The 144,179-nt window shown below is 35.8% G+C and overlaps 6 protein-coding genes and 1 pseudogene across 14 annotated transcripts; 2 read left to right on the top strand and 5 right to left on the bottom strand.

Annotated features, from left to right (window-relative positions):
• Window positions 1-57,404: 57,404 nt before the first annotated feature.
• On the top strand, window positions 57,405-69,408 carry LOC132271283 (chromatin assembly factor 1 subunit FAS1). Of its 5 annotated transcripts, none has more exons than XM_059772618.1 (12): window positions 57,405-58,126; window positions 61,071-61,170; window positions 62,944-63,091; window positions 63,173-63,296; window positions 63,701-64,068; window positions 64,247-64,567; window positions 65,735-65,816; window positions 65,949-66,089; window positions 66,801-67,217; window positions 67,427-67,599; window positions 68,883-68,928; window positions 69,009-69,174. In XM_059772618.1, exons 1-12 carry the CDS (start codon window positions 57,671-57,673, stop codon window positions 69,036-69,038), a joined length of 2,406 nt encoding a protein of 801 aa, XP_059628601.1. In that variant the 5' UTR covers window positions 57,405-57,670; the 3' UTR covers window positions 69,039-69,174. The 5 variants fall into 5 exon arrangements, with proteins under 5 accessions (XP_059628601.1, XP_059628602.1, XP_059628600.1 ...); XM_059772619.1 differs by lacking the exon at window positions 69,009-69,174 and adding an exon at window positions 68,124-68,200 and having other exon boundaries at window positions 67,427-67,564; XM_059772617.1 differs by having other exon boundaries at window positions 57,407-58,126; window positions 67,427-67,564; window positions 69,009-69,408.
• Window positions 69,409-74,213: 4,805 nt separating this feature from the next.
• Window positions 74,214-79,667, top strand: LOC132271282 (stearoyl-[acyl-carrier-protein] 9-desaturase, chloroplastic-like). The gene is made up of 3 exons (XM_059772616.1): window positions 74,214-74,448; window positions 77,172-77,676; window positions 78,693-79,667. Exons 1-3 carry the CDS (start codon window positions 74,324-74,326, stop codon window positions 79,251-79,253), a joined length of 1,191 nt encoding a protein of 396 aa, XP_059628599.1. The 5' UTR covers window positions 74,214-74,323; the 3' UTR covers window positions 79,254-79,667.
• Window positions 79,668-80,985: 1,318 nt separating this feature from the next.
• LOC132271281 (uncharacterized) lies at window positions 80,986-81,934 on the bottom strand. Its single transcript, XM_059772615.1, has one exon. The coding sequence runs from the start codon at window positions 81,787-81,789 to the stop codon at window positions 81,241-81,243; it is 549 nt and encodes a 182-aa protein (XP_059628598.1). The 5' UTR covers window positions 81,790-81,934; the 3' UTR covers window positions 80,986-81,240.
• A 5,529-nt stretch (window positions 81,935-87,463) lies between these two features.
• Window positions 87,464-101,222, bottom strand: LOC132271280 (V-type proton ATPase subunit H-like). The gene is made up of 12 exons (XM_059772614.1): window positions 101,137-101,222; window positions 100,863-100,914; window positions 100,050-100,175; window positions 95,534-95,636; window positions 95,384-95,456; window positions 93,098-93,163; window positions 92,877-92,994; window positions 92,047-92,208; window positions 91,678-91,803; window positions 91,188-91,313; window positions 90,159-90,338; window positions 87,464-87,923 (listed from the first exon to the last, which is right to left on the bottom strand). The coding sequence occupies exons 2-12, from the start codon at window positions 100,896-100,898 to the stop codon at window positions 87,675-87,677; spliced, it is 1,365 nt and encodes a 454-aa protein (XP_059628597.1). The 5' UTR covers window positions 100,899-100,914; window positions 101,137-101,222; the 3' UTR covers window positions 87,464-87,674.
• A 9,813-nt stretch (window positions 101,223-111,035) lies between these two features.
• On the bottom strand, window positions 111,036-112,214 carry LOC132270048 (uncharacterized). The gene is made up of 2 exons (XM_059771261.1): window positions 111,372-112,214; window positions 111,036-111,320 (listed from the first exon to the last, which is right to left on the bottom strand). Exons 1-2 carry the CDS (start codon window positions 112,212-112,214, stop codon window positions 111,036-111,038), a joined length of 1,128 nt encoding a protein of 375 aa, XP_059627244.1.
• Window positions 112,215-115,556: 3,342 nt separating this feature from the next.
• Window positions 115,557-118,505, bottom strand: LOC132271279 (putative pentatricopeptide repeat-containing protein At1g12700, mitochondrial; annotated as a pseudogene).
• A 2,201-nt stretch (window positions 118,506-120,706) lies between these two features.
• Window positions 120,707-143,509, bottom strand: LOC132271278 (sister chromatid cohesion 1 protein 4). 5 transcript variants are annotated; one of them, XM_059772613.1, is made up of 16 exons: window positions 142,711-143,509; window positions 139,984-140,260; window positions 139,483-139,580; window positions 139,317-139,360; window positions 136,265-136,323; window positions 135,508-135,652; window positions 134,947-135,367; window positions 134,275-134,868; window positions 133,774-134,181; window positions 133,433-133,580; window positions 132,548-132,684; window positions 130,843-131,918; window positions 127,897-127,930; window positions 123,918-124,026; window positions 122,984-123,113; window positions 120,707-121,067 (listed from the first exon to the last, which is right to left on the bottom strand). In XM_059772613.1, the coding sequence occupies exons 1-16, from the start codon at window positions 142,832-142,834 to the stop codon at window positions 120,969-120,971; spliced, it is 3,903 nt and encodes a 1,300-aa protein (XP_059628596.1). In that variant the 5' UTR covers window positions 142,835-143,509; the 3' UTR covers window positions 120,707-120,968. The 5 variants fall into 5 exon arrangements, with proteins under 5 accessions (XP_059628596.1, XP_059628595.1, XP_059628592.1 ...); XM_059772612.1 differs by having other exon boundaries at window positions 134,275-135,096; window positions 135,175-135,367; window positions 142,711-143,508; XM_059772609.1 differs by having other exon boundaries at window positions 134,275-135,367.
• Window positions 143,510-144,179: the final 670 nt, after the last annotated feature.

Genomic DNA, 144,179 nt, shown 5'->3' with positions numbered 1-144,179 from the left:
GAGAGAGAAAATTAAGGAGAGCTATAATCAAAGATAGAAGAAGAATCTACCGACAAACTGTGATACCCCTCGATTCTAGAGCCACTGATGATCAAGTCCGAGCACAGATCCGAGGGATACCAAACAATTAAGTATATAAACAAGTATAGAGTACAAGAAGAATTAAGAATAAATAAATAAGAGGAAAGCAAAATAATAATAATAATAGTAATCATAACTCCTTAAATGACTTATTAAATAATCCTCCAAATGACAATATCCAAAATATCTGATAACATTGCAACTCAGGAATCCATCATGTGGACCTCTAACCATAATCCAACCGAAACTTAAATAATGAAAAATATTTGAAACCAAAACTAAAACATAAGAAAGACTCCTACGTCGAATCGGAAGAGTGAATGGATAGTTTCTGCTCAGCATGAACCACCTCTATGGCTGCATCTAACGAACACCTGAAAAATAATAGTGGGTCAAACCTACGAACAAGCTCTAATCTACTACATCCCAAACAGAGACCCGATACACGTATACATCCTAGTCAATCCAACAATAACATATAGTCCGTATAAATATATATACACTAAAGGAACCTCACTAGATTATAGGGTTGTCTCAACCTGAATAGAAGGCAACATGCAAAACGCACATATAGTGGGCATGAGTACCTAGACCTATCAGGGTACACAACTACACTATATCTAGCTACATATCCTTGGCAATATACGCGCCCTAACCATTGATCATGAGACTCAAGCTCATATCATGGCACATAATTATATGTATAAAATCCATCATGTCCAACTATAATTAATCCTCTATAAGTAATCCTTTATAAGTCATTCAACTTGTTCAGCTGACCTGACTTGAATATAAGTAGGACTTAACATTTTAGTTAATCCATTCCCTTATACAAAATAGGTAGGATTTAACTGATAAGTTAATTCATCTCTAAAATACCACCATCCCATACTGGTGCATTTCATCAAACAATCCATAATTGATGAAAATAAATATAATATCAAATGAATTAAATCCAGATATGAGCATAATATAAATCAGTCATGTATATGATCATAATATGCTACAACTACATGATTAAATCATATATACACCACATTAAATTGCTAAATTAAATTTAGGCAATTATACTCTCCATTAATAATATGCAGTACCATTTAAAATTTCTGATTGCTTAATACCTTAGCATATTAATTATAATCATGCATTCCATAACCTCCATAAATTTATTTTAACAAATTAAAATAATTAAAACAAATCCAAACAACTATTAACATGAACAGTAAGAATCCCCAAACCCTACGACATATTGGTCGATCGAATCCTTCCTTCGGTCGGCCGAAAAGTCAACAGTTAATTCAAAATGGCACTGCATATCGTCTTCTTCTGCGAGTTCTTCTTCAAGCCTCCATTGTTGGAGATTCAAAATTCTGATTCCTCTTCCCAGAATATCCCAATACCCAATATACATCATATGAACATATTTTAAATAACACAAATCATGCATCAATTTATCAAATCATAAAAAAAAAATATATACAACCCATTGCATACATATTTACATTGTAATTTCAGACTTTAAACATGTAAAAAATTTGTTTTAATCCAATTAATTCTCCTGGAATTGATCTAAGTCTGTATAGAACATAAGTCAAAGAGGAAGAGAAGAAATAGAACTTGCATTTGGATTTTTAGATTTAAAACCCCAAATCTCCTCCTTCCTTTCTTCTCTCTCAAACCCCTTTGTTTTCCTACCTCCCTTAGTGTCTGCGTGAATAGGGTTTTCAACCATTTCACAGACATACAACTTATATAAATATACTAATATCTTATAATCATTTTCCCTTCCTAATTTTAATTACTTTAAATTAATTAAATGAAAAAGAAAAATAAATATACTATATATACATATATACCTAAATCTGATAATACGTAAATTAGTTTAAATAATATTATATATATATATATATATATATATATATATAGAATTATATATATATATGAATCCATCGACTAATAGTATTTAACTAAATTAAATACCCCTAATAAACATACAATTAAAACAACCGTTAAGCACTTAATTAATATAACATTTAAACATACAACTTATAAACCATAAAATTAATACAACAGTTAATTCAAATAAAAATAAAACAACAATTAAACATTTAATTAATACAACATTTAAAACATACCATTAATACAACAATTAAACATCTAATTAATATAACAATTAATTCAAATAAAAAGACATTTACAAATGGCCACGAAATCAAATAATCAAGTAATTCAATTAAAATGCAATAAAATAATTAAATAAATACATCTAATTAATACAACATTTAAAGCATACCATTAATACAACAATTAAACATCTAATTAATATAACATTAATTCAAATAAAAACGCATTTACAAATGGCCACGAAATCAAATAATCAAGTAATTCAATTAAAATGCAATAAAATAATTAAATAAATACCGAGATTATCCTTTTAAATTAGGGGTATTACATTCTTCCCCCCTAACAAAAGGAATTCTGTCCTCGAAATTCGCCCTCACCATTTTCCATTAGTTTTGAAAAGTGTGAGCGAATGACATCCTCTCGTTCCCACGTGGACTCAGCCTCATTGTGGTGACTCCATTGGACACGCACTAATGGTACGACCTTGTTGTGAAGAATTTGGTCCCGACGGTTTACAATACGATACGGTGGCTCCACATATGTTGCATCCGACTGCAACTCAATCTCACCAACATCTATATGGTGATAACGATCCTCATCGCGTAAAAATTTTCGTAACATGGAAACATGAAACACATTATGGATACGATCTAAATTGTCCGGAAGTGCTAAGCGATAAGCTACCGCTCCAATTCGATCTGTAATCATGAAAGGACCGACAAAATGTGGTGACAACTTCCCTTTCTTCCCAAAGCGCATTACTCCTTTCATAGGAGATACTTTAAGTAAAACCTGATCTCCCACCTGAAACTCCAAAGCACGAGTACAACGATCAGCATAACTCTTCTGCCTACTCTGGGCAGTGTGCATGCGATCCCTAATAAAAACAATCTTTTCCGAGGTATCCTTAATGAATTAAGGACCCAAAAGTCTACTCTCTCTAACCTCCATCCAACAAACAGGATATCGACACGATCGGCCATATAATGCTTCAAACGGTGCCATACCAATAGTCTTCTGAAAACTATTGTTATATGCAAACTCCATAAGTGGCAAATAGTCCTCCCAATGATCCTTAAAGTCAAGGACACAAGAACGAAGCATATCCTCCATGATCTGATTAACCCTCTCAGTCTGTCCATCTGTCTAAGGATGATAAGCAGTGCTAAGATGTAACTTTGTACCAAAAGCCTGCTGAAAACTCTTCCAAAACCCTGACACAAAGCTCAAATCCCTGTCCGATATAATAGATAACGGAATGCCATGTAACTTCACAATCTCTGTAATGTAAAGTCTCGCCAGCTATTCTGAAGTAAAATCAATGCGAATAGGAAAGAAATGAGCTGATTTAGTCAACTTATCAACGATGACCCAGATGGAATTGTGATCCTTAAATGAATTAGGCAATCCCTCCACAAAATCCATATAAATGCTCTCCCACTTCCACTCCGGTATAGGTAGTGGTTGTAAAGAACTTGGTGGTCTCTGGTGATCAATCTTAACCATCTGGCAAGTACTACACTTAGAGACAAATATAACAATGTCCTTCTTCATACCTGCCCACCAAAACTGTCACTTCATATCTTGGTACATTTTATCTCCTCCTGGAGGAACAGAAAACACAGAATGGTGAGTCTCAGTCATCACATCCTTCCTCAACTCATCAACAGAAGGTACTACTAACCGCCCCTTATATCTCAAACCTCCATCAGTCCCAACATGATAGAATAGAACATCCCCAGAAGCTATCTCTATAACTTTGTCAATGCACTGCTGATCCGTGAGTTGTGCCTTCAAAACCTTGTGAATGATAGAAGATATAACTATCATGCACGCCATAAAAGCATCAGACAATTCATCAACCGTCTTTAAAGCATTCCACTCAGTAGTGAATAAAGCAGAAAGACTCGCATAGGGTCGGCGACTGAGTGCATCTACCACCACATTCGCTTTTCCTGGATGGTACTGTATAGAGAAATGATAGTCTTTCACAAACTCTAACCATCGGCGTTGTCTCATATTCAGCTCTCGCTGAGTGAACAAATACTGTAGACTCTTGTGATCACTAAACAGTCTGAAGGACTCTCCTAACAGATAATACCTCCAAATACGTAAGGCAAAGACCACAGCTGCCAACTCTAAATCGTGCGTTAAATAATTAAGCTCATGAGGCTTAAGCTTACGAGATCCATACGAAATTGGTCATTCCTCTTGCATCAAAACACACCCAAGACCCTGCAAAGAAGCATCTGTGTAAACCAGATATTCTATCCCGCTCTGTGAAGTAGACAGAACTGGTGCAGAAGTCAACTTGCACTTTAGCTCTTCAAAAGCTTTCTGGCAATGCTCATCCCATATGAACCATACACCCTTCTTAGTCAAATGAGTGAGTGGTCCCGCTATTTTCGAGAACCCCTGAATGAACCTACAATAGTATCCTACCAATCCGAGAAAACTCCAAATCTCCATAGGTAAAGTAGGTTGTCCCCACTCTACCACTACTGAAACCTTGGCTGGATCTACCGCTATCCCATTTTCTGATACTACATGACCCAGAAACTTCACTTTCCGCTGTCAAAACTCACACTTCTCAAATTTGGCATACAGCTGGTGTTCACGAAGCATCTACAATACTATGCGAAGATGTCTAGTATGATCGTCCTCTGTCTTAGAATATATCAAAATATCATCAATGAAGACAATAACAAACTGATCTAAGTAAGCCCTGAAGACTCTGTTCCTTAAATCCACGAAGACTGCTGGTGCATTAGTCAATCCAAAAAGCATGACGCGAAACTCATAAGAACCATAACTAGTGAGAAACGTTATCTTAGGGACATCCTGCTCCCTAACCCGAAGTTGATGATATCCAAAACGTAAATTAATCTTAGAGAAATAAGTAGTTCCCTTCAATTGATCGAAAAGATCATCAATCCTGGGCAAATGATACTTGTTACGAATAGTAACCTTGTTCAACTCCATATAATCTAAACACAAGCGAAGTGAACCATCCTTCTTCTTTACAAACAAAACCGGTGCTCCCCTGGGTGAAGTACTCCTCCGAATAAAACCCTGACTGAGTAATTGCTGAATCTGATCGCTCAGCTCTCGCGTCTCCACTGGTGCCATCCTGTATGGTACCCTAGTAATAGGCACAGTACTTGGAGCTAAGTCAATCACAAAGTCTATCTCTCGATTAAGTGGCAACCCTGGAATCTCTTGAAAAACATCTGAAAATTCCTGTACAACTGGTATGCTATCCAGTGACACAGTAATCTCCTCCTTGGTCTCCTCCTCCACATAAAACAAATAAGTGCTAGAAACCCCGTTAGAACGTGGTATAGCGACGATGTACATATCCTGACCAAGTATCGTGAAAATAATGGACCTATCATAACAATTTACTTGGGCATGGTAATGAGACAACCAGTCCATCCTGAGTATCACATTATAAGAATGCATATCCAAGACCAATAGATTGGCTAGAAATCAAAGTCTACCAATATCTAATGTCACAGGCCTATCACTCTCATGTAAAATGGCAATAACGCTTAAAGGTGTAGAAATACCATGAGGTCTATAGCATACTTGTGATACCCCTCGTTTCTAGAGCCACGGGTGATCAAGCCCGAGCACAGATCCGAGGGATACCAAACAATCAATATGTAAATAAGCAGAAATAAAACTGAAATAAGATTAAAATAATAATAAACAGAAAGAATACTAAAATGAAAATCCTCAAGCCTTAAATAATAAATTAATATAATTTAAATCCGTACAACTCGGGAATCCACCTAGTGGACCCCTAATTCCAAATCTTTAGATAAATTTACAGAACTAAAATCCAAAACCAAAATAGAAATGAAATCCTATGTAACCGGAAGAGTGAGTGTCTGTATCTATATCAACACGATCAAACTCTAAGCCTGGTACTGACGAATACCTGAAAAATAGGAATGGGTCAGGCCCACATGCAAGTTCTAATCTACTACAATTCGTACATAAACCTGATACGCAGATACATCCTAGATAGTTAGGCAATATCTACAATAGTCCATATATATATATATGGACTGTTCCTTGGTGGATCTGGAAACCTAAGAACCTAATCTTGGTCTGAAACAAAGTTAACTTTGATAAAGAAAGGACTAATCCATTATGCTTGATGGTTTAAGCAAAGACATTGAGATGTTTCCAATGAGCATCTATAGAAGAAGAAAATATTAGTATATCATCAATATAAACAACTGAAAAATTCGTAAGATGAATAAAAATATCATTCATAATTTTTTGGAATTCTGAAGGGGCATTTTTTAATCCGAAAGGCATCACATTCCATTCGTAATGGCCAAAAGGAACCGTGAAAGCTATTTTGTATCTATCTTTTTCAGCAATTTGGATTTGCCAAAATCCTGACTTGAGATCAAACTTTGAAAAAACGGTTGCATGAACGAGTCGTTGGATTAGGTCATTTTTATTGGGCAGGGGATACCTGATCCATTGAAGAACTTCATTGAGGGGCTTGTAATTGATAACTAATCTGGGAACACCTCTTTCTATTTCAGCATTCTTTTGGACATAGAAAGCGGCACAGCTCCATGGGGAACGGCTTTTTCGGATGAAGGATTTGTTTAATAATTCCTGTACTTCCTTCATACAGTAATTAAGAAGTTCTTGACTCATTTGGCTAGGACGGGCTTTGGTATGGATATCCTTTTTATTGAAAGATTTTTTATAAGGTAATTCAACAATGTGTTGTCTTCTGTGCCAAAAAGCGTTTGGGAGATCAGAGCAAACCTGACTTTCAAGTCTTAATCTGAACCTTTGAATAGAGTCTTAGAGACTTTTTTGACTGAGTCGTTCATCAATCTGTTTGAAGATTAGTTCTTGTTTGAGAAAGTCTAAATGCTTTGTTTTGCTTTCAATCCTGTTGACAGCAGGGACTTGAGTAACATAGGAATCCTTAATGGTATTGAGATCCTTGGTGTCTATAGGATGAGCAAAAGGAAAGCAAATTTCTTGTCCAACTAGACTTGTTGAAATGCCTTGGCTATCAACTTTGAACGGGTAAAGAAGAGAAATAAATGGAGTTCCCAAAATAACAGGGGTATTAAGGTCTTTGACAAGGATGAAAGGTGTTTTAATACAAAGACCCTGATTACAAACATGGGCTTTGGTTAACTTGTACTGAACAGTGAGTTATGAACCATTAGCACCTTGAAGTCGTTCTTTGGTTTTCTCAAAGTATTTCGTAGGGACAAGTCCTTCATTGATACAATTGAGATCAGCATCGGAGTCAATGAGAGCCACTGTATGTATGGTATAGTCTTTGTTGATGACAATTTTTAGATTAACATGCCATTTCTGAAATGTTATCTGGGTCAGAAGGTTGATGTAAGTTTCATTGTCCTTGGTGGGATTTTCAGAAACTTGTTGTTCAAGTTTTGCAGAGGACTTAGGTAGTAAGGCATCTATCTGGGATTGTTGAAAAAGGATTTGGCTTCTGAGGGTAAGAATATCATGAGCAGTGGAATCTTTCAAAGCCTTGCCCTCTTGTTTTAGGAGTGAAATCTATTGCCTGGTTTGTTTGATTTTTTTATGGAGATCTTGAATCGTAATTGGCATCTGGGGTTGTGTACCAAATCTTTCAAAGATATCAGTAAGGCTGTAAGTATTTGGTATAACAACGGGAGCTTTGTCATTTCTTTGGCCAATGTTGTTGGTGAATTTAATCAAGTATTCCTTGCGTTGATCAAGATCTTCTATTTTGTCAATGAGTTCCAACATGAATTCTTGGTCCTTAGTAATCATACAGATGCATTTGGTTCTGATAGGTTGGTCATCCAAAGATGGGTTGGAAGAATCAGAATCATAATCTGTATCAGAATGATAGTCATCTTCTTGAATACCATTGATATCATGTTCGGATTCATCATCAGAAGTGTTTAAAAGAATTTGCATCAGTTGGCTCCTGACGGTTTCAGGGAGATCGAGCTCATTGATCTTCTGTTTGGCTCTACAATCGCGTTTGTAGTGACCCATCTTGCCACACTTGAAGCATTTTATATCTGCTTTTGAGGTGGCAGGTTTCTTTTGAAAATATTTTGAATGAGGGGCATTTTTCTGTCTATTTTTCTCAAAGGAGAGATATTTATCTGCAAATGAGGGTTTGCCCTTGTTATACCGTGACCTGTTTTCGTATCTCTTGGGAAAAGGCTTGCGGTAGCAGGTGTGACTTTTTCGTTTGGAAGAAGGGGTTAGGTTTTCAAAGCCGAATTGTTGGCAGAAAGTTCCTAATTCTTTTCGGCTAGTGGCATTCTCATGCTTGATTTGCTGTTGGAGTTTGAAATCGGTGCAGAGAGCAATTCCTTTAGCTGTGATGGTACTAATGATGTCACCATAGGTGAGGGAGTCATAAGGAAAATAGCCATTGTGTTTTGTTCTACTATGGCTCTTTTTTGCAAAAGTTGGATAACTTCAAAAGGGTTTTTGAGAGAAATAGTTTGTTTAACAGTTTTGATGGAGTATCCTATTTTGAGATTGAAAGTAGAAAATTTGTAAATATCCCTAATGGGAACCTTGGGTATATTCCAAGTATCCCACTGATCATTCTGACCATTATCAATATGTTGTTTTTCTTGGTTAACTATCACTCTTCCTCCAAGAGGAGTGCTACGGCTGAAAAAACTCATTGAACCTTACCTAAATGACCGTCCGTCCGACTAACCCAAAGCGGCACACCTAGCCTAAACGGGATCCAGGTCTGGAAACAGAAATGAAGAAAGGTTAAATGGGCTTAATCACCACCAGATGGCTCTGAGTTTTTTAAAGATCTTTCCCTTCTTTGTGCTCCACTACGCCAAAGATTAAAAAAGTCCCCTCCCCCATGGTCCGATGAGCATACAAAAACAGTCAGAATCCTTAAAAGCAAAGCAAAAAACCTTCATTGCCTATCTATTGCTGATCCAGAAGCCTTCAAAATTGTGGAAACTGATGCATCTGAATTAGGATATGGAGGTATCCTAAAACAAAAAACAGGTGACAAGGAACAACTAGTTCAGTTCGCCTCTGGCACATGGAACCAAGCACAACAAAATTACTCTACAGTCAAAAAGGAAATTTTATCTATAGTTTTATTCATTTCAAAATTTCAAAGTAACTTACTAAATCAAAAATTTTTGGTTCGTGTTGATTGCCAATCTGCAAAAACTGTTTTAAAGAAAGATGTTCATAACATAGCCTCAAAACAAATTTTTACCAGATGGCAAGCTATTCTTTCTGTATTTGACTTTGATATTGAATATATAAAAGGAGAAAACAATTCTCTTCCTGATTTTCTCACCAGGGAATTTTTGCAGGGAAAAGCAGGAGCTTAGGGGTGGTTACTATGCCTCCCAAGACAAGTAGATGAGCCTCAGTTGCAAGCACAAAACCCCACAAAACAAAAGATGCATATGCTCAATCATTCTCTTCTCAGAACCCTTCCAAAAAAACCTGGTATGATAAAGTCGAGGAAGATGAAGAAGTTATGTGTGCCAGTCCATCTCCATTAATTACAAACCAGTTTTCAGCCCTAACCACAATTCCCCAATATGTCATAGACATGTCCCCAATCCAGTATGACCCCATCCAAGCATACTTACAATCCCAACAACCAGTTTTTCCTCCCCTTCAAAAAACTTATGCTGCAATTTCTTCAGCATCAGATAAACAAATTTCCTCAAGATCTGTTTCACAGCAAGTGGTGGTCAACAATCCCACTCTCAAAAAATCTCGTTATTTTCAAAAAGATCTTTTTAACCAAAACCCAGTTTTACTTTCTCAAAATCATTTTGTCAAAGGTTTTCATTATCTAACATCAGATTTTCGGAAAACACAAAATTTTTATGAGTTTATTTTAGTGGACACTGATTCCATCAAAATTCGAACTCATTCAAAACCAGGTGATGAGTCTTTCATTTCTCACACCACATGTACCATTCAAAAAGTCCTTACTCCAGCAGCCTGGGGTAAAAACATCAATGCTCCGAGGCAATTCTCTCAGCCTCGCAACCCTCAAACTTTCAATTACTGGGACTATCTGGATGCCTGGTACAATACCTTTTATTTCCAAAATCAGGATTATAGCCATTCCTGGCTTATCCATTTCCAAAAGAATTTCAATCTAAATGTCCCCAGATGGTTCATTGACTGGTGGCATATGTTTGGTCCCTGCCAAGAAATCATCCCTGAAACGGTGTCCAAGGGATTTTCAATTTTTAATGAAAAATTCCATGCTCCTCCTGAGCTTTCCGAATTTCCCAAATCATTCTTATTTTTTGCAAATTTCGCATTGTCATGGATAGTTCTATGGCAATTCCAAATCCTCAAAACCCCTTCTAATCTTCCTCTTCTAGGAAGGATTTTCAAAGTCAAATGGTGGGACCAATTCTCTATCAAAGATGTTACTCTAGAAGCAATTTCTGAATGGTTCTCAAAGCACCCTACAATATCATGTTCTGGCTTAGGAGAGTCTTTGGCTTTCCTCCTATCCAAAATCTAGGCCCAAGCAAAGCTTTCTTCAGCAAAATCCCAAGATGAGTATAAAGCCTTCCTCATGGAAGCTCTAGCCTAAGTCAATCCCATAACCTTCTCAAAATTGGGCTCCAACAGAAGTGAAGGCTCAAGTTCTTTCCATGGTTCCCAAACAGATCTGGCCCAACCCAATAAAGATGACTGTTTTGGTATTTTTACCCAACAGCTCCAGTAAACAATATTCTCAAAAATCATCATTTCATTTCAAAAAAGTTTCTGACCTCGGTCATTCAATGCCGCTGCATAGCGACAAAAAAAAAAAAAAGGCAAAAACTACAGTTTAAAATTTTATTCAACAGTTCTCCATTTTCAGGCTTTTAGCACCTTTTAGTGTTCGTGACAGACAAGCTTTTCAAAAAAAAGGAATCCAAGGCAAGTCAGTGGCCATCACCTCAATTCAGCCTTTCAGGTTTTGCACATGGCTTCCAGCATCATTCAGAAGACATCACCTCAAATCAACCTTTCAGGCTTGCACATGGCCTCCTGCTGCATCTTTATCTCCAAGGAATCCAAAGCTCCCCAAGGCTCCTTCGAGGCCATATAAATAACAGGACCTCAAGACATTGGAGGCAGGCTCATTTTTCAAGTTTAGATTTTAGTTTCCGTTTCAAAAGTTCTCAGTTCAAATTGTAATTTTTAAGTTTAAGTCTTTAGTTTTACTTCATCCAAGGAGCTCGGCTCAGAATAAAAGTGTTATATTCAAAGATCAAAGTTGTAAGTTCCATATTTTAATCAAAAGTTCTTTAAAGTTATTCATATTCTGTTGTTAATTTGCATATTTCCATATATATATATATTATTTCATTGATTATTTAACCTTTTCAATATCCTGTTTCTCTCATAGTTCATTATCAGTTATTCATCCTGGGTGTTTATGGTTATATATATATATATATATACACACACACACTATATAGGATGCTCACTAGCCTATAACATAGTTCAGCCTAGGTAGAAGGTGACATATAAAACACGCTTTTCAGCGGCCAAGTACCTAGACCTACCAGGGAACATTAGCTATATCTAGCTACTCAACCTTTGCAATATACGCACCCTAACCGTGATCAGGAGACTCAAGCTCGTATCACGGTACCATAAATATATATATAAATTCCTTTCTAGTGTAGAAAGATAAAACAAATATCCATTATGTCGTTCAACTATTTCAGTTGACAAGACATGCATCTGTATAGGATTTAACTGTTTTAGTTAATCCATTCCTTATGTATGAAGGGGTAGGACTTAGCTTTTTGATCTAATCCATCCCTGATATGTCACCGTCCCATACCGGTATATATAATGCAAATGATCCTTGAATGATGCAACATTTTATGCAGTTCATCAAATCATATCCACGTAATCTAAATAGTTGATATACAGAATTTAAACAGTTCATCAACTTGAAAATTCAGAATCCATCCATGTAATTAATGAGACAAAGTTTAATAGTTCATCAAGTTAAGATCCAGTATCCATCCATGTCATTGACAATTTAATTCATTTAATTAAATTTCAACTAACCCATAGTACAGTCCAGCAGTTGACAATATTAACAATAGTAAGAGTCAATTATAAAGCGAAGAATGACAAACTATAACTCAGAAAATTCACAGTACTAACCAATAGTTGCTGAAATATATAGAACAGTTTAACTATTAAAATAACAATCTCCATTTAATTAATGAAATCTAATTTATTAGTTCCTTAATTAAAATCCAACCTATGCACAAATAAGGTCCAATAGATACATAACCCTATTCTGTATCTAACATAGATTTAAAAACCATCCTCCAGTCATCTAACTTGCTAAATTAAATTTACACAACTAGATACTTTACAATCGCCAACAAAATGCGTCATTACTTAAAACTCCCACATTGTGAAAACCCTTAGCATATTAGAATAAATTATGCATTGTGGGCCTTAATATAGCATAATATCATGTTTAGATTCCATGCAATAGTCTGTTAAATTTTTAAAACAAAACTTAGCGCACTCGTCCTTCCTATCCGTTAGCAGCGTACAAAGTCGCTTATTTTTACACTATTTATTCCATTTGCCCTATAGACCAAATTATACCCTTAGATGGTTTAACATCCCTTAAAATTACTTTTAGAATTTTCATTCCAGTCCCTGAAACCATTTAAAATCCCAAACATGTCCCAAAAGTGCCCAGACAAATTCCAAACGCACCCAAACAAGACCCAACCAAAGGAGCCTGCTCTAAAAACCAAGAGCAGGCTCTTTTTACCTTAGAGCTGGCTCCCTAACCTCTTGGAGCCGGCTCAATGAAGGGGGAGCCAGCTCCCACAATCTGGAGCCTTCTCCTCTCCTATTTTGAGCCTTCTCTACTCCTTTGTTCGTCTTCTTCTTCCTTGGCGAACTTCAACCGTCTGTTCTCAGTTTTTTTTCCAAAGTTTTTAGAGTTCAAACAAAGTCTAAACAGCCCTAAAAATTCTTTGAATTCCATTATAAATTGATTTACAGAAGTTTAAAACCGAATCGAAGCTGTCTATATAAGAAAGCAAATACAGTTATACACAAAACGTAGAACAGATTTCAATTTAATTCATTATGCATAAACACTTGTTTTAAAGTTTTATTACATCCCTGGAGTCTATTTAGAATGCATAGAACACAAGTTTATAGGAAAGGAATAGACCAAAACTTGCCTCACGATTCCGGTTTGAAACCTTAAGCGTCGTCTCTAAGTTTCAAAATTCTCCAAGTCTGTTTCCCCTCTGCTCTGCTCACAGTTCCCTTCCTTTATTGCTTCTTGGTTCCATCCAGAAGCGACCCCTCTGTTCTTCCTCCAGTCTTCCTCCTTTAGCCTCACAAAAAATCACCCGAGACCCTCTCTGTTTCTCTCAAGACCAGTCTAAAGCCTCTGTTTTCATTCTCACAAATATTACGTGAGTAGGATTGTTCCCAACCCTAGCAGACTTAAAAGAAAATATATATAGACGTCCCAAACCCTAATCTGCGTAACTCCATATCTACCAGGTTTAATTTAAAACCTAATATAAGTCTGCGTCCATACTATATAAAAAATAAAACCCTAATCCTATATCATATACAAGACCAAATAGAACAATTAATTTAGACAACTAAATAATTAAAATTAAAAAATTACTTTAAAACATATACACAATTAAAATTAAACAATTACTTTAAAACAAATAAACAAGTAATTTAGAATCAAGAACAAATACACAATTAATTTAAAATAAAGAAACAATTAAACAATTACGCAAATGAGCACATAAATCAGATAATGAAATAAAAATGAAATAAAATCAAATTTAAATTCCCATTGTATCCTTTTGAAAACTAGGGGTATTACAATACTCGCGTCGTCATCCCAGATAGTGTAACAAATGATTTAGATACGAATAAATGTGCAGTACTCATATCAAATAAAACACGACTATGTGTACCATGAATAAGAAACATACCCTCAACAGCCTAGGGCACCTAAACATCCTGTGGCATGGGGTTATGCACCCTGCCATAATGCAACTATCACAGTGCCTCCCTGTAATGACCCGGTCATTTCCTTCCTTTCCTTTTTTCCTTAGAATTTTACGAATGAATTTTTTTCGTTGAAATCTCTTTTCTGAGTTCGGTTTGTTGTCGTGTAGTATCGTCTTGAGTTCTCGAAAATGGTTTCTGAGACTCTTTCCTGTGGATTGACAACTTCCTTTGAGGACTGAGTCATTCCACATTTTCATTTTTCGGCACTATTCATTTTCGTCTCTTTCTCGGTTGTTACTTTGTTGGCACAACCTCACTTTTCGTGTTCGGTTCTGCTTTCATTTTTGCATGCACTCATGGTGTCTGATTTCCTAGAAATGTGCGTTTCTATTTTCTTAGAAAAGCATGCTAAGTGTTTACTTTCCTTGTAAAGGGTATCGATGCATGACTTTTTGTAATATTCTAAACTTTTGGGGTTTTTGTGTAATTACTGTAAAGTAATTATTTTTCATCTTAGGGACCATTTTGTAAATTAATTTGAAAAATATTTTCAAAAAGGACCTTTTTACAATTTCTGAAAAGTGTGACAAGTGTTACACTGTCATTGGTCCACTTGTTAACATTTGTGTGGAAACACTTTGACGCCTTAGATGATGACATGTGGAGGGTGGAGATTCACCCACTTGTTGGCCTAGGATTGGTGCACTTGTTGGCATAGACGGTTGACAAGTGTAGGCTTGAGATTAAGCCTAGGATGGAGCCTTGAATTTGTGACAAGTGTAGGCTCATAATTAAGCCTTGCAAATTACATTTGGACTACTTTGGGATTATGGTTTTAAAGAGGGGTTTTTGTGCAATTAACCATAGGTATGTGTGTTGACCATGGTGTAGGATCATCTAGTGAGTGGAGGATTTCTATTTCCTCCACTCACACATTTTCACCTTCGATCATTTTCTTTTTCACAGAACCCTAACCTCCATGGATGGAGCTTGAAGCCTTAGGCCTTGACCTTGATTTTTGAGGGCCTTCCACTCACCTTAGACCATGAAGCTTGGAATACTTTTTGTTCCCCTCATCCTCCTCTACATAACCCGTGAAGGGTTTGCCATTTTGTGTTGATTTATGTTACTCACCCACGTAGTGGGGACATTTTTCAAGTTCAGGAATCAAGGTTGAGATTCTCATTGTGCTTGGATGGTTGTAAACTTGAAGATTTCCATTCTTGTAAAGATTAGCTTGAATGCCATTTGTAGCTTTATATGTCAAAATGTGTATATTTGATTCCATGTATGTAATGTATATATGAGTACACTCTTTACAATGTAGTTGGCATGTATGAGATGAGGCCGGAGGCCAATGACATGTACTTCGTATACTATGTAATTTTTGACTTCATGGAATATTATGAAAATATTAAAAATTATTGAGTTTTAGTTTCACCATGTTTGCATTGGGTGTGGGAATTCCATTTTGATTCTTCCATAGGATCTCATTAGTCATGTATGAAGTGTGGCTAAGGGTCAAACGGTTATTTGAAGTCATTTGTTGATTTTAGTTTTCAAAGTTTCCATTTTAGGTTCATTTTCGCCTTTTTGGCTATTGGGGGGTCGGATTTTGACTCGGCCATTTCCGGGAGCCATAGACCATTCCCGCACGCTTAAAATCACCTATTACGTGTGCGTGCATATTCGTTTCAACTTAGAAATGCATTTGGGGTCAAATGTATGCTTGATGCAAAGTTGCATTTTCACCGTTTTGAGTCTAAACTGATTTAAAGGCAATTTGGGGATTTCCTTTATGAAATAAATTCAGTTCTCAACTCCATCACATAGAAAATGTGATTTTAAGGGGAGTTTCCTTTTCGTGTTTTTCCGAAAAATGTCATCTTGACCTCATAAACCGCGCTCCAAGTTCACTTCGCTGCTAAAAGCACTGTACCTACAATTTTTGAGGTTCCAGACCAACCCTCTGCCTCATTTGGCGGGCCCCCGCGAGTCTTTGGCGGGCGCCCACGAACACTATTCCTGCTCCAGACATTTTTTTTTCAATGGGTCATATCTCACTCGTTTTAACTCCGAATTGGTCCATTCTTGAGTCTAAATTGACCGCGTCGAAACGAGTTTTCCAATGGTACCAATTATATCTTCAGATTCCTCTTGTAGCTCAAGATATTCAAGTTTTAGTAAGGTAGTGTCAGAATTTGGTTCGAACAGGGATAGGGTTTCCCTTCCTTCAACTTCAGGACTTGATATCTTTTTCGTCCGGACTCCGAATTAGGTGAATCTTGAGTCTAAATTCATTAATTTTTTGTTGTCTTTCCAATGGTACTAGTTTCAGTTTTAGACCTTTCTCATATCTCAAGATATCCTTGTTTTAGTGAGAGGGTATCGGATTTGGTTTGAACCGGGATAGGATTCATCTGGGATTTCTCTTCCTTTGGCCGTGGGACTTCATATGAAGTTACCAAATGATGTTTTAGGATATTTTAGATCTAATTTGACTTGTTGAAAGTTAAATTCCTTCCTCTTAGGGTAAAATGGTCATTTTACCCCTGGCTCTTCTCTTGTAGGGTTTTGATGCCCTTCTTTTCATTTTGTTTTCGTTGAGTCTCAAAACTCCTTGAGAGTCCATTCTTCTGCTCTAGGGATGACGTACATCTCTAAGGACTTATCTTTGTTTTGTTTCCGCACTTTATTCATTTGAGTTCCGTGGCTTCATAGGGAGTCATCGTGGTGCCTAGGGATGGCGTACATCTCTTGAGGCCTTTTTGCTTCTTTTGCTTCCCCATCTTAGATCCGATTCGGGTCATCATAGGACACACTGGGTTGAAAAATTCAGGGTTGTTACAACTGGTATCAGAGCTCCTAGGTTCGAAAACTTTAAGACGACGGGTTTTGGGTGTATATCATGCTTGTGTTGCCATGCTCTATATGTTTAGTTGCTTCTTGATAACATATTTGCATGCTCATGTGGACGTATGTTTAGAAGTTTACTTTAACTGTCTCAGCATGATATATATGGTTGTGGCTTTAGTATATTGTATGTGCTAGTCTGTTTGAGTACATTGTATATACTTGTCGGCTTCAGTACATTGTATGTGCTTGTCTGTTTTAGCATGTTGATTTAGGCTTGTTTATTTAACATGTTGGTTATGCTTGTTTGCTTTGGCGTATTACATGTTCTTGTCATTCTTAGCATGATTGTATGATGCATACATCGACATGTTCTTGTGCAAATATGTAATTTATTGCTATATTATGTGTCAACTACTTACTTTTATGTTTTATTTAGGTATTGTGGGTTGTTCCAGCTTGGTTGGTTGAGATTGATACTAGGGCGTCATCTCTTGGGATTTCGTGGTGACCTTGATGTGATGATGACTCGAGTCCTCCCTAGGGGATTGGGAGATTTGTTTTCTTGAGCCTCAACGGTGGGGTTCTAGTGTCTTTTCTTCTTAGGGTGATGGTTAGGGAATTGATAGGTTCGTTGACCTAGGATTCTCTTGTTTTGCCTTGGACAACTCATACGAGCTAAGGTTCGGATGTGAGCGGTTTCGTGTAATTAATTGCATTAGTGCAATTAATTACTCTCCCTTGTCATTAGAGTCTTGGGGTTATGTTTAGGGTTCTAATAGGATCCTGTAGAGTTCCTATCGAACTCATCGGTGTCTTGAGTTGAGTTCTCTTGTTGGTGTCTCATAGTGGTTAGTATTGGGACTATCCATTGCATCGTTGTTTGTTTTGTGTGGCGTTAGGATTCCACCTTGTGTTTGGGCCAGTCTTGGGAAAGACTTGTAGACTCTTTGTTTCAAGGACCTTAGTGTTCATTCTAAGAGATGATTCTTTTCCTCACGGTGAGAGATTTGACTCATCCGGGTTTTTGGGATTCACTTTCGGTGAGTTGTCCTTCTGAGAGGCATTTCATCCCTTTTTGCTTGTGATTTTGTAGGATTGTTATTTGTATAGTGATTCTTACATGCTTATATGCCTTGTTGTTTTGAGCATACCTTAGAAACATGTTAGGGGCTGTGACTATTTGGTGGTTACGTGATGATATGTGTGACGACCCTGGATTTTTCAACCCAGTGTATCCTGTGATGACCCGAACTGGATCCAGAATGCGGAAGAAAAACATGAAACAACGGTATCTAGAGATACAACATGGCTCTAAGACACAATTATGACCCTCAACGACGTCACGGAACCCAAATGAATCAAATGGGGAAGCAACGTTTCAAAAATGAACAAGATTGAACCTAGGGGCAAAATTATCATTTTTAGCTTAAAAGTGGGTGCCACCGAACACATCATTGGAAAGACAACGAAAAATCAATGAACTTAGACTTAAAAATCGCTTGATTCGGAGTTCGGATGAAGAAGATATGGCTTACGGAAGAAGAAGGGGCAAAACGGTCAAAAAGAGGCAACTCATGAACATCTAACCGGTTAGGAGAAAATCACGACATATACACTGCCCACACTCATCTAACTGATTATGAAACCCCTCGTAACCGTTTAGATGTGAAGGCGGCAGAATGGGCAGCAAGAAACCCTGGCAGCAGGGGTTTTTCCGGGAAAAATGGAAATTCGAGGGCCAAGATGACATTTTCTGGAAAAATACAAAGAAGAAACCCCCCTCAAAATCGAGTTTTCTACATGACCTTTGAAGAAAATCGAAAAATACGTAATGTGAAATACCCAAAATGCCCCTCCATGAAAACTGGTCCAGAGGGTCCAAAAAGCTGCTAAATTTAAAAACTGAGAGCTGAACTTTAGATGCGATTTCTGATGCCAAGATGGCATTTTCTGGGAAAACACGAAGAAGAAACCCCCCCTAAAATCACATTTTCTAAGTGACCATGTAAAGAACGGAATTTATTTCCCAAAGTAAAATTCCAAAATACCCTTAGGTCAGATTATGCAACAAAAGTGTAAAATGAGTCCGTAGGAGGCTCATTTCATAAAAGAAATAGTTTTGCCCGGAAACGACTATGCACACAAACGTAACTTACCTATTTAGACGCGCTACAATGGTCCATGGCTTAAAAATATAGCCGATGCAAAATCCGACCCCTCAACGGGCAAAAAGGCAAAAATGGGACTTGGAACGAAAACTCGGAATTCAAAATTATGAAATGGTTTCAAAATACCGTTTGGCCCTTGGCCACACTTCATACATGATTAGTGAGACCCTATGGAAGAATCAAAATAGAATTCCCACACCCGATGCAAACATGGTGAAACAATAACTCAACATTTTTCAATAATTTCATAATATTTCATGAAGTCATAAATTACATAGGATACAATATAATAGTCATTGGCCTCCGACCTCATCTCATATATGTCAAATACATCGTAAAGAGTCTACTCATGTACACATTACATATAAGGAATCAAATGTACACATGTTGACATATAAGACTACAATTGGCATTCCAAGCCAAGCTTCACCAAAAATGGAAGTCTCCAAGTCCACAAACCATCCAAGCATAATGAAGACCTTAACTTTGATTCTTGTACCTGAAATATGCCCCAGTATCGTAGGGGTGAGTAACATAAAGCTACTCGTAGGAGATGAGCATGCATCGACCTAGCATTTTACAACTTTATCACCTTAAGGTGAAGCATGTTAAAGGGGTTCATGCCACCTAACGTCTATGTCCAAGTGAGACTCGAGGAGCATCCTAAGCTACCTTAGAGTCTAAGCAACAAAAATCATGATATACATACGTGTATGAAACGAATCATGGTTGGGATAATCTAAAGAACATGATAAGAATAATGCTTGAGCATAGATTAACATGAATTACATTTTCAATACAATTGAACTAGGTCTAGAGTAATCCATATAACATGACAAAAGCATATTTGAATACAAGTTAACAAGAATCACATTATCCATGCAATTCAACAACAAAAGAGCATGTTATACAATGTAACAAGGTATAAGTTCTCAAAGCCATCAACTTAGAATCTAAAGCACAAAATAACAGTGGTGGTTCATGCCACCTGGCATCTAAGTTCTAAATGAATCAATAGGATCAAACCTAAGCTTTGTTAGAATGTCAAAACTCAATTTTCAATATCGATGCAATTTAACCAACATCGGAACTTCCAATACAACGCATAAAGCACAATTTCGCAAAGTTAACATCATGTAACTTAAAATGGAACGACAAATAAGGAACAACAACTTACAACATCATCTAGTTATCAACTTGAAAATGAAATGCGAAGTCAAACAAAGTGGATACTCGGACGTCACGCCGGATCAGACCGACAACATAGTTACTTTAGGGTTACTAGCCCATGGGTAACCTCCCTATGTGCGCACTAGAACTATATAGAGGGACTATCCCCCGTACTAGAACCACGTCATAGCCATAGTCAAATAACGACATCCCCAAGTTTCCAAAATCAACGAGTTGTGCAACAACGCATATATCAACAGGAATATGCAAGATAATCAACTATCTACCAAGCACAACCAAATTTGTAAACCTATACAATACATGCTCTAAATCCACAACTAATATGATATGATGAATGTCGAATCTGCAGTGTGCGATTCGTTACACGCTATGCATGAATGATGTTAAATATGAAGTGTGCAAATCATTACGCAAGATAACAATATATTCAATATTGAAAACATAAACTCATGAGTTTAAATACAACAACAAGGTAGAACTTTAATTAAATCATGTTAATTTAAATCCCAAGGTTCTAAAACAATTTCAAATAGTCCTAAATTAATATATACTAGTAAACAAGTCATGGCCAATACAAATATCAAGTTAAAACCTTAATTAAGCTAATGGGACCACAAAATATATTTTAATTAATTCTTTTAATTAAAATCTCTTAATTTTCAAACTTAACCAAATGCTCTTAAATTAACCTATGTTGGAAAACATGCCAAGAACTAATGTAATATCACATTACAAGTTTATTTCATTCAATTTAAGACCATGTGAATTAAACTTTCACTAAAGTTAAATATAAATTAAAAGTTGCAATTCTCATGCAATTAATCCCAATTCAATATATGTGAACAACTATACCTAAGCTTAATTTTCTAGCACGCCACAATACAATTCCAAGTTGTATATCACCATGAGGATTAAATCTTAAACATGGAATTTAATTAAATAAAAGGTTTCAAAATCTAACCGAATATTTTAAATCAAATATATGTGAAGCTATATGGCATGTAAATCAAGAATATCAAGTCGGAATTCAAATAGAGTGAATAGTGCACTCGGGGCAAATTAATTAATTTAATTAATTAATAATTACTAATTTTCAAAACACCTCCAATCACTTTCAAATTCAACTATGTTAGAGAGCATGCTAAGGCCTAATTTAATATGCTAACACATATTGATTTTAAGCTAGTTAAGGCCATATGATTTAATATTTTATTCAAGATAAATATTAAATAAAAGCCTTAATACTTGTTCAAATTACCTCAATTTAATATATGTCAATGATCATATTATAGAGCATTATATTACCATGCTACATGTTTAAAATAAGTTATAAGCAACCAAGAAAATCAAATCCAATACAAGAAAATTAAATAGTAAAATCTCTAGATTTCATATTTAAGCATGCAATCAAGTTATATAAGCATCAATAGCATGTTATATAATAAGAATTAAACCTATAACACCTCCTACCTCAATTTGAGATAAAAATCCCAATCCCCACCGAATTGAAACGGCTCTGAATCCGACGAAACTCCTAGGTTTTATCGAGGACAACACAATCTATATGAATTCCCAAGAACACCCATGCAAATCCAAACTTGACCTCAATCCCGAACTCAAAATTTGGTCAGAAATGGTTTCTAATAAGGGGTAATGGTAGAGCATGACGAGACGAACAACAAATGTTAAGGCCGAAAACGTTTCATCAAAGAAAAGTGGATCAAAGGCGGAGAGAGAAAGTGGCAGCCATGGGAGGGAGCTTGGCCGGCCATGGGAGAGGAAGAAGAAGAAGAAATCTGATTTTTTTTGTTCTTAAGTCCCATATTTATAGTAAGTCTCAAAAAGTGCCCCGAAAGGGCCCTGCCAGGTCTGAAAAAGTGGATTTTGAGCAAACGCGCTCAAACGACAAAATTCCATGAATAAAAAAGATTCAAAATGAGAAAATATGAACAACAGAAGAAACAGCATCAAAAACTGAGTCCCGAGCGGAAAGTTATGCCCCGAACAAGTTCGGTGGCAACCGAATCCAGAAACTCTGAAATTGGAGAAAAACGACCAGAACGGAATTCTATGAATTTACGAGTTGACAAAAAGTCAAAATGAATCCCGTACAAGGATCCAGGCTCTAGACGAGATATTTTGCAATAACTTTCGTTAATTGCACAATGGCCCTACAAAAAGGTTAATTGCGAAATTGCCCCAGAATGAAAATATCTTCCAAAAGATATTTTCTTAGATGCCCCTGAAATAAAATATCTTCAAAAGATATTTACAAAAAATACCCCAAGAAATGAAAAAGATTCTAAAGAATTGTGCATCTATGCCCCTATGGACACCGGGAGCAACCAGAGTATTTTCTTGCAAAAGTAAAGATACGTATTTCGAGGAAACCACTCAAAATGAAAGCACGTGAAGTCAAAAACCAACTCCGAGCATGAGAAGTGAGGTTGTGCCAAAAACTGACAAACGGAGATAAGACGAAATAGGGAAAATGACAGAATAGGGAAAAGACGAAATAGCACATAGTGTCCGAAAAACGAAAAATGCGAAAATGACTCGGTCCTCAAAGGAAGTTATCAATTCACATGAAAGAGTCTCAGAAACCAATTATGAGCACTCGAGATGACACTAAGCGACACGAAACAGAGCTCAGAAAAGAAAATTAAACGAAAAAAATTCATTCGTAAAATTTCAGGAAAAAGGAAAGGAAGGCAAATAACTGGGTCGTTACAATATGGATGATGTGTTTTTCACTTACTATATCTGTTTGTCATACTAGCGTCATAGGTGATGTGTAACTTGTCTCTGATGCTTGACCCCTATGTGATAGGTAGCATATTTGATTGCCCTTATACACTATGTGTTTGGCTATTTGGTGCGTGGACTTTTGTTTACGTTTAGTATACTTGTACCTAGTGTGCTTGCGCATTGTATATTTCAGTTCATTTTGGTTTTAGTATACTTGAGCCTGTATACTTGTCTACCATGGATTTAGTACTGCTTAGTATACTTATGAGTGTATACTTGTACACATACATATATTGCGTTTCTGTTTCAATTTTGCTTAATAACCTTTTGTATACTTGCATATGTATATATGCTTCATGACTAATTGTTTTATTAGTTCATTCATTTTTATCATTCCGTACTGTTCTAGGGGTTGTATGACCTTGGTTGTCGGGATTGTGTGTGTGAGCTTGATTTGATGTCTTGATTCCTAGGCGTAGCCTTGTGATAAGTCAGCTTTAGGATGACGTGGAGGTTTTTGGGTACATTGTCTTATTAGGAGTCATTGTGACTAGGGTGGAGGTGATGTTTGATCTTGTCAAGTCCGATCCATTAGCTTGACGGCATAGACTCGTCAAGCTTTGGATTCGTGATTGGTATGGTTGACAACTGTGTTTTGAGACTTGGGGCTATCAGTTTTTCCAGTATTGAGGATTTAAGGCCTTAAGCGTAGCGGTGCCTATGACATTGTTATCAGAGTTTTGGATTGGCCAGAATGGTCCGGCTAGACATTTTGGACCATATCGTAACTCTTACAGAATGCCTGTTTCCGTGCTGCTTTTGGTAATGATCATTTTGACATTGATGTCATTTGTATCGATGGGTTTCATTGGTAAGCTTGTTGGGGGAGGGTGACGAATTAGGACTTTATACTGTCATGCTACCGTATAGGTTGTGTGTGGGCGAGTACTAGTTGTTGTCGATGCTACCTTGCATTACATAGCTAGTAATGTGAGTGTGGGCGGGCACTTGTGGCTATCAATGCTACCGCACCTTGGGTATGTTGTGGGCGGGTTCTAGTCAGTATTCGTGCTGTCATGTTGCTTCTGGTTGTGTTCCTTGTTTAGTTATGTAGTTGCCTTGACCTCCTTTGGGTGGTAGACATTGGGTTAGTATGTCAATTCGTTGGAGAGGTGTCTTACTGTTTATGGTTTCGTGTCATTTCATTGATCTTGAGACCTTTGGAGTTATCCTTGGGTGCTTTATGATCTATTCCTAGGTATGACCTTGTATACAGTCCTTCTTCGATTCTTCTGGGAATGTTTATGATTTCGGGGACAAAATCTCTTTAAGGAGGGTAGGTTGTAATGACCCGGTCATTTCCTTCCTTTCCTTTTTTCCTTAGAATTTTACGAATGAATTTTTTTCGTTGAAATCTCTTTTCTGAGTTTGGTTTCTTGTCGTGTAGTATTGTCTTGAGTTCTCAGAAATGATTTCTGAGACTCTTTCCTGTGGATTGACAACTTCCTTTGAGGACCGAGTCATTTCCACATTTTCATTTTTCGGCACTATTCATTTTCGTCTCTTTCTCGGTTGTCACTTTGTTGGCACAACCTCACTTTTCGTGTTCTGTTCTGCTTTCATTTTTGCATGCACTCATGATGTACGATTTCCTAAAAATGTGCATTTCTATTTTCTTAGAAAAGTATGCTAAATGTTTACTTTCCTTGTAAAGGGCATAGATGCATAACGTTTTATAATATTCTAAACTTTTGGGGTTTTTGTGTAATTACTGTAAAGTAATTATTTTTCATCTTAGGGACCATTTTGCAAATTAATTTGGAAGATATTTTCAAAAAGGACTTTTTGCAATTTTCGAAAAAGTGTGACAAGTGTCACACTCTCATTGGTCCACTTGTTGACATTTGTCTGGAAACACTTTGATGCCTTGGATGATGACATGTGGAGGGTGGAGATTCACCCACTTGTTGTCCTAGGATTGGTGCACTTGTTGGCTTGGATGGTTGACAAGTGTAGGCTTGAGATTAAGCCTAGGATGGAGCCTTGGATTTGTGACAAGTGTAGGCTCATAATTAAGCCTTGCAAATTACTTTTGGGCCACTTTGGGATTATGGTTTTAAAGAGGGGTTTTTGTGCAATTGACCATGGGTGTGTGTGTTGACCATGGTGTGGGATCACCTAGTAAGTGGAGGATTTCTATTTCTTCCACTCATACATTTTCACCTTAGATCATTTTCTTTTTCATAGAACCCTAACCTCCATGGATAGAGCTTGAAGCTCTAGGCCTTGACCTTGATTTTAAGGGCCTTCAACTCACCTTAGACCTTGAAGCTTGGAATACTTTTTGTTCCCCTTATCCTCCTCTTCATAACCCTTGACGGGTTTGCCATTTTGTGTTGATTTGCCTTGGATTCTAGAGAAACCCTTCTCTAGTGAGGTAGGGGGTGTTATAGGTTTATATTTTTGTTGTCTTACATGCTATTGATACTTATACAACTTGTATGCATGTCTTATATTAATTTGAGAAATTAATAATTGATGGTAGTTTGCATAGAACTCACTTTAGACTTGATATATAGCATGGCCATGACTTGATCTTTAATATATATTAATTTGGGATGATTTAGATGACTTTTCAAATCTAGAGATTAAATGGATTTAATTTGATTTAAATTCTAGTAAATTGTATTTTACTTGTTTTTAATTTTAGACTTGAGATATGGTATGACCATGATTTGGTGCTTGATATATATTTATTTGGGATCATTGGAACAACTATTGAAAACTAGAGATTTAATTAATTTAAATTAATTAAATTATACATGATGATGTCTTGCTCATTTTGCACTTTTGATTTGATATATGCAATGAGCATGCTATATTGTTTAATATATATTAAATTGAGGTTATTTGGAATAGATTTGAAATCTAGAGACCTTCCATGATTAGGTTGAAAATCTCTTAAAATGTGGTATTCTAATTACCTTGTGAGCATGCTACTAACTTGATGTATGATTAGTACTTGTGGCCTCTTAAAATGGTAATTGGAATTAACATGATATAGAATATTATTGATTTGCAAAGCTTGTTTTAATGTACCTTGTGTAGGTATAGAGCTCGTTAGAATATTATAATTGTTTACCTTGGAAGTTAGTTACTAAATTGAAGTTTATTTAGTTTTTATGGCTTAGGATGGTAATGTGGCTCAATTGTGGTAAAATATTCTTACTTTATGTATAAAGTGCATATTGATGACATGACATGTCATATGCTATCTAGACTCGAATTCTAGGACATGGTTTGTATGGATTTAACCTTACTTGTGCATGGAATGTGATAACTTGCATTTGATTTTGTATAAGTTTTGAACTTGTTGGTCTTGGAAAGCTTGTGAGGACATAATTTATGTGATGGCTAGGGCTTGACTCTAGTACGGAGACAAGAGTCTTCTAAGTCATAAGTGCGCACTATGTAGTACCTTGTGGGTCGTAATTTCCCGGAATAACTTATGCATGTGCGCACTAGGTAGTGCCTTGTGGGTTGCAATTACCCGGAAACACTTGTTTGATCTAGTGACGGCATGTCCTAGTCTTTCCACTATTTGCTTTGCATTCAATTCCAAGTAGCTAATCATGGATTACTTGTAACTTGTGAATTGGTGTTTGCTTCGTGTATTTTGATCTTGTTTAGTATACTTGTATTGTGTATGTTGATCTCATTTAGTATACGTGGAACTGTATACTTGCTTCGTGTATTTTGATCTCATTTAGTATGCTTGGACTAGTGTACTTGTTTGTGTATTCGAGCTTCTTTTAGTGTACTTGAACTTGTATACTTGCTCCGTGAGTTTAGATTGCATTTAGTATACTTGTGCCATGTATACTTGTCTTATGCGTATCTTGTTTGGCTTAGTAGACTTGTGTTTGTGTACTTGGTTTACGAGCTTTCCATATAAAATGCATACTTGTGTAAATGGGCTTAGACAATGCATGACTTGTCATAATATAGTTTAGTATACTTGGAAATGTATGCTTGTATGTTGTATAACATGTTTTGACATTGTTTAGTATACTTGAGCATGTATACTTATGTACCGTAGTTCTTTTCAATTGCATGAGTAGCTTAGGATGCTCCCTGAGTCTCACTTGATATAGACGTTGGGTGGCATGAGCCCCTTTAATATGTTTCACCTAAAGGTGATATAATTGTAAAATGCTAGGTCGACGCATGCTCATTTCCTACAAGTAGCTTTATGTTACTCACCCACGTAGTGGGGACATTTTTCCGGTTCAGGAATCAAGGTTGAGATTCTCATTGTGCTTGGATAGTTGTGGACTTGAAGATTTCCATTCTTGTAAAGGTTGGCTTGAATGCCATTTGTAGCTTTATATGTCAAAATATATATATTTGATTCCATATATGTAATGTTTATATGAGTAGACTCTTTACAATGTAGTTGGCATGTATGAGATGAGGCCGGAGGCAATGACATGTACTTCGTATACTATGTAATTTTTGACTTCATGGAATATTATGAAAATATTGAAAATTATTGAGTTTTTGCTTCACCATGTTTGCATTGGGTGTGGGAATTCCATTTTGATTCTTCCAAAGGGTCTCATTAGTCATGTATGAAGTGTGGCCAAGGGCCAAACGGTCATTTGTAGTCATTTGTTGATTTTAGTTTTCAAAGTTTCCATTTTAGGTTCATTTTCGCCTTTTTGGCCGTTGGGGTGTCGGATTTTGACTCGGCCATTTCCAGGAGCCATGGAGCATTCCCGTACACTTAAAATCACCTATTACGTGTGCGTGCATATTCGTTTCAGCTTAGAAGTGCATTTGGGGTCAAATGTATGCTTGGTGCAAAGTTGCATTTTCACCATTTTGAGCCTAAACTGATTTAAGGGCAATTTGGGGATTTCCTTTGGGAAATAAATTCAGTTCTCAACTTTATCACATAGAAAATGTGATTTTAGGGGGAGTTTCCTTTTTGTGTTTTTCCGAAAAATGTCATCTTGACCTCATAAACCGCGCTCCAAGTTCACTTCGCTGCTAAAAGCACTGTTCCTGCAATTTTTGAGGTTCGAGACCAACCCTCTGCCTCATTTGGCGGGCACCCGCAGTGTTCTGGAGGGCCCCCGCGAGAATATGCCATCTTTGGTGGGCCCCTGCGGTCTTTGGAGGGCGCCCGCGAACACTGTTCCTACTCCAGACATTTTTTTTCAACGGGTCATATCTCACTCATTTTAATTCCGAATTGGTCCGTTCTTTAATCTAAATTGACCGCGTTGAAATGAGCTTTCCGATGGTACCAATTAGAGCTTTAGATTCCTCTTGTACCTAAAGATATTGAAGTTTTAGTAAGGTATTGTCAGAATTTGGTTCGAACCGGGATAGGGTTTCCCTTCCTTCGACTTCAGGACTTGATATCTTTTTTGTCCGAACTCCGAATCAAGTGAATCTTGAGTCTAACTTTATTAATTTTTTGTTGTCTTTCCAATGGTACTAGTTTCAGTTTCAAACCTTTCTCGTAGCTCAAGATATCCTTGTTTTAGTGAGAGGGTATCGGATTTGGTTTGAACCGGGATAGGGTTCATCTGGGATTTCTCTTCCTTTGGCCTTGGGACTTCATCTGAAGTTACCAAAGGATGTTTTAGGATATTTTAGATCTAATTTGACTTGTTAAAAGTTAAATTCCTTCCTCTTAGGGTAAAATAACCATTTTACCCCTGGCTTTTCTCTTGTAGGGTTTTGATGCCCTTCTTTTCATTTTGTTTCCGTTGAGTCTCAAAACTCTTTGAGAGTCCATTCTTGTGCTCTAGGATGACGTACATCTCTAAGGACTTGTCTTTGTTTTACTTCCGCACTTTATTCATTTGAGTTCCGTGGTTTCATAGGGAGTCATCGTGGTGCCTACGGATGGCGTACATCTCTTGGGGCCTTTTTACTTCTTTTGCTTCCCCTTTAATAGTTAAATTCCTTCCTCTTAGGTTAAAATGACCATTTTACCCCTGGTTCTTCTCTTGTAGGGTTTTGATGCCCTTCTTTTCATTTTGTTTCCGTTGAGTCTCGAAACTCTTTGAGAGTCCATTCTTGTGCTCTAGGGATAACGTACATCTCTAAGGACTTGTCTTTGTTTTGCTTCCGCACTTTATTCATTTGAGTTCCGTGGCTTCATAGGGAGTCATCGTGGTGCCTACAGATGGCGTACATCTCTTGAGGCCTTTTTACTTCTTTTGCTTCCCCATCTTGGATTCGGTTCGAGTCATCACAGGACACACTAGGTTAAATAATTCAGGGTCATTACACTCCCTAAGGCTGTAGCGGTGCTGGTAAAGTCGAATATATCTGTCCCTGAATTCGTGGAATCTGTGGAGTGGGCAAAGGTAATGGTGCCCTCTGTCCCTACTGCACCTACTGTCCCTGTCCAACTCTGGAACACTGCCTAGAAGTGTGTTCAAGCTCTCCACAAGTATAGCAAGTACCCCAGAAAGTACCAAATGGCCTCCTCTGCTGGTTAGCCTATGGCTGATCCCGTCCTACCTGTGGTCCCCCATTCTGCTGCCTCTGAATAGGTGCTCCATCTCTGTGAGCATCTGAACCGCCCTTGTGCTTCTTCCAAGACTGTTGTCCCTGGAATCTACCCTTATCATTGTGTCGATATCCATTGCCGTTCCCTTTCTTAGTTGGCTCATTAGTAGAGTATCTGTCACCCCGCTTCTCACCCCTAGCCTGTTTAAAGTCCATAGTCAATTGATATTGCTGTAAAGCAGCGTCTACCACCTGAGCATAAGTAGTGTAAGCTGGACTACCTATAATAGATCGTTTAATAGACCACATAAGCCCTTTAATGAAACTATTACGTTTCTTCTCCTCAGTATTCACCTTCTCTGGAGTAAATAGAGATAAGCGTGTGAACTGCTGCTCATACTCTGCCACTGTCATGTTCCCTTACTCTAGATTAAGGAACTCTGTCTTCATAGCTATCCTGACTGCATATGGAAAGTATTTCTCATCAAAGCAAGCACTGAACTGACCATAGGTCAATAAAGTCCTCCCCTCCGCGGTGGTAACTGACTCCCACCACTGGAGTGCATCTCCGACAAGCTTAAAGGTAGCAAACATCTGTTTTTGAACCTCTATGCACTTAACCATGCGAAGATGTCGCTCGATATCCTTCTTCCACTGGTGAGCTGCTTTCGCATCAGTGGAGCCTGAGAATTCAGGTGGGTTACCCTTTATGAAAGAACTCTTAGCCTTCTCCCAAGGATCAGTCTGAACCACTGGTGTTGGTATAGGTACCTGCTGAACCTGGGGCTGATTCCGAAGTGCAACTGCTACACCTACTTCTATAGCAAGAGCAATGAGGTCATTTATATGAAGAGGATACTCTAGATCCCTACCCTGATTGTAGCCCTGATCCTGAGACTCCTGAGTCTGCTGTACCTCCTCCTGCTCAATGTGCAACTGACCATCTTTCTCCTGCTCCTCCTCCTAAAACCTAGGCAATTGTTGTTCTTCCTCAATTTGCTAACGCCGTAGGAAATCCTGCTGCCTACGTGCCTCTCGCTACCTATTTCTCTGATTGTTCCGTCTTCTTCTAGCATTAACCATTCTATTAATATAGAAAGATAGACCTCAGTACGATTTTTAAACGGACCGTAAAGGAAGACAATGAATCCTAAACTTAGGCTCTAAACAAAAGAATACGCTACGCGGAAGTCTTAAAACGATAAATCCCTAGAGACACTTGAACCTAAGTCTTAAAATGATAAATCACTAGAAACACTTGAACCTAGAGTGCTCTAATATCAACTGTGATACCCTTCGATTCTAGAGCTACGGGTGATCGAGTCCGAGCACAGATCCAAGGGATACCAAACAATTAAGTATATAAACAAGCAAAGAGTACAAAAAGAATTAAGAATAAATAAATAAGAGGAAAACAAAATAATAATAATAATAATAGTAATCATAACTCCTTAAATGACTTATTAAATAATCCTCCAAATGACAATATCCAAAATATCTGATAACATTACAACTCGAGAATCCATCACATGGACCCCTAACCATAATCCAACTAAAGCCTAAATAATGAAAAATATATGAAACCAAAACTAAAACATAAGGAAGACTCCTACGTCGAATCGGAAGAGTGAATGGATAGTTTCTACTCAGCATTAACCACCTCTATGGCTGGATCTGACAAACACCTAAAAAATAATAGTGGGTCAGACCCACGAATAAGCTCTAATCTACTACATCCCAAACAGAGACCCGATACACGTATACATCCTAGTCAATCCAGCAATAACTATATAGTCCGTATAAATATATATATACACTAAAGGAACCTCACTAGACTATAGGGTTGCCTCAACCTGAATAGAAGGCAACATGCAAAACGAACATATAATGGGCGTGAGTACCTAGACCTATCAGGATACATAACTACACTATATCTAGTTACACATCCTTGGCAATATACGCTCCCTAACCACTGATCCTGAGACTCAAACTCATATCATGGCACATAATTATATATATAAAATCTATCATATCCAACTATAATTAATTCTCTATAAGTAATCCTTTATAAGTCATTCAACTTGTTCAACTGACCTGACTTGAATATAAGTAGGACTTAACATTTTAGTTAATCCATTCTTTTATACAAAATAGGTAGGACTTAACTGATAAGTTAATCCATTCCTAAAATGCCACCATCCCATACTGGTGCATTTCATCACACAATCCACAATTGATGAAAATAAATATAATATCACATGAATTAAATTCAGATATGAGCATAATATAAATCAGTCATGTATATAATCATAATATACTACAACTACATGATTAAATCATATATACACCACATTAAATTGCTAAATTAAATTTAAGCAATTATACTCTCCATTAACAACATGCAATACCATTTAAAATTTCTGATTGTTTAATACCTTAGCATATTAATTATAATCATGCATTCCATAACCTCCATGAATTTATTTTAACCAATTAAAATAATTAAAACAAATCCAAACAACTATTACCATGAATAGTAAGAATCCCCAAACCCTACGACATATTGGTCGACTGAATCCTTCATTCGGTCGGCCGAAAGGTCAGCAGTTAATCCGAAACAGCACTGCTTATCGTCTTCTTCTACGGGTTCTTCTTCAAACCTCCATTGTTGGAGATTCAAAGTTCTGATTCCTCTTCCCAGAATATCCCAAAACCCAATATACATCATATGAACATATTTTAAATAACACAAATCATGCATCAATTTATCAAATCATAAAAAAATATACAACCCATTGCATACATATTTACATTGTAATTTTAGACTTTAAACATGTGAAAAGTTTGTTTTAATCCAATTAATTATCCTGGAATTGATCTAAGTCTGTATAGAACACAAGTCAAAGAAGAAGAGAAGAAATAGAACTTGCCTTTGGATTTTTAGATTTAAAACCCCAAATCTCCTTCTTCATTTCTTTTCTCTCAAACCCCTCTGCTTTCCTACTTCCCTTAATGTCTGCGTGAATAGGGTTTTCAACCCTTTCACAGACATACAACTTATATAAATATACTAATATCTTATAATCATTTTCCCTTCCCAATTCTAATTACTTTAAATTAATTAAATGAAAAAGAAAAATAAATATACTATATATACATATATACCTAAATCTGATAATACGTAAATTAGTTTAAATAATATTATATTATATATATATAGAATTATATACATAAATGAATCCACCGACTAATAGTATTTAACTAAATTAAATACCCCTAATAAACATACAATTAAAACAACCATTAAATACTTAATTAATAAAACATTTAAACATATAATTAAAACAACCATTAAACACTTAATTAATATAACTTTTAAACATATAACTTATAACCATTAAACACTTAATTAATATAACATTTAAACATACAACTTATAAACCATAAAATTAATACAACAGTTAATTCAAATAAAAATAATACAACAATTAAACATTCAACTAATACAACATTTTAAACATACCATTAATACAACAATTAAGCATCTAATTAATATAATAATTCATTCAAATAAAAAGACATTTACAAATGGCCACGAAATCAAATAATCAAGTAATTCAATAAAAATGCGATAAAATAATTAAATAAATACATCTAATTAATACAAAATTTAAAGCATACCATTAATATAACAATTAAACATCTAATTAATATAACAATTAATTCAAATAAAAACGCATTTACAAATGGCCACAAAATCAAATAATTAAGTAATTCAATTAAAATGCAATAAAATAATTAAATAAATACCGAGACTATCCTTTTAAAATTATGGGTATTACACAAACCAACAAGCGAAGTACTTTTACTGCTCTGTTTTCTCCTTTATTTTGCAAAAACAAGAGAGAAGAGAAAGGAAGAATTTGTATCTATATATATCTTCAAACTTAGATTTATGGGGTTCATGAACTTGCTAGATCCAAATAATATTGTGTTAAAAGAAGAATTTGTTTGCTAGTTGAAATGGATGGAAAAGGGTGAACCAGAAGAGAGAAAGTTGTAAAATTTTTTGTAAAAATGATGTGGCATAGCTGATTCGGACTAATATTCAGCCAATATAGTCGGAGATACTATCATTTTCCATGCGCAAAAAGGGTGCACTACTCAGTTGTAAATAGTGCACTTTTACAATTATCTACAGAAGTCAAATACTTCTGCAATTCAACACAGGGACTCCTAATTCTACACGCGACAGGAGCAAGAAATTTTATCCACTAGTGGGATTAGAAGATGACTGTCAAATTTAATATAACGGTCACTATAAAAGGTGTGGATAATATTTCTTACTCTCCATTGATTACTTTTTAGGTATTGATTTCTTGGGCGTGAGGTTCTCTTGGGTTGAAATGTCTTGTTAGCTGGGCTAACCCCTATTTATTAGCTTGTAAAATATTATACATATTTATAAAATGAAATTTACATTTCAAAAAAAAAAAAAAAAAAAAAAAAAAAAAAAAAAAAGAGATTAGCACTCCACTAGTCTGAATGTTTTGGTGAGGATGGATCAACAGTGATTTTAATACTCCGTTTGATAGGAAAGAAGAAAAATGATTGAAAGGAAGAGAAAAAAAGATGAATGAAACATCCATAGGGTAGAGATTGTATCCTTCCCTCTTTTAAATTGGTTGGATGGAAGAGAAGATAATGAAACAATACCTTTTTTTGTTTGTTAGGAGATAAAAGAGATTGTGTTTTGAAAGGAAAGTTTTATAATTTAAAATTTTTTTTAATAGACTTGCCTTTTTCCTTTGCATCTTCCGTCTATATTTGGAGAAAAGAAAATTTGTTAAAGAGAAAAGAAAACTCATTTATACTCTTTTCTCTTCTCTCCTTGCCTCCTCACCGACTAAACAAAAGAAGTTTAATTCTTCTTCATATCTTCCCTCCACCATTCTTTCATCCGTCATACCAAACGAAGAATTAGTGTAGACCAACAACGAACTCAAAATGCATGTTATACTGACTATATAACAACAATTAGAAAGGCGAAAAACTAAGAATGAACCTACAATATTAAGACAGGTTATCTTTTACATTTTTCACCCTATTTCATGTTGATCAATGTTAAGGGATGTAAGCCTCAATTATAAAAGATATCCCAACAAGTTCTTAGGGTGTGTGTGTGTGTGTGTGTGTGTGTGTGTGTGTGTGTGTGTGTGTGTGTGTGTGTGTGTGTGTGTGTGTGTGTGTGTGTGTGTGTGTGTGTGTATATAGCAGTCTTAAAAGACTAAATTATACACTTGTTAGTTTTTTTCAATTTCTTAAAGTAATGATTCTTTCATGTGTAAAAAATTAATTAATAAATATACTCAGAAATTTAAATTAAATGAATGGATTTATTGATTTGCCTTCATTTAATAATAATAAATATATATATATAAGATAAGCTTTGTATTTTTAATTATATATATAATATTATGTATGTCCTAAAGGGTTCGTTTAGTTAGCCTGAAGTAGCTAAAGAATTTTTTTGAGGAAAGTAGGATTCCCATAACTGGCTATTTTCGCCCAAAACGTTTTCTACACAAAACATGTTAATTTTCACATAAAAGCAAAGACTTTTTTTAGGCCCCTATTTTACCTAATAACTTCATTATTTTTTACTAGATTTCAAAGAACAGACTAATAACAACCTAATCTTCATTTTCTTTTTCTTTTTTTTTATTGTATTTATGATATGCTACGCTATTTTCATTATTAATGCTTCCTATTGTTTTATGTTAGTGTTGCCTTAATTACAGATATGCCACATATGCAGTCTTGACCTATTATCTTTCTGTTATTATTATAGCAAGGGTCGGCCCTGGGCATAGGCGACCCAGGCTGTAACAACCCCCACCCTAGCCAAACACAATATTGTCCGCTTTTTGGCTTACTCGGACCAGAGACTTCCCAGAGGGTCATTACAGATGATATCAGATCCTGACCAAGTCGGAAGTATGGCCAATGGGGACGTTGGGCCCCAAATGGGGTGATTGTGGCGACCTATGTGGGTGGGTGTGCGTGAGTGGGTGCAAGGAATTGATAGGCTAGCACACTGGGAGAGCTACAGTACACAATCCCATATCGCCTGGGTGTGGATGAGGCAAGTGCTATATGTAAATTCAACACCCTTCTATGACATAACGCATTTTAAAGTCTTGATGACCGTGAACCTACCAGAACTTTAGAGTTAAGCGTGTTTAACCTGGAATAGTACCAGGATGGGTGACTATGATACCCCTCAATTCTAGAGCCATGGGTGATCAAGTCCGAGCACAGATCCGAGGAATACCAAACAATTAATATTTAAACAAGCAGGATTACAAAAAGAATTAAGAAATAATAATTAAATAAACTGAAAGAATTCTAAATATTAAATCCTCAAAAGTTATAAAACTAATATAATTCAAACTTTCCAAAACCTCCACTATAAGTACAACTCGGGAATCCATCTAGTGGACCCCTAATAAAATCCCAATAGAAAGTAAAGAACGGAAATATAATCCAAAACTAAAACATGAAAGGAAATCCTACGTAGTCGGAGGAGTGAGTGATTGTCTCTGCTCAGCATGATCAACCTCTAAGCCTGGAACTGTTGAACACTTGAAAAATGATAGTGGGTCAGGCCCATAAGTAAGTTCTATTCTACTATAATTCAAACAGAGACCCGATACGCATGTACATCCTAAACAACTTAACAATAGCTATATAGTCTATATATGTATAAGTACACACTATATGACACTCACTAGATCCTAGGTTTGTCTCAACCTGAATAGAAGGTAACATGCAAATCGCACGTAAAGTGTGCATGTATACCTAGACCTACCAGGGAACCAGGTGTCTACTATGTCCAGTTATCCATCCTAGGCAATATACGCGCCCTAACCATGATCCTGAGACTCAAGCTCATATCACTATACCATAATCATATATTTAAAATCCATTCGAAACTAAAGTAATGTCATCCAACAATTTGCTGACTTGACATAAATATAAGGAGGACTAATTGTTATTGTTAATCCATTCCCTTATTCCAGAGTAGGTAGGACTTAGCATTTTGAGCTAATCTATCCCTAGTATGCCACCGTCCCATACCAGTGCATACAGTCCATAAATCCACTAATTAATGAAGTAATTAATAAGTTAAACATCAATTGAATCCAAACAAGCATAATAAAAATATGTAAACTAACATGATCATATTATGTTGATAATACATGATTAAAACGGTATAATCATCCACAGAAAATTGCTAAAATAAAGCTAAGCAATTTACATCATCCATGTCCAGTAACAACCTGCAGATTTGTTAAAAACCCCATACTGTTCAAATTCCCAGCAAGGCACAGTTTATTATTCATTCTGGAATTCTTCTAAACTATTCAAATTCCCACAAAGAAGTCCCAAATTAAATTTGGACCCTCAAAACTCAATTACAGTAGCTAAAACTCACCCAAAAACCATTAAAAAAAAAAAAAAAAAAATTCAACGAAGAGCCGGCTCCCTAACAAAGGGAGCTGGCTCCTTTTGTTAGGGAGCCGCCTCCCAACACTCTAGAGCCGGTTCCCCACTAAGGGGAGCCGGCTCCACTCCATAGGAGCCGGCTCTCTCCAAGAGGGAGCTGGCTCTCTCCCTCCTCTGCTTCGTCTTCCACTCCTCCGGCGACTTCCACACATCCAATTCCTCTTTGTTAGGGTTCCTAACAATCATAGCTAAGTCCCAGATTGTCCCAGCAAGTATTTAAGTCTATAATGTATTGCTAACATTAATTTAAACAGATAATTATGCAAGAAATCGTAAGTTCAAATAATTAAATTTTATTAGCACACATATTGTTATGATCAGATTTTAACATGCATAACAAATAAATTTAACATTCAATTAATCCTGGAATTATTTAGGCATGTAAAGAACACGAAGCCTAAGGGAGAGAGTTAGATATAAAACTTGCCTTTGAGATTTTGGTTCAAAATCTCAGTGTCATCTTCCTAAATTTTTCGGCAATCAATTGACTCTTTCCTAGTCATCTGTTGCCCATGGTTCAACCCACAAACAACACCTCCTTCTTCCTCTCCTTGGTTCAGCCTTTGTTCTTGGCCAAAACCCTAACTTGTTCTGTCGATTTCTCTTTAAAACTCTATGTACGTGAATAGGGTTTCAACCCTAGGCAGCCATATAAAGCTATATTTATAGGCAACTCATTTAACCTAATTCTAATCCTAGTTGCATCCTACGTCTGCCAACTTAAGGGAAAAGAAAAAGAAAAATAAAAATAAAAGACAAATACATATAAGTGTGTACACATAAATATATACAATGAGCTATATATATATTTATTTACAACCAACTATAATTATTAATATCACTGATTTAAAATATTACTAAACATAAACTTCACAATTATACATATATACTCATATATATATGTAGAACCATCCATGGGTATTAATTGTACCCATTAATCTCCTATCCAAGCCCAATTCCGTAAAATAAAATAAATATTAAATTGAAACAATTAATTTAAAAGTCTACATAAGCATATAGGTTCAATTAACAAGTAAATCACGTTAAACATATAATGCAATTCCACAAAAGCATACAATTAAATTAAAACAAATAATGCAATTAAACAATTAGGCAAATAATCAAAACAACAAATAAAAATGCATTAAAATAATTAATTAAAATACCGAGACTATCCTTTTAAAATTAGGGATATTACAGTGACCCCCTGGGAAGTCTCTGGTCTGGAAGAGCCAAAAGCGAACAATATTGTGTCTGGCTAGGGTGAAGGTTGTTACATAGGCGATCGCATAGGGCCTCCAATTTGGAAGGCCTCAACACTTGAAAATTCTCTGCTATATTATAATTATTTTCTAATATTATTAAAAACTAATCAATATAGAAATTTAATACCGGACCTCAAAAATTTATAGCCTAAATTAATTTTTTGTTTTTTCTCTTTTCTCCTCGTTCATTAATTAAACTCTAACCAATATAGAAATATTAGGCTCCAAAGATTTATATATTTAAATGACTTTTTTTTCCCCTATCTATCTTCCTCTCTCTCCTCCTCCTACCGCATCTTAATATTGGTCCCTGGTGCGCGTCGTCGCGTGCACAACAAATTGCACTAAAAAGTGTGTACTGTGGCCAAGTTTGAATTTATAGAATGCCACTACCACTACTAACTAAAAGATAGCTAGAGTGAGTAGGGATCGTCCCAAATGATTAAGAACGGTATTATGCTTGGAAACAATGTTGGATTAGTAGGTCGAATGATCAAGAGATAGTTTGATTGGTTAATTAAACTACAATTTAAATTAAATAAAAGTAATGTAAAATAACTACTAGAGTAAGTAAGTTGTAGAGAATATGAGAGAGGTCTTGGGACCTAGAGTTCACCACTAAGCACCACCTTCCTAGACATTCAATGTTTGATGGATTAAAGGGGAAATATGTGTTGTAAATGAAAGTTTGTGCCATTGATTGAAATAATAGCATGAATGGCCAAGTAAGCATACATTGTCTAGCCAATCTAGTGAATAGCACAACATATCAAATTAAGTTGTTAATCCTTCCATAAACCCACAATCAATGCACACACAACAAATTAGAGAAATATACTACTTGCATCGGCATAGAACATTAAACAACAACAATGGATTATCCACCTATCTAAGAAAGTAAGGCAACTACACTACAACTAAGCTAGTGACATGAAAAATAAACTAATTAAACTAAGGATATGGCACAATCCATCAAGAAATAAGTATGAACCATCAAATAAACCTCAAAAGTATTCCATTTAAACACCATGCCTTAACCATCACTAGATTCATAATATCAACACACATAGACATGTATCAATGTCACAAAACCTAGAGATAAACACATGAACATCTATTCTAGCATACATAAACATATGAATATAATTCAATGATCAATTGGAAGTATTAAACTACACAAATTATTGTAGAAACAAGATTTATATATATCAAATGTCAAGACAAGAAATACAACACTAATCCCCATTAATTACAAAACATCAAAGTCTAGGAGGCATGCTTAGGGCTATCTCTAACCCCAAGAAGATGTTTAGCCACTCATTAATGTTGTCATCCAACCCTCAATGGCTATCTCCATTGTAGAAATGATCATCTTCTTCTTGGTGGAAACCTTATATGAGTGGAAGAACTTTCCCCAAATGGTGTATGTCTCTCTCTAATCTCTAGCCTCTCTTCTCAATTTACCAAAACCTCTTTACTTAAAATAGCCAAAATCCTTATATAGGTAGCTTAAATGCCTGGTCAACCCTCGTGCACTAGGATCTCCAAATGATTGCACCACGCGCACACATTTAATTTGGCCTGAAATTAACTTTTCATGCAACTTGAGGTAGTTCAATCGATCATGAGGTTACTTGGATCGATCAAACCTTGGCAGCGCCTTTTTAGATAAGACAGGATCTGAGACTGAAAACGGGCTACAAAACGAATTTTTTTGGAAAAACACAAAGAAGAAACCCCTCCCGAAATCAAATTTTCTACCCAATTACGTCAGAGAAAATGAAAAAAAAACTCGCTGCAAAATAGCCAAAATGCCTTCCCAAGAAATCTGGTCAAGAGAGCTAAAAAACTGCTAAAATGAAAACTGGAAGCTGAAACTTCACGAGGGTTTTCCGGTACCACAATGACATTTTCTGGAAAAACACAAAGAAGAAAACCTCCCTAAAATCACGTTTTCTAAGTGGCCATATGAAGACTGAAAATTATTTCTCGAAAGAAAACCCCAGAATGCCCTAAAATTATATTATGCAAGAAAATTGAAAAATGATTCCATAGGATGCTCAAATCACAAAGGAAAGAGTTTATCTTGAAAATGATCATGCACGCAAATGTAACTTACCTATTAGGACGTACTACAATGGTCTATGGCTTAAAAATACCACCGATGCAAAATTCGACCCCCCAATGGCCAAAAAGGCAAAAATGGACTTGAAATGAAAAATACGGAAACCAAAATTAGGAAATGGTTTCAAATGACCGTTTGGCCCTTGGCCATACTTTATACAAGATAAATCAGACCTAGTGGAGGTACCGGAACACACTTTACACCACCCGATTTGAAAATGAACCCTTAAAGGCTCGGTTTCTACTATTTTAGCCCAAAAATGCAATATGTGAACTAAAATGCAAAAATGAAAGCTAAATGGTGTTTAGCCCTTGGCCACAACTCACATATGGCAAATGAATGCTAAAGGATGAATTACATACACAATGCACACACCGGTGTGAAAATGACATATTGAAACCTAAGTTTTCATACTTTTCTCATTAAAGGCAAAATTCTACATTTTTCAATATACATGGATTACAAATGAAGTTTGGCCCTTGACCACATATCACATACATAGAATGAATACCAAAAAGTGTGCTTAAGCACATAATACAAGTTTGGAATCAAATATACACATTTGACAAAATGACTACAAATAGCATTTCAAGTCGACCTTTACAAGAATGGAAATCTTTAAGTCCATAAATCATCCAATCATAATGAGAATCTCAACATTGATTCCTGTACCTTAAAAATGTCCCCACTATGTGGGTGAGTAACATAAAGCTACTCGTAGGAAATGAGCATGCATCGACCTAGCATTTTACAATTTTATCACCTTATGGTGAAACATGTTAAAGGGGTTCATGCCACCTACCGTCTATATCAAAATGAGACTCAGAAAGCATCCTAAGCTACCTTAGAGTGTTTCTAGCATAAATCACATCTTTCATGCATTTCAACAATATAGAAACATGTTATACAAAACAACAATATATAGATTCTCAAAGTCATCAACTTGAAACCTAAAATACGAAAACAACAAGAGTGGGTCATGCCACCTAACATCTATGTTCAAAATGAATCTATAGGATCATTCCTAAATTACATTTGAACGTTAAAACACAAATCATGATATCGATACAATTTAACCAACATTGGAACTTCCTATACAACGCATAAAGCATAATTTCTCAAAGTTAACATCTTGCAACTTAAAATGGTAAATCAAACAAAGAACAACAACTTACGATATCATCTAGTTATCAGCTTGAAAAGAAATGCGAAATCAACCAAAGTGGATACTTGGACATCACGCCGGATCAAACCGACACCATAGTTACTTTAGGGTTACTAGCCCATGGGTAACCTCCCTATGTGCGCACTAAACTATATAAAGGGACAATCCCTCGTACTAGAACCAAGTCCTAGCCGTAACCAAACAACAACATCCCCAAGTTTCCAAAAGCAACAAGTTGTGCAACAACGTATATATCAACATGTATTTACAAGATATCAACTATCTACCAAGCGCAGCCAAATTTAGAAACACATACAATACGTGTACTAAGTCCACAACTACTATGGCATGACAAATGTCGAATCTTCAGTGTGCGATTCGTTACACGCTATAACAATATCTTTCAACATTGAAAACATAAGCTAATGAATTTAAATATAACAACAATGTTATCAAATACTCAAATGTAACCAAGTGAATACACAACAAGTCCAAGTCTATGATTTAAACATAGAAACAACTTCTAAGACACAATTAAATCCATGGAGCAATTAGATAGAATTTAATTAAATAAACACAATTAAATTCTCTAGATTCCAATTCAATTCCAAATAACCTCAAATTAATAAATATTAAAGGACATAGCATGGCCATCACCTATATCCATTCTAAAACTCAATTAGGCTGTTGGAGCAATAAAGTGGAATTTTAATTAAATCATGCTAATTTAAATCCCAAGGTTCTAAAGCAACTTCAAATGGTCGCAAATTACTATATGCTAGTAAACAAGTCATGGTCATTACAAATATCAAGTTAAAAACTTAATTAAGCCAAAGGAACCATTAAATAGATTTTAATTAATCCTTTTAATTAAAATCTCTAGATTTTCAAACTCATCTAAATGTTCTCAAATTAACATATGTTAGGAAACATGCCAAGGCCTATTGTAATATCACATTACAAACTTATTTCATTCAAGTTACATCAATGTAAATTTAACTTTCACCAAAGATAAATATTAAATAAAAGTTACAATTCTCATTCAAATGATTCCAATTTAATATATGTTAACAAGTATACCAAGGCCTAAATTACTAACATGCCACACTTTAATTCCAAGTTGTATATCATCATGAGGATTAAATCTCAAACAAAGAAATTAATTAAATGAAAGGTTTCAAAACCTAATCAAATATTCTAGATTTAATATATGTGAAAGTATATGGCATGCACATCAAGAATATCAAGTCGGAATTTCAAAGAAATGAATAGTGCACTTGGAGCAAATTAATTAATCAAATTAATTAATAATTACTAGATTTCAAAACATTTCCGATTACTTTCAATTTCACATATGTTGAAGAGTGTATTAAAGCCTAGCATAATATGGTAACACATATTGATTTCAAGCTAGATAAGGCCACATGAATTAAATATTTACTCAAGAAAAATATTAAATAAAATCTTCATTACTTGTCCAAAAATTCTCAATTTAATATATGTCAATGACCATATCAAGGGGTAATATAATTCAATGCCACATGTTTAAACAACGCTATCATCAACCGGGAAAATCAAATACTTCACAAGAAAAATAAATAATAAAATCTCTAGATTTATTACCGAAGCATGTAAATAAGTTGCATAAACATCACTAGCATGCAATATAACAAGAATAATAACCTATAACACCCCTACCTCAATTTGAGATGAAAATCTCAAATCCCCACCGAAAGAAAAGTGTTTAGAATCCGACGATACCGAAGGTTTTGTCGGGGACAACACGATGAACAAGAATACCCAAGAAGCCCCATGAAAATCACAACTTGACTTCAAACCCAAACTCATAATTTGGCCAAAAACGGTTTCTAATAAGGGGGGAAGGTGCGCGGCGTCAAGGCGAACAATAAACGTTAAGGCCGAAGGGTTTTCACTAAGGAAATCAAGTGGAGGACAAGAAAGAGTGAAGGCAGCCCCTTAGGCTCCCATGGCTGTTGGCCAAGAAGAGGAAGAAAGTCTGAAAATCTGATTTTAAAAATTAGGGCAACCTATTTACAGAAATCTCATAAAGTGCCCCAAAGCCTCACCGGGTCCGGAAAAATGGAATTTGAGCAAACGCGCTCAAACGGAAAAACTCCGTGAACAAAAAAGATTCAAAATGAGAAAATATGAACAATGGAAAAACGGCGTCGAAAACTGAGTCCCAAGTAGAGAGATATGCCCCGAACAAGTTCGGCGGCAACCGGGTCCAAAAACTCTGAAACTGGAGAAAAATGACCAAAACGGAATTCTAAGAGTACACGACTTGACGAAATGTGAAAATGAATCCCGTAAGAGGATCCAGGCTCCAGACGAGGTATTTTGTAATAATTTTCATTAATTGCACAATGGCCCCTCCAAAAAGGGTTAACTGCGAAACTGCCCCAGAACGAAAATATCTTCCAAAAGATATTTTCTTAGATGCCCCTGAAATAAAATATCTTTAAAATATATTTACGAAAAACACCCCAAGAAAAGAAAAAGATTCTGAAGAATTGTGCATCCATGCCCCTATGGACACCGAGAGTAACCAGAGTACTTTCTTGCGAAAGTAAAGATACATATTTTGAGGAAACCATTCAAGATGAAGGCACGTGAAGTCAAAAACTAACTCCGAGCACAAAAAGTGAGGTTGTGCCAAAAACTAACAAACAGAGATAAGACAGAATAGGGAAAATGACGAAATAGGGAATAGTGTCCGAAAAGTGAAAATGTGGAAATGACTCGATCCTCAAAGAAAGTTGTCAATCCATACAAAAGAGTCTCGAAAACCAATTCCAAGTACTCGAGATGACACTAAGCGATGAGAAACCGAACTCAGAAAGGAAAATTAAACGGAAAAAATTTATCCGTAAAATTTCAGAAAAAAAAGAAAATGAAGGAAAATGATCGGGTCGTTACATCGATCGAATAAGATATTTTCCTGAGGATAAGGACAAAAGGCTCAATCCATCATGGCATGGTTGGATTGATCACTGTATGATCGATCTAGGCTTTGGTTCGATCGATCATGGAGAGCTTCCTTTCACCATTCTGCTTCCACTTTGCTCCTTTCTTCCTTTAAACTTGATATTGCATCTTTTAATGCTCTAATTCGGCTAAATTAACTTATTTTGGGGATAAGCGCCTGAGAAGGGAAATAACACAAAATTAGACAAAAACGAGAAAATAAGATAGATAAAGGTAATAGAATGTTCAAGTTTAAGGGGTTTAAATGCGCATTTTTCAGTGCTTATCAGTCCCAAAGATTTATATTCTTAAATAACTTTTTTTTCCTCTCCTATTCGCAATTTTTACAACACTTTTTTTTTTTCTTTTTTTGGTAAGTTATACCCGCATTAAATATTAAATATGTATTTAACCGTTGTTTGGTAAAATGGTGAAACTTTCCACATTATTCTTCTAGCTTTTATCTTTCTTTTCTTTCTTTTTTCTTTTTTTTTTTTATTATTCCTCGCACACTTTCTCTCATCTCTCATTACAAGTTTATAGTTTTCTTTCTTCTCCAATCAATACTAATTACTCTCAATTTGAACCCATTTTTATTCTATTGAAGAATTTGTAGAAGCATTGGATTGGGATTTTCTAAATCAGGTTCTGTTGGTCTTTTTCTTTAATTAGTTTTTAGTTTTATTAACTTTTGTTATTATAAATTTGTGTGTGTGTGTGTGTGTGTGTGTATATATATATATCATATATTTGTATATTTTAACCAAACTTAAATACAAGAATATAATTAGTAATTTTGCATTTTACAAAGTAAGAAGGATATTTTTTTTAATAAATATTATTTAATATTAATATATTATTAAAAGACAACTTTTTATTTTTCGCCAAGGCCCCAAATTATTTCGAATCACCCTCGGTGCTTATTGTCTCATTTTAATGAAAATAATGCACTCTTATAAATTTTTTGCACTTTTGAAACCTTATGTATAAAAACCTCGAATTGAAAGTTGAACTAAGGCCTCTCAAAATTTTGGAAATCTTAGGGCTAGCCCTGATTACAACTCTTATTGAAAGTTCCTTATACTATAAGCATTTATTGTCAAAGGCTTTAGCCGTCTCTCTTTAAATATAATATATTAATTTACAAAAAAAAAGGTCTTTTATTTTATTAGGTCTTGACGTCCTAATTAAAAAGGACTCCATTTTCTTATGTATGATTGTTTGGCAGGGTACAGGTGTACGATCCCATATCACCTAGGTGTGGAAAGGAAAAATATTATATATATAGATGGTGTTATCTCCAAATGGTATGACACATTTTGGGGTAAGTCCCAATAACAAAACTGAGCTGGCTCAAACCTAAAGTGGATAATATCATACTATATGGTTGTGAGGTCCAAGGTTTTTCCGCATTTTTGGGTATTTTCATTATTTTTTATAACTGTTATTTTTATGCATGGGAATACGTGCCACATGGATTCCAAGGTTTATTTGGATTGTTTATTCGAGTTTAGAATTTTTAAAAATGCATTTTGGCCCATTTCACTATTTTTGGGTTTTCGGACCCGGAAGGTCATGTGTGGGAAAGGCCGGGTTCCCGTGCTCGAGAATTTTCCATACATTATTCTTTTATTGTGTATTTATATTGGTGCATTTAATTTGTTCATGAGGCTAAGTATTCATACACATATACATGTTTATGGTGTTAGTAATTTTAGGGGCAGAAATGAGATTTTGGATAGTGCTTTGGGCCCCACTTGTTGACAAGAACTATATAAGAAGAGAAAGAAAGCAATTTGCAGAAGAGAAACCCTCCCCACCCCTCATTTGGCCAAAAATTCCACTATTTTTGTCTCTCTTCCTTCTCCTTGTTCATCTTTTACACCAAGCAAATATATATATATATATAACCCTAGGTTTGATCTACTTGCACTATAAATTGGGAAGTGAGGTAGTTAACAATGTTGGACTACGTGACAAGGGCTACATCTTTGTATCAATTTTGTGAGGATTTGAACACATTCATCTTGGAGCTAAGCTATGCTTTTGTTTCCATTTTAGGTAGGGTATCTAAACCTCAATACCTTGGTTTTTGTGAGTATAATAGGTTCTAGTACTTGCTATAAAATGCTAAGTTCTGAAATTTCTAAAATCCTTGCCTTGGTTTGCTTTTAGAATCGGTAATTTCTTGTTGTGTTGTGATGAAGCTATGAAATTCGTGCTTTTACATGATAAATTGGGTTACTTTGTGTTTACTTGTCGAAAGTTGTTAAATGGTCTCTCATTTTTTCTATGCATAGGGAAGTGTTAATGTTGTGCCTATTGAATTGTTAAACTATGTCATGGATGCAAATTTTGCTTAGTTGCCACTATGCATGCTAAGTATTCTATTGAATTCCTCTATAAAACATGTATTGCTCTATGAAAATGAGTCAAGGTTATTATGATGCATGGCAATCCTCCATATTAAGGAAGTGATGACATGACAAATTTCATATCATGACACGAGGAATAGTGTGAGTAAGGGAACCGGTTTAGGAGTGGAGGATATTTTATACAAGTTTTCAAAAAAGAATTTATGAAAAATTGGATGTTGGGGAGTCGCCTCGGTCCAGGTGGGTTAACTCAATATAGATGGAGTACGAGCCCAATAGGCGTATATAGCTACCTAGGCCCCAAATGGTCGTTAGTGAGAGACGAGGGATAGTTAGCCAATTTCGCCTAGGAAAAGGTTGAGTTAGATGGTTTCGGGGTAAATATATGGTGGGGTGGGGTGGGGGGGGGTGTAGGTGGGGAAAGGGGCATATCATTGCATGATGCATAACCATGGATGTTGATGTTTATATTTATGAGCTATACATTATATGACACACGATGATTTGTGACTTGTTTCCCCTCTAATTGCATGGCCCATTTCTTCTTCACCATCTATGCTCTGTGTGTTACTCATGAAATTATAGGGTGTGCGTTTTAGGCATTCTTTACTAGGCATTTTTATGCTCACCCCTTTATATTTTTCAGGTACCGAAAAGGAAATGGAAAGAACTTCTTCCCCACAAGCTTAATAAGGGTCGTGTTAGCCCTGGGCACATGTTTTGAAATTCTCTTACATGTTGATAGTCATTTTTGTTGTTGGATTATACTCTCTATTTTGTATATTTTGGCGATTAATTATAAGAATGGTCTTGTTAATGTAATTGTATTCTTTTTCCAAACTTCATGTATGTTGGGTTATAAATAGTTGTACCCTTCCTTCTTCCATGGACACGTTGTGTATATATGACTGTGCATGTAACTATGGGCGGAGGTGAATCAACGATGAACTAGATTTGTGACCATTTCATAAACTTGTTCTCTTAGCCAAATTTGTGTTGTCGCTATTGATGAATGTTTTATTATCATTGTGGTGAGTTGGGATAATTAAGTACGTTTCAAGGAGTCTAAGTGACTACCAAAACTTATGGCTCGAAGGAAGGTTCGATCCCTCTTAAAAGGGATCGATTCCTTTTTTCTAAAGATTTATTGGGTGACCTCTGCCTTAAAAGGGCTTGATCTATCTTACAAAGGATCGATCCCTTTTTTCTGATAAGTTATTGGGAGTATTCTGCCTAAAAAAAGGTCGATCCCTTTGATAAATGCACAAAACTTGCTATTTTATACTCAATAATAAATGTTTAATTAATTTTTCTTATTAAATAAATGTTCTTATCCCTCATTTTCATGTTTTTAGGGGCTGATTTCGGAATGAGAAGAAAAGAGGCAAAAATGGCAAAAATGTGAGAAATTATGGCTGCAAAAAGATAAGAGTGTATTTATTACTAAAGAAGAACACCAGAAGCCTTATAGGAGAGATAGTCTAGTGGATCACCAACTTTGAAAGAGGTCTTGAGTTTAAGACTTCATTGCAACATAATTGTTTTATTTGTATACAAGGCCAATCAAATTCAAATTCAAATTTAAATTTATACAAATCTAACAAATATCATTTCAAATTGAAAAGTAGTGAGATTTTAGGAAGATTTTATGTATTTTATTTTAATTTTCAAATTCTTTTTTTTTTCCCTCCTAATTCATCCCTTCTAAACTCTATCAATCAGAACATATGTAGAGGAGGTAGGGGGTTAGAAAAAAGAATGAGAGATTTTATATTGTATTGCATTCTTTTTCCTTGTTATTCTTTCTTTTATTCAATGAAGAGCATCTTTGTTTCTATGTTTTATTTTATTGTTAATATGTTACCTTAAACACCTTATCTCGAGGGAAAGATGAAGCCACCATGACATGTAATTGAATTTCTTTCATGCTTTGTTTTAATTTTCCTCTTTAGAACATTTCTTTTATCCTTCTATTCAATGTTCTTAGATTGATAAAAAAATTGAGGGAAGATTCTTCGTGTTTGCCAATTAATGGTAATTTGAAGAATGCCTACTTCTATTTACTAAAGATATATCAGATTAAATAAATAAATAAAATGTTCTCTCGTACATAAGCAATTGTTATTTAGCTCTATATTTTTCATCATCTTTCCAAGTTGTAATTGTATTGATGAAGTGAATTACTTATAAGAGGAAAATTGACAAAAATAAAAGAAATTTGTTTATATGGATCCGTGGTGGTGGATTTCATTCCTCGAGACTTTTTTCATTATTTGATCAAAAAATAATAATCTTATTTTTATTTGTTTATTTAATTTCATTATTCAAAAGTTCAAGAAATTGTTTTAAAATATTATTTTTCATCGATTTTGGTTTTGACTTTGAGTTCGGAATCTAACTTGAGAGTGGTTCGACCTTGATTATCCTATACTATTTTTATCAAGTATTTGCAAATTTTTATTATTTTTGCACATAGAAGAAGAATGACATATTAATCTGCATTCGTAAAATGGTGCCATTGCCGGGGATCAAACCCTGGTCACCCGCGTGACTGGCGGGAATATTCTGCCTAAAAAGGGCTCGATCCCTTTTAAAAGGGATCAATTTTTTTTCCTAAAATTTTCAATTTAATGCCTCCTTTGAGTTCTGACTCAATTGAAAGAGTTAAGGAACCATGGAATGACCACTTTACCCCTAGTGTGTCCTCAAGTTCGGTTAAGGACCCAAAATTGAATCACCGCCCATTAGTGACTTGGATCTACCGAATTTGGGTCGTTACAATGGAGTTAGCCACTATAAATGGTCTCATAACCAAACCAGCTGGAAGTGTGGCCAACGAGGACGTTGGGCCCCTAAGGGGTGTGATTGTGACAACCTTGTGGGCAAGTAAGCATGGGAGGGTGCTAGGCACTGGTAGGCTTCCATGCTAGTGCCCTACAAGTGCACAATCCCAGAGGGTGCGAGGCATTGCCAGGCTACCATGCTGGTGGGGTATAAGTGCACGATCCCAGAGCTTTGGCAATATTATTAATCAATTCCACAACGAGTGTTGTTTTACCCAATCCAGCTCCCCCGAACAGTCCAATTTGCTCTCCAAGCACATTAAAAATTTGTCTAAGAGTCGCCCCACCAATTGAAAGACTTAGAGGAGCTCCCGTGTCAACAACTTCCATTCATCTCATTAAACCACATGTAGCACTCATAGCTACAACTTTAGTATCAAACCAATGATTTAAGTGATACACCCCAGATTAAGAGCAAAATCGTGTGGCCTCGGGCCCAAAGCAAACAATATTATAACATGTGGTAGAGTGGGTTGTTAAATGAAGAGTCAATCTTTCTCTATATTTATATTAATATTAATTAATTTTTTAGTTATTGATAGTATTATACTCAAGTTTATTCATTTACATAATTATTGAAATATAAAAATTCTTAACTTGTATACATTTTTATTCACATACCTTATTACAGGTTAATTAGACATTAAAAATAAGGAATCAACAATTGGCTAAACAATGGGCCGGGTATAAAAGGACCGGTGATCCACAGATTTATTTTATTACTCTGCTATTTTATATAATAAGGGCAATTTAGATAAGTACAAATATTCTTGTAGTTAATACTTGTAGTTAATTTTCTTTCTATCCAAACTATAAAATTACATTTTCCTCCAATTTTCTTGAAAAAAAATTTATTACTAACCAATTTCATGCTAGAAAATTACTTTTCTATTCATTTTTTATATCTTTTTTTTCTTACTACTTTTATCTAACCAAACAAAGCCAAATAAAAATAATGCACTACTCATAGTTTAAAAATATTTTCTTAAGTTTAAGATACAAATTTTATTGTTGCATCATTTTCCTCTCTTTTTTGTATACTTAATTAAGGACAATACTTGGATCCTCTCATGAGAGGACAAAGTTCATCCTCCTAACTAATTTGGCCCAATATAATTTAGAAACATGTTTAAAATTTTAAATTTTCTAAAAATAATCATTACTCATTCTCAATTTTTTTTTCCCCCTTTCCAAAAGAATACGATTGTTTTTATACCCAAATTGAAAAATTGCTAAATTTAGATTTATTTTTTTGTTAGAGTTAGATCTAGCATTTGCACCCCTTCAAGTTCCCAACACCTTCAATTGATAGGGCTAAGGGTTGGTTTTTTTTTTTTTTCCCCTTTCTCACATTGGTGGAAAAATAATAATAATAATAAAATAAAAAATAAATTTAAAAGCTTGTCAATGCTGCAAATTCTGAAAAAAAAAAAAAACAAAAAAACAAAATTTGGGTTTAGGTTCAAGGGATTCTAAAAATTTAAATAGAGAAAGAAAAAAATTTGGATTTGAGTTTAAGCATTAAAAAGTTGGATAATAACTATTATTAAAAAAATTTAAAAATTTGGACGTGTCTTAATTGTATTGGACCAATTGGGAGGATAAAGTTCATATTCCCATGGATAATGCTTGGATCTTGCCCTATCAGAACAAATTTTGTCCTACGACTTGATGTGGCCCTATCAAAATTTGACACCATTCACAAAAATAAAAAATTGGAAAACACAAAATCAAATTGGCTACCGGGTAGAGTCCAATGAGAAACCCATTTTTTTTTAGCAATACTTGGATCCTGCCCTATCAGGACAAGTTTTGTCCTCCACTCTGATGTGACCCTGTAAAAAATTGACACCTGCCCAAAAAAAAAAAATGGATCAAATTGTTTACCCGTTAGTTACCCGGATTAAAATCCATCACAGAAACCCATTTTCTCTCTCCTTCGGCCCCTTTTTTTTTTTGTGGGGAAGTCTCTCCTTCAGCACTTTCATCTTCGCCAGTCACCGTTGTGAATCCTCCATTCCACCGGCCGAGTTCAGCCTACCTTGCCGCAAATCAGCCGCAGTTCATCCACAACCAAGCTTCTTCTTGCCCGCCGGCGCCGCGCCGCGCCGCGCCGCAAACCCACATAAGAGCAGCCTCGCGATTTTTTATTTTTCCCCAACAAATTCTTCTTCCCAACTAAAACTTTTCTATGACGGCGAGAAAAAGGCATGTGGGTCAGATGACAGCGAGAAGAACCCAGACAATTAGGACCTAGAGTTGCCGGCGCCGGCGACAAGATCCCCGGATTCTGAGAGGATCACCGGCTAAGATTTGGTCGGCGATGAAATGGAGGCCGACGATGTGGGTCGGCGATGAAGTCAATCAGTGGCGTGAAGATGATCCCTCTGGTGACTTCGACCCCTGAGTTTGGCGACGGCAGGGATGTCGTCGTTGAAGACGAAGACAGTGATTCTATCGATGGTGGAGTTCGGCGATGCTAGAGTTGACGAAGGTAACAGATCCGTCAGCAGCGACGGATCCAGCGGAGATCACGGTTCGGTTGGCTGTGACGATCTCTGGAGCCAGCAAAGATGGAGATGGCGGTTGAGACAAATCCAGTGACTGGATGGCGGGTCGCCAACTGAGCAGAGAGTTGAAGCGGCGAGGGTGCGAGAGAACAGATCGCCGTTGGCGATGGCAATAGATCGCGACGGCCGCACAAGCTCTAAATCCCTCGAATTCGGCCAAGGTGGAGCCGGATCCCAGAGAGGATGGGTTTTCTAGTGGTTCCTTTAACGGCAGCTGATATATATCAGTTGGCAGCGAAGGCTTCGGAGTTGAGAGTTTGCGGCGACGAATCGAGGTGAAGACGAGAGAGATCCGACAGAGGGTTTTGAGATCGAGGGCTCGACCGTGATGGAGCCGGTCGGCAGTGAGCTTGCCGGTGGAGGGCTCGGCTTCGGATGATGGTGGTCGTGATGGGCGCGGCTTACTGATAACGGCGGTAACGGGCTGACTTCGGACGGTGGCGAGGACGGCTCGACTGAGGACAACTCGGATGTGGAGAGCTCGGCCGTGAATAATCTGATCGGCGATGGCGATGGCAGACTGGCGAGGACGAAGACGGTGTGGGCTTGTGGCAGTGCTTGGAGAGAGGAAGAACTGAAGGAGAGAAAATGGGTAGCCCAATTTGTTTCAGTATGACAGGTGTCAAGTTTTCATAGGGCAGATGACAAAACTTGTCCTGATATGGCAGGATCCAAGCATTGCTCTTAAAAAATTGACATAAAAAAACATATCCGTATAAAAATAAAATACAATTGCTAATAAAAAATTATGGTAAAAAATACAGTAAAAATTATATACAATTTGTTTACATATGCTATAATAATTATTATTTTGTTGTTTTTTCCAATTATATTCCAGTATTAAATGAAACTAAAAGGGTGATAAAGTAGCCAAAGTATCATAAAATATTTATAGAGTTGCATATTTATTTATTTACACGGCACAATCACAACATCTTTCTAGTTAATTAGATGAACATGACGAAGAATTATTGATCTAATTACAATAAAAATAAAAAAAAATAAAAATTCTCAATCGAAGTAAGTGCATTCGTTTGAATCAGTGAAAAGATTTTACAAAAAGGGAAAAAACTGAAGAGAAAGAAAAGATAATCGTGTTCAAATCTGCAAAATTTACTGTGGAAAGATACTTCGTCACGTTTGAATCAGATTGATATTTTTGGGCAATGGCTGGTCAATCAAGAAAAGAAAATAACTTACAGACTTGAATTGATTTTGTAAAGGAAAATGATAAGTGAGTAGACTCAGAAGCAATCAAGATGGGTGCATGAGTTTAGCTTTCTTGAACTGTGAGGAGATAAGTCTAATGACAAAGATTTTTACCTCATATTTAGAAGTTTGAGTGAGTTGCGCTTTCATTCGTTGAATCAATGGAGATGTAACCTTATACTGTTGAGTAAAATATTAGAGCAAAATATTACCAGAGTTGCTCTGAATTAAATATATCAAAGTAATAATAGTAAGACAAAATAAAAAGAATTAATGATGCTTATCTTTTTGTTATTGTCACTTTTACGGCGCCATTGATTTACTGGCAAGTTAATTATTTTGACAATTAAATATTGTGAGGAGCTCACTATGCATGTGTGGAGCACTATGAGCATCCACTGAATACTACTTCATCTTGATAGTGAATAAAAGGTCGCTACTAAGTCATGTGCCAAACAAACGAGTGTACGTGTTCGGTAGTAGATTATGGAATGTCCTAAAAAATTCGATACCACCATTGTCAGAAGAGAAAAAAAAAAGGTTTAACATCATAGATTTTAACTAATAAATATAGCCTAATTATATGTCCTCAACTTCTCAAAAGTGAAAGGTGGTGGTTCAAATCCCTATAAAGACACATGACCGGGGCCATTTGTATCTTGCTAAGGAAAAAAGAAAACTCGTAAATGTGTAAACAATAGGCACTCAATTTGTAACTACTACCAAACAAATTTGGACCACTTAAAGCTCTTTGAAAGTTTGAGCCTCGTGCCAGTGCTACATAAGATCAAGGGTAAGCATTAACTTTACCCTTCTAATTAATAAAGAAAAAACTCCAAAAGAAAATTTCAAATTATCAAAGGTGTAGGCTTGTAAGCTAGTGATATTTTCTTGCCTTTCAAAATAGAAGGTTGAGAATTCAAGCTCTCAGTGCGCAACATATGTATAGTGAGTTCATCACAATATTCAAGTGTGAAAATAATTCACTTGCAAGTTAATTAATGGTGACATAAGTGATAATAGTTAGTAAAAATATAAGCATCATTGATAATTTTATTTTGTTGCTTGTCAAAATTACGATCGTTACTTTGATATATTTAATTTAGAGCAGGTTACGATAAAGGGCTTTCTCACGACAAGCTTTTTCTCCCATCTTTTGCTCAAAAGCATTATGTTACAACTCTATTGATCCAATGGATGAAGGTGCAACTCTCTTGAGAGTACCGTCATTATAGCATCGTACTTTAATTAAATGTTTGGTCTAAATTAAAAGAATTCAAAATAAATAAATAAATAAATCAGATGACATTAATTTGTCTAGAAAGTTAGTAATTGATTCCATTTCCTTTGAACCTTTTCTCTCCCATTGTTTTATAATACATATTTATCTTGCCAAAATTTGACCAAACTTTGGTTCAAAATTTCAAAATGACATTTTGAACTATGTAATAAATATATGTGTATATATAGAAATATTTATTTGAGAGATGAAAAGCAACACTTCAAAGAGAGAGAAGGAAAGAGAGAGAGAAAAGAAAGAGAATTTTATTCAAGTCTTGTATCTATAAGCAATACATGCACATTGCCTTATATAGGCTCAGTTTTTGGCTTCCCTTATAAGCCATAGTAAGGCTTTCAGTGTAAGCAAAGAAGTGAGCTTCCTCCTCACGCTAAGAATATAGTATACCAATACCTCTTCGATCAATTACTCCCCCTCATTAGTTCAACCCTAAAGATCATTTAGTTGACGCATTCTAATGTTGTGCCCCAGCTTCTTGAATGTTGTAGTTGGAAGCGTTTTAGTGAATAGATCTGCTAGATTTTCACATGAACGTATCTTCTGAATATCAATATCACCCATTTTCTGGAGTTCATGTGTATAAAAGAATTTTGGTGAGATGTGCTTGGTCCTGTCACTTTTAATATACAATTTTTTTATCTGTACAATACATGCCGCATTATCTTCATATAATATTGTTGGGCTTTTTTTTATTGATAAGAGACCACATGTTGTTCAAATATGTTGGATCATTGATTTCAACTAAGAGCATTTCCTACTTGCCTCATGAATTGCGAGTATCTCAGAAAGATTTGAAGAAGTGGCAATCATTGTCTGTTTTATAGATCGTCATGATATAGTAGTCCCGTTACAGGTAAACACATATCCTGTTTGTGAATAGGCTTTATGTGGGTCAGAGAGATAGCCGGTATCTGCATATCCAATTAATTAAGAACTTTATGTTTTTGAATAAAATAATCTCATATCAGTTGTGCCACGAAGATATCGCAATATGTGTTTTATTCCATTCCAATGTCTGCGAGTTGGTGCAAAACTATACCGTGCTAATAAATTGACTGAAAAAATTATATCAGGTCTTGTGCAATTGGCAAGATATAAAAGAGCTCCAATCGCACTGAGATAGGGCACTTCAGACCAAGAAGTTCTTCATCATCCTCTTGAGGACGAAAAGGATCTTTCTTGATGTCAAGTGATCGGACAATCATTGGAGAGCTCAATGGATAGGCTTTATCCATATGAAAGCATCTATCTTTTCTGTATATGTTAATTGATGGATGGTGCGTGCACCAACGTTTAAAAATGCACTAAGAGTGTGAGTGTGCAATGTGGCCAAGTTTTAAATTTATAAAAGCCACTACAACTTCTAACTAAAAATATAGTTAGGGTGAGTAGGGATCATCCCAAGAGATTGTAGGTGTGTTTGCAATGGAAACAATATATAGGGTTAGTAGGTCAAGTGAACAAAAGGTGAGTTTAATTGGTTGATTAAATTACAATGCAATTGAAATTAAAGTAAGTAAAAAGTAACAATTTAGAAAGTAGGAAAAAAGATATAGAGGAGATGACTTGGGGTATTAGAGCTCACCACTAAGCTTGACACTACAAATAAAATAGGATTGCTTTCCATTTGAATTAGGTAACGGCCTCGACACGAAGGATCAATTCTCTCGTTGCTGGTTGGCATGTATATGTATACCCATCTATCTTGAATAATCTCTAAACTCTAAAGTTAGCAATTAAAGTATTAGGGTTTGAGAATAGAGGAGGTCAGCAAGCAGTGCAGGTTGGTAGAAGAGATAATGATATTAGGGTTTCAGAATTAGGAATATGGTGGTTATCAATGGCGATTTGATAGGAAGAGAGAATGAATTGTGACTGAGAGAGAGAGAGGGGGGTTTATCGCGTGTGAGAGAAAATCTTAAACAAATTAAAAAAATAAAAAATCCTCTTTTCTTCTTGATGATCCGCGAAAATATCCGCATAATTTAAGTTTAATATTTTTAATTTTTTTTTGACACATGTCATGCAATTGTTGGTCCATATCAGCATAAGAAGGAGATGCCTACTTATATGGCCTAAGGCAAGCTTTTTTCGGCTAATAAAATATAAGCATATATTTATATATATATATATATATATATAGCTTTTATTATATCAAATTTTTATTTTTACTTCAAAGGTAGGTTTCGTATTTTTTTTTTTTTTAACTTTTAAACATGTATTTTAATCTTCATCTTTCATTTCCGCAGGAAAAACTGAGAAAAATATTGAACATTTATGGGCTGATTTTCTCGGGAAAATATATAAAAAAAAAAACTGATTTTCTCGAGGGAATCTGAGAGCTTTTTCTTTCTGTCGGCTGGTTTCCCGGGAAAATCTAAGAATACCCTAGGTCAGAAGAATACTGTTATTCTTGTAAGATCATTTCCCTCACCTAACAGACCCTAGTGCTCTTTTAGGGCTTTTCATGAATTTTTGCTGCCTTTGACGAAGTGCATGCACAGTTAGGGCTCAATGGCGGACTCGAAGAAGCCCGAAATGAACAGTCCAAATCAAGACAACAGTGCGAAGAGGTCGTTGAAGCGAAAGAGAGCTTCATTGATCGATTCATTGAGTACCCAAGAGAAAGCAAATCGAATCGATGCTTTACGCGAAGAGCTCAATGGTTTGTTCAAGTATTACAAGGAGGTTTTGGATAAGAAGGTCAAGTTTGATCTGGGTAATTGTGGTTCAAGCAATTCGGTGATTGCGTGCATGATTGAAGAGAGCAATCTTCCATTTTCGAAGTTGGTTGATGAAATTTTTGAGAAAATGAAGGTGAATGAGAGAGAAAGTAGTTCTAGTGTTACTACTCTTGCTTCTGTGAAGAGCTCTGTGCTTTTTGTTGGGCAGAGATGTTCATACGGATTGACCAATCCGGATGCTGATGTGTTGGAAGATCAGTCTGAATCATGCCTTTGGTGTTGGGAGGTGACATTGTTGTTCTCTCTATGTAGTCATTTTGTGAAGTTTAAATTAATGGGTGTTTTAGTTTATTTTTCCATTTTCAAATTACTGCTGTTTTTGGTCATTGTTGATCTTTTTGTTGTTTTTTATGTTTTGTTATATAATTGGGTATGTTTGATTTTTGTTGGATCTCAATTTACCATGTTTATGGGTATCTCTTTATGAGACTGAATTTTGCCTTTGGTGTTGGGAAGTGACATTGTTGCTTCTCTATATAGACATTTTGTGATTTTAAATTTTGTGAAGTTTAAATTAATTGGTGTTTTAGTTTATTTTTCCATCTTTAAATTACTCTTTTTTTGGTCATTGTTAATTTTTTTGTTGTTTGTTAAGTTTGTTATATAATTGGGTATGCTAGATCTTTGTTGGTTCTCAATTTACCATGTTTAGTGATTGTTGTCCTTTCTACATAGACATTTTGTGATTTTAATTTTTTTGAAGTTTAAATTAATGGATGTTTTAGTTATTTTTTTTCTTCAAATTACTGCTGTTTTTGGTCATTGTTAATCTTTTTGTTGTTTGTTAAGTTTGTTATTGAATTGGGTTTATTTGATCTTTATTGGTTCTCAATTTACCATGTTTATTGGGTATCTCTTTTTCTACCTTTTATTTGGTCTATTCAGAATATTCTTAATTCCAATTACTAATACTATTAAAGATTGACAGATTGTTGTATCTTTCAGACCAAAAAGTTCATGCTAACTTTCCAGTTTTCAGAAAAATTCTTCACGTCTCTCCGGTTAGCAGCTTTGGTCCATAGCAGTGGACCTTCAGTTCACATTTCTGAGAATCTGACTGAATGAAATAGGTAGTTGTTGCCAAGGTTATTAAAATCAGGATTCTAGCATGCAGATAAACAATTATTGGTATAATTTATTTATATAGAACTAAATACGATATCATGTCACTACATTAGATTTAAATAGAAAATTAAAAAATCATGAATCAATCATTTTTATGATTATATATTATTTGAAATATTTAACTTACATAAGAAAGAAAAGCCTATTTGAAAATATTCAGGAAAAAATAATTCTATTTTAAAATACTCAAGCTACTCGTCCAAGGACTATAAGAGAGCCTATAACATTGAGAGAGAAAAGGCAAAAATAAGCACTAAAGAATTTGTAGATAAAAGATTGATTTGTTTAAAGTAAACTTATTTAGCTTTAGAGAGATAGAGATGGAAACTGAATTCAATGGATTGAAGAGAAGTTTTTAAAGCAAAAATTTGGAACACCTTCTTTGTAACATATCATAGCAAAATAACCAACTAAAAGAAAAAATGAGCCAAAAAAAAAAAAAAGGAAACAGTTAAACTTGTATGAGTAAAAAAATAACGAATCAAGTTGCCTAAGGTTGTTTAAATAGTTGTCTAGTTTAAAACAGACTTAGAAGTTATAAGATTCAATATAGAGTCAAATAAGAATAATTTTTAAAATAATTATCATTTTTAGATCATTTATGTTGGTCTTGTCCTTTGTTTCATAATAAATTTTGATCTCGGGTCCTAACTTATCAAAATAGGAATAATAGATTAACATTCAATGGCTTTATAGTAGGATCATCGTAATAGGGAGTCAAATTGGGATCCCATGGTTCTTGCAATCCTATAGGAATTCTATAAGGATTCAACCCTTGTGGGTCATTTTGAGTATCAGGATCGATTTAGTACTTTTGGATCGTAACATCCGGATCGCAATTTTAATAACAGTACTTGCTGCTAATGCTAGTTTTCTCGCACCAGCATGAAACCTTTGGCCTTTAAGTGGTTTTCTCATCCAATTTCCTAGCACTAGTCAATGCTGTAGAACCTTCTTGAAATGGCTGTAATGAAGGCACACTAGAAAAAGGGATGATTAATTCTCTCAGCTTGCTGATCACAGAGAGCGCAGGCTTGAGGAAGCTGCAAGCCTATTTTCTAGGTTTAACCTCTGTAGCTAGTCTGTCCTAACAAATCAATGATGGTAGAAAAGAGGATCTGGATATGGTTTATAAACTACGTGATCAAAGGCCAATTAATTATTAGTATCATGACCTCTGATTACATTCCATATAGAAGCTTTATAGTTGTCCTCACTTCTAATGAGGAGCCACACTATTCTATCTATTTGCATTGATTCAGGAGACAATCAGCAGGAATAAGTCTTTGAGTTTCTTGAATTCTCCAATTTTCACTAACTGGCCGCTTGGCCAGTTCAGTTTGTTGTCTTGGATGATGTACACCTTGGCCTTAGCTGAACTTGCACACTTATAAATGGCTCTGCCACTAAATGTATAGAACAGCGGGCTAGCTGGGTGTTGGTTATTTTTTCCTAGTTGGGTGTTGGTTATTTAACCACTATTTTTTTCTATATGATTTTCCATTCACACTTAATTAAGTCCTTTAGTTCTAAACTTTTGCTCCAGGTCCTGGAGCAATCATCAGAACTTGTGAGCTCTAGAAACTCCTTTCCTTGACAATGTATGATTGTATGTACTAATGAATGACACTATTTTATTGACAATTCGTAGATGTTTCATCATTGCAGCCTATTTCAATCTTCAAACCTTCTAATCCCGAGATTCCTCTTTCCTTGGAATTACGCACAGCTGCACATTGAACTTATGCACGGGTGTTTTAAATCGAAATGAATCAAAAAGGAAAACTTCAAAGCTTTCTTTCTTTCTTTCTCACTCTTATCAGTGTATTTTCATGTTATCTGTGTTTATTGGATGTATTTGATTGTTTTTTCTTAATATACCATAATTAGTTTTTTTAGCTTACTAATGTGTCTATGTTTATTCCATTAAATAATTACTTTATGTGTTCGGTGTATTTAATATTTGTTGTTCTTAAACTCAACTTTGCTTATTGGTAGACTTTATTGTGATTAATTTCAGCTCTTATTTTTTTTTTATTATGTAGACAAGAGACCTAAAATTGATGCCGAAAATTATGAAAAGTGCTGTGAAAATTCGACGAACTTGTAGGAAGAAGATCCATGAGAGGCTTACTGCTGTTTCTGGTGAGCATATATAATATATTTCCTAAAATACTGTTCAATTTATTGTAGTGCAAGTTCTTCAACAAATTAGCAATGAAAGCATAACATAATTGTTTATTTTGCTTATATTTATCGTTATTATGATGTTATTTTTAACAACCATGCCACGGAATCAAGTCATCAACCACCAGGAATAACCAAATAAGATTCTGCTGCTGTAAGGAGGAACTTGAAATATGTCCTTAATAGTGGAGATTACTCTAGAGTGCGTAAATTATGCTGATGCACCTTCAGTTCCATGCTTGTTTCTTATAAAATCCATGTTGTTACTCACTAGATGAACATGGCAAATGGTATAAATCCAATTGGCTGTCTAATCTTCTATGCAGTTTCTTGGAGATGGTTTAGCTTCTAGGAAGCATGGGCACGCCTAAAAGGTTGAATTGTCCGTGTCAAACACACAAAAACATGTCAAAATATATATATTTTTTGGGCATGTCGCAGGCATGCGGTAGACATGCCATACACACACTGAACACGCAGCAGATATTTGTGACTAATTAAAAGGGGATAATTAAAAATTTCCAAAAAGGAGCGGTTAAAACATAAAGTACGTGGAATTCTTTAGTTTCAAAATATACAGAGGTCAAAACATAAAAAATAAATAAATAAAATTATATGAAATTCTGTCGAGCAATTTCATTTACTAGACTTTTTTTAAATGCTTATTACTTGTTTGAAATTGTAAAGGACCATAAAGAGAACCAAACTTTAAACTTGTGACCGATCTTCGAAGCTTCAAAGTTAAAGCTTGTGCAACAAATATTTGTAAGCTAAAACATTTGCCCATGAATTTTTAATCACCAATCTATTTTACACGGACTCTTGCAAAATACATGAAATACCAGTACCGGACTCTTGTAACTAGGGCACGGGTATGGGGTGTGTCCGATACTTATGCTTAGACATGTACCTAGGAAGTATATCCTCAGATTATTACATAATTGTACATAAAACTCCCTTATATGTTCTTTTGTTACATCATTCTTTCAAGACGAGACTGGTCAAAAAAAATTAGTCTTTCAAAACAAGTGGAAACATTATTCTACTCTAATAAAAGGGAAAATTGTAGATAATATGAGTGTCTATCTGTGTCCTCGTGTCCTTAGGATTGAAGATTCAATAAATCTGAAACTCAGGCAGATACCCGCACCCAATATACATACCTGAGTCCACCTAACATAGCCACCAATATATATAATACTGCATAATTGTTCAGCATAATATATAATACTCCAAGAGTGATACTGCATTGTTGTTCAGCACAATTTATCAATTATACTCCAAGAGTTTTAAAATAGTATCTTATTAAGTTCTTAATGCCTAAACGTTTGAAAATCTCTAATTGTAGTAATCAATTAGACCCTCCATGATTTTCAACTTGATAATTAGACTCTCCAGGACTTTGAACATTAATATTACTTAAATATTTGAAAATCTCCCACAAATGGACCCTTTATGAAACAAAAAGCTTTTGTGTTATAGGGGCAGCAGATGTAACTAAGTATACTTTTTATGGAAAAAGTTTGTAACTAGTTATGCTGTGCATGGATTGACAAAATGACAGGCAACCTTAAGCCCATGTAGGCGACTGCAATTACTGCCTATGTGGGAGTAGGTGCTTATTTGCTGAGAAATCTGATCTGCACTTTCCAGGAACATCAAGTAGCATAGAATTTTAGTAGGTGATGTTTGCTTACACACTAGGTTGCTGATAGTTGTTGTTTCTTTCAGCAATGATAACTGCGTTAGAGAAGTCACAGAGCTCTCATAACTACAGTTTAGCGCTGACTAAAGCATCAGAAAAGCTTGCTAAAGTGTTAAGTGAGGCAGATATCCGATTATTAGCTGAAAGCATGGAACAGAAAAATGGTGCTGACATGTATGTGTCTTCAGTAGCCCTGTTGGGTATGTTTTGCTGCTTTAACTTCTTTCTTTCTTTTTAATTTTCTCATTGTTAAAGGGCTGAAAAGGAAGTGAAACAAGAAGAGAAGCTGCTAATTAAGCAATTGGAGAAAAATAAACGAGAAGTTGAGAAGGGGAAAAAAAGAATGGATCTCGAACAACAGAAGGAGAAGTGGCAAAGTGTAAGTATGCTAGTTTTTCAACCCTACTTGTGTTGTTTAGTCAAGACTACAGATATCCTTTAGGTAAATTTGTCATATGACGTGATATATGCTGTTTGGAGTGTGTGTTTTTGTCCCTTAAGGATACTGTTTTCATTTATTTTTTCAACAATCTCTTTTGCAATTTTAAACTAGACATATAGAGCAAGAATTTGATTAGCCTGGAAAGGAAGTGAATATAAAGATCTTCCATCTCATGAATCTTTAAATTTTTAGTAAATTTTAAAAACCTAAGTTTAGTCTGTTCCTCAAATGCTGTAGGTTGTCACTTTGAATTAGAATGTGGTAATGGTTTCTCAAGTAATGTTTCATGGACTTTTTCTTCTTCTAACTCATGCTTTTCTGATCTTCTTTCTTAACCACAGGAAAAGGAGCTAAAGCGGTTACAAGACGAGGCAGAGAAAGAGGAAAAGCGCCGTGAGAAAGAAGAATCTGAAATGAGGAAACATCTACGAAGGCAGCAAGAGGAAGTGGAGAAAGATTTACGACGCCGGGAGAAGGAAGAAGCTGAATTAAAAAAGCAACTTGCTTTGCAGAAGCAAGCGTCCATCATGGAGCGCTTTCTTAAAAGAAGCAAGAATAATTCAACTAGCCAAAATGGTCAGTCCTCATCCAAAGCCACAACTTCCAATCCATCCCCTAACAGGAGTGAAAATATGCCTGAATCGATTACGATGTCAATGGATTATGCGCTTGCACTAAAAAATGAGATTAATACAGAGGATATCCACAAGTAGGTTCTTTACTACTTTCATTATTGTTGAATCTGTCACTCTTGGTTTGCAGATATTAGCAATGAGCTTCTTTGTGTGTGCGCACGCGCGCGCGTGTGGGGGTGGTGGGTGGGCGGGTGGGGTTAAGCAAAATCATATGATAATTAAGTTGATAAGTCTTTTTGTTCCATTTTTAAGGTCACACTTGGTTACTTGGCGTCGCCTGGGTCATTCGGTTCATTCAAACAGAAAACAGCATTGGGGCATACGTCGAAAGCCTAGGACTGAATTAGTCAAGGAACTTAAGCTTACTTCTGGTTCAGGAGCCACCCGTGATGATGATTTAAGCATCGAGAAGCTTGTTGATGGATGGGATGAAACAAGCATTGATGGCAGGTCCTGTCATAGAAATGCTGATTGTTCCCTTCCTAGTGGCCAGAAACACAATAGGAGTAAGCAATTATTGCAGTTTGACAAGAACAATAGACCTGCATTTTATGGCATTTGGCCAAAGAAAAGGTAAGCTACTGTTTCTAGATTTTAAACTCTGGTACACTGTTAGGGAATATATTTCAAAATGCACCATAACTGGGATTTCTTTGATGAGGATGGTGTCTAAGGAGAGAGCCCTTGAACAAACCCCCATTGTTTGATCAATATTCTCCGGGGCGTCTCGGATATGATATCATCGTGCTTTGTTCCATAATTGATAGTGTGATCAATTAATAAATTGTCTGGTAAATGCAACTTCACTGTACATTGGGTGAACCATATGTTGCCATTTATCATGAAGTCAAAGTACTGCCTGAAAAGTCATTTTCCTGGCAAAACTGCCTGCTTTTTCAATGAACCTGCAGTGAAATGGTGATAATCTTGTGGCAATAGGTAAAGACAGATTATATCGGCACGAAAATGCTTGATGGTGAGTTGTTTGGCTGCATGAGCATTATATCTAGCATGAGGCATTGGCAATGGTATAAACCCACAGCTAGATGACCCTACCCAAAGATATTGTCTAGATCAGGAATCAGTGTGACTACTTGATTTTTACTGTGTCATTTCTTGCATTTTTATTCACTATTACAGATGAATTTTACCTGACATTGTTGTTTTAAGACTTCTAACCAATGTATTGTGAATTGTTAGGAGTTATTAACTGAAGTTCTTTTTATTTATTTATTTTTTTCACTTATGAGATGATTAATGGGCATGAGTACACTTATGCACTTCAGTGCATAGAGTTTTAATAAACATCTCAATGTTTAGCGTTTTACACTTCATTTGACATCTCGTAATTATTAACTATTTGCACATATTCTTTATGATGTTCTTTTTCTTTTCCCTGCAACATACTAGTACTTTTTTTCTTTTGGTTAGGTAATCTGCAATATACTCTTCGCTTCTCTGTCAAGTAGTTTTTGTTTTGTTTTATTTTTTGCCAAAATGATAGTAGGAACCATTATCCCGTCCTGTTATCTAATTCCCATGTTTTGAGTCCTCAGCCTATCACTTGAGGTGTCTCAGGCGAACCCCTACTACTCCACCTATAGGTTATTGGTTCCATTAGTAGCAAGTTAGTCTTTCTAATCTACGGGTACTTTTGTAATATGTAATGATTCCTTGACCGTATGGGTTTGTTTGGAATATTGATGGTATTGGTTGTATGGGTTTTTGTTGTCTCTTTAGTCAAGTTGTTGGACCACGGCATCCTTTCGAGAAGGATGCAGAGTTGGATTATGATATTGATAGTGATGAAGAATGGGAAGAGGTATGCATGAGTTTATTTTTTCCTTTTTCTTTTTTCTTTTTTTTTTTTCTTATGTTCCCTGGGTATGCATGAGTTTGTTCTGATGTAATAATTTTTTAAATGATATATGTACCTAAAATTTTCATTGCTCAGGAGGAACCTGGTGAAAACCTATCAGATTGTGAAATGGATGATGATAAGGAAAGTTTAGAGGAAGGATGTTCCAAAGCTGATGATGAAGATGAAAGTGAAGATGGCTTCTTCGTACCTGATGGGTATCTCTCAGAAAATGAGGTACTTCTGATGTTGTGAAGCTTCATCTCGGTCCCATCAATTTTATTTTGAAATTATTTCAAACTGGGGACTTAAACTGGCAACTAAGCCTGTTCAAAGACTATGTTGAGATATGTAGTTGCCAGGATGGTTAATCCTGCACAACGTGCCCGGTTCTTTACTGAGATTTTAAATCAATATTAGATGAGAGTTGGTTCTGTGAGGGGTTACCATCTTTTGCTGGGCTTTTATATCCTGGTGTATGCTCATGCCCCTTGTATTTTGTATAAGTTCTTATAATATGCTTGCTTACCTTCCTTAAAGGGAAATAAGTAAAAACAAAAACAAGTTTTAGATGATGATCAACATTGCAAAAAACATAATCCAATTCTATAGTGTTCCACAATTGCCTTCATATGCACTGAGACACCTTCCTCAAAATCTACTCTAATACACACAGAATTGAGAGCCAAATGTTTTATGGGCACATGCAGTAACTGATACTGCATTTTATGCATGGTTGTTTTTGTTTGCATTGTTATACATTCTCTTGTTAGTGCAAACCTGTTGGGGTGAGAAACACCAGAAATTGTGTATTTTTCTTTTTCCTTTTTTTTTTATTTTTTAAAAAGACAAATATCGTGAACGCTGTATATCGTATATCACAGGAGTAAAGAGCCAAAAAGCACCAAGCTGCTTAATTATGACATTTGTCTGGCTTTCTGCGTGCAGGGAGTACAAGTTGATAGAATGGAATCTGATCGCTTAGTTGAGGAGGCCAGAAGTTCACAGAGTTGTAAGCAGGAGTTGGAGAGCGAGGAGTTTTGCATGTTGCTTCGACAGCAGAAACATTTACGCAAATTGACTGAGCATGCTCTTCGGAAGAACCAGCCCTTGATAATATTGAATCTAATGCACGAAAAGGCCCCATCTTCAACGGCTGAAGATCTCACTGGTAGTCTGAAACTTGAGCAGACGTGTTTGCAAGCTCTGGGCATGCGTGCTTTCCCTGGTGGCTCATTTATAGAGATATCGCCTGGTAGTAATGTGCTTGAAGAGGATCAAGAGGCCTGCCCATCAAGTTGCAAGGTCAGTACCACACCGGTGGCAACCGCTACAGCTATAATGGTGTCAGATTTGCCTCAAATTGTAAGTTCTGCATTTTATTTATCTGTTCAGTAAGTTTCCCTGATGGAAGGGATATATAATGCATAAAAAACTTTGAAGTTAGTTGTATTATTATCTCTAAACCTTTAAATTCAGCAATATACTCAGAAAATGTGTGATATTCACCGTTGATAATGTAATGATGGTGCGCTTCACTCTGTTGCTAACATAAACTTGATGTTATCTTTCAGGTATCTGCCATTCAATCATGCTCACAGGGCATTAACAAGGTGGTGGAGTCCTTGCAACATAAATTCCCCACCATCCCAAAGTCTCAGTTAAGGAATAAAGTGCGTGAGATATCAGATTTTGTGGATAACCGTTGGCAGGTTAGCGAAACTCATTTCAATTCATCCTTCTCATGGTGAGAGGTCAAAACTTCTATATGCTTGTGGCTCATAGTTATGAATTCTGTTTCAGTACATGTTTGTCTCACTGAAAGGGTACTTGTCAGTGTGTTACCTTATTGGATTTATTGCTATTATATTTTGGATGAAAAATCTATGTCCACATTTCTAAAAATTTTAATATTAAATTATATAGAAAGTATTTCAATACTTTTGAAGATTTTGAGTGTGTCATGCATAAACTAGGTAGTTGAATACAGAACATATTCAAATTGTTTAAACTTTAGTTCAAACTTGCAATGGGTGAAGATATTTGACTGAGATTCTAAAGACTTTCTTTTAAACGATCTCACAAATTTTCAATAATATGGTGTAAATGTTTAGAAAGTTCTTAAAGTTGGGAAAAAAAAAATGGAAAAAATTTGGTGAATAGAACCTTTGGATGGATATTAGCGGGCGTTCCTACTTAGTTTTTAACATGGTTGCACTATTTATAATTTTTATGTTAAAGAAATTGAGCCTTTTTTTTTTTTTTTCCTAGTTGGAAGGAGACACACACACTGCCTCCATTGCCTTTGGAAAGTAGGAGCCTTGTACCGCTAGGCCACAGGCTTGTTGGTAAAGAAATTGAGCTTTAATTTGTCTCTGTTCTGAAAGGATACTGAAAAGGGTTAAAGAAAGCATAGTAGAACAAATGCAGATAGGCAAGTGGCATAAATCTTTGAATACATTGCCTTCTTCTTCGAGTAAAAGACCTTTAAAGCTGTTAAAAGTCACAAATGAGACACTTTCATTCTCTATCACTACATCGGATGAAATATTTTTTTCTGTGTGGAACTTTCAAATAAGACTAAACATGCCAGAGTGAACAAAATTACCCAGAATATAGAGTGAACTAAATTAAGACCCTCACCTCTGCTCTCCGTTGTTTTTCTTTTAATTATACTTATTTGATAAGTGTGTGTGTTTGTATATATATATATCAAATAAGCCTTCCAAAAAGGTAAACAACTCATTTCCTTGGATCAATCTAAACAAGGCAAACTCACATTATGCTTTAGTCTTAAACTAACACAGGTTTTAAAAAGGTAAACCAACACTTTTTCCAGCTAAAAACAATTCATATCTTCAAAACCAGTTAAACCTAACACAGGTTGTGCCTCCCCACCCCAAAAAAAAAAAATTCCATTCTGTTCCACCCTGTTGTAGTTGGAGTATATGTATATATAAATTGTTTTTAGCTGAAACAAGTGTTGGTTTACCTTTTTGAATGGCTTGCCTTTTCTTTTTTTTGATGCAGGTCAAGAAAGATATTCTGGACAAGCTTGGTTTATCAAATTCACCAGGTATGTACTCTTTGATTTGAACTGTTAAACTGGTGGGCCTCACCATTTGATTTAAAACGAACGGCTTCTTGAATTTGCAGGGAAGGGTGGTGGGAGAACAAAGAGTATAGCCACATTTTTCTCAAAAAGGTGCCTGCCTCCTGCTGGCAAGACTATCAATCCCATCGAAACCTCTCCCCAGACGCCTGCCACAGCCGTCCAACTGCAGCAGGGTTGTATGAACACTAAGCAGTAGCTTCGTGGTTCAGCTGCACTCTTCGGTTTTCTTTTCTACCTAACGTCCCTAATCCGTCTTTGCCACATTTTTATATGACATGTATCTCCTCATGTAAAGCTGAGTTGTGGTAATCAAGTAATATATGGTGTTGTATGATCTTTTGAAGACATCTGAGGAGCTTTTGTGTGTCATGGAACCATCCTTGTACAAAGTTAAACGAATGTGGGGAAGAGTGAAGTTCCGAGGGGATTTTTGCATTCCTAGTATTATTGTGTTGTGATGACATTTCAAAAGTAAAAAATGATATATATATATATATATATCCACACACGCGCTAGCAGTCCTATATATGGAGTATGATTCTATATTATTTTCACATCACTTTTCATAATAGGAAATTTGGTTTAATTTGACAGGGGTACATAGACAATTATAGTCATTACACACGTAGAAAGAAAAAAAAGGGGGGGTTATCAGTTACAGACTTTTTCCTTATTTAATGAGTCGGAGGAGAGATGAGAGGAAAAACATGTGACTTAATACAATTATAAGTTTATTGCAAGAGAACTTCATTTATGCTTTCTAAGGAAGGAAGGAAGGGTGTTGAGAGAAAATAGGAATGAAAAAATAAACTTTTTGGTAAAGATAATATAATGAAAGAAAGGCGAATAGAAAGACAAATGGATTATTACAATTAAATACTATTTCAAATTATATAAATTTTAAATTACAATACTATCTTTTATAAATTATAATATTATATATATTATTTGATATAATTTTTTAAAAAAATTAAAATTTTCTTTTTCCTTATTTCGGACATACTAAATTTTGAATTTATTCTCTTCTTTTCTATCTAACTTAATAAAAAGAAGAAAATACACAATCTATTCCGATCTCATCGATCCATTCTTCTCTCTTTTCCATCCAAAATTTTTGTTTCCTACCAAACAAAACACATTAATGTGGCTTTTCAACCTAATTTTTGAAAGATACAATGCTCATCAGACTATGTAATACTCAACTAAATAAAATTAGAGAAAGACTTTCTTTTCCTAATAACCTATTTGTCCTTTGATAATGTGATAGCACAAGAAGACATAGATACAGTTAGAATATTAACTTTGTTTTTGGTCCATCTTAAATGAACATCAAAATGTGCTCTTCTGTTTCTTATATTTGTTATTAACTTATTAAGCAACCCTTCCCACCAATTACTTAGTTCTAGTGATTCCTCATAGTCAGTTATTTGTAACCATGTATATTGTTTAATTATTTAAATGCCCCTATCACTTTAATTCCCTTTCATAAATTAAAACACCAAAACCCTAATATTTTGTTCCTTTATCATTTTCATAAACTAGCATTCTTTTTATTAATTTTTTTTTTTTTTATAAAAAATAAAAATAAAATTTTGTTAAACGAAGCGAGCTAGCGACGAATGGACGGAAGACAAAGGGAGGTCCTTTTATAAATGATTTTGAGTGAAAACAAATTTTACTTTATTAAAAGAGCATGGAGATATATATATATTACTAAGTAGTAAATTTAAAAAATGAGAACTCGAATATAGACACATCTTCTAAGAGTGTTAGATGCGTTATACTAATTTGGCCACCATTAATACCCATGCGTATATATGAAGCTGAAGATGATAACATAGAGGACCCTAGAACATTCGGCCCCATTTGACATGTGTTTGTTTCTATTATTTTTGTTTTTGGATTGCAACAGTGTCGATTTTGGCAACAAAAACAGGTTTGGCGTAGCCTTATTTTATTTTATACAATTCTAAAACACTTTGTGAACAGTGGCCCAAAACCAAAATACCAAAAAGTTATTTTTTCTTATTTTGACAACTATTCATATCCCAAAACCATTACAATAGCGCAACGCAGATCCGACATTTCTACAACAAATATTATTTCCAAACGTATTTTTAATTTTTTTTTTAAATATTCATATAACAAAAACACTATCTCTATTTTAGTCAAAAAAAAAAAAAAAAAAAAAAAACACTTGAAGCAACCCACGTGCCAAACCGGCCATCACACTTCAAGATGCAGAAAAGAAAGAAGAGATCCACCAGGTGGAGCTTATGCATGAAGAAATGGGTCCAGGTGGTATGCGTGGTGCTTACTTGTGGGGCCCAGACCAACTCAAGAAATGTGAGCTACACGTTTGCCAAGTCCCATGGTTAAATGTGCAGGAGCAAAGAGATCCAGGTGGTATGTTAGTGGGCCCCAGCCCAACAATAAAATGAGATGCACAACCTACACGGTAATTTTGTCTCTCTCTCTCTCTAACATTTCGATGACGACAAAACAAAACCAATGTTTTGACACGGGTGTGAAATTGACCCTTTTTTTGTTTGATATTACAATATTAGGATTTAAAAACAATATTAATTAGTAAAAATCAGAAAAAAAAAAAAATTAAATCTTTATGGTCTCAACTAAAAGTCTAATAAAAGCAATATTAAGAATTATAAAATAGAAAAGCTAGTCTCTCAAAATTTATATTATAAAATTTGCATGGGTTGCCCGGTGACTAAGGTGAGGCGAGTCATAAAATGGAATATATTGAATTTGACTCTCACAAAGCAGCAAAAATAATCTTGCAGTTATAAGTTTAAATGATTGGAGTTCGGAAGAATTTCTATTTCTCTAAATATATATATTTAAATAAATTTTAAGTCTTTGTAAAGTCTTATACGTATAATAAGAGTGAAAATGTTATATGCAAGTCATTTGTGTTGAAAAGTGACGATAAACTTGTTTTCAAAACATGTTACATACATACCTCACCTCATGTGGGTGAACATAGTCATCACAAATTTTAAAATGTCTCACTTAATAATAACCTTTTACTTAAAACATCAATTTTACTGATTATATGTTGAAGATAAAAGGATCAACAGATTTAGATTGTTTTATCTTTAAATGATGGATTGGTGTCACCAAATTCACAATTAATGTATGCTTATATATTTGGTTGGTTGTTTGGAGAGCATTTTTCATGACTCAATTTTTTCTTTCATTTCATTATTTAGAACATTAATCAAATGATAAAATCACGTTCAGTCAGACTGTATGTCCTCTCTTATTTCTAAAAGAGAGATTAAATATTCAAATCAAACTAGGGAGATAATATTACAAATATGCGTTGCACTTTTGAATATATATATATATATATATATATATATATATATAATGATGTGGTATGTCTGACTTACTCAATATATCTTTTCGTGAATCTCGACCCATGTGAATATGCCATCCAAATATTCATGTAGGCCAACTAAACATATATATACATATTCACATAGCCTATGTGAATATATAAATATTCACATAGGCTATGTGAATATGTATATATATATAAATATTCACATAGGCTATGTGAATATGTATATATATGTTTAGTTGGCCTACGTGAATATTTGGATGGCATATTCACATGGGTCGAGATTCACGAAAAGATTTATTGAGTAAGTCAGACATACCATATCATTGATATCTCCACGTAATCAACATGTTTCATTCATAAAATAAAAAATAAAAAAAAAGCCACCAATATGTTTCACCAATTAAAATGATACGTATCAATGACACGATATTTACGGCTCACCCATGAATGCCCACTTTTTAAGTTGAGTGAACCCACCCTTATCTTGGGATTTTATTAGTTGTTGAGGTGATGCTTCCACATCCTAGCTTGTGAGTTGTGACCTAACTTCTTAGAAATCACAAATTTCCACATTATCACGTGCAAAAAGGACTACAAAATAAATGGCCTGTCTAGTAATGTGCATGCACAAGGTTGAACTCAATTAAGGGCCGATTTTCATGTACATTTCACCATAAATAATCATTAAGTGTTTCCTTGTATAAAATTAGAGCCTTAATATTAAAGTAAATGGGATTAAAAAAAAAATTAAGTTCAACTTTTTAACTTATTTTTCTCTAATTTCATTAATTTTAATTTTAAATCTCCAATTTCATGTAATCTAATATAACCAATTGAAATTTTATATTTAGTATTTATTTTAAAAATTAAAATATTATTAGCAGCAAAAATGTGATTATAAACTTGTAGTTTCAACGTCATTGGATGAACGGAAAGGAGAAGAGAGAAGAACCAAGGAGGAGAGAGATGAAGCATCCCTCTTGGCTCATGTTTTTTCTATCACCTCAAAATTGGACAAAAGACAGGAGGAGAAAAAGAGAAAAATTGCTCGATAAATATATAATATCATTGGAATGAATATTTATTGGTATAAAAATAATAATAAAATCTCTTATTCGTGTCACCTCATCAAGTCATCATTCTTTCTGTTTTTTTATTTTTTAATTCAACCAAACAAAAAGTGAGGCGCCACCTTTCATTCTCCAAGAATGTTTACATTCATATGACAGTAAATTAAAATGACATTTGCGGTTATAATGTGGTCTTAATTTTAAGAAAACAAACAACAGGTTGATAAATTGATATACAATTTATTTGAAGAGAGTTTTTAATAAATAGAGGTTAAAACATGTACTAATTAGTTATGAGAAAAGAAAAACCATAACAATAAATAAATGAATAAATAATAACAATTGAGATGTGTGACATTTGGACTTCCGTCTTAAAAGGAGGGACATTTCTCTTATCAAATAACAATAATAATAAAATAATAATAATATATAAATAAATAAATAACTTATGAATTTTCTAATGTGGGCCCATTAGGTTTTCTTGCTATTAAGTTTAGTGTATTGATTACCAAATCCAACTAAAATACCCAATTAGGTTTCTTGTTGTTTAATTAATTAATTTATTTTTTTAATGGTTTTTTCAAATACAAGTTTAATGTTTTTTTTTTTTTTTTTTTTTTTTTTTTTTTTTTTTTTGTGTGTGTGTTACATGTCAAATTACATGGTGGTACAGCCATCAAATCCATAATTAATAATCGTCATAAAAAAACAATTACAAATAAAAATATATGAAGTGGTAAACACGTAATATCATGAAAAATATCAGGCATTTTCAAAAGCTATGTTGTTTAATTGGCTTTCCGTCTCTCTCGCTCATTTCTCAGGCTGCCTCCCTCTCTCCCCTCTCCTGTCTGCTTCGTGGGCTCGTTATACAGCGAAAATAAATCGAGAGAAACAGTTCAGAATAAATAAAAAAAATATGGCTCTGAAACTGAACCATATGACCTTCCAATCTCAGAAGTTGTCATCTTTTGCTCATCGTCAATCAAGCAATCGCAGATCTCAGAAAGTTTTCATGGCTCAAACTATTCACTCCACTTCTAGGTGAGCTCTTTCTTCATTTTTTAGCATATATCGAAATGGGTATTATCAAATTTGGCTTTTATGTTCTCTTACTGATTTGGGTTGTTTTTCATTTATGATAAATCAGCTATATCTCTCCTCTGCTTCTCAGTGGTCCTATAAGCTTTTATGTATCTAAATGCTGTTTTTCTGAATTGGGTCTTTAATTTTTTCTTCAAATTTGGATTTTCTGTTCTCTTATTGATTTGGGTTGTTGCTTATTGATGCTAAATCAGCTAAATCTCATTGTCTGTTTCTCAGTGGCCTATAAGCTTTTTCTGTATTCTGTTTTTATGAATTGGGTCTATGCCTTTTTATTCAAATTTGGATTTTCTGTTCTTGACTGATTTGGGTGGTTGGTCATTGATGCTAAATCAGCTAAATCTCTCATCTGCTTCTCAGTGGTTCTATAAGTTTTTATGTATTCCAATATTCTGTTTTTATGAATTGGGTCTGTATTTTTTTTCTTATTTTATTTTGTTATCTTTGAATCTCGTTGAGATTGGAATTCATTTTGAATTTTCTTCTGATTTGTGTTTTCTTTGGGGAATCAATTGGACTTTTTGATCATTGTATGTTGCTGGGAACTAGTGATGTGGGTTTTAATGGATGCATGTGAAATTTTCTGAGGTTTAAGTTTGGATTAGAAATGTGTATACACTTTATTGCCATTGGTACTGTTTGTGCAATCTTTTGGCCTCTTGCTTATATCTAAGTGTAGGTTCTTATTTTGAATTGTGTTAATTTTGTGTTCTCTTAATGTGTTTGAGTAATGCATGTCTAATTTTATGTTTGTCTATTTCATTTGGAACTAGGATCTGCGTCAACTTGTTACCGTATCTTTAGTTTATGCGAAGGGGTTTACAATGTATGAGGGCGTTACTAATATGAGGGTGTTTTACATATTCTTCTAGTATAGCTGTCATTATAGTTACTATTGTTTAGAATCATTGCTTTTATCATTTGATTATTTGGCTTCTTGGTTGGAAATTAGGTATGGTTTTGTAGTGTTTTCCTCTTCATTAACTTTTATCTGTTGGTTGACTGGTTTTCTTTTTCTTCTAGTTGGTATAACTTAAGTACTTTATATTAGTGTTCTCTTTTTTCTTCTTCTTGTTCCTTTTTCTGGCCAAAGAAATGGTGGTTTCTGAAGTTGTCATATATTTGGGATGTTGTTAAGAAAATAATAATAATAATCACTTTCCGTAAAGTAATATTTTATTAGCTAATTAATATGTATATCACTTCTATTAATTACGTAGGAACTGAGCTCTTGTTTATCTGAGATTTTCAAATTTTTATTTCATCTAATAGAAGTGACTGAGACACAATTTTTATCTAAAATAATTTAAATACAAATTTGGTGAATTTTGATTTATTTCTCTCCATTTCTCTCTATTTCTCTTTGATTTGAAGAGTAATTTAATGAATAACAGTTCCATTTAGGATTGTCTTAAGTTGGCTTAGCATAAGAATTTATTGATCCCTTTGGTTGTTCATTTCATTTTAAGTAATTGGGGTCTGTCCTTTTCCTGTCAGTTTTTATTTTTTATCTTTCTATACATGCAGGTCTTGAGATGTACTTTTTATAAAATCCTGCGATGGTCACCGTGATGAGATATTGATATTTAATGTAGCCTTTCTTTTCTTTCTTACCTATCTATGATTTTCAAGTTTACTTGATATTGATGCTCTAAAGTTGGTAGCTGGATCCTTGACTTTTATGTTCCTTCTATAAATGGTGGTTGGTCTAAATTCTGTACCTATAAAAAAACCTTCTCTGTCACATGCACATGCATGCTCGCATGCATGCGTATCTTCTTTTTCCTTATGCTTTTGCAATGAATCCCTATGGTGAAAGTCTCGTATGGTAAATAATTTCCTTGTATAATTTTAGCTTGCCATTTGAGTTTTTTCCTAACAATCTCTTGGCTGAACATGGAGTGAATACTTGGTCCTCTACTAAATTGGTTCCATTCAGGATGAATGTTCTTTCATTGTCATCATACTATTTCTTTCGCTTTGCAATTACATGACAAGTATACTGTACAATTGTCTAAAATATCACTTTTGAACTGATTTCTCCTAAAATCATTATAAAGTTGATCCTGAATTTTGGGAGAATTTCAATATGTTTTACCTTATATATTCTTGCAATGAATGTGTGGGTCAGCAACAAGGAGTGGGGAAATCATTTTTATGTCATTATCTCATAAACTTATGACCCTCCCTAAAACCTGCAATGGCGGGAGCCTCATGCACTAGGCTAGCCCTTTTATATCATAAAATTAATGCCTGAATATACCGGTTGACATAATTCTAATGGCCTTTATTGTACAAGTTTATTGTACAATTAGTTATGATTGAAGATTTTTCCATTCTGCATAAATTTGTCTTGCTTTCTGTGGTTCCCATAAAAGAACAGATAATTTCCTCCACCTTTTTAGCATTTTATCATTGTTTTCTTTTCTAATTTCGTTTTCAATTTCTAATGACTTCTACTGCTGTCCATTTAAAATCCTGCTCCTTCCTATGCAATTAGTAAATTTTTGGTGTATGTACGACGTTAATGTACATTTTGCAAATCTGGGATGATTAGTTTATTGTTTATGGATTCTTACATATTCCATCTGAGATTTGCTGTACACTAAGATCTATTTTTTCTTTGTTTATTTTGTTATTATTATTTTTTTCTTGATATGTAGAGAGATTGAGAATGGAAAGAAGCCATTCTTGCCTCCACGTGAGGTACATCTTCAGGTGACTCATTCCATGCCACCACAAAAGATTGAGATCTTCAAGTCAATGGAGGACTGGGCTGAGAAGAACATCTTAGTGCACCTAAAGCCAGTTGAAGACTGTTGGCAACCGAGTGATTTTCTGCCAGACCCAGCCTCAGAAGGATTTGATGAGCAAGTCGAGGAGTTGAGGCAAAGAGCAAAAGAACTTCCTGACGACTATTTTGTTGTTTTGGTTGGTGATATGATCACAGAGGAAGCACTTCCAACTTACCAGACTATGCTCAACACCCTGGATGGAGTTCGTGACGAGACAGGAGCAAGCCTTTCTTCCTGGGCTATATGGACAAGAGCATGGACTGCTGAAGAGAATAGGCATGGTGACCTTCTCAATAAGTATCTTTACCTCTCAGGGCGGGTTGACATGAAGCAAATCGAGAAGACAATTCAGTACCTGATAGGGTCTGGAATGGTGAGATCCTTGTTTCCCGTCACTTTTTAGGTTCAGCAATTAAATTCCTTTCTAGTTTGGGAATGCTTATTTAGGGAGACTGTTGGTTTAAAAAAAAAAAAAAAAGGAGAGTCTAAGGTAAGTCTTCCAAAATCTAATGCCCATATTAGTATTTCATTTTGAAATCCTACCCTCCAGCAGACCAGGTCCTATCTTTAATTGCCACGTGTTTGTGACGAAATTAAAACCTCTATGAAATCCTAGAAAACGCATAACAGTAATCATGACACAGGCTGCGAAAGAATTGCCTACTTCTAGATTTGATCATTTGCCTGGTTTCATAAATAATTATTTTATGAAATAATCTGATTTGAACTTTATAAAATACTCCATATATGTGAAGCTTAAATCTGGACCTGGTGAGTTGAAATTCATTAGATAAAATCAAGTGGGCAAAATTTTTGTTGGTGACTATTTTATTGCCGTAAAATTCCTACCTCGTGGTTAAATTGGGAATTTTCACTAGAGCTTCATTGAATTTTTTTCTTCAAAATGAACTTCTAAATGTCTACATTTTAGACTTGACTAATTGTTGTCTGGGATTTTGATTCTCTGTGCTGCAGGTTTTTTTCCTCTCCTTTTTCTGCTGTTCTTTTTTAAATATTTTTTGATAAGATTTCAACTGCCAAGATGGGCTCAATCTTAAATAATTGTATTTGGTTCAATGTGGAGAGAGGCAAAAAATTGATGCTGGATTGAGGCACTTTTTCTACTTTTATTTTTTATTTTTTTTTGTGGCAAATTAGCTGACAATTTGATCACCTCTGTGTGCACGCGCCCGCGTTAGTGACTGTGTGTGTTGTTGATCATGCCCGAACTTTGTTACTGTTATTAACATTTTCATCTATTAGGGTTGAGTCTTTGGTGTACTGCACTGCTGTTGGGAGCTTTCGTGCACTCCTTTGAAAACTCTCTCTCCCATTTGTTCTCTTTCTAGATATAATTGAACTTTTTTTTCTTGATACATGTAATCTTAGGATCCTCGAACAGAAAACAGCCCCTACCTTGGTTTCATCTACACTTCATTTCAAGAGAGGGCAACCTTCATTTCCCATGGGAACACAGGCAGGCTCGCCAAGGAACATGGGGACTTTAAACTGGGAAAGATATGTGGTACTATTGCAGCGGATGAGAAGCGCCACGAGACTGCCTACACCAAGATTGTGGAGAAGCTCTTTGAGATTGACCCAGATGGCACAGTTCTGGCTCTTGCGGACATGATGAGGAAAAAAATTTCAATGCCAGCCCACTTGATGTTCGACGGCCAGGACAACAACCTGTTTGAACACTTCTCTGCTGTTGCTCAGCGGCTTGGAGTATACACTGCCAAGGACTATGCTGATATTTTGGAATTTTTGGTGGGAAAGTGGAATGTAGAGAAGTTGACAGGTCTTTCCGGGGAGGGGTGCAAAGCACAAGATTATGTATGTGGTCTGGCTCCGAGAATCAGAAGGTTGGAGGAGAGAGCTCAGGGGCGGGTCAAGCAAACATCTGCAGTTCCTTTTAGCTGGATTTTTGATAGAAAAATTACGGTTTAAGTGGCAGCATGGAAGGCTGGTAAGCTACTATCTCCCCGCGAATTGGGTTGGAAGTTCTACTTGATTAGAACTTGCTGGTCACATCCAGATCACCTGAAAAAAAGGGCAACTGCAGTTAGCTGTGTTTGTTGTCATTTGGCCCTTTCTCGGTTAGCTGTGTTTGTTCTCAGTTAGCTGTGTTTGTCGTCATTTGGCCCTTTCTTTTTCCTCCTCTACCTAGAAAGAGTGTGTGTTCTTTAGTTGGTGTTTTGTGCTAGTGTGTTATCAAGAGAACGTGGAGTGTAAGCTTATAGTATAATAAAGACTTTGCTATGTTGATAACATCTAATTGTACTAGCTTTGGTGGTAAGCTTTGGTAGAGACAGGCAGCAACCATTCACCACGATAATGGTTATTTGGGGTTTGGTTTATCTACTTGCTATTGTGCCTTTCTTTTTCCCTTGATCCTAATTAACAATCAAAGGAAAAAAATTATATATATATATATATATGTTACTAGGCGTGCACTCTCATTTAAAAGGAAATGACATTTTTTTATTACTCTTCCCCTCGTTCTCTTCAATTTTTAATGTTTTTGGGCTCTATTTTTAATGTTTTTGGTTGATCCAAAAATCAAAGTTCTTCCACTGTGGGTTACTAACTTTGCCTCTTGATCTATACAGAATATGTATAAATTGGTTGATGATATGGCTCAGGTTGTCAGTCACCTATTGACCTCTTGTGACCTATATAGAATTGTGTCCTCACCTATTGACCTCTTGAGGTTGATGATATGGATTAGGTTGTGTTGTCACCTATTGACCTATATAGAATTTGCAAGGTATAATTGGATAAATGACCAAGAGGTTGAGGAGGAATGTTTTTTTTGTTTTTTTTTTTTTCCTGTGAAAGTTAAAAAATATCAGGAGTCATGGCAATGCTTTCAGTAGGCATGACTTTTTCACGGTCCTTGGTTTTTAATTTTTGTGAATTAAAAAAAGAAAAAGAAAAAAGGACAATATTATTCTCCTTAACAAAATATATGCAGATCCAATTATGGTCTTATTAAAATAACACCTAGCAATGGCATGTTATCAAACCTAAGTTGAGAATCTCCTAATTTTACAATGGCAACTGAAAGAGATTATTATTTAATTTGAATATGATGGAATTTTGGCATAATTTAAAATTGGATAATATTATTGTTTAAAAAAATGTATCTTTTATTAATTTGGTTAAAATTTAATGAAGTTGCTGGTAAGATGTTGAAAGCAGCCAAAGACGTTGAAAAAATGGATTTTCAAAAAGGCTAATTGTTGATACATTTTCTCCTTTCAAAGCGAAAAGTGAAGAAGGTTTCGGTGTGGATTTCTAATACTTTTTTATTTTTATCATATTTTTTATATTTTATTTTTCAATTAGAAATGGACGAAAAAAAACCTTGCAGTACTCAAAGTGGAAATTGCAGAATTTGGAATTACAATTGAACTCATAAATCTACAAAATTAGGGCTTGAACACAATTCGCATGTTCTTTATTAATTATAGAACTGCAAATTCTCAATAATTAATAAAGATATTCTTGGAACTGAATTGTTACCAAAATTAGAAATTGATTAGAATTACCACAATTTTTGGTCAAAATGCTAATGGTTTTTTGCCTTGTAAAATCAAAGGTTTTTTAAATAAAAAAATCCATATTTGCTTGGATGATATATCTTATGAATCACTAAAAAAAAAATTAATCACAAATATAGCCAAAAAATAATCATAAATGAATATGAATATAACATAATGATGAAGAATAACAAATTAAAGACATTTTTAATCCATCCCCCACAATATATCACCCAACTCACACCCCAAATAAACAAATTCAAGAACTAGCAGCGCCCTAGTTCACCCTCCAAAACCCCAATCAAAATTACATAATCCCCAATTCAACTAACACATTTATCCACACACACACACATATATATATATGTATATATGTATATGTGTATATTGAATTAGACCTGGAAAGGCCATGGCCAATCTTTCATCTCCTCCTCTTGAACCTTAGCACTCCTCATTGCCTTGGCATTATTAATACCGTCATTTTCCACATACGCATAGTACTTCAACGCAAATGCAAGCGTGAGCACCACCCACTCCAAGCAGAAGATGAGAATGCACAAACCACCGGCCAATCTCAAGATCACAACCCCATCCTCCACTCTCACGTAGGACTTCAGGTCCCCGAGGAAGTCGGCGGATCGGGTGAAGATGAGCACCGAAACAGAGCCTTGGAATATGGCGGTGAGGACGGTGGCCACCATGTGAGCTGCGTACCACTTATTGGCCCCCGAGGAGGCCGCGGCGCAGCCGGCGACGGCGCCGGCGATGGTGAGGGCGTGGAGGAGGATGAGGAAGAAGCCGCAGACGGAGGGGACCAGGCGGAGGGAGAGTGTCAGGAAGATGCAGCTGGAGGCGGCGCCCAGGAGAATGTAGTTGCAGAAGAGGAAAACCCTGTGTGTGTGGTAGTGGGAGTCGGTGGTGGCAGAGTTGGAGATACCCATTTTTTTGGGTGGGTGAATTGGGAATTCCGGCTGTGTGTGTCAGATTCCGGCGATTGGGTTTTGGTTCTCTCTGTTGTGGGTATCAGATTCCAGCAATAAAGTGTGGTGGGTGAATGTTATCAGTGTTTTGAGGAGAGAGACGGGGGAGAGGCGTATAGATATATAGGATGAAAGCAACGGTCGAAAATATGACCGTTTTTTCTATTTTGTTTTTTCAAGAAAAAGGCTGGTCTTAGTGGGTGTAACGGCCTTTTTTTTTCCCCCCACTAAAAGTGGTCAGAGAATGGTTATTTACGTTGCGAATTAAAATAATTTCACATTTTGTACGTAGTGCAAATTTTTCCCATGCATAGACTATTTTCATGTCGAATCAAAACTTGAAAACTTCTCATTTTCCCTTGTCAGGTAAAAATAACAATTTGAGTACCCAATACTTTCCCTATATAAATGTGGGACCCACATCAATTCAGTTGTCAGCCTCAGCCTATAGAGCACGATTTTTCAAAATAAAATATTTTTAAGCCGATTTCTGTAGCACCCGTGATATATATATATATATTATATTAGTTAGAATTGTTTATTTAAAATTATATATTTAAACATAGTCTCCTTAAATATTTCACCTCTTAAATATCTCAACTATTAGATATCTTATTATCTTCAACTATTAGATATCTTATCTCTTTATAAGTCTATCTTATTTCGTGATATTTTATTAAGAAAGAGAGTAAAAAAAGAAATAGGTTATACAGAGTGAGTAAGATCTGTCTTTCTGTAGTACTTGGGTGAAACTTTTTCCGTACATCAATATATGATAAAAGAGCAGAAAATAATAAGATTATACAAAATGAGTGAGATCTGACGTTATGTCTTTTTGCAGTAGCTAGGAGAAGGGACGGTTACCGAAAATTCGTGTAAAAATAAAGAATTAGCATATCAGGCAAGTTAATCTTACTTTATACACTTGTATATATTTGTGATTTTGCCTACCTGTATTTCTTATAAATCGTTATGACACGCGTTAATGGGTTATAGTATATTAATGTGATATTAGTATAGGTTGGCAGCATTATGAATAATAAATTGTATGGAGTTAAACAATTATAATATTAAATTACTCGTTACCTGATAGTTTATTTTGTGTATGTTTCACTGTGAAATCATCTTAGTAGAATTGTTGTAACATTAATTTTGAGTTAGGGAGATCATATACGTGACTGGCATGTGTATGAATATATATGTAGATATACAGTGTAATTGAGAATACACTGATTGGTGAAACTGGTTTCTTATGTGAATTGTTATGTGTGATAAATATATTGTATTATAAATATATTGTATTGTATTATATATGAATCTATAAGAATCTGATTTGGTGTAATTATATATCTTCTTTTATGAAAGAGAATTAGAAACCAGAGCATAGTGGAAGGGTTTGCTAGAATAAATATATATTTTATAGAGTGAATTAATATATAGTTAAAGTTTTAGACTCACTGCGATGCTTCAAACCAGCTCTATGACTACTGTTAGTTTTAAGGTGAATATTGGGATCAATTGAAGAATTTGAAGGTGAAACAGACCATATGCTGTTTGAGAAAAAGATTACAGAGATGATTGTGGGGGAAGAAGACCCACTTTAGTGTCTTTTATACGAAACCTAATCTCGGCAGCTCGGGTGAAGATCACACCCGGGTTCAACCAAAATAAAATAATATATTTAATTATTATTTTTAATTAGTTTTAAATTAGAAAAATTAAGGGAAAATATTTTTAGTATTCCAAAAATTATTAAAAATTCCAAAGTATTATCTTTTTGTACAATGAACTTAGTTTTGATGAAATCCAGATTTTTAAATGTTATTTGGGTAGTTTTACCAAATAAAAACCCGAAAAAGTATTATCTTTTAGCACTAAAAGGGAGAGTAGAAAATTATTATGAGTTAGATTCTTAAATTTTGTAAGGACTTATATCTAATATTAGACTATGTCAAGAATTTTTGTACTCTCACCGGTTAGGTCTTTAGTTTTCTGTTTTTAATTTAAAAATGTATTTTGATGTATTAATTATTAATTTATTGTTATTATTAATGGCTTCCATAATTCACTCTAATTATTAATTAATGGATGACTTCGGATTAGTCGGAGGGGTAGTTAGGGACTGACCCTATGATGACTTTTTAGGTATAGTCAGGGACCTGCCTATTTGGGAGTGCATTACCCTTTTATTATGGCCATGGGCTTAATGTGCCCTTATTGTGTGGACATGGTCCGTGATCATCTCTGGGAAGTAGACGTACAACCTAGCCACACGTGTGTTTTTGGTAGTCCGGGAGTATACGATTCACACCACTTTATTGGAAGGAAGCCCGAAGCTCATGTGAGATATGTAGACTTAATAAAAATTAAATGATGGTTATTGAGTTTATAATTAACTGGTGTTATGCATATTTGACTATTGCATTTTATTTGAGTTGCTTATATATATGGGTATACAAAGTAAGGTTAGCTTGTTGAACGATGATTGTGTTTATCACTTCTTGTTGAGCTTGTGGCTCACCCCATTATCACATTTCAGGTACACGTTCAGTAGGAACATGATGGGATCACATGATGGCGATGGATATTACCCGGTTGCGTATTTATTTATTTTAGCTTAGCTTTTCTCTATTTTGATAATTGTGATAAGGATTATGTTATTTTTGTGGAACGGTGTTTAGTTGGTTTAGAGAACTTGGATTTATTTAGACGATGTTATGATTATTATTATCTCGGAAGCTTTTATGTAATAAATTGTTAGATGGAGTTTTACTTCAATTTATTATTTATTGTGAATAATTGTTGAGGTTTAGATTATGTTGTACTCTAAATTTTAACGTGAGACAAGGGTTCCTATATTTAAAATTTTAGGGTGTGACAGTTTGGTATCAGAGCCTAGGTTAAGAATTACCTGGCTAAGAGAAGTGATAATAAAAATAGGAGCAAATAGTTATACGAATCATCTACTCTCTTACCATGCTCCAGATTAAAGTACAATTACTTGTGAAACTTATTATTGATATTCTTTACTGAAAATAGGATGTCAGGAGCTAGAAGTGGCAGAGGACGAACTGCTAGAGATATACACTATTTTATTCAGAGAGGCACCGATCGTGGTGGTGTTGACCATGACAATGTTCAATTGGAGGATGCACCTCATGCGCCGAATCTTATGATTGGATTTATCAAAGATATACGCAAATTGGGAGCTGTTGAATTTGTCAGACCTACTAACCCACTTGATGCTGAGAAGTGGATTGAAGATATGGAGAAATACTTTGAGATGATGGACTGCACTAAGGTATAGAAGAGAAAGATTGATGCTTTTCTCTTATCTGGTGAAGTGCGCCAGTGGTGGTAGTCAGAGACCAGGATTGTTGGGGACATTACAGCTATGACATGAGACGATTTTAAAACTCAGTTCAACGACAAATACTTTCCACTAGCGGTAAATGAGAAGAAGGCAACTGAGTTCATGCAGCTGGAGCAGAATAGTGATATGTCAGTCAGTGACTACGAGAGGAAGTTTACAGAGTTATCCCAATTCACTCCTCATATTGTTGTGAATGAGTTACACAAAGTCAGAAAGTTCGAGCGAGGGTTAATCTCTCGTGTGAAGAAGTTTGTGGTTAGTCATCGTTATGACACGTATTCTAAAGTTGTGGAATGTGCCATAGCGATAGAAGAGAACAATAACATTATCTTTCAGAAACAGAAGGAACGTAAGGCAGAACAAAAAAGTAAGGGGGCTAGCAGCTCTCAACAAAATCGGAGGGGTCATCAGCAGCAAACTCAGAGAAATTTGCAAGGTTAGTCTTGGTAGAGAGGCAAACAATATTGGCGAGCAGGGAAACGTCAGAGAGTTGGGGAAGGTGATCAATCCACAGCTTTAGTACCAGCCACACCTCATGATGCACAGCCACATCAGTTCATCGGGCATTGCTACAATTGTCGTGAGAAATGACATATGGCTCGCAATTGTCCCAAGCCTCGAAAGGATGACCAGTAGAGAGATCAGGCACTACAGCAGCATAGAGGTGTAAGGGTTTATGCAGTTGTTCCAGATGGGAGACAGGACCGTGCACCACTTGGACCTCTATGCTGCTGTAGTGCCTGATCTCTCTACTGGTCATCCTTTCAAGGCTTGGGACAATTGCGAGCCATATGTCATTTCTCACGACAATTGTAGCAATGCCCGATGAACTGATGTGGCTGTGCATCATGAGGTGTGGCTAGTATTAAAGCTGTGGATTGATCACCTTCCCCAACTCTCTGGCGTTTACCTACTCGCCAATTTTGTTTGCCTCTCTGTCAAGACTGACCTGCAAATTTCTCTGAGTTTGCTGCTGTTGACCCCTCTGATTCTGTTAAGAGCTGCTAGCCCCCTTACTTTTCTGTTCGTTCCTTCTGTTTCTGAAAGATCATGTTATTATTCTCCTCTATCGCCATGGCACATTCTACAACTTTAGCATACGTGTCATAACGATGACCAACCACGAACTTCTTCACATGAGATATCAACCCTTGCTCAAACTTTCTGACATTGTGTAACTCATTCGCAACAATATGAGGAGCGAATCAGGATATCTCTGTAAACTTCCACTCGTAGCCACTGATTGACATATCACTATTCTACTCTAGCTGCATGAACTCAGTTGCCTTCTTCTCTTTCACTGCTAGTGAAAAGTATTTTTCGTTGAACCGAGTTTTAAAACCATCCCATGTCATTACTGTAATATCCCCAACAATCCTGATCTCTGACTGCCACCACTGACGCACCTCACCAGATAAGAGAAAAATACCAATCTTCCTCTTCTGTACCCCAATGCAGTCCATCATCTCAAAATATTTCTTCATATTTTCAATCTACTTCTCAGCATCAAGTGGATCAGTAGGTCTGACAAATTGAACAGCTCCCAATTTGCGTATATCTCTGTTAAATCCAATTATAAGATTCGGCGTATGAGGTGCATCCTCCAACTAAACATTGTCACTGTCAACACCACCACGACCAGTGCCTCCCTAAATAAAATAGTGTATTGCTCGACCAGAGAAAATAGTGTAAATAAGAGACAACTAAAACATTTTTCATTTCCTTTTTACTTTTTTATTAAAATTAGGTTTATTAACTGAAAAAAGAAAGATACAAAATGGAAGCCCAAATTAGCCAATTGGCACCAATTCACTCAAAGCCCAAGTAGGAGGCCCGAAGAAGCAAATGGAACTCTCCCACAAAAAAGAACAGATGCATTGTGGATTCCTCAATACAACAAGGTATTGAATTAAAATTAGGTTTATTAACTGAAAAAAGAAAGATACAAAATGGAAGCCCAAATTAGCCAATTGGCACCAATTCACTCAAAGCCCAAGTAGGAGGCCCGAAGAAGCAAAAGGAACTCTCCCACAAAAAAAAAAACAGATGCATTGTTGATTCCTCAATACAACAAGGTATTGAATTAAAGTTTTGGAATTGAAAAAAGAGCAACTCAGAAAATTGAATCAAAATATTCTCCAATTTCAACAATTCTAATTCCATGCTGCTAAACACAGACTAAGTTTAAAATTAAACGAGTAGACAAGCCCAATAAATACATCTCTAGGCGAAGACAACAATTGATGAATTTCACGGGGACGATTGGAAAACACACACAACACAGACATTTATTTAATTCTACAAGTCAATAAAATCAATAATTCTTCACAACAAATACAGAATAAAGGAAAAGAGAGATGATACATAAAACTCATGATAAATGAATTTGAATATAACTACAGCACAGCCAACTCGGCATTTTCTCATTTAGAAGCCTTTTTATTAAATATGCCAAGACACTGCCATAAATTAATTAAGCCTGCAAGAAGCTCGCATACTTGGTACCTAGGAAAAGCCTTTGGACACAGAGTAAGGCATTTTTGGTGACCTCTGCATCCTGGTGGTTAATCAATTTCATAACCCGCTCCTTAGCCTTCAGGTCGTTCACTATGACCCGTCCAGCAGGATGGTACTGAATAAACTGTGAGAGATCGTAGCAAGCAACCGCCAGCGTTCTTGGACTACTGGACGAGTCCAAGATTGTAATAAGGACCCTTAGGATCTGTGGCACCATATCATAATATTAGTTTCACAAAGTACAAACGAATCAGAAGGTTGGTCTATGGGAGCAACACAAGCAAAAGAATTCATGGAGAAAACAAACAAATCAAAAGTATTGGATGAATATTGCATATCTTAAATTGAAAAATTAGGGGTGTGGAGGCAAAACTACCATTAGAAGTCCCTCTAGGGTAAATGTCCATTCTCCTTATAACAACGGTAAAGTTGCTCCATACTGACTTGGTGGTCACGGATTCGAAATGGGAAACAGTCTCCGCATTCGAAGGCAAGGTTGTGTACATCCAACTCTCCTCCTATCCCACAATGGCAGGAGCCTCATTTAGTGTGCACTGGCTAACCCTTATATCACACTAACAACATCAAATATTTAACCCAAAAACAAAAGGTTTACATTGTCCATAACATATTAGTAATGCCTGATAACCAGCAGGGAATTGTCAAGAGCCTATTTGTGAGCATACGCAGTGACACAAAAATCAGACGAGCTTATTAAAGGTTTTACATCAAATGCTACTACGAAGGATTTGGCTGGGATGCAGTAAGACAGAAAAGCTATTTAACCCCTAAATCCTTCAACCTGGATAACAAAAGATTAAGTCCTGCAGATCAGAGTTAAGCCACAGGAATTGGGCCCCTAAAACGACTCCCCCAAGTCCCACTTATCAAGGCCGAAACCAAACCAGCCTAATATTACTATTAGCCCTTCAAATTTTTTCAGAGAACAATAAAATAAAATCTTCATCGTACAAGAGTTGGAGCCAGTAGCAAATACCCATGCTCCAGTAATTTTTGAAGCAGCATCAAAAGCCACGCTCACTAGCAAGATCTGAAGGAAAGGGTTTTTGGTCCTCTTCCACTTTCCTTGTTTGAAATCTCTTATGCAATGCTATGTGCAACCAACTTCATTTGTTCTACCTTAAAATACACACTTAAATTTCTCATCCATACAAGATTGACTATAAAAGTGCCATTACTTGGTAATGGGTAAAAGATTTGACTACCAGACATCAGAACTCGAGTTCAACTTGACATCCACTTTTTGCCAACAATGCCAAGTGTGAGATCTGTACCCAATCTGCCCATTCTAACACCCTAGATTAATAGGAATCGACCCTAGACATGACTGTAATGCCACATTTTAAATTGTTGGCTTGCAGCTTGCTGCTACTTCGAATTAGGAATATAGATTTGACCAGTAGGAGTATGGCCAGAGATTTGGTTGGGTTTGGGCTAGTTTTATCACTGAGGGTTGGGCTTGGATAGATATGTTGGGCAACCTAAACACCGAGTTATTATTACTCCCTCCATTTCAAAATAAGTGTCTACATTCCTTTTCAGGAGGTTCAATTTATCCTCAAGTGTCGAAAACTTTTTCAAAAAACAATAATAATAAATGTTTAAATTTTAATGGGTTAGTATTGTAATTTTCAAGGGAGAAAAAGCATTAAATGCATGCCTCCTTAAAAAGTTGGAGTCCCATAGTGTGACACTTCAGATATTAGTGAGTAAATGCATTAAATGCATGCCTCATTAAAAAGTTGGAGTCCCATAGAGTGACACTAAAGATATTAGTGAGTAAATCTTGACCATCTATCTTTAATCTAACCACTTATATACTTGCTATAAAGACTTTCAGCACACACCTTAACCTAACAGCACCCAGCCGTCACCTATGTGAGAGAGTGAACTCTGATCATCCAGTAATTAGAAATTCAACAATAGAGAGATATGGAAAGAACTAAATTCCAACAGCGGGTTTTGCAGAATGTAAAAATAGGAAGTGGTTTAGCACCAGGTGTAAGTATCTATGCCCATTACTTATTATCTTTAAATATTCCTTTCCTATAATACTATTCATGTCATGAACTCTCCACTTGGTGCAGCATCAAACAGTTGGACCCCTAAAATAACCTCATTTATGGTTGACTAAACTTTAGGTTGAAAAGCAATAATATTACAAAATTAAAAACTTTTTAACGCCCATGAAAGTTGAAAATTTTATGTATAATTAGCAAAAACAGCAGTATCAACTGATTGCAATGCAACTTATCTACTCATCATCCTTTCTTAGTGATTTAGTGGCCTTTGTCACAATCCATGACATACAATATTAGTTGTCCAGTACGAGTATGTTATCCATCGCTTCATTTGAGATCTCTTTATAAAGTCTCTTCTTGAAGAGATGGCAGAGAAAAAACAAATGCACAATTTATACCTGGAAATCATTCTCTTCAAATTTTGTTATATTATCGCGCCAGAATGCAGGATCTTTGTGCATGGGTGACCAGTCAAGGTGGCCAAGAAGGACTTCCTGCTTATACTTATCAAAAGAACTCAATCTCTTGATGTTATCTTTCAGTCCATCTTCCAGTTGATTCAGAGCATCCAACAAGTCCTACAGAGAAAAACAAAAGCACTAAGAAACACACATCAGAAAGTGTTGACGCATCCAGAAAAAATAGCCAAAGAGGATGCAAGTCATTCTCTCTCCTTGGTCCTCAGTTTGAGGGGCTAGCAAAAATGTAGGGCCACCGGTTTTGGACTTTCACTGAGTTAGATTACAATTTTGAATTAAAGAGAAAAATAAAAAAAATTGCAGAACACCATCAATCAACTGATAGCATTTATTCACTTTAAGAACCAAGGTCTGGATGGAGGTTCACCCAATAAAAGGACAAGAAAAGAAGAGGAGGGGGGGGAGGAGCGCGTGGTGGTGTTGGTTGAGGGGTGTTGGGGTTGTTGAGATAAAAGAAAAAGAAAAGAATGTGGGATCAAGTTTGTAATAAGCTTGGGATAGAGCCATGGGGAGTAAACATTAGCGACTGCAGCAGTACCTAACTACCACCTTTGGACCCTTAAAGAGACTATGTTAACGGCTAGTATATGAAGTCTGACATAAACCACATTCGGTCACTGATAATTAAAATTACTAATAGTGTACGATACAGTACATGACATATACAATAATAAAAACTAAATCTGTTTTACATAAAAAGATTATGTATTTCCGACATGCGCATCTCAACTGTAACCAAAAAAAATAAACATTCAAGGCTCCATTTTGCCTCTCTACCAGAAGAAAAAACGTGGTAAATGAGGCAATCACTTCTCTGATAGAAGTGAACCAGCAACCAACATTATTCAAGAATTGCTCTTCCATGAACTCCCTTCCTTGTTATAAAAGTCATTGACTTTATATATGACTGACTGAATAACAAACATAAAACTTTAAAAGCTTTCTGACCTCATCACTCCATGCTTGTGCTTTCAAACTCTGAACAATATGAGGAAGTTCGAGGTCTACCATCTGAGCGCCAAAAGTCTCTTTGGAAAGCAAGTTTCTGAGGGTCAAGACAACCACCCGGACAACCTAGCACTCATCAATACACCAAATATCCCAATTCAGGTGAATATAACATAATTTTTTTTTCAATATAAGTTGATAGGGGTAAACAAGTTGCTAAAAAATGTTTGACATGGACGAAATATGCCCTGCACCAGAGTGTCAGGAATGTGTATGTATACATTATTTTGTTTTGTGGCTGAGCAGATTAGGAATAACAGACAAGAAAAGAAGAGCAAAATCTAGGGAAAAAAGGTCAAACATGTATGTAACTGATAATTGTCTAAATGAACCTAGCAATAAAATCATTATAGTTCTAAAGCAGGCAGTAATTTCATTAGAATAAAATGATATGAGAATGAACTAACAGAAAAAGAGGCCAAAAACTGACCTTCTCTTTCATGGAACCCTTAACAACTTCAACTAATCGCAGCAGGATTCTACAAGTGGCGAAGTACTCAAGTGCAGGCTCATAGAAAGACAGAAGCCAAACACAGAGACAAGTTTCATAGAGGAGCTGTTCCAAGGTGAATAAGAAACAAAGTTCCGAATCATTAAATTAGAACACGTTAAGCTTAACAAAAGTGGAAAGAAAAAAAAATTTGTCATCAGTCCTAGAAGTCATAATCTCACATGATTTATAAATGATAAGAACACCAACACAGCCTGCATATTCATAGGACTGAATATGCTAATTGCTAGCTTGGGCGTAAATATGGTTAGATTATTCCTACTGGCCATCCAGAAAAGGACAAATTACCTGGATGGACTGCTGAGTTGATGCTGGAGAAATGTAAGGGATGAGCAGCTTCACCCCATCTGCTTGAACAAATGAAGCTCTGACCAAAGGCTCCTTCAATAATGTTGCCAGGCAATTGATAGCTACTGGGATGCCACGACTAGGATGGGAAGGATTCTTTAGCTGCACAATTAATCATGGATCATTATGGATGCAAAGACTAGTATCATGAGAAATAAATCTTTACACCTGAACATATGGAACCATATTTGAAAGAAAATAATTGAGAGTTCACTAAGAGAATATAACTCACTTCAAACCTTTTGTATATACAAACTTTTAACAAACAGGTTATACATTTACAAAATAATAATAAAAAAGAAGAAGTTAAGATTTTGTTCTTATATAGCAAATAATATCATATATAAGTGTTTAGTTCAAGCATGACATATTTTGTAATTTTTCTCTAAGGAAAAACAGGGTAGAGATTGCAAAAGGCTTCAATACATTCCAAATTTATTAGAATACTAGTTTCCTTTTTTTCTCTTTCATCACCCCCCTTCTTCAAGCTTTTCACTTCTTAAGGTATTTAAATTTTAACTGCCAGAATAATTTTTTTTTATTTTTTTTAAGCATGTATTTGTCCCCCCATATAATCCCGTGTTATATCTTAGGGCATACAGTCCAACCACCTGACAAAGGTTAAGCAACCACACACTAGATAAGTAAAGCTTAAATAGGAGATTGAGATACAAGGACGTCTCTAACCAAGGTCCTAAATTGGTCAAACCTGAGATACAACATACGAAAAAATCACATTTAAAGCAGCATATTATACTCTGTAGAAAAACCTGTGCACAAAGCCATTCCACCAGTCCCTTCATAACATCATCAATTGTAGTGGACGTTTTCTTTGAATTTGAGGTTTCTCCATTTGCAGTGACACCATCCTGGACTTTTGGCCTATAGCTGAAATTGCAAAAGAAAGCATGCTTCCCAAAGTAAGTAACACCCATACTATTAAGCTCTTAAGACTTTGAACAATCCTGTGGGAAGATCATGATTTAATTACCTTACTATCAAGGACAGAATCTTACAGCTCTTCTCCTGTATAAACCAGTTACCTCTCCAGAGCAACCTGAAAATGGAAAAAAAAAAAAATTGTGAAATACGATAGTTTCCATTTATTTGACCAGCATAAGAGAACTAGTTCCACCAATTAATAAAACTATTGCCAATTGAGAGTTATACCGATTTCATTAAACAAAAGAACTCAAATATATTTCAGAAGGAAAAAGAATAGCAAAGTAAATAAAAGGAAATCATATGGGAAGAGAAGTTATGTACAGAATTCTGGGGAAAAAATTAAAATCCTTCTTTAGTTACAACAATGGTTTTCCAGGAAATCCTTCTTTAGTTACAACTTACAACAATGATTTACAGATGTAAACTTTCATGGACCTGGCCCATAAGAATAGCCTAAACCACCTCATGAGTAAATAACTTTTTCCACCAGGAAATAGGAAAATATTTTCCATCAACAGTCTGCTAATTACAAGTTACAACTGAAAGCAAGAATAACAATTTAAACAGTCCCGGCTACAGAATTAAATAAGGTGACTGAGTAGTGAGTAAATAACTATCCCTTTTCCTTTTTGTGGGTCCATTAATATGGTAATATCAGTATAAATGGCAATCTATGTGAATGATCATTGACCAAAAGTTACTTTCTTAGAGATGCAAATCATGCTTCAGAATCAAGAATGTCATGAAACACACTTCAAAATCGGAATAAGTGCAGATTCTAATTCATATAACTGCATTATTTCAAAGTTTGTTCTTCCAAAATTCATATTCATACTTTTCTGTATGTCAATCCATGCTTCTAGGATACTGCTTGATCATTTTCCTACTAAGAATGTAAATCATTGTTACTTATCAAAAAGAGAGAGAATAAAAATTATCGCTAAAATTAGTAAATACATAATTAACACAATACGCAACAAGGCCCTGGACGAGCTAACTAATGGTAATCAGTAATTCACTAGTTACTCATATAGAACTTCATATTATTGGTCTTATATAAAATACACCACATTCTGTATAAATTATTAATTCATAGCTCCTCAATATTTCTTAGGGACACATTTTACCCAAAAACAAAGAGGAAGGGAGGGAAGGAGGGAGGGGAGGGGCTAGCCCAGTGCACATATTACACAAGCCCCTTCATTTTCTCATGAAGGAGCCTATTAACGTTATACAGGTAACACAGATCAACTAAGCAAACCTCTTTACCTAATGTAGCAAAAGGCTATCCATTGCTGGCTGGTTGCTTCATTAGAAGCAAAACTACAACTCTAATAACTACTCGGCAATAAAATAGCGAAAAACAACAAATAGTTGCAGTGTCGTTGAATGAGACGCAGGATTTGGAGAGACAATAATGACTGTCAAATCTAACTTCTTTATTAGTATTTAATCTGGGGATACAACAAACTTAAATCCTAACCCTTGATTGCTCTCGAAACCCTTTCAATCTTTGCCCATCTTACTACTTTAAAAGTCACATGACTACATAAAAAAGAGAGAACATAATATCAGTATATAAAGCTACAATAACCAGAAGAAAGCAAAAGCAAACATAAAGTTCAAACTGAAGGTTAAAACTCCAATGTAAATAGTGGGCCAACTGGCCAAGTTAAGCTATCAAGATGGTCTTAATAACCAGTATATATCCATCCTGGTCACAGTATTCCTATAAAATTTGTCAGAGAAGACAGTATCGGTGATCCATACTTATTGCACCGCTGTCCAAGATTTTATCCTTTTGTTATAGGTCAATTTAAGTTTCTATTGAAACTAAAACAACAAACAGATATTTTCAGCAGAATACTGAAATTTCTAATCAAATAACGTCATATTTAATTTCATGATTAAAAGAAACAAATGGTGCAACCTTGGAAAAGAATACGAGATTTCTTTAAATTTTATATTATAATTACATTTAGGAGTTTTAGCACTATATATCCAAACTCAAATTGAGGGGGGAAAAATGCATTCAAGAGAAAGAAGAAAAATAGAAAACGAGGTAAAACTTATCAAGCTACATTAAGAGAAGGGTAAAGGACCATGGTATCATGATATGGTAATACCTTACCCAGAAGAAATTAACCAAACAGAAGCATACTAATTTTTTGTCTCTGTCACTGTGTATGTTGAGTGATGGGGGGTGATATGTGTGCGCGCGCGTGTAGAAAAAGTGTGCATGCATATAGAAAACTTGAATATTATATATCAGATACATTCAGAATTTCAGATATGCAATCTTAACTTCAAAAGCTTTTTGGTGAAAACCTACCTTAAGAAAGGTTCATAAATATCTTCGTCGGAAAGAGACTTGTCATGGAATAATCGGGCTCTTTTTGGGTTTGCTGCCAAAGGAAATGAATGTAGGTCAGTTATGAAACTTCTACCTGTAGTCATAAGACTAAAATCTTTAAACAATTACCTGTAAGCATTTCATCCATTAAAGCTAGAACATATTCCACTGTTTCTTCCTTGAATATGTCACGTAAAATGCTAACAAACACACGGACATAAGCCAGACCATCCTGTCAAAGTTGCTTCCATTTGTTAACATCACTGAAAATTTTGTTGAGTTTATTTTTTTTATTCAACTTTGGTTGAAATTCTCAATTAGGATCCTGATTAAACATTTGGAGTAGCTATCTGAAGTGCCACAACTGATAAATGGAACATTGAGGCATTGAAGGAATATAAGTAGCTTTTATTTGAGTATGGAACAAAAGCTAGTGTGATGGATAGAAAAGACCAAGAACCAATATTATCAATTGAAAGGAAAAAACATCCATACTAGTCAGCCTATGAAAACTATAATATTGAGGACAAATGAATTACAGCATAAAGGATTTCAACATTTTCAACATACAAATTCTATAATCTGTTGTACTTGGGCAAAGAATAGACCAATGTAATAAATAATAGCCCAATTTGTAAAAGGCCTGTATTGCCTGTGGCGCAACACTACTCCAAATTTTGATGAATTTTTTCCAAACCAACAGCTGATTTTTTTATTTTTTTGAATAATCAAGATTTAAAAAGTTATAATACCATAACAGTTGCCAATACACTAATTGATTACTAGATTGACATGGTCCAATCATAGGCAGATTCCAACCCAACTCTTGGTGTCATGGGATTTGGGAGGAAATTTTTCCTGATGCTTCTCGGGTGGGATTGGTGAAGGTCGTGTCTGATCGCATTCCAGTGTTGTTCGATTGTGGAGGAAAGCAGAAAGAAAAGGCTCCATTTTGAAATGAGAATGTGGCTTTGAGCGCATGATTTTAAGGACAGGGTTAAGAAATGGTGGTATGAATTCCAAGTGAGAGAAAACCCTAGCTTCACTTTGGTTCATAAGCTCAGATTGCTAGAGATGGACTTAAAAAGACAGAACCAAGAGGTTTTCGGAAATCTGGAATGGTGAAAAGACGGTTATTAGAGGAAATTTCAGCCTTGAATCACAATGAAAGAGAATGAGGCCCAGATGAAGTGAATAGGTATAGAAGAGAGGAATGCAAGCAAAACATAGAGAAATTGCAGCGACAGAAGTGGTGTCTTGAAGACCAAAATCTAGAGCTCTGTGGATCAAGAAAGGGGACAGAAATACAAAATTCTTAACTTAATTGGCTAATGTGTATAAGAGGGGCAATTATATTGCGAAAATCCATATTGATGGTGAGATGTTGAGTAAGGAAGAGACATCAAAAGAGGTATAGCGTTATTCTACCAGAAGTTATATACAGAAAACTGTAATTGGAGACCGTTATTGAAATATTTGGAGTTTGATTGTATTTTGGAGGAAGATAGAGTGTGGATGGAGAGATCGTTCGCAGAGGAAGAGGTGGAACTGGCATTGAAAAGCTGCAATGGTGATAAAGCTCCAAGACTGGAAGTATTTATCATGGCCTTTTTTCAACAAATTTAGGAGGTGGTTAAAAAGGAAGCAATGGAAACCTAAGTCACACAATCCTTCTCAACAGGTGTCGCTCTCACGCTCTGAGCGCGTTCCCGCTCTCATGCTCAGCGCACGCTCTCGCTCAAATTCTCACTGCTTATGACTTAATTCTGCCATTCTCACGCTCCCGCTTTCGAATTCGCTCTCGCTCCTGCTCGCGCTTTATGCGCTTTAGTCTTGCTCATGATAGCAAGAAGTTCTTGCTTCAAGGTTGAGGAGGGTTATTGATGGTTTAGTATCTGAGACCCAAAATTCCTTTTTGGGCAGCCAGTATTTGGATGCAGTTTTTTAATTGCTAGCAAATGTGTGGATTACGGAATCAGAAGCAGTACTCCAGGAATTGTGTGTAAACCTAAGAAAGCATATGACCATGTGAGTTGGAAGTCTTTGATTTATATTTTGGTAAGGATGGGCTTCATCAAGAAGCGGCAACGAATTCTTTTTTGCATCTCAACGGTGAAATTCTCAGTTTTGGTGAATGGATCCCCAGGTGGCTTTTGTAGCAGCTCTAGAGGATTAAGACAAGGCGATCCTTTCTCCCCATACCTTTTACTCATAGTGATGGAGGACTTTAGTAGGATGATGAGGAGGACACAAGGTTTGGGCTACATCAGGGAGTTTGAGGTGGGAAGGAGCACAGTTACTCAGCTAGAGGTAACACACCTTCTCTTTATAGATGATAACATTGTCTTCTGTGATGTGTTAAGAGGAAGTAAGACGTGTGTTTGTGTGATGTCAAGCAGTGTCAGGGTTGAAGATGAATATTAGAAAGAGAGATTAATCCGGTCAGGGAAGTAAATAACATATCACTCTAGGTATTATTTTGGGATGTGGTGTTAGGGCCTTTCCAGTGTCATATTTGGGCTTACCTCTGGGAGCTTCATCGGGGGTCTTATCTATATGGGATCCAATGATGGTGAAGGTCGAAGAAAGGCTAGCAAGACAGAAGAAGCAATATCTTAGAAATGACATCACCAACTCTAATCAAGAGAACCCTATCGAATATCCTAACATGTTTTCCCTTTTTGTTTCAAACTCCCTCCTCTATAGCAAAAAGGATAGAGAGGATGTAGAGGAACTCCTGTGGGGAGGAATGGAAGATGAATTCAAATTTCACTTGGTGAACTGGGGAGAAGGTTTGCAAACCTCTTCAACAAGAGGGATTGGGTGTAAGGAAATTCAACTTATTTAACCAAGCCTTGATGGGTTATTTGGCTTTGGAGAATTGGGGTGGAGAAAATTAAATTTTAAAGGAAAATTGTAAATGGCTTTGGAGACTTGGGGTAGAGAAAATTAAATTTTAAAGGAAAATTATAGTGTAAAGTTGGAGGAGAAAGGAGCAGGTGGATCTCCAAGGAGGTGATTACCTGAACGGGAGTGGGTGTACAGAAAAAATATTCGTAAGGGCGGAAATGAGTTTTCTAAATATTTTGATTTAAGGTGAGAAGTGGGAGACATTCGATTTTTGGTGGCTGTTTGGTGTGAGATAGACCTCTTGTATGCATATTTCCAAGACTATTCATGATTGCAATGGACAAAAAATTATGGTGGCCAACTGTTATCGCCTTGATAACAGGAGGGTGGCATGGGATGTGCAATTTGGGAGACAACTTCAAGACTGAGAAATGGAGGATATTGCATTAGGTTGCTATATAAGCAAAATGCGGATAGGGAGCATGATGATAAGTGGAGTTGGGTTGACTCCCAAAATGGAGGATTTGGCGTGATCCTTTTATTAGGTATTGCAGGCTGATCAGGCTGCAACTTTCCCGTGGAAAGTGTACTAGAGAACGGGGGGACCCCTCAAGGTAGCTTTCTTTGGAAGGACAGCAGCTCTTAGAGGATTTCGACTCCCGATAATTTACGAGGCAACAGATTGTATCAATTGGTTTTGCGTATGCAAGTGGGAGAGAAGTCAATGAGTCGCCTTCTTTTGCATTGCCTAGTGGCTAGAGATGTTTGGACTATGCTTTTTGCTATTTTCGGGGTGCAATGGATTTTGCCGGCTTCAACGACGAGCATGCTCAAATCTTGGAATGAATGCACAGTGGGAAAACAAGTTTGAGATGCAAGGAGAGCAGCTCCTCTTTGTATTTGGTGCGGCTTGTGGTGACAGAGAAATACGAGGTCCTTCAATTGTGTGGAAGCTTCTATATGGGTGATTAAGTATTACATTCTGTAGATGACCTCATAGATTTTGTGGATAGTTTGAGGATATAGAGATGTATTGTTTTGTGTAGTTATTCTTTGGGTGCGACCATGCACTTCCCTTTGAGCATTTTTTTAATGAAAATTTGCTTATCAAAAAAGTTACTAACCTAATATATCCCACACCATTGCTGATAAAGGTTGAAGGAATGATGAGAATTGAAGTCGCAATGTCACTCAGCTATAAATAGTACAGAATGAACAAACATACTGAAGGAATGGTCTCAGTTGAAGTATCACAATGTCCATAAGCTGCATTTGGATGTAGAATGACAAAAAAGGATTCATGCTAGTGGTAAACCAGAAACGATTTACATGGTCAATAAATAAACGATAAGATATCTAAGTATCTATAAGATGCTGTGAGCCTAGGACAGTTCTTTTTACCTCACGAGTAACATGATCAACATCTACACAAACTATTCTGACATTCTGCTAAACACAGAGTGACACAACCTAAAACGCAATTTTTATTACTTCAGTACTCATGACATATAGATGAGATAAAGTTCAATTTTGCATTTCTAGGTTAAACAAGAAAAAGAAAAAGGTCGTGGACAATTAACATAAAAAATATCCAGGTTCTGAATAAAATGCAGTCTCAATAAAATGCATAGTCTCAAAATCATTTTGATTCAGGGATGACAAGCATGGGAACAAAATTATATGCGGGCATCAGAAGCACTACATTTAAGAGAAGTAAACCATAAGACCTTGAATCTGATTAAATCAGATAACTAATAATATTCAGCTAAAGGGATAAAGAGCAATTCAATATTACATCATCCAGCAGTGTTGCTCTGTAACTTTCTGCTCTGTTATCATAACGTCTTAACAGCTGAAGACCTGTTCCAGAGATCAGCTTAGTTGTCATGTATGTCTCCCATGGGATATCTCTCTTCAAGACCTTCAACATGAACAAGATAACAATTAGTTACTTATTTAAATTACTATATGTTTCTACTAATAGTGTTCAAATTCAACCATACAAAGCTAGAATGTTTTGGTCAGTCCACAAGGTAATAATAGTGTTCAACATTTTAAGGAAATATTTTCACTTGCCCATATCATTCTAGATGTGTTTATAAGATAGTACTTAGAAAATCTTAAAGTGCATCTTTTATTGTAGTTAAATTCTATAAAAAAAAATAAATAAATAACTGACGATTGAAAAAACAAAACACTCTATGAGGTCTTAAGAGTCTAGAGTAACATGATTTATTTTGCAAATGTCATTATCACCAATCAATTAAACCTCATCGTATAAACACATTGGCCCACTCAATGTTAATTTAACAAAATATGCATTTAGGTGAATCCCATATCAGATGTCAAGATGTAATTAGCCGTATCGCATTTGCATTTGCATTTGCATTTAAGTTTTTTTTTTTTTTTTTTTTTTTTTTTTCCATATCTCAGAGTTTACATTTGAACGGTGCATAAATGGGCACACATATCTCAGAATCAGATCTAAATCCAAATACACACAAAAAAAATTACAAAAAAGAATATAAGTACTTAAAACCCGAAATTAGGTTACGGAATCAAGTTCAAAATTAAGCTAACAATTGAAGTATATGAGTGTATAAAATACCTGCTCGGTCGTTAGCTCGGCTTGATCCATGGGCATCGAAAAATTCGTGGACCTGTGTGGATTTAGATAAGAAGTTTCAGAGAGAAAGAGGAAGTGAATTTATGAAAGATTTGGAAATTGGGTAAAAAAGAGCAAGTGAATTGGACGTAGAGAGATTTAAGAGAATAATAATCGATACATATCTTTTGCGAATTCGAAATCACGAAACCCTAGTTCATACGAACAATAGAATCGTTACCAACAATAACTATTTATACTGTAGTAGAAGTAGTACCTGATCCACTGATCTTTTTAGCAGTTTAGAGAGAGAGAGAGAGAAGGGAAGAGAGAGATAGAGAGAGAGGAGAAAACGTTCCTGATCGTGTAGTATATGGTCCAGATATTTATAGTTGAAGAGAGCCCGTGATATTTATGTGCCGGGTCGGGTCGGGTCATGGTGAGTGAATAATCCTCGTCCCAATGTTTTATTATACGTGTACTTTTTAACTTTCTGAATTTTTTATTGAATTCTCAGTATATTTTGTCTTTCTATCGTTATCATATATTATAGTTTATATTAATAAATTAATTAATTACAATTTTAAAATACTAACAAAAAAATGATAAGAAATTTTTTAATTCTACTGACAATTTTATGCATAATTTTAAAAGTAAAGAAACGCTAAACCCATGCCCCCACAAGAAAGAAAGGAAAAAATGATCATGAAAAAACAGAACTATAAACAAAAATAGGAAAAGGATGCAAATAAAACCTAAACTCATTTGACAACTGTTTCAGTTTTACATTTTTTATTTCTTTTGAAGCAGAAAAATGTTTACATTATACTAGCACAACTTGCTCTTGCTACTAATATACTTTAGTTTAGATGGTATAAACTCTCTCTTTTTAAAAAAGGAATTTGATCATTCAAGCGGGCAAAATATGAGTGTGTGCATTTGCTTTATCATTCAAAAGAAATATAAATAATAATTAATTAATTAAAATCTTGCTTACTCATCATATGAAATCAAAAATGTAAAATTACAACAAATGAAATTTCTTTCTCCCTTTCAAAGTAAAATCTTAGAATCACAAAGCTCTCTTCCTCTCACATATATCAGCGATAAAATTTGGTATGAACAATTTTTTAAATCATGTTAAACACAAACTCCTACAATTCTCTCAAAATCTTTTTTATGTCACATAATGATTTTCCCTAAGAAATCTCATAAAAGGAAGGAACATTTGATTTTTTGATTGATTACCAAAAATGTGCATACATAACCTATAAATAGTTGTATCAAGTGATAACGTGACACGTATAAATAATTGTGTCAAGTGATGAAGATATATATATATATATATATATATATAAATGGTTGTATCAAGTGATAACGTGACACGTATAAATAATTGTGTCAAGTGATGAAGATATATATATATATATATATATATATATATATATATATATATATATCTATGAATGGTTATGTTCAATGACGAGGAGACATACCCAATCCAAAAAGGCGTTTCTATTTCTATAAATACCCCTTTGGACTGCCATTTGCAATTCGTTTAATTCATTTTCTTCTATCCCTCTCTAGATTTGAACCCAACCCAAGTGGGTTCAAACGTACCATAGGTCAAGTGGTTCGAGCCACTTAGACCCTAATCCAATTTCATCGAGCCATACTAAGATTGGTCTGAACCATTTGGTTCGGATTGCATCTAATTCAGCATCTATATATTATAGATGCATTTTTTTGAGCCAGAGAGTATTAAACGGAGGAGGTTCGTTGTATGTAGTTTTGCAACTGGTGGATATAGACCGTTGTATCCTGGGAGACAAGAGCCACAGAGTCTGTTAACACCATGCGGGGCGTAAATTGTCTTAAGAACATAATATCCAATACTAGTCTCGGTTCTTTATTTATTATTATTTTATTATTTTAATTTGCATGTTTAATTAAATATCAAGTTGAATATTTAATTAATTATTTTTAGCCTATTATTAATTATTTGACATATTAGTATAAGATTAATTATATCTTAAATATCATTTGAAGCATATATATATATATATATATATATATATATATATATTTTTTTTTTTTTTCGGAAGGTCATTTGAAGCATATATTTCCTGGGGCAATCTATTGATCAAGAATACTACTGTAGTGAAGGAATCGATCCAATATCTACTGGGAATTATTGCATGAAACATCATGGTAAGACAAATAATATTTCCGTTAAATTTTATAAGGAAAAAAAATCACGTAACTAATTTCAAATATATTTTGATCAATATTTTCGATACCATTACATTGTTATTGCGTTACCTACTAATACCATAAAATCAAAACTACAATTTTTTTTTTTTCCTTAATTTTTTTTATTGATCAATAAATCCTATCGTAGATTTTATTTTTAATATTATGAATCTATATTAAGAATCATATTGTGTAAATGTATGCTTTTATTCGTCTTTTGCCCTTCATATTATGTTTCTCCCTGATAATTAGATATAAAAAGTTAAAAAACACGACTTGTATCTTTTATTGAATTTATTTCCATCTCTTTCTCTGACCAATATCCATGTTTCAATTTTCCCTCCACTCCCCAGTATCAATAACACAAATGAAATAGAATTTACACATCTACCAATTTCAAACATTTGATTTAAAAAAATTAGGTTTTTTTAATTGTAAATTTTATGGAATTTTTAAAAAATTACTTAACCCATTTAGTGACTGTAGGTACAAAATTCCGCTCAGCCAATTACGATTGAGAAAAAATAATACAACACACTCAACAAATAATAAAAATAAACAAGAACAATATCTAGAAAAGAATTGAATTGCTCGCCCTTTTATTGGAGGTCTAGGCCTCTATTTATACACAAAAGTTGGTAAAATTATGGTAGGACTCGCGTTACTTGTCCTCCAATTCTTCCCATACATGACTTTCTTTACAAATAGAGTTCTTTCTATTGTGGGATATTTCCTACGTAGAACTTGCTTTGTATAAAAAATTTCCTTCTGGGTTGACTCCTTTGCTTAATAAGACTGAACCATATTTAATTATACTTGGGCCGGATGTGGTTTGGTGTAAGTGACTTAACCAACGGGCCAAAACTTCAACAGCAGTGATGTTGGGCTGATCGATACTCTTACCTGACCTTGGAGGCCCAACATAAATGATGATGGGTTAAAGCACAACGTAATTTGGGCTTGATCCGGATAGGCTTCTGAAATCTCCCAAATGCAGATTTATATAATGGTGACATATTCCGTTCTTATTGGAGGGAGATTTTTCCCTCTACACTTTGCCCCCAATTCCTCTTTAATTGGGTTACGGCTCCTAATTAAAGGGGAATTGAAGTTGTGCAGTTGTCATTCTCGCACGAGGCGTTTCCATTTGTGTCTATTGTTATTCTAACTCAAGGGCTTCTTCAAGACTCGTTTTTGTTCTCAGTGTGCTCATTCTGTCTACTGCGTTCTTCATATTCTCATATCTCTAGGTTAGTTCTTCTTTCCCTTCTTCCAATCTTACATTATGAGTACTTCGACTACTCCCGAGCATATAGAAATCGTAGACTCTGAGTCCACACCCTCGTCTTCCCCTAATCTCATTAGGGTTCCTCTTCCTAGGGTTTCAAACTTCCCTAAGCCTGCAAATGACTCGATTAATCAGCCGGATATTTCCCCAATCCAGGCTGAAACATCCACCTCTGGGTCGGACAATATTTTTACTAAGGAAGAAAGGAATGCAATTTTATCTATTCGTCGTACCCCGTTTTCCATTGAATCCGTAATGGAAGAGTTCGAGATTCCCGAGGGGGTAGAAATTGCAAAATACCCCAAGGGCGCCGATTTTTGCGCCGGCGAGGGCGTCGAAGAAGACGAGTTGCTCCTCTCTGTTGGGCATCTCAACGCTCTTAGGTTCCCCCTTCATCCTTTCTATCACTTAGTCTTTAACAAATTGGGGATTACACCCCTGCAAGTAAACCCTAACTTCCTTCAAGTAATCTCGGCACTCCTTATTCACCGATGGCTAAAGAGTCTTGACCTGACTCTGGCTGACTTACTGATTACTTATTTCAATTCTAAGCACGGGACCGAACCTGGTCGTTTCTTTTTCACCTCTCCCTTGCACCAAAGGATATGTACAGACCTCTCTACTTTTGAGAAGAAGTGGAAAGAGAGGATGATAATTGTTAAAGGGAGATGGGCCGTGCCCCAATCGAGCAAACTCCCAATCCTTCACAAGTTCGGGAAGTTAGGTATAGAACATCCCCCATTTCTTCATAAAGATTGTTCTGGCTGTTTCCCATGTCGAGTCTTATTCTTTCGATATAATTATGAGTTTCTTGGTGTTTTTTCAGTGACATTTCCTTCTTCTGCTGCCAAGAAGAGGTTTTCCTTCCTTGAAGGGCAAGTTTGGAGAGACCCTCCTTCAGTTGAGGACTTGCTTACCTCTGCAAACCTCAAAGCAGTTGCTTCCAGAGCTGTAGCCGCTGATCTCATAGACCTCTCACTTCCATTATTTGACAGCTTCCCATTGACTGAGGAAGAAAAAAAAAAGGGCTGAAGCCTTAAAGAGGAAGGCTGCAGAGAGTGCCCTATTAATTATGTTGCGCTCAAGCGAACAGGAGAAGGAGATTGACGAAATTCCTTTGAACAAGAAGGCGAGGTTGACTTCTTCTTCAACCACGAAACCCAAGGGTGTTTCCAACCCAAAAAAGCAAAGGAAATAAAGCTGAAGAGATTAACCCTGAAGATGAGGTCAGCGCTTACGTCCTTGCTGAGGCTTGGGCACCTAGGACTCCTTCTTTCTCAAGGGCTGACAAGGCCATCCTCCATATTGGTGATTCTATAATCACTGATCCATCTGCAGCGCTGGCTGTTGCTCGGGGAATGTGGCTCCCCAAGGATGAAGAAATTATTGGTAGAATGGGATTGGAACAACTACTCCCATCTGCCCCTGTTTGAGCCATAGAGGTTTACTCATTCCCTCTTCTTCCATTATCATAATTATCTCACTAATTTTCTTATATTGTTATTGTCTCTATCTGATAATGCAAGGCCTGTATCACACCATGGCTCTTTGTGCCACTGCTGAGGCTCAATCTCTCTCCATTTAGAAGCTGGAAAAAGACCTCAGCAATTTTGAGAAGAAAGCATCCCATGCCATTGTAAATACACAAATTGCATATGAGGCCAGGGATGTTTATAAGAAGCGTCTGGCTGCTTTTGATGCAAAAGTGGAGTCGCTGGAGGTTGAAGTCCAGCGTTTGAATGATGCCCTTAGCACCTGCATCATTGCAGAGAGGCAGATGCAAGGGCGTTACTCCAGTTTGGTGCGCTTATCTAGCGCTAAGGCCTTCAGGTCCGGCTTCAATCAGGGTTCAGGGGAAAAAACAACAGATCCCAAGGCTTTTGATACTCATATGGGGATGTCTTTCCCTTATGATGAGGGTCCAAAGGCTCAGGAAGCTGAAGTTCTTTTCGCCGAGATGGTGAAAGCTCATCCTGAGGTCCCTTCAGCTCCAAGTATCTCTACTCCTGCAACTGGCCCATCAAATCCTCCACCTACAAGTCCAGCTCTGGTTGATGCTTTTGAATCTACCCCGTTTGATCCGAAGAGGAAGTAGGACCAAGTACCTCTTTTTTATTTTTATTTTCTTTTTTTTTTGTAATGAAATAATATTGGGAATGACAGACATGAATGATATAACCATGTTTCTCAAGCTGTGTCGCCTTTATTCTGCTTCGATTGAGTATGCTTTTAATTGCACACACTTTATTGGATGGGATTATTTTTAAGGAAAGTACCCTGCTTGAGGGGTCCTTATCTGTTCTAGTCCGAAGCAAAATAAATAAGATGTGAAGAAGAGATCTTCTCTAACGGTTTATCTGATAATAGAGGGTGATTTAACCGTCAAGGGAACCCTTCTTGAAATGGATTTGTGTGAAGTAAGTATATTTATACTTGTTTCTTCTTGTAGTTTTTCGATGTGGGATAATCTCGTGGCTCATATTACCGAACATAGAGTCAGTGAATATGAGTGTAAGAGTAAGGTTTGTTGAGCCGGACACTTAGGGTCCAAAGAGAATAAATTATTCCCCGACGCTGAGCCTGAGGGGAGGTTTGCCGAGCCGGACACTTAGGGTCCGAGGCGAATAGGTTACTCCCCGGTACTGAGTCTGAGGGGAGGTTTGCCGGACCGGACACTTAGGGTCCGAGGCGAGTAGGTTACTCCTCGGCGCTGAGCCTGAGGGGAGGTTTGCTAAGCCGGACACTTAGGGTCCGAGGCGAATAAATTACTCTCCGACGCTGAGCCTGAGGGGAGGTTTGCCGAACCGGACACTTAGGGTCCGAGGCGAATAGGTTCCTCCCCGGCGGTGAGCCTAAAGGGAGGTTTGCTGAGCCGAACACTTAGGGTCCGAGGTGAATAAATTACTCCCCGGCGTTGAGCCTGAGGGGAGGTTTGCCGAATCGGACACTTAGGGTCTGAGGCGAATAAATTACTCCCCGGCGCTGAGCCTGAGGGGAGGTTTGCCGAATCGGACACTTAGGGTCCGAGGCGAGTAGGTTCCTCCCAGGCGCTGAGCCTGAGGGGAGGTTTGTATATATTTTTTCAAACAACTTATCATGAGACCGAAGACTCAAAAATGATAGGAGGCCAAGAAAGCGAGTAACAGTGGCTGGGAAGTTTCCTATTTGTTTACTTTGGAGATTTTCCTCCATTGATACTCCCTTCTTGGCAATCAAATGTAGTGAACTACGTATATATTAACTGCATTTCTTTTCTATTTCTATCCGATGTGGGACATAGACTATTTTTGTCAAAAAGGTCGGTGTAAGGAATACCTCTGGTATTGGGCTTGGCAGCCTTTAATACCAGTGGGCCCTCCTTACACCGCAATCAACTATTTGAATATTCCCATATATAATAGAATGTAACACATACTTTTTTGTCTATATGGGACAGAGAGTTTTAACCATAGGTTATAACTCATGCTTTAAAAATCATTGTGACGAATGCTTTTTAATTACTTGCTTCTAACATTGATTTGCATAAAAATTGCATAGTACGACTTGGCATGCATAAAAATCGCATAATCATAGAGTAGTATGAAAATTTCTTTGCATAAAAATTGCATAATGCGACGCAAAGTTGCATAATCACAGAGTAGTATGGCCCCCATTTTTATGGAAAGAAATAATGGAGTAGAATTGTACTGAATATAAAAGGTGTATTGCATTCCAAGGACGCGCAATGGGACGTCCATCAGCTTCGGCCAAACGATATGCTCCCTTCCCTACTACTTCGGTAACCCTATAGGGTCCGGTCCAATTAGGTTCCAGTTTCTTTACATGAGCTGTCTCTTACTTCAAAACCCAATCGCCTACCATAAAGCTCCTAAACCTGACGCGTTTGTTATAATTGTTGCGCAACTGTTGCTGATATGAAGCAAGCCTAATTGCTGCAGCATCCCTTTTTTCGTCCAGGAGATCGAGACTATGTTCGAGCTGCTGATTATTGTTTCCGTCAAGCAACAAGAATTTCCGAAGGGTTGGAACTGCCGCTTAGGTTGGGATCACAGCTTTGGATACATAAGCCATGGCAAAGGGACTTTCCCCCGTGAGCCGCCGTGAAGTGGTTCAATAAGCCCAAAACACCTGAGGTAGATTCTCGTACCATTTTGTTTTGAGTTTCTCCAGCTTCTTCTTTAAACAACTGAAAATGGTTCGGTTAGTTATTTCAGCCTGTCTATTCCCTTGTGGATGACTGACTGCAGCTAGCTTTTGTACAATTCCATGCTCAGCAAAGAATTTTCTTGTACTTTTATTGTCGAGGTTCTTACCATTGTCCATCATAATGACTTTCGGGACCCCAAACCGGTAAATGATGTTGTTCCAAAGGAAACTTTTTACCTGCTCATGGGTCACACTTGAGTAAGCCTCGGCTTCTACCCATTTAGTAAAATAATCTGTAGCCAGTAGCACGTACTCTTTTTGTTCCACGGTCTTGGGTAAAGGGCCCACCATATCAATCCCCCATTGTGCGAATGGCTATGGATTTGCCATTGCATGCAAATCTTCGGCAGGTTAATGTTTCATTGGATCGTGGCGTTGACATTTGTCACATCTCCAAGTATACTCTTCAGTATTCCAGGCCAAGTACGGCCAGAAGTAGCCTTGAGTTAGAACTTTATGTACAAGGGATCTACCCCCAGAATGGTTGCCGCAATCTCCATCATGGATTTGTTTTAACACCACAAGAGCCTCAGTAGGGCTTAAACATTTTAGGTAAGGACCTGAAAATGACTTCCGGTATAACTGGTTGTTAATGATGGCATATTTAGCTGCGGTGAGTCGGAGCTTCTGTGCTTCAGGTTTCTGGTTTGGAAGAATTCCATGCTTGAGGTAGGCTTCTAATGGATCAATCCAGCATAGTTCTCGAGGAATAACTGGAATCACCATTACTTCTTACTGAAGGTTAATGCTGGGTTCGTCCAAGACGTCAATCGGCATAATCCGAGTCAGATTTTCATTTGAGGATGACGCTGCTTTGGCCAATTGATCTGCTTCGGCATTCTCAATACGAGGTACCTGACAGAATTCGACTTGATCGAATCCTCGTGTAACATTCTCCACAGCTTCTTTATATGCCTTCATTCTTTCCTCTTTGGGATGATACTGACCTGTCACTTAATTTATAACAAGCTGTGAGTCACTAAAAACCTTTAAACAACGTACCTGGAGGCTACTAGCCAATCGAAGACCAGCAAGTAACGCCTCATATTCGGCCTCATTATTCGTAGCAGGGAAATTCAAGCAAATCGACTCCTGCAACTTGGTGTCTTCGGGTGTTGACATAACAATCCCTACCCCTGCACTTGTTTGATTCGAGGAGCCATCGACCCGAAGCTCCCACTATGGTTCAGGGGGTTCCGGCTCTTCGGCAGTGTCTTCATATTCTAAAAGAAAGTCTGTTACGGCTTGTCCTTTGTGCGACACCTTCGGCTTATAAGTTATGCCGAAGGAACTGAGCTCGATAACCCATTTGGTAATTCTTCCAGATAGATCGTGCTTGGAGAGTATACCCCGTATAGGATAGTTGGTGAGTACCACAATGCTGTGAGATTCAAAATAATGCCGAAGCTTTCTCTTGGCGTAGACCAAGGCTAGGATGATTTTCTCTACCTTGTTATACCGTGTCTCCGCATCCGTCATTGTATTACTTGTGTAGAAGATTGGATATTGCACTTGTCGCTATGCTAGAAATTGCTAAATACATAATAAGAACCTCCCCGGGTTTTGGAGCGAATAAAATTGGTGGTTCGGCCATATAACCTTTCAACTGATGGAGGGCCTCCTGCTGCTGAGGTCCCCAAATATCTTTATTCTTAGATCTTATAGCATCGAAGAATGGTTTGCACTTATCTAATAATCGGGATATAAACCGGCTGAGGGCTGCGATCCGACCGGTAAGAACTTATACCTCCCTACGATTTTTTGGTTCCTGATTCTATATGAGGGCCTTAGCCTAAGCCGGACTTACCTCTATCCCTCTTTTATTCACTATGTGGCCGAGGAATTGACCTGACGATACCACAAAGGAGCACTTGGATAGATTCAGCTTCATGTTGTACTTCTTCAAGGTATTGAAAACCTTCTGGAGGTGCTTCGGATGGTCTTCCTTCTTCACACTTTTGACCACCATGTCATCTATATATGCTTCAACTGTTTTTCCCAACAAATTGTCAAAGATCTTATTGACAAGGCGTTGATAAGTAGCCCCAACGTTCTTCAGCCCGAAGGGCATGACCCTGTAACAATAAGTCCCATTTTCTGTAATGAAAGCCGTTTTTTCTTCATCTTCAGGGTTTATAGGAATTTGATTGTATCCCGAGTATGCATCAAAGAATGTTAACCTCTCGTAGCCGATAGAAGCATCAACCATCTGATCTATCATGGGCAGAGGGAAGCTATCTTTAGGGCAGGCTTTGTTAAAGTTGGTATAGTCTACACAAACCCTCCACTTTCCATTCTTCTTTTGTACGACCACCACGTTTGACAGCCATTGTGGATATTGCACTTCTCGAATGAAACCTGCTTGCAACAACTTGTTCACTTCTTCAGCTATAAATGCGATTGTGCTCGTGGGCAAACCTTCGGTGCTTCTACTTAACCTGTTTGAACTCCGGATCCACCTTCAGGCTATGGCAGGAGACTGAAGGATCGATTCCTACCATGTCCGAATGATCCCATGCGAAAGCATCTGCATTGCTCCGAATGACATCAATTAATGCTTCATTTTCTTCGGATGTGGAGGAAGAGCCTAAATAAGTGACCTTCTGAGGGTCGCCGAGGATAACTTCCACGGCTTCAAGGGTCTCCTCTGTAGGCTTCACAATTTCCTCTTCCTCCTCTACCTTAACATACTTGGGCAGAGGGCTCTGTGATTGCTATTTAGGTATATTTTTGGAAGCCACACCTGGTTACTACTGAGTAGACACCTTCTTTGCTTCAGCGTGTGTCAACATATAGCTTTCCTTCGCAGCGACTTGATCCCCCCATAGATTAATCACTTCTTTTCCGTCTGGAGCCAAGCACCGCATCACTTGGTGAAGGGTGGACGGAACTCCTCTCATTCGGTGTATCCAACCTCTCCCCATGATGAGATTATAAGAAGGATGGATCTCTGTTAAAACAAAGTTCTCCTTCAGAGTCATCTTTGCCGCAGTTACGGATAAGTCTATTACTCCAAGGGGATCTACTCTTGTGCCATCGAATCCCATCAATGGGCTAGAGGTAGGTCGAATAGATAATGACGAGATCTCTAGCTGCTCAAAGACCGTCTTTGTGATAATGTTGGCACTACTTCCTGGGTCTATCAAAACCCTCTTGATCATACAATTGGCCACTAAAAGACTGATGACCAATAGATTCTCATGGGGGAGTTGAACTCTGGATAGGTCACCATCTCCAAATCCAATACTGATGCTACCCGAAGCGATAGCATTGACCGAGGATATCTTCCTGAGCTTATGGGCTGCCCTCAATCTGGATCTGTATACCCCCTCGGACTCTTGATCATCTTCAGACCTGCCATGTATCGCATGAATGACCTTTACTTGCGTACCTTCTACCTTGCGAGGATAGACCTCGCGGGGCTTTACATACTCCTTTATCATGAGGTAGTCCGCCAACTCACCTCTGGCTATCATATTTTCCACCTGTCGCCTAAGGGATCTGCAATCATTGGTTGAATGCCCATAATCTCGATGATAAGCGCAATATTTGCTTTTGTCCCTTTGCTCCAGGGGTTGCTTTATTGGTTGCGGGTCTGTGAACTTCATCTTATTCTCTTGGAAGAGCCGAGCCGAGGTAGTTCGGAGAGGTGTAAACCCTTCCTCTATCCTTTGCCTCTTTTCTGGTGCCTGGGTGATCGGCGTTGAGGCGCGTTGGCTTTTCTGAATCTTTGAATTTGGAATTCTTTCTCGAGGCTTGTTCTCCACTATCACGAGGGTGGCGTGCTACGCTCGGTGGGCTATATTTTCCTCGAGCCGAATGTAGATCTGGGCCTTGGCATTGAGAGTCTGCATATTGGGAGGAGAATATTTGACCAAAGAAGTGTGGAACTTCGTCCCCTGAATCATCGCAAGTTTGAATGTTTCTATAGCAGTCTCGGGATGACAATCTGCTATTTTCGAAGCTTCCATGTTGAATCTAGATAAGAAATCCTACAATGTTTCCCCCTTCTTTTGACTTACGGTGAAGAGGCTGGCAATACTTTTCTTTTGCTTCTTGTTTCAATATTGTGCCAGGAACATGGTGCATAGAGTTACGTAATCAGGGATGGACTTATGTGGCCTATTCTTGAACCACTCTAGTGCTGCTCCTGTCAAGCTGGTAGGAAAAACTCTGCACATCCAAGGGTCATTACGATCATCCAAAGCCATTTTTTGGGCGTAATGATCTAGGTGTCGAGAAGGATCCCCCGTTCCATCAAACTGAGTAAAAGAAGGCATGGTAAATTTCTTGGGCCTCTCAACCATATACACATCATCAGTGAAATGAGTTTTGACCAAGGAGTTTTTGTGCTCTCTAGCCATCTCAGCAGGTGTTTAAATCTTCAGAAGTCTTTTCTCATCAAAGGCATCCTGAACACCTGCACCATCTGGAATTCCATTGGACCACACCGTGAGCTTATGGTTAGACTCGACTTGCTCGTCCTGCGTGCGACGAGGGACGTTATCTGAAGCCACAGTCTCGGATCTTGCCCTCTGTTGTTGCTGAACCTCATTTGGCTAAGCCTCATTGGGTCGTGCCCCATTAGGTGGAAGCCCGGTAACCGGAGGAATATTCTGATTAGGGGGTGCTGCTGTGTCACCCATTGGTGGCGGTGGTGCTAACTGAGCCATCGCCGTTTGCAGAGCGTTATTCTGCTGTTGAAGCAAGGCGATCTGAGCCACGCTTGCTTCATTTGCCTGACGAAGTACGTCAAACTGGTGTAGAAACTCTTCACGCATCTTCTGCATCAACTCCGTCTGTTGATCCGTTGAAGATCCTCCGTTCGACATTCCGGATGGTAGTTGCAGGATTCACCTGTGAAACAAGAGTGGGAATATATTTGCACACGTTCCCACAGACGGCGCCAAAGTGTAGGTGCAAAATTCCGCTCAACCAATTACGATTGAGAGAAAATAATACAACACACTCAACAAATAATAAAAATAAATAAGAACAGTATCTAGAGAAGAATTGAATTGCTCGCCCCTTTATTGGAGGTCTAGGCCTCTATTTATACACAAAAGTTGGTAGAATTATGGTAGGACTCGCGTTGCTTGTCCTCCAATTCTTCTCATACATGACTTTTTTTTTACAAATAGAGTTCTTTCTATTGTGAGATATTTTCTACGTAGAACTTGCTTTGTATAAAAACTTTCTTTCTGGGTTGACTCCTTTGCTTAATAGGACTGAGCCATATTTAATTATACTTGGGCCGGATGTGGTTTGGTGTAAGTGATTTGACCAACGGGCCAAAACTTCAATAGCGGTAATGTTGGGCTAATCGATACTCTTACCTGACCTTGGAGGCCCAACATAAATGATGATGGGTTAAAGCACAACGTAATTTGGGCATGATCCGGATAGGCTTCTGAAATCTCCCAAATGCAGATTTATATAATGGTGACGTGTTCCATTCTTATTGGAGGGAGATTTTTCCCTCCACAGTGACACATATATAATTTATATGTCTTATTAAAAATGATTAGGGATTAATATATTTAAGAATGAAATAAATGAAAATTCACACCATATATTAAATGTGTGATGAGAAAATAAAAAATAATACAATTCAAAACAAATAGTGTGAGGAAGGAATAAATAAATAAATAAAGTGGCAATAACCTTCTCATGCTTTACTTACATGTTTTTCACATTCTAAAACCAAAAACAACAAAGTGATTTTTATATGCTTTAACTTTCTAAAATAAATAAATTAAATATTAGTGTTTAAGTACTATTAACCAAAAAAGTAGCTTGTAGTACTTTCGTTACAGTGCCTGTATTTTAAAAGAAAAGGTAAAGGTTTAACATAATAGAGCTTTCCAAAAGAAAGCCAAAATAATTCAGGAAAAAAGAAAAAGAAAGCCAATAAATTCTAAACTGTGTCGAAGAATTATTTCTCCTTTATACTGTTTTGAAACAAATTCTATGGAATATTCTGGAGCTGGCTCATGTTGATTGTCATTTTCATTTGTTTTAAGCTTGTCCTTGTTCAAAAAAAAAAAAAAAAAAAAAAAATTTTGAATATGGAATGAAATTGGTAATTACTAGTAATAACTTTTATTTTGTTGTTAATTGTAAGCCCAATTTATTATAGATAATAAAATATGGTGCAAGAAAAATACATGTTTATAAATCGAATAATATAATTTGATTTTTTATTTATTTAAAAAGTGTTAAAATATTCTTCATAAAAAACGACGAAAAAATTACAAACATAGATATGTTCGGGTATAATATTTTTTGTTTAAAAGTTTGCCATTGAAAATTCGGCCACATATGTATTGTTGTTCTTCGCTTATGCCTATTATATTTTCATTTCAATGAAAGATTAGTAATAATATTAATAAAAACTTTCATCGTGTCACATTTTAAAAAGAATGTAAAAATTAATCAGAAATAAAGTAAATAAAAGCAATTTATTCATAACCACAACATTGTCACAAAGATATCCCACAGCTATAACACATACATTCCTACGAAGGAATCGTGCTCGTATTATGTCCATATCGGATACCAACACTTCTCAGACACGTGTCCGACATTTTATATACGTGTCCGTAAATAAAAATAAATTTTTATTGTTTTGGACATTTTGCCGACATTTCTTGACACTTAAACTGACATTTCAAGCATTTATAACACAAAACTACCTGATAATCTTGAGAATATATAATATGAACACATTTTTAAAGTGTCCAACTTTTTTCTTTAATAAAAAATAACATTATACACATATGATCGCAAGTGAAGTATTAAATAATATTTGTTTATTTAAAATAAAAACACTATTACAACAAAGTAGTGGAATAATTGTACATATGATATAAAAGTCATCACACTTCTTAATATAAAAATTATGAATGAATTAAAGTTTTATAATACTATTACTCAGTATATGTATATAAATAAAAATTCATATTTATGTATAGCCGTATCCAAGCCGTACTCATGCCCTACTTTTTCAAAAATTGACGTGTCGATATGTCATGTCGTATCCATATCCCGTGTTACATAGCTTGTCTAAAACAAATATAGCATTCCTAAGTTTGAATCAACTTTCATAGCTATGAAATCACTCCAATCTCAGTTGATACAGTTGCATGATATGGTCCCATGAGCTTATGGTATTCATACTATTCAACTATTTTGGCATATAATTTTGTGAGGAATGACCTTGCAGATAAGCAAACATTGGTAAATTTCAGTGTCTCTCTGGGACCATTGAAACACCAGTACCATATGGCGAAGGAAAAAAAAAACCAGTACCATATGATTCAGCAGCAAACTACGCTTTCTTCATAATCTAAGAATAAAGTAACTTCAACTGGAATATAAAGGAAACAGTGCATCTGAGAGATGAGAACAATTTCTTGTTGTTCTACCAGCAAATAACCTATAAAGGATCTGATGGATCCATAAGAGGTGCCAAAATTTTTCCCCCTGTGAATAACAAAAAAACAATTAACTACAAAGGTAAGAAGGGCATACATTGTATGGTATCATTCCCATATGCTTCAGCAGCAACTGCTCTTTCTTCACAGAAACAATCCCTTGCCCGTTCTCACTAAGCCACCTTCCTTATCCCATCTAGTCAATCAGTTTAATACAACAAATCCCTCTGTCATTCTTCTCAAGTTCCCAAACATCACCCAACTCGGGTTCTCTCCTTCATACTTCCCATGGAACAATAATTTCACCAAAAAAACACGAAGAAGACACTGATGCAAGCATTAGTAGGCCATACATACAGCACACAACAAGGCCAACAGAATATGAAACTTTGACCTAACATCAGAAAAACCAATAACGATCACTGAAACTTATTGAGCATCTCCAAAACTGACTCATCCAATCCACTATTATTTGATAAATTCAATAATAGGGTCATAGTACATGCATCAGCAGAGAATCCTTTCTCAAGCATTTCTTGAAGAAGTTGCATTGCCCTTAACGTCTCATTGTTTCGAAGAAATCCCTGCACAATTATATTGTAATTGCAACCATCTAGTGTACAACCACTCTTTTCCATTTTCTTGACCAACATGTTTGCTTCACTTAACAACCCTTCCTTACAGAGTCCATTCATCATAATAGCATATGTGCGAACATTAGGTCGCAACCTTTTGGAAGAAAGACTATAAAAGAGTTCCCTTGCAACTTTAATGTTTCCAGCTTTGCACATACCATCAATGAGGATGTTGTAAACCACAATATTAGGATGCAATCCACTTTCTTCCATCTCTCGAAACAAGGCCACTGCCTCAGCAAGACATTGGTTTTTACACAGTCCATTTAACAAAGGAGAGTAGGTCACAAGATTAGGATGTTGGCCACGGGCTCGCATCTCATTCAGAAGTTGTTGCGCAACTAAAAGTTTTGCCACAAGGCAGAAACCACCTATAAGAGTGTTGTAAGTAACAGTATCAGGAATCAATCCTATTTGAGAAATTTCGTGAAAAAGTCTAAGAGCGTCATCCATTCTTTGCTTTTTACAATATCCATTAATTAGGATGTTATAGCTCTGAACATCAGGGGCACAACCCCTACCAACCATGGAATCGAATATCTTCTTTGCCTCATCAAATTTGCTTTGCAAACAATATCCGTCCATCAGTGCATTGCAAGTGACTGTATTAGGCTCCACACCTCTTTGAATCATCAATTCAACTATTTCTACTGCTTCTGAAATCTTCCCTTCCTTACAAAGTGCATCCACCAATATATTCAACGTTTTTGCATCTGGTTTGATTTTTTGGTTAACCATTTCATTCAACAATCTTGTAGCCTCTTTCCACTGGTTTGAATTGCATAGGCCATGGATTAAGGAGTTGTAAGTGACAACGGTTGGTGAAATGCCTTTACGGATCATTTCTGAAAAGAAGTCAAAAGCCTCAGCTACCAATCTGTCCTTGCAAAGACCGTCAATAATCATATTATAATGAAAAACATCAGCTACCCAATTTCTCTCTTCCATCTTCTTAACCAATTCAATAGCTGCGCTGGTGTTCCCCGTTTTGCACAACCCATTTATAATCGTTCCGCAAGTAACTTTATCAGGTCGAAATCTACTGCCTGATCTATTTTATCCTCGCTGCAGAGTCCCCTCATCAAAGTGCTGAGCATTGTGCAATCCACTTCATAACCAAGCTTCAAAGTTCTCCCCAGAACAGAGAAGCCCAAATCGACCCGATTCAAATGGCAGTAGCAATTCATCAAGATGGCCAGAGTATAAGCGTCTGGTTCAGCTATTCCTGAGGACTCCATTTGGTTAAGCAAAGAAATTGCAGTGGTGTAATGTTTCATTCTCACAATGGCCCCTAACAATTTAGTAAAATGCACAATTGAAGGAAGAGGTCGCATATGAGACATTTGATCAAACAGTGAGAGTGCATCGTCAAGGTTAGTGAACTCAAAACAGAATTGATTTCTGACAGACTTGGTAAAGTTAGGTTTTTGATCATTACCAGTTTGGGAATGGAACGAAGCCCTTGAATTGTCTCTGGCAAATGGATAATCAATGAAGAAATTTAAACAATGCTTAAAAAGAGAAGTTGTAGACATACGGGTACCTTTGTGGAGAGAGGAAGCACCAACAACACTTCTTTTAATCATCTTTTAGAGAAAGCCTTTCTGTGTGCGCCGGGTGAAGCTGGTTGGGTTGGCTATTTTGTTCTAGACATGTTTCAGCACCTGAGACTTCATTTAGACGAAAATAAACTTGTTTGTAATTATATTTAATGCAAATAAAAATATATATATTACAAACAAACAAATATTAAGGTGCTAATCTAATTTAAGAGTGGGGCTGTTATAAATTTGCTATCAATAAAAATCATGTTATGTGTTTGGTAATGCCTTTTATAATATTAAAAGTATATATAAATTATTTGGTAATAATGTTGTGTAAAGCATTTTTATTATTAATTACTATATTAAACATACACTAATTTAAATATATGTTACAACTGGAACAACCGAAAAATAGTTTAAAATTTTCACTCTACGCATGTTATAGTGTCTGTGTGGCTTATCAGATATAATGTAAACAATAACATTGATGCAAATCAGTAATAGATAAAATTGTATTTATAAATAAAAGTGAGGGATTATATTGTCAAAAAAAAGTAGTTACCTAACTATTTCTCGAACGCAATTCCAAAAGTTATGATTTCTAGCTTCACGTAAACACATTTTTTTTTATAAAAAAAAATCTCTACAACCTAAACTCACTTTTTAAGATTAACTTATAATAATAAATAAAGCATGTTATGGCACACTAATTTCACAGGATAGTTTACGATCACTATACCAATGAAGTGTACTAAAAAAACGCTAAAATGACATTTTTAAATTAGTCATTACATTTTTAAAACTTACAATATTTTTTTACCTAACATGTTTTTATGTTTTTTATTTCAAAAAATTTGCAACAAATACATATTACTAAACATGATTTTAATTACTATTCAAAACATAATATAACGAAAATACTTTGGGTTATAACAAAACACACAACTAAACAGGCCCTTTGTAATTTAGCTGAATACAAAATCAACTAGAGGTTAAAATAATTTTTTTAGTGAATTGGAATAACTCTTTCGGACTGAATTGTGATAGGGATGTCAAACAATACAAGTGCACTCGGATATGGCTTTCATTTTTATTAGTTTTTTATTATTTTTTAGCAATTAAATAATTAAAAATTTGAATACACTACAGGGGATGATGCAAAGAGAACAAAACCCAACCAAACTTTCAATAAGAACAAAATCTATGATGAGAGTAAAAAAATCATGAAGATTCCAAATCAGAGTAAATGGTAACTCCCACTTCGATATTCTGGCAATCATTCACTCACACCAATCAATAATATTCTGTGTTTGAGCCCTATCTCGTACCCTCCTGCACAATAAAAAATTCGTTACTTTCAAATTATTAGTGATGCACGTTAGAAAAATATTGTAATATTTGCTTTGCATCTTAATATTTTCTTAACATGTATCACCATCAAGAGGGAACAGGTTTAGCATGAGAGGATTTTGATCCTCCCCTCTACCAGCCAGAAAATAAATTCAAGGGGACGAAATCCTTAAAATCAAGAGGCAAAATCCTTAAAATCAATGAACATTACAAAATCCTTAAAATCAAGAGGCAAATAAGAAAAGAAATTATTATAAAATAATATGCAAATAAAATTGGAGAACTTTTAAAGGAAAAAGAAAGAAAATGAGAGATCTTTGAAAGGAAAATAAATAGAATTTTTTTTAAAAAAATAAATAAATAAATAAATAGAATTTGATTTAAAAAAGAAAATTGACTTTTTCTGTAAGGAAATTAAACAAATTTAAAGAGTAGAAGAGAAAAGAAATAAAAGGTCAAGAGATAATATTAGGAAATAAAAATTTTAAGGGGCCATTATATAGATTCTCTCACATATATATGTAAAAAATACAAAAAAATTACTCCATACTATATATATATTATAGTTGGGGCATGTGACCCCAGCCTATACTAGCTCCCCCCCTGCCTCGACCCACTGAGAAATTATTAGATGATTCTAGATCATTGACACTTGATGCACCAATTAAATATAAATTCTCAAATTGAGAAAATAATATTTTCATATATTACAAAACCACTAACCCTAACATTCTTGCCTGGGAATAAGGAAGAAAAAAACAACCAAATAGGAATGTCACTGCCATCTTGGCCCTCAAAACCAACCATAGACCAAATAATCTTAGTTCATCATATTTTACTTCATTAAAAAAATAATAATAATAAAAATAAAAATCCAACCCAAGTCTTTTACTAGTCTTGTTTTAATACATCTAACCCATCCATTCAAATCAGCAACTTCACTAAACACCAAATGGTACAACCATTACCTTGAGCAAGTTTCTTAGCACTGTTAAATAAATAAATAACCCATATCCCATTAAAAAAAAAAAAATTTTAAAACTTAAAAAAAAAAAAAAAATGTCCTGTTATCAGTGCACCTTCTCCTAACATTATTATTACAACAGAGATGGCTAACTACAGCATGTTCAGATGGTGAAACAAATTAATTTTACAGATTATATATACACATATGTAAATGATTCCATATTACAGCACTGCTTCAACAATCATTAGCGGTACACGGGCCACATAGCGCCACTGCTAAACTATCAACACTACCAACTACATGAACTATAAAAAGCATAACTTACAAAAGAATGGATCAAAGGATAAATAATCCCCAAGCCGAACGAGTCTCTGCTACCTAGAAGTACATGTGGTTCTTTGCAACTATTATTATACCTTCCTACGCGTGATCAGAAGTCTGATTTGATGAGCTTTCCGTGAGGCTTTATAACAATGTTGTCAAATGGATTCTCCTGTTCTACATGGATATAATCTTTCGTTTTGAGAACCTGCAAAGTGAAAAAATTAACAGACCAATGATTTTATTTTTCAATTTATTTATTTAGTTTTGGGGTGGGGAGCAAGGTAAAACTGGTTGGATTGTTCTCAAAATGAAAACGACAGAAACCAAATAGGTAAAGTATATTGAACTAGAATAAATAAAAAGACAATACGCCACATAAGTTATAGTTGATCACCAGAGAGTAGGTTAAGCAGAAATGACCCCCCAAAAAAATCAGGATATTCATGTCACTCAAAATAAGGAATATAATTGGAATCAATAATCCCACGACTTATTCTCGGTGAAAAGGTAACTAGAAAACAGATTTAACATGATCAAAATATTCTCAGCAGTTTCACAGATTGTTTACTTTTATAATGATATCAATGGAATATTGAATAGAAGCAATCTCATCAACAAGTTCAAATGATTTTTTTTATTTATTTTTTAACTTTCAAGAATTAGTAATAGTTGACACAAGGTCCTCGTTTAATCTTGCTTTCCTCATTTCTCATGGGGGTAGTCTTGAACCTCTAATCCTCCTTTATAACAGATACACAATACCATGCTTATAAATCACACAGGTTGACACTCTTCCACTACAGGTTTTATTACCAATTCTTCCAGACCTGAACCAAATCAGGCAGTAAAACAGCTAAAACTGTGAACCACGCAACTTTGCAATCACAAGTTGAGTACAATGCAAGGCCACTTCCAATTTCTAGAAAGCCCAAAACTGAACTAATTTGCAAGATTTGTTTGAACCGTTGGTTACTAACTTGTTCCAAGATTTTCCGGGTTACAACAATCTCGTGGTTCACTAGTTTTGAAGCAAAAATGTAAAAGGAATATAAAAGAATGAATTATATTAAATTATATAATAAAATTTAATTTTTAGATATGCTTATCAAATGTTTAGAACACATATTACTCCTACTAATGTATGGGTGTCATGTATACTTCATACATTTTTGAAGAATCAATGTAACATTAATTTACACCATCTCATCTGATGACAGAATCTTGGTCCCCAACTGTAATAGCTCGAAAGGAGCCCAAGGAGGGGCGGACACTAGGTATGTACTTTAAATAGGACCGAAGGTCCAACACCTTTTCACTCGTTATTGGTTGATTTTGGATTTTTAAAATTAACTACTTCATGAAAGAAAGGGAGTTACATTATATATTTAATCCTCGTTATTCTTCATGATCTTGTCGAGTGGAGTTGATCTTTAATCTAGTGTGTTGCAAATACTCAAGTGATCTATAGATTACTATCTTGTATGGGATTTAATTTGGTGTCACCAATGCATTTATATGTATATATATATTATATATGCATATTTTTTTCCAAAATTAATAAGAAATAACTTTTATGCTGGAGACCATGGGCTATTTCTTTGCAATCATAGTAACTTAATTTCCATGTGCTTTAAAGGTGCTAAGGTCTGCTGGAGCTTATGCGTAAGGTGCAATGCAAGGTATGAGCTTGATCAAAGTAAGGTGCATCTGATTTAAGGACATGGGCATATTAAGTATACACTAGACATAGACTCGAAAGAAAAAAAAGTTAAAATATATGACACAAACTAATCGGGAACCACATACTGGAGACATTATGGCCAACCTCAAACCTAACCTGGTTAGAAATTAACTTTCCAAACCAGGGAAAACAAAAGCAGACGAATCAGGTTTCTAGGAGACACCTGGCAACTATAAATTAAAGCTTGCAACCGCTAAATCCACAAAAAGAAAGACATAAGAAAACTGAGGAACAAAAAGAATATGCGTCCAGAAGCCAAAGAATTTTAAGCACAACATTGGAGTACCAGAGCATATCATGTTGATGCACAAAGAGACAAAATGAAACTATCACTTCCCAATTTGTTTCAATAAAAAAATATAAAAATAAAATAAACATACCAATGCTTCAAAAAACATCCTTGATGCCTCCTTACGAGTTTTACCAGCTAACAGGGTGTCCATGGGAAGTGCCTTCATCCTATGTTCTGCTTCCTTGTCAAACAAGGTTTGGAGGTACTTGGCGACAGCTCTACAAGAAAAAGAGAATCAGAAACTGGTACAAGAAAGAGCAGTTTATAATACTTAATAGATTAGACAAGTCATCTTAAAAAATAAAAAATGTTCACAACACTCCGACTGTTCGAAATAGGAGTTACTGGATGGAAAAAAAGGAAGAAACCTTCCGCCACTCTATTGTTGTGATACACATGTACCTAAAACGTAGCACTATGCCCACCATGTCTGGAGACTTCCACCTCCCACCCCCCCCCCCCCCCCGGCCCACCCCACCCCCTTTCCTCTTCCTCAAAATGAAGCATAAGATGTGTAGTGACTGTATGATCCTATTCATCCCATCCACAAAACACTTCATGACAAATCATGTCAACATCCAAGAAGAACTTGATAAATTATTGAAAATGCTTAATCTGGAAATATTGATATGAGAGACAATGAATGTGAATCCACCAATGCTGGTCTTGATTAAAACTTATCCTGGGTCTATTTTACAAATTCTCAAATAGATCCGCACTAAAACTATGCTAAAAGCAGAGACCATATAGTAAAATAGACAAATAAAAACTTGACAAAAGTATACAATAAACCAACTGAGCTATGCAGATCAGTAGACAAACAGACAGATAAAGAGAGAGGGAGAGATAGAGGGGGAGAGACACAGAGAGAGCAACCAAACGGATAAATGAATGAAAAAATAAATGTTCACTTATCCATTTGGTCTCTCTCTCAGTGTCTTTTGACTTCTTTGGTGACTTGTACTCAAGGAAACATGAATGCAGCACCTTTTGAAAAAAAGAGCCACATGAAAAATGCACACCTGGTACGGGAAGACCACCCACTATTTTCAATAAAGTGGGTTTCTTCGGCACTAGGAATAAAATCATCTTCTTCTTCATTAACCTCATCATCATCCACATTTAGAAATCCTGAAACCCATGAAAATTTGCCACATCAAACACAGGAACTGTAAACAAATATACAAGAAAGAGAAATGTTCTTTAAGATAAAAGCTGCATAAAACTGTGCCAACATAGTATACTTACAACTTTTTGCACACAAAAGGGACAACTCATATCAGTACCCATTAGCTTTGGTATATAGCAAGATCAAAGCTTGAGCCGTTAAAAATGAACAATATATATCAAGTTCCCAACCCTTCCTCAAGGGCTTAGAAAGTGAGATGTACATCAAGTTCTCACACCCTATCCTCCCTCACATGTGCTCAGGCACATGGAGAGATTGAAAGGCAGAAAACCAGAATAATGTGCAACCGTATGTATAGAATGAGAGAGGAGACACTTGAACCCAAGCCCTCCTGAGACCAAAACTCTAATACCATGTCAAACAATCACTCACCATCAAGCTCCCACATGTGCAGGTTTTAAGTCCTAAATGAAATTTTTTTTTTTTTTTTTTTGATAAATAAAAGAATATTATTAAAAGATGCTCAAGAGGGGAGCGAAACCCAAGGAAATACAAAAGAGCACAAAGGACTCAAGCCTTCATAGAGGCCAAAAAATCAACAATTTCCCCCAACGATCTATGATCTCTCCCTGAAACCCAACAAAAAAGAGTTGAAATAATCGAGAATTTAAGCACCGAAATCGACATCGCCTTTCCTTCAAAGTATCTCCTATTCGTTTCTAGCCAAATACACCACCACACACAAAGCGGCGTAGCTCTCCACGCATCCTGACTGAGAGCTCCCACATGGCAACCTCTCCACATCTCAATCAACTCTCTAGTAGATCCTGGCATAACCCAATAAAACCCAAATAAGCCAAGCATCAAATCCCAACACTCTCTAGCCAAAGAGCAATGAATAAGAAGGTGATCCACAGATTCCTCATCACGAAGACACATATAACAACGATTGACCACCACCTGGCTTCTCCTTCTCAAATTATCCTAGGTTAAGATCCTACCCAGAACCGAAGTCCACACAAAGAAAGCCACTTTGAGAGGAGCCTTAGAACGCCAAACAGACTTCCAAGGAAAACGAACTCCAGGATCAAAAGAGAGGCACTTGAAGAAAGACCTCACCTCAAAACGCCCCTTGGAGTTTGCGACCCAATACCAACAATCCGAATCCTCCACCACAATCCTCTGGCGATATAACAACTCTAAGAGACGAATTGCCTCATCAATCTCCCAATCCTGAAAGGCACGCCTGAACCGAACATCCCAAACCAGTCTCCTATTATCAAGATGATAACAGTTAACCACCAAGGCCTGCCTATCCGAAGCAATCCTGTAAAGCTGAGGAAAGGCAAGAGCAAGAGGAGCATCACCACACCACACATCCTCCCAAAAACAAATCCTCCTCCCATCTCTAAGACGAAACCGAATGTGCTTGGAAAAATCATCCCAACCCTTCCAAATAAATTTCCAAACTCCCACCCCCCGAGGATTTCTAACTTCCAAAGAGCTCCACCCTCCTCTCATCTCTCCAAAACGACAAGCCACAACCCTCCTCCAAAGCCAATGTCTCTCCACACCAAACCTCCACAACCATTTTCCAAGAAGGGCCTTATTAAAGGGCACCAATCTACGAAGACCCAGCCCACCATTCCGAATAGGCCTGCATACCTGATCCCATCTCACCAAATGGAACTTAAACTCTTCACCTCTGCCCCCCCACAGAAAATTACGCTGCAACCTCTCAATCCTCTCCGCAACTGAAGATGGAATCTGAAAGAGAGAGATAATATAAGTGGGAAGGCTAGAGAGGGTACTCTTAATCAGAGTAACCCTGCCAATAGGGCTTAGGCTAGCAAATTTCGTAGAAAAAAACTGAAATCTGCAACTTTTGTTTTAATTTCTAGTCTAGATTAGAAATTTCAAAAGTTAGTTAGTGTTAGTTGATACCTCCTACACTTGGTTGAAAAAGGAATTTAGAGACACATTCAAGAATATCTGAGTAATCTTCTTCTACAAGGGTAAAAAGGTAATTTAACACATTGATGCACTCACCAAATTGGGTTCATGCATACATGCATTAGGGTTTCTAGGTTTACTAAAATTCCCAAATAAGAGACTACAAAAGATTTCGATCAATCGAGGTTTTGATTGAGGATCATTGAAATCACGTGGATCGATCCAAGTCTTTTCGACCGATCTAACCATGCGGAAAAGCAGTTTCCATTCTGGTTTAACTGACAACCATATTATCTCTATACTTCTATTGTGCCTATTGGTTTCCATTTCTCTTATAGATTGAATTGTATGACTAGTGGCTACTGGAAATTTAAACACCAACTTCAATCCGTCCCTCAGAGATTGAAATCATACAACTAGTGGCGTGGTGGAGAAGAAGATCCGTGTGGAGCGAAGTCTGTTGATGAGTGGATATTGTGCCTAGAGACTCAAGGAGAGTTTGATGAATCGATTTGAGTCGAGAAGGTAACTAAAGTATTTTTTTTTTTTTTTTTTGTAAGTAAGAAATAATTAAAAGTGCTCAAAAGGGGAACGCATCCCTCAAAAACAACAGCAGGCCAAATAGGGCCTCTAAACCCTCAGCAAATCCAAAAACTCTACAAGCTCATCCACGTAAAAACATTTGAGTCCATCTTTTTACTGCTTGTACATGCTTGGATGATGGATTGAGTGATTTTTATATTTCTGTCAGAATTTGAATTTCTATTAAATTAGTTAAAATTTAAAAAGCAATTAAAATTCGGGAATCAAATCCGTAAGACCTATTCATCCCCCATCTGGGACTTACATCACAGACCTTGCGCAATCAGTGTCTCTGGTTCCAGTCCTACGAACTTTCAGAACTGAAAGTGCGAGTCTTACTAATAACAAAAAATAAATATATGCACAAGGGTGCAACTCACCAAAAGATTTGTAGGCATTCCTAGAACCCACAGTCAATAAATTTTCCAGCAACATCTTAATGGTTTACAACAAAACCAAGAAATCAATCACTAAAGCTTTGTTTGTTGGGTGGGATTTCAAAGACAAGAATTTATGAATAACAGGATTTGGAGATTAAAATTTCACAGTGTTTTTAGTTCATGTCGTGGGATTTGAGTTTCCCATAGGCCCCCAAAATCATGCCTTCAGTGGTGTTTTAAAAAACCATATAAGAGCTCAAGATCTAATGAATCACATATCTCTACAAGTGACAGTGCCTCAAAAGTGTCATCTGATCATCTCATGTGTAACTGAAAAGATTTTTTAGAAAAAGGAAGAGAAAACAGGATTTGCAGACCAAAACCTATGTATTTCCAGAAGAAAATATTTTCAACTGACAAGGGACTTAGGCTTGTAATGTGCATCTTAGAGTTTTGAAAGCATTCTTTTCTTCACCAGGCAATGAGAGTATTTATATAACACAAGGACAGCAAATATACAAATCAACCAATTTAAAAACTACTTTTGAATCTCATTATTTTTTAATTTCCATAACATTGGAATTCCACCCCCACGAGAGAGAGAGAGAGAGAGAGAGAGAAATCTGATTCAATTCGAGTACTTCTACAAGAACAACAACCCCCCCCCCCCCCCCCCCCCCCCCCAAAAAAAAAAAAAAAAATGAAATGAGTTCGAAGAACGATAAAATTTCTAAACCTGAAACATTTTGAAGCCGCCAGGAAGATTTCCTATGCCTGTATCAGTCTCTAAATATTAAGAATTTGACTGATACTAATTCATACAACAAACAGACACTGCTGAGTAAATTGTTCCAAGGTTTCAGGAAAAAACAAGTAACTACAAAAATATCAACCAATATCAATAATGGAGTTACAATTGAGGAATCAACAATGGAACAAAAAGAAATAGAATCATACCTGTATCATGTCCATAACTTGAATAATCGAAATCCTGCACAATAAGGCCAAGGGTGTGTGAGACATGCCTCACAACGAGAAAAAAGGGAACTTTCTGTTTCAATTTAGAAAAAAAGTAAAGCAATATTGAAAAAGCAATCTTAAAACCATGAAAGGCATAAATGATATCATATGCATCATCCCTGGGAAGAACAGCCTTCGGCAAAATTACTATTTAATTAGGCAAGCAAGATATTATCATAAATCAGGATACCTCATCTTGTACCCTAGAACCATTTCATCTTAAAACATATACTCCTAAAATAAGTCGTAAAATTGTTGAAAAAATGTATGAATTTGTAAGACAACACTTCTTAATATAATTTGCAATTTAAAACCTCATCAGAGATTCCTTCAACAACTTATGGTCTCTAAAATCCCCTCCCCAAAATAAAATAAAAAATAAAAAAGCCACGCAACATATATGACGCACATTGGGAGATCACAAGCTCAGAACAAGACAAAGCAAAGACAATTAAAAAATCCTAAACAGTATACAAGTGTGTTCCCTGCCATAGATTGGAATGGCTCTTTCTCTATAGCAGTGTACTCCTTTCAAGCGTCAACTAGATCTCTAGATCACATGGCAAATCCTAGAGTACTCCTTCCAAGATCACAAGGAAAATCCTGGCCTGATAATTGGCCCTACAAACAAGCTATTGTATTTATATGGTGGCTATATATGTCATTATCTCTTAGCATGCAAGGCCTTCTTTAAAATAAAAATGAACAAGAACATATTGGTTAGAAAATGTTTGATGCTCTGCCAAATTACTATGGGATTAAATGGACAAGGAATAGATTGGAGTGGTGCTGCTCGTAAAAGTAGAGCAGTGCGGTTAAGTGAATGAGTACTTCTTCCATATTTTGTAATATATTAGTACCTAAAAAACTAAAATAAGAATTCTAAAAATTTATTAAACCAGCCATGCTTAGTAGACAAAGTAATAGAAGGTTAAAAAAACAAAACATTCATAAAACATGTTGTTGAAAAAGCAGATGTTGAAATGAACAAACAGTGTGACAAGAAATGATATATTAAAAAATAATACATTTCTAAGACAATATAAGTGGCAACTAAAGAGATAAAATGAAAAAAAAAAACTGGTTTCAATGGTTAGTTAGGTAAAACAAAGACCAAAAACTGAACCAGTGAGGGTGAATAACATAGTCAACACGGATAAGGTAATGGAAAGAGAAAGAGGAAGACCAAAACTAATTTTGTTTGCAATAAATAGTAGAGATATATATGATAAAGTGTAGTTTAAGTTGCGTCCATAGATAAGCACAGTGTGAAATAGCATTCATGTAGCAACCCCATATACTTGAGGCTTTGTTTAGTAAGTTGATTGAGGCAAAATTATGACAAATAGCAGCCTATACATTTACACACATTTATACATATACATGTATACACAAACCTTCAATTCAAAGTAGATTGACTCAAAGAAGTTTTAATCAACTATTGGAGCTCCTAAAGCACCGTGCAACACTAAAATTAGGGATAAAGCTTTAAAGATCCAATTGATTTAACCCATATCAGGTCCTTCAAAATAAAAAGTAGAATAAGAAGAACAAGAGAAAGAGAAAGAGAAGCAGAAGGTCCAAGAAGAATTCCATGAGGGAGGGCACAAAAGCAACTTCCAAGCCCTTGATTAAAAGAGAACAGGTGAACAAAAGGGGGGGAAATAAGAGAGAGGTCTTCAATAACTTTTTATAAGTTAAAATTTGTCACCCTTTTTAACCAAAAAACAATTCCAAAACAATGTTCAAGCTTCGATGAAAATCTGCTTACGAACTTTCGTTACCATAAATTTTGAAAAGAAATAAGAATTATGTCTAAATAAAACATTAGCTGAAAAGCCTTGATTCTAAACCTTTCAATTTTCTGAATTACAATTTTGATTGCATGTACCATGGACCCACCAAACAAACGATTATCACATCATTCTCATCATGTGGAAAGAAATCTCCACCTTAGCTTTCATGCTAGTACTGCAATATCTGGTTTCATCCAATAAAATAATTATAGAACTTAGAAGCCTTCAACATCCTCTTACAATTCTTTCATTATCGACTATTGAAATTGTGCTCAATCAACCGTCAAATAAGTCGTTCCATCAACAGAATACTAACCAGAACCAAGTTTGATTCCACGACATCTAGTAATACCATATTTTGTGGAAATGTCAAATTTTAAGAACCAAAAGAATAATTTTAAGATCTTGCTTTTATCAAGAGATATCTAATATTTCCAATTTCATAAGATCATCAGTATTTATCGACCCATAAAATTCTAGTTTGAGCTTCGATATAGGATTATAGACTTACCTTCATACCCTAACGTATCAGAAGACACCTCACCTGGTACTCATATATGATAAAAACCAATATTGGTATAAAATACCTAAAATAAATTCAGAAACAAAAGAATAGCTCTCACAGAATTTCCCCTACATATTTCATTACAAAATATACGGAAAAAGGAAATAAAATATACTCCGGCTAAAAATAAAAATAAAAATGCCTACGAAATTTTTTTTTTTTTGATAAAATAAAAATAAAAATGCCTATGAAACTTTATTTTAAACAATAGATACCTCTTAATTATAATTTTGATCAAATGTAGGATGGGCTTGTTGTAAAATCCAATACTAAGGAACTGTGTAACATCTAAAGCACTCTTCTCCTTTTCTCTTTCTCTACTAGGTTCATTTGGCGACAACTAGGACCTAGTTTCTTTCATGTTTCAACAGTGTTCTAATACTTGAAGGTCTTAGTACACAACTCCAGAGAACAAAGGTTCATAGACCACAGTAAAAAGAATAATAAGAACAGATCCACAAGCCCAGAGCAGATAATTCACCAAAAAGTCAGAATACTGAGAGGATTGAGTTAACAACTTACACTGCGATCTCCAATGGCAGTGTGGTCAATGGCAGCAATCTCTACATTTGGATCACCTTCCTGACAGCCTGGATATTCGCCATCATTTAAGGAAGCATCTTTCACATCTGCGTTGAATTCTGCTGGAGATGATGAATCCATTTTACGTTCTTCATTACAGATGCCATTAAAAGTCAGGTTCTTGTCATCATGGTCAAATTCTGCAGCCAGAACTTCATCTTCATTTACAACCCCATGCTCGTCTTTCCAGATTTCCTCCAAGGCGGAGTCAACATTTACAACAACCTGGTTTCCGCAAGTATCTGGAGAAAATGCAATACAAGGGTTTGAACTCCCGGGTGAACAATTTGTCTGAATGCCTGCTCCAATTTCAACTGAAACACCACCTTCAGTATCTTCCAACAAAACCTCATCCCTTACTGTAGATTCACTTCCAACTACAGCAGCATTATCATCATTTTCTTCGGCAACTTTATTAGCATCACCACCTTTCCCACTGTTTATATCTGCTACCGAAGCATCCATTTTGACACACTGAATATCCAACTTTTGATCAGCAGACATGCCTGCTATTTCCATTTGCAGAGAAGCATCAGCACTTATTTTGGCCAATGAACATGACTGAACCTCAGAACCAGCTGTCATATCATCTGAAACGGGGTCAATTGAGGTAGCAGGATTTACTGCATCAGCAACTGAAATCCTCTCTCCATCAATTTCCATTTCAACTATCTCCTCCAAAAGCTCGTGCTGTGAACTCCTAAGTTCGCTTAAGTCACCAATCGTCTTCACCTGCATTTGTGCATCATAATCCAGGGAACTTAAGGCATGCTCTTCACCCTGCTGGTTATCAGTCTGTACAGGAGTCTCAGAAGGTTCGGCTTCCACATCATTTCTGAATACCACAGGTTCAGTGCTGCCTCCATTTCCATTTTCATTGGTGACATTTGGCCCCACGGAGAGCACCGTATTATTTGCTGCTGCCGGAGAACTACTATTTTCTTCATCATGTGACACCCTGATTTCACTCAGATCATATTTGTGGTTGTGCAAAGAAACCAGTTCCATCGACAAACCTGAGATAGAATAGTAAATTAACCCAGATTACTTCCAGGAACACATTTTAAATTTCCAGAAGTAATGCACGTGTTGAACAGAAAAACCAAAAAATATCAAGCCAATGATAAACAAGTCAGAGATGCAACAATAAAATCCCAATAACTGAATTGACATTTCAAGGACCATGTTGCATTCATTCACAACCTCCAGAAAGCTGAACCCCACAAATTGAAGAGAGATCTCTGATACATAACAGGTTGAGAGAAGCTACAGTATCTATGCACAAGCTAACACGTGGCACAAACGCAGAAAGGTTTCATGGGTTGTCATAACTAAGACTTACAGTCAAATGGAGCTATAACCATGGTCTGACAGGATGATATATACAATATAAATAGAAAAGATGTCATGATCATTAAAAATATAAAATCAACTCCGGTTCAGGAAAAATTCAGGTGGGACATATTAGAAAGTTGTATGGCCAGATTGAAAAGATACTGGGCATCCAATATCTGAAACCATACATTCACAAGATCAAGATCCAAAATTATTAATAAAAAGACCAAAATACTTCACTTAGGAGGGGAAAAAGTTATAAATAAACAAATAAAACCCACAAAACAGATTCTTCAGCACCACTATTCACCTGTAAATAAGTATTCACTGAATATTTCATCTTCCAGGAACTGTTTCTGAATTGCCCAAATTTCAGGACGGGTACAAGGAGCTTTCTTCCGTACACGACGTATGTCTTCAGTACTTGTCAACTGTTGTCGTATTGTACTTGGGAGTAAAGGAAGCAACTTTTGTTAGAATATCACAAGACAACATAAAATAATTTAAAGAAAAAAATTCACAAATAGATAAATAATAAACAGAACAAGGTAACTGAAGAGGAAAAAAAACTATTCAGCCAGATGCTACTTGGCCACCCCATTTATAATTTTGATAATATATTTCTTTTCCTAGTTGGGACACACACACACTGCCTCCACTGAGGTTCGAACTCCTGACCTCCCTTTGGGAAGTAGGAGCCTTGTACCGCTAGGCCACAGGCCTGTTGGTACAAGGCTCAAAGAGCACACACATTAGTGCAAAAAGTCCATCCAAGACATGTACACGAGGAGAACCAAATCAATGTCGTCAAAAGATCCTAAAATCAGATAGGAATGAAATGGACAGTGAGGACTGCAAAGATTTGCCACATGTATGAATTTTTCTACTCAGTACTGCTTAACGTTTATAACTTTATAGGGCAAGTAATCTTCAGGGAATGTTGCACAGGTCGTAGGATAGACACGATTTTTGTTTCACTCTTTTTTTTCTTTTTCTTTTTCTTTTTCTTTTTCATTTTTTCTTTTCTTTTCTTTTTTTTTTTTTTTTTTTTTTTTTTTTTTTAACAAAAAGGAAAAGAAAGGAAAAAACTATTAACACTATTAGCAACATACATCCAATAACTGATTGGTACCACTGGTATATAAGGGAACATAGAGTCATAGACTAAGTAATAAACATTGAGAATAGGACATACTCGCCATGCAGAACCATATTGTCATCCATGAGAACCTTCCTTTTAGAGGCACTAGCACGATTTGCAGTCCGAGGACGTTTTGTAGTTGTTATCTCAGGTGGCTGAAGGGGAGTGGGCTTCATTTTTAAAACTGAAGATCTTCTCCCAACTGAAACAAATAATAAATCACAGTCCAGTCAAGAACACAATATTATAAGCTTACCCTTACAAACAAATAGACTCTAGAAACTATAACTTTTATTGGAATTATAAAGATGAAACATTAAATGCTCTGGTTGATCTTTTCAAAAAAAATGGTAAGCACTAATTCATATGGCATAGAGAAATTAACAGTTTGATACCTAAAATGGAAGACAACAAATCATTGTCATCAGGAATATATTCCTCGGTTCTTTTCGAGTGAGCCACTCCCAAAGATTCGACTGAATTTAGACTCTGCATAGTCAGTGTACTTTCTGTGAAACTGCGCTTTTTCCCTGAAATGATTTCCATACCATCACCCCCTGCTAAGGCAGAATTGTCTGGCGTAGACTCCACTAACAAAATATTTGGTTGTTCAGCAAGACTTTCCGGTACAGAAAGAAACTTTTCAGGGGCAGGCAGTTCAGAACCGTCGAAACCATCTAATTTTTCTAATTGAGTATCTCCTGAAATCACATTGCCTACTTGATCTTCAAAAAAAGCAGGTCCTATTGTGTGATTTTCCTCCAATACAAGCTTTGTAACATCAGTTGCATGACACCCTTCACCTGAAAATTAAAGACAAGTCTAATTCATAAGCTGAAGTATAGTATATACCAACAATTTCATGTCCAATATTTACATAAGCTTGTCAAACAAACCTTGCATATCAATGGAAACTTCAGAAGTGTGGGGTGCCTCCTCCCTTCCTGATGTCTCTAACGAGCATGGCCCAACTTTGGATAGTAAGTCAGGAATAACTGAATTGTCGCCCCCGGGATCTAATGCATTGGAGTGGTTGAGATGCAAATTGCATGGCTGAAGAACATGCAAGTTTGTAGACACTATTTCTACATGAGCAGTAGGACTCAAATTATTGTAATCTTTTGGCTCCTGACAAGCCTGAGTTTCAGGGTTCTCAAGGTCAGGTCTACAAGGGAATTCAGCATTTGATGCCACCAAATTGCTGAAGGTGCCAGATTCTTCCACAATATTTGAAACTTCTGGCTCAAGGGATGCTTGATTAATCTCCAAAATACCTTCTGATAATGACTGGTAAGTGCTAGTTAAACTAGATTTCTCAGGAGTATATTCAATACCAGAACTTGGCCTGCCAAAAGGGTCCTCCAAAACAGGGGTTTCATGAGAGACACTAGGAGATGCTTCAGTTTGATCCAACCTAACTCCTTGGGGTTCTACACAGTCTGCATGGGACCCATCAACAGAATGATCGCCAGGCTCATTGTTGCTGACAACTGCATTCTGTAAATCTTTCAACCCGTTTGCACCATTGTTCTTATCTGAAAATTCTGATACCGGAAAAATAGCTTTACCTGGATCAGGTAAAACAGATGACGGTAAAGATGCCAAAAGGTGATTCTCTGATGATATGTGCTCCAAGGTGACCGCAGTTGGCAATTCTCCCTGTGACTTTAGTTGCTTAAACTCCTGGGCATCCAAAGGGCACCCATTCTCAACAGCAGCTGTGCAAATAACATTTTCAGGACTCATATTATCAAGCAAAGACCACTTCACCACATTTTTATTCCCATAATGAATACCTGATTCACTGTTAGCATTTTCCAAGTTATCTTTTATGGAAAATTCTATTAAATTATGATCTTCTGATTCCAGATGATCATCACATCCTGAAGCCTCTTGAACATTGGATAAGTTTGGCTCTTCCACTAATCCAGGAGTGCATGGAGCCTGAGCATAATCAATGAAATCGGTATTTTGAGTAGGAACTTCAATCTGTTCACAAAGTAAAACCATATTCACCAAACCAAGGTAGTAATTTGCAAGTACCACAAATGGGAACTACACTTTCTCACTTGAATCAAATAAGCAACTTTAGCATCAGCTATCTCTGGATCTTAAAATTTAAAATTAACCTGATTTACGCTGCCACCAGTAGCTAGCATCCCATCTGAGTTTTGATTCATCTCGTCATGATTTTCATCTTGCATGAGAAGATCATCATGGTTTTCATCTTGCATGATAGGTGTCATTGATTGAACAGACGCCAGAGGATCAGCACTGGAATCAGAGAAGATGAATGATGTTACTGTACTGTTTTGGATGATTCTATGGATCAATTTTAGAAAAAACTGACACAGATGGCTTTAAAATAACAACCTATATCAGCACATATATGTCAGGGAAAAATCAATCACTGCAAGGTGAATAACAAAGTATAATAAAAATTAAAGTATTGATTAATAATTATTAACTACCCGTATTACCCAACATAAAATTACAGTATGAACTATTAACAACCCGTATTACCCAACAATGTCAACATTTGTAAATTTTAGGAGGGAAAAGTTGCATAACGCAACTATGCCATTTAAAATTTTCTTCTTATTGATCCAACTTTAAACTAAAAAAGGCATACTACCAAACAATGTTTTTAAGTCAGGCCCTTCTGAAAATATTTATTTCCTGTGATCAGGTTAGGGAAAGGCGTCCACCCTCCCATACCTCCTGAGTTGAATTTCCCAAGCAAGAAACCAATTTAAATAATCCCAGAAGAAAGTTCCAAAAATTTTCAGTATTACTCCCACAAGATCCAAAGAAAGAGGACCAAGCAGTTTAAAAGGAATGACACAAGATAATCAGATAGTGATGCTGTAGATAGAAAGAGCATACTTTGAACCCAACATAACTCCAGCATTCCCTGAAGCTGCAACATTATCCATAAATATTTCCTGTTTGCAATGAACCCAAGGACATAGAGACTTTAATAAAGGTTATACATAAATCAAATAAAATAAAAGACTGGCCAAGCAAATCCAAGCATAAAAAGTGCAATCATAGCTCCATATGTTATGTTAGATATCAAAAAGGGGTAGTGCTGTTTTCTTAGGCGGTGAAAGAATATTATATATAGAAATGAGAGTTTTGGTCAAAAAACCTTATGCTCTATGATGTGCTGAGTTATCGGTTTAATAAATAAAACACAAAGTAAAATGATTTAAAACAACTGCACATCACCAACCATCATCCTTGCTTTGGTCCCATTAGAATAAGGTCGAGCACATAAATTCTCCTTTTCCATTCTTTCTATAACAAACCATGTCCCTCATCATATCTAATTTCTTAAGGTCTTTTTACTAGTACATTTCGTGGTAGTTCTGGTCTGCCTCTTAACATCAAACCATATGCTTTTCTCATTAACATCAAACCGCCATGCAATATTAAGACAGATCACGGCCAGGGGCAGCGGACCCAGGAAGTTCAGATTGGGTGGGCCAAAACTAGTAGTACAAATATAAAGTTATAAAATATTAACAATTATAATACTCCATATAATTTTTCTTCACATCAGAAATTCTAATAGATATTTTTAACGTAAAATATATATGTATATATAAGATAAAAAATTTAATAAATAAAAAATATTTCAATTCATTAAGTGAATTGAAATATAAATCTAGTCAATTTTTATACAGACACGTACAAAATGGACCCAAAAAAAAACCCTTATCATATATCCCATATATCTAATCAAGAACAATTTCTGTACAAGGAGGTTTCAGGCATGTTCTTTTTGAAATGGATTCTTACAAATGGATCGGGCCAATTTTAAATTCAGTGGTCTTGAATGATATTACATTATTGCTGAATCAATTTGAAGACCATTTTCATTAGATTCACAGAAAAAGCAAATAACTTGGATCATAGGGTGCGTAGACACACTCTACGACGTAATTTATTTGCTTCTTGATCAATAAATTATATTTTGCCAAGAAAAAAACACAATAATCAAGTATGACTTGGACATTTGGATGGCGGTTTAATATAGATTAATGGGTATTTGGATGGACTAAAAGTTATGTGAATTTTGATGGGCCAAGTTTCTGGTAGGTTTGAAAGGGCTAAGTGTGTGTGTGTGTGTGTGTGTTGGGGGGGGGGGGGGCATCAATTTTTTGTGAGACAATACTAAAAGAGGGGCCGCTTAGGGGGATTTTTTTTTAAATTTGGTGGGGCCATGGCTCACCTTGGTCCCTCTTACAGTCTGCCCCTGATCACGGCAATAGCACCTTGACCATATAGAAATTTTATTGTTTTCCATATGATGTAATTTATCTATTTTACATATCCAAAATGCTTTCCTCATTATATCTGAAATTTTCATAATTTTTTCTTTCTTTTTTTTAGCCTCGTTTGTAGCTTATTGCTGAAGATTACCCAATACTAGTCCAATAAACCAATACCAGGTCGCTTACTTATACGTAAAACCTCAACTTTGATTTACATGACAAGTTAGAAAAGCTTCCATCTTAGACTCAAAAATTATGAATTTTATAATACTCAACAAAATTGTCTGTACATTAGGATTAATAGAATCGAAAATTGACTCTAGATCCCACACTCCTGCGATCTTATCATTAAACAATTCCATAAGGACTCTTCCCTCTTGAGAGTTTCAATATTCTGGATTGATTTAGAACTTTTGGACTGTAAGATCATTCAATAGTAGGATCTGGATCAGGATTTTAAAAACCATGGGACACATTAACCAAAAACAGATGTACGAAAACTGAATGGTAACATAATGTCTATAATCAAGGAACTTAACGTACATTAAGGTTTTGATATAAAATATCCTTAGTGTGCGTGCGCGTGTGATTTTTAGACTGTATCAAATATAAATCATATAACTGTTATGCAATATTAAGACAGAGTATTGCACTAGCACCTACATTAACCTTCAAGATATTTTTTTTTTTTTTTTTTTGATAAGTAAAATTTTATAAAGAAAGCACTCAGAAGGGGAGCAAAACCCAAAGACAAACAAAAGGCCAAAGCGCGCCTCAAGCCTTCAAAGAGGCCAGAAAAAACAACAATCTCCTCTACAGATCTATAATCTCTCCCTGAAACCCAACAAAAAAGAGTGGAAATAATAGAAAATTTTTGCCTATTTTATGTAACCGTTATATTTTTCTCATTCGTAATTATAAATTCTAACATTTTTTTATTTGAAGCCTCATTTGTAGCTTACATTGCATATTGCCAAAAACGAATCCAATAAAACAACAGGGTTGTGTCAGCACCCTCCGAGTCAGTGACCAATACCTCAACCTTGAACCATGCATATATGTCAAGTTACATATTTTTCATATTAACCTCAGGCATTACAAGTTTCCACCTCCATAGTTATCAACTCCCAACCGCTCTTTGAGAATACAAGGACCCAAGATTACTGGATATATTTCTTAAAACAACTGATAAGACTGTTTAGTAATGCAAAGTTGTTAAAAGATCTTTTACTTGTTGGCCAATATGAATACAAGAGTTCTTCTAAGCATACAAGGCCAGCCCACTATTACATCTGACATTCAAGGGAAGTATACCATATACTTCCTCAAGTCATTCCCTCTGCCAACCTCACTCTAACAATGAAAACCAAACTAGTGTGTTTTGTCAGTATTTGGGAATGAAAGAAAACAATAATGACAATAACACATTTTTTAACAAGAAACACTACATCTCCATTGTCGACAACAGATCAAACTGTGAATATCTAGACGAAATAATCAAATTGCTGTCAAGATTTCAATTTACAGTGTATTATTCAATATAAAATTATAATAACGATAATTATGACGATCTTTTTTTATTATTATTTTTATGAGTAATGATGATGGTGATGAAAAAGATAATTATAATGATGATGATGATTATAATAATATATTACCTCATCAAGGTCTAGACCAGCAGTGTCACCATCTCCAAACCGCTCTGAAATCAGACCATAAAACAAAAAGGAAAAACAAAAAAAAGAATTTAGGTTTTAAAGATACCTATCCATTAAATAGGTTACTAAGCATACCATCATGCCATATCATGAAGTCAATACTAACCATCCAAACCGAACTGGGATGTGGAGTAAACCACACCCTCCATGGTATCTTGGAGTGTAATCTGCTCCCTTGAACTGACATGATGATCAACATAATTGCTGCAATTTGCAGTTAGCAAGTAGACATTAAACCAAATAGGAGAAAACAGACAATGCTTACTGAACAGAATAACATACTCTCTTTCATATCAATTTAAAATGAATACACCGCCAATGGAAAAAGAAAAAAAAATAAATCACCAGCCACGTACCAGATACCCAGAAGAGAGATAATTAAAAACAACAAATGGAAACACCTAAAAATCTCGAGATTATATTATCAAAATGACTAGCAAATGATAAACATTCAACAGTTAAAGGTTGAACCTTTTAATAGGAGATTATCTATATATGTTAGTAAGTCTACTAAAGCATTTTATATCACCACCTATCACCATGTTGCATATTAGATCTAAACATAATATTTAAAATACTCTAACTTTGCTTCAAAACATAAATTTACTTATCCAGCACGAACCCCTGAAATATGTCATTATCTGGCAGCTCAAAATCATCAAGGTCAAAAGTCTCTGGCAAGGTGATGGAGTGATATGGTGCAGTAGATTCTTCAGGTGGTAAATCAACTGCAGTTGAGCGAAAAGCTTGCTTGACCTTGAGCAAAGCCTCACTGCAATCATCGAAAAGGTAATTCACCTTTCTAGAATATATCCTCACCACACCAAGCAGAAGATGGCTAGACAAGCGAAGTGCAATCGGTACATCAGGAAAAAGAATTGAGTCTGTTCAAAGAAGAGCATCAGAAGTTAGACTAGGTAAATTGAGCATTTGTTGTCAAAAATGGAGATAACAAAGAAGCCGAATTATCAGTTGTAACGAAACTACATGGTAGTGAATTATAAGTCAAAAAAAATCGTTAATGACTAAACTGTAGTTTGCTTTTAATTGATATAACATGTCAAAATGCTTTATTCAAAATTCTGAAATGAATATCATATCCAAAACATACAAAAAGAAGTAACTCAACATGAGAATGCTAGTACAGCAAGATTTTATTTACAAAAGCAATAGCACAGCTAACTACATTGCGGAGACCTGAAGCAATTTTGCCCCTTGTTATCACAAATATCAAGCCTTTAAAACTAAGTAGTTCCTCCCCTACCAAACTCCAATTAAATAAGGCAAAAATATAAGAGGTTCTACTCATCCCAACTTGGCCCAGCTTTTTTTAAGTTCCGCATTAATGATAACTTGGCTAATAATTAAATCACGAAGGTTAGTGCTACACATTTTGGGCATTTGACGTATCCATATGAAGCCAAAAGAAAAAAAAATTACAAAATCAATCTGGAATACCAGATAGTTCTTTTTTTTTTGCAGAAATATTGGATGGTTAAGAAGATGAGAGCAACCCATCAAACATGTGTGATAAGACGAGAAATCATTTTGAAACGGACATATCCGCAAAACAGCATAAATAAAGCAGATTGGAGACAAAATGGAGAAGACGACAAAAATTAAGTTGCTTTCATCATGTGCAATGGAGAATAACTATTGAACTAATAATGAAAAATGCCATTATCCACATAAGGGGTAGGGTTTGGAGAACTGAAAAGTTAAATTACAAGGTTGAAACAACTAAAAGAGACATGGTAAGATGCGGTTTGCTAAAGTTATTAGCCTGAACAACGCAGAATGTCAAACAAAAATTAATATTAGATTTTCTAGATCCTAAAATGGCCCCCAACATTTTCTTATTCACATAATGGCCCTACAAATCTTTTCGTGTTTCTCCGAGACACAATAAAAAAACCTTCATTGTCCAGCAAAGGCCCTGAGATAACCATATATATTTGCATAATAGCTGCATCTCTCTTTCTTTCACCAATAAAGCTTTTGATATTTTCATTAGTACCCATGATTGCACCATATTTACCATGAAAGCTAAATTTGAATGATTATTGTCTAATTTAATAACTTAAGTCACTTCTTATAATATAAAATAAAATCACATAAAACACATAATCAGTATAAACAAAGAACTGTAAAATTTACTTTATATGACGAGTCACTTAAATTTGATACCTACACCTTTTCTATTTACAAAGCCTTTGCACACGCGCGCCCACACACACACACACACACACACCAAAAAAAAAAAAAAACCACTAAAATTCAGAGTACTTTAGAATAATATATATAAAGAATATGAACTGTAAACCTTGTAATACTTGCAAGTTACAGGACAGTTTTAGGACGACTGACATATTAATATTCGGTGTTCTGACCGTTTATAATACATGAAATGTGACAGAACAAATGCTAAGAGAGGGAATTTATATATGCAACTGCTTGTTGTGGACATCAAATCCTGATTTGCTGCTAAACTTAATACAGGTTTCTGGTTCACTTTGCTGCATGATCAACACTTGTAAGAATATCCGACCATTAAACTCAGTTTCATCCTTGCATTCCAAGTGTTTTTCTATTAAGAATTACCAACTGTAAAACTCAAAACATAGTCGTTTATATCATGTTAAAAATCTCATGCCTACTCTTAGTTTGACAAAAACAAACCAGATCAAAAACAAGTTAGAAGGTCAACATTCAATGGCAAATCTTTCCTGATTTATCCAAACTACGCGGTGATACTTTTGAGACAATTTTCAGCTGTGCTTTCAATGTTCCCCAAAAACACACAGAGTTGCCTGAGGCAGTTCATATTCCATGATCTTCCATCTGTCTTCCATTTGTCTACCACATCAGGTGAGGAGTCACATGTATCAAAGGATTGTTCCGTGGACTAGGGATCATCCTATCCACATTCTATTCTTGAAGTTTCTCTGAGCAATATGCTTGTTTCCTAACTAGTTGTCCAAGCTTGACCATACATTAACTGGTGTTTCTATCTCAATGCTTAGCTCTTGACTACAATGACACCATGGAACTAGCTACCCTAATTGAGACCCAAGTTCAAGAGACAATTCATCATAGAAGCAAATGCAAACAGCCCACACTCGGACAGAGGTAAAATAAAGTGCAGATTTGAAGTTTAAAAGAGAATTACTTAAAAATTACATGCTCAAGACTAATTTCTAAGCCAATGGAAGTCATTCATTATAGAAGTTGATCCCAAACATACCCTCACGCTTAATTATGTGATTAAAACAATAAGTTTTGCCAAGAATGTTAAATAATTCAAGAGCATAACTTAAAAGATAAAGCTACTGACCTACAGAGACGCCTATGTCAGTGTCAGCAACCTGATTCTTGCGCAGCTTCCGCTCCAAATGTGCTGCAATCCATATAGTCCCAAGCGGCCCCTTTTTCGCCAATATAAACTGTGAATAGAACATCTCTCCTCCAACCGCAGTAACCCAAGACTGTCATACAAGAAATCTGGATTTTCCCACGTAACCCCTTTCCCACTTCCACTCAAAACTTATGTTGAAAGTTAAAGCTTACCATAAACACCAAATTTCCCAAGAAATGCCAAACCCCAGCTTTTTCAAGAAATGTAAACCTAAAACTCATACAAATTCACCAAATTCCTCAAGAACTGCCAAACCCTAAAATTCATGCAAATTCCCCAAATTCGCACCTTCAGATCCTAACTTTTCACTTCAACCAATTAAGTTAAACATATTTGAGAACCCAATTCCTACAGCAAATACCAAAACCCTAGATTTTAGTTCACTACTCGCATCACTTTTTCTTCACTTCCAAGAACCATCAAAACCAAAAACTTTCTCCGTACATGAGGAAAATGAAAGAAGCTCAAGTTCAGCAAATTTACCCAATTGAAGAAACAACACGTGAAATCCAAACCAGAACAACGCAGTTGAAGCAGCCTTGAAAATCTTGGATCAGTGAAAACCCATAAAAAAGGCGAAAACTTTAGAACCACCAACCTCAGATTCACTGGCGGAAAACAAAGTTACAGCTCCGAATCAGAAATCGAACTTGAACAGGGTTAGCACTGTATGAGAAAGAAGCTGTGAGTCACACGCACATACATATACATATATATATATATATATTATTATATATATACCGTGTTAGAGAGAGATAATACAATTATTACAACTTTAATGAGATAAGAAGAGCGCCTAATTTGGCAATATTTTGATTTGCCAAATTGAAAACAGACACTGGGTCGTATGGTATACGTTTGTCTTGTGCTTCTGTGACCGTTGGATTAGTTTGAAGCCTTTTCGTTTACTCATAAATGAACGGTGATGATCTGATATACTTTTTCATATATTCGTAACTGAACGGTGACCGTTGGATTAGTTTGAGACTCTTGTTCACTTTCTAAAGATGACTGGCTTGATTGACCCATTGACTTGATTGACCATCTAAAAAGTGAACACGCAATGTTAGGTTTAAAGTGAAGTGTTCAGTTTAAGCCTATACTTTCCACATTAACCTCAGTCTGACTCACCATAAATTATTAAGTAGTTCGGATAATCGGTATGGATTAATGGCTCCGGAATTATATAACAATTTTTTTTATATCTTTTAATTCGGTAGTATTCTTTTTTAGCTCTCTATTTAATGTGTTCATGTACCAGTCTCCTTCTCTTAATTTGTCAAGGAAAAAAAAAAATTATTTTTCTGTTTTTTACCTCAAGTTTGATTGGCTGGGTTAAGCCGTTGGACTCAATTTGTTTAAATTTTATTTTATTATATTTGGTTTTT

Source organism: Cornus florida, unplaced genomic scaffold (assembly GCF_030987335.1).
Source record: "Cornus florida cultivar Cherokee Brave unplaced genomic scaffold, ASM3098733v1 CherokeeBrave_3.0.0_Hap2_Chr08, whole genome shotgun sequence".
Taxonomy (NCBI): Eukaryota; Viridiplantae; Streptophyta; class Magnoliopsida; order Cornales; family Cornaceae; genus Cornus; species Cornus florida.
This window is presented reverse-complemented; position numbering and strand designations above follow the sequence as displayed.

Bases quoted from the DNA above. Each gene is read 5' to 3' on its own strand.
- LOC132271283 (XM_059772617.1), top strand. From the start codon at position 57,671: ATGGCGGACTCGAAGAAGCCCGAAATGAACAGTCCAAATCAAGACAAC. The intron at 64,069-64,246 runs GTAGGTTCTTTA...TCCATTTTTAAG, and splicing joins AATACAGAGGATATCCACAA to GTCACACTTGGTTACTTGGC. The intron at 64,568-65,734 runs GTAAGCTACTGT...TTGTCTCTTTAG, and splicing joins GGCATTTGGCCAAAGAAAAG to TCAAGTTGTTGGACCACGGC.
- LOC132271282 (XM_059772616.1), top strand. From the start codon at position 74,324: ATGGCTCTGAAACTGAACCATATGACCTTCCAATCTCAGAAGTTGTCA. The intron at 74,449-77,171 runs GTGAGCTCTTTC...CTTGATATGTAG, and splicing joins ACTATTCACTCCACTTCTAG to AGAGATTGAGAATGGAAAGA. The intron at 77,677-78,692 runs GTGAGATCCTTG...ATGTAATCTTAG, and splicing joins ACCTGATAGGGTCTGGAATG to GATCCTCGAACAGAAAACAG.
- LOC132271281 (XM_059772615.1), bottom strand. From the start codon at position 81,789: ATGGGTATCTCCAACTCTGCCACCACCGACTCCCACTACCACACACAC.
- LOC132271280 (XM_059772614.1), bottom strand. From the start codon at position 100,898: ATGCCCATGGATCAAGCCGAGCTAACGACCGAGCAG. The intron at 93,164-95,383 runs GTAGGTTTTCAC...TTCCATTTTCAG, and splicing joins ATTTATGAACCTTTCTTAAG to GTTGCTCTGGAGAGGTAACT. The intron at 92,995-93,097 runs GTAATTAAATCA...TTGCAATTTCAG, and splicing joins ATTCTGTCCTTGATAGTAAG to CTATAGGCCAAAAGTCCAGG.
- LOC132270048 (XM_059771261.1), bottom strand. From the start codon at position 112,214: ATGAAGTTCACAGACCCGCAACCAATAAAGCAACCCCTGGAGCAAAGG. The intron at 111,321-111,371 runs GTGTCTACTCAG...ATACCTAAATAG, and splicing joins CACACGCTGAAGCAAAGAAG to CAATCACAGAGCCCTCTGCC.
- LOC132271278 (XM_059772609.1), bottom strand. From the start codon at position 142,834: ATGTTCTATTCACAGTTTATATTGGCGAAAAAGGGGCCGCTTGGGACT. The intron at 139,361-139,482 runs GTTAGTATTGAC...GTCTGATTTCAG, and splicing joins ATCCCAGTTCGGTTTGGATG to AGCGGTTTGGAGATGGTGAC. The intron at 123,114-123,917 runs GTGTGCATTTTT...TTTTTCTTGTAG, and splicing joins GGGTGGTCTTCCCGTACCAG to AGCTGTCGCCAAGTACCTCC.